The following is a 144,179-nucleotide window of genomic DNA, read 5'->3' as shown; positions in this document are numbered from 1 at the left end:
TGCTTCCTATTTGCCAAAACAAAATGTCTTGGGAAGCAAATTTGATTAGGGGAAAATATATATGCATATAAGTTTTTATGTAGTTTTTCTCACAATAATATTTTGGTATACTTAGCAATAACAAAGGATACCAAAAGGTACTATTTTACCATCAAGTATAGAGTTGAAGAGAAAAAGAATTGCATAGAATATTCTAAATATAGTTCAGTGAGTATCTGTTTGTTATGTCATTACTACCTACTGGTTACTGTTTGACCATGATCAGCAAATTAGTAGATTGTATTCCTGATGATACTTTTATTTTCTGTGTAATGGTGTATTAACTCAGCTGACATTGGCTGCCTTGATAAGAATTAGTTAGAACATCAGAACATTGTTTATCAAGCATGGCAAATATTTGCCTTAACTGCTTCGTTTTCTTCTCTTAAAAAAAAAAAAAGAAAAGAAAGACAGAATGTACTAAGAAGGCCTAGTAAAGAGAGGGCATTCAGTTGAGTTATTACTCAGTTGAGTTATTCAGAAGTATTCAAGCCCCAGTCTCTCGATTTTCAGATCACTGTTGGACTTTAATATATATCAAGCTTCTTAGTAAAGACACTAAGATTCAGATAAGATAATTGTGTTTTTGTATGTATTTTATTAAAATATATTTATTAATAAAATATACATGCATATTTTATGTATTTGTATATAAATATATAGTCTAGATTATAGATGTTGACTGCAAATTAGTACATTTTTTTGACCTAGAAATACAAACATAATCAGAGGGCTAGATTATGCTAACAGGAATATTAACTTTGGCACATACTAGAAATTAGCCCTCAATTCTAAGTTCACAATCAATTAAACACCACATTGAATGCTTAAACGCAGGTGTGGGCAAAGTAAAAAAAGAAAAATTACTTTGATGTGCTGATTTTTTCCTCTCTGTTCTTCTAGGCTCTGCTTTAAAATTCTCAATGGATTGTATCTCCTGGGCTTACCAATTCTCTGGCTTATTATTGGTTCTAGTCAAAGAATAAAAAGAAAAAAGAAAGAAAAGAAAAGGCACCAGCAGGAGATGAGAGGAAGAGAAGAAATCGACATCAGAGCATTTATTCCCTTAATCTCCTCCATTCAGGCCCACTGCTTGGCTCTGGATGCACTTTTGCTATGGTCTAATTTATGTCAGGAAGTTTTGTTTCCATAGCTACATGTCCTACCAGGACTGACAATATCATGGGACTTTTAGCTTGAAGGTAGTGGACTGATCATTCATACCAAAATTTCTGGCTCCTATTCAAAACTGACATTATAGATTATCAGTTTAAAACTGACATTGTAAAAAGTTTATAAAACAGATGTTAATACATAGCTGTATTAAGAGGGTAAAGAGGATAAAAGATCCTCACATTCAAGGCGAAGCAGTGAACAAAGCCTCCCACAAGTGCTAGACGTAAACTAATGGCATCACCAACAAGTATCTGCACTAAAAGGCCATGGTGTCAGCAGGTGGCCATAATCAAAGACACATGGTGAACACATGACTAAGAATAAGCCACCAACTGAGAAATGCCAGAAAGGGAAGCAACAAATGCAAGAAACAAAGAATTTATACTCAATAACATACAGATAATATATAAATACAAAACGAATTTGGAGTAGATATAGTTGCTATCTTCAAAGAGATAAGAGAAATACACTCACGATGCAGAAGCATATAATTATGGAACAAAAATTGACTGTTGTGGACATAGAACTTGGAGATCATAAAACTACCATTTTGTTTGAAATTAAGAATAATGGAAACTCATCATAGTTAAGTCAAATAACAAATTGAACCTAACTGAAGAACAAAATAGTGATCTGCAAGATTAAGGAATTCTACCTGGTGGCGGTACAGAGATGGAGCTGATTCTCATTATTCACAGATTTCATATTTGGAAATTCATCTACTCACTAAAATTTATTTGTAATTCTAAATCAATACTCACAGCACACTTGCTGTCATTCACGGGCATGCAGAGTGTGGTGAAAAATTTGAGTTGGCAGATGCACATGTCCCAAGCTAGGTCAAACTAAGGTGATGCTGTCTTTCTTATTTCAGCTTTCATACAAAGACAAGGACAGAATGGAGGAGCAGGGGGCAGTACACTGCAGTGCAAGAAGCTCTGGCTCTAGGGTAAGTTGGCAGGAGTTTGGGTCCCAACTTTGGCACTTGTTGATGGGGTGACCTTAGACAAGTCATTGAACACTTCTGAATCTCATTTTCTCTTTTGTAAAGTAAAGAAAATAGAATCTTCCAGGATAAATTGTTTTTCAGGGTTTAAGTTTATAATCTAAGTGAGATTGCACCCTAGCAGCAATGGCTCAGTATTCCCTAATTCAGTGTCACCAAAGACTTTCTAGAACACAACGACTGTGCATAATGCGTACCAACTCTAGAAATTATCAAAGAGAAGTTAAGAAGCATGAGGCATAAATCTAGAAGTTTAAACATGTACATGGAATACCAGATGAGGTCATAGAAAATATACTTAGAAATAATAGGAAATGCTACTATAATGGGTACTAATTTCTCAGAACTTTAGAAATATGATTCCACATACTGTAAAAACTCATATAATGCCAAGCAAAGTCAAAACAATTAAACAAGCAACAAATAAAATCTCACACCTGAACGAACACATTGTAGCTTTCACACATTAAGGATACAGTGAAATTTCTGAAGTCATAAGAGAAAAAGGGTAACACAATAAAGTGTAAATGACTCACATATTTTGAACCACATAATGTGATTGCAAATCAAAATTTATCTGGGAAATGAAAAGATGCCTCCAGCTTCTGCATGGAAAATAGATGCGAGTGAGGAGGGACAAAAACTGAAGTGACTTCATGAGTTTTTCTCTTTTTGGCAGTCTAGGAAATGATTTCAGGGTTGCTAAATTCAGTGTGGGAGGAGACCAAGAGAGATTCCTGCCCTTCACAAATTCAAAGGAGGTGCCTGCAGACCTGCAGTCAGTCACACATTTCTGGATCCTTCTCCAACATCTCCAGCCCACACTCACCACTCTCTCGGCCAAATTCCTGAATCTATTCTGTATTTCTTCTTCTCATTTATCCCCCACAGTGTCATCTTGTTGAACTCACATTAACAACTCTGTAAAATAGATGTCTATTAGAAAGAAAGAGGAACAGTGAAAACGGAAGATGGCATCTGTGAAAGAGAAAGAAGGAAAAAGAAAAAAAGAAATCAATTCAGGTCAACATATAAGTCATCCTACTTGCTATACAGTTGTGAAGACCTATCCCTTTTATTTTTTCTCTAAGTAATAACATTCCAATAGTTTATGCAGTAAAGAGAAAATACATGTTCTTGCAAAGGAGTTCAAACAAATATTAAAATTTGTATTCATCAAAGCAAAGGCAATTCTCTTGGCAAGCATGGAAACATTAATTGTGCTTCTTAAGAAACCTTTTTACTTCTTTTTGCTCTCCTTTGGAGTTCACTCAATATATAACCGACAGATTACTCTTTGCAAATATTGCTAATTTGGGGCCACTTCCCTGTACAAGAAATTAAATTTATTGACAAGTATTTCCAGTATGGACTTTATGCTTTTATTCCTGGATTATTGTTTAGTCTTATCATACCTTAACAATAATCTAACCTTACTTCCAAGTAATTTTATTTCTTATAGCTCCCCTAAACAATATCCACTTTAGTCAGAATCTTAACTTCATCCCTTATTTTATTTATGTGTACAGGCATAGGATAATGTTGCATTATCTCTTCAGAATGATTTTTTCCTTCCTGCTGCTAAAGTCTGAACCATTGCAAGAACTCTTCCTTGTTAGTGATTATAGACTCTTGATGTCATGGAGTAAATGAAAAAAAAAAAAAAAGAGAGAATGATAGACCTGGCTTCTAGAATTTCAATAATTTATTGATCTCATGATTATTGAGGTTACCATCAATAGAGCAAACAATAAAATGACCCAACTGCTTTTCAAGTTCACTCTTATAAGGAATATAAGATGAATTTTTTCCCATTGTCATCAAAATTGAGCCCTCTGTAATTGCCTCTATAATCCTTCATCTATAACAGAGTCAGCATTGGTCATCAAAACATTTACCCTTAGAGTTTCTGTATGCCAAGTGATCGTCAAGGCACTGGAGATTCATTCGTTATCAGGACATACACCATCCCTGCCCTTCTGGAGCTAAAATAGTGGAAAGACAGAGAATTAATACATAACCAAGATAATTTTCAGGTGATGAGTTATATCAAATAAACAGGATGCTATGGCAGAAAGTAAATTGGATAAAAGAGAGACAACTACAGGTTGAGTCATCAGGGCAGGTTTTCTGGTTGTACAACACGAGTTAAGGCCTGGCAAAAGAAGACACAGCATTTCTAGAACTTGAGAAAAAAGATTCCAAGTAGTGGTATCAAGAAGAAAACAAACCTTGAGTTCAGAAGTACATTGATGTATCTGGGTAATAAGAGAGGTTCCAGTGTTGTTGCAGCAGAGTGTGGAAGGAAGAAAATGGTTTGAATTGAGGTTAGAAAGGAGACAGGGCTGAATTATGCAAAGCATAGTGGACCATGCTATGGAATTTAGATTTTATCCTAAGTAAAATGAGAGGCCACTGGAAAATTTTACCAGGAGGTTGGCTCTAATTGTCATGTCAAGCTTGCTCTGTTTCCTCCCTGGAGAAGAGAGAAGACAGCATACCTATTCTACTTTCTCCTCCTTCAGAGGTAGGTTCTGGAAAAAACATTATGAGTTTTGGAATAAATAAAGCAGCTTTTCATAACTACTAATGATGAGCAAAGCATTTCTAGATGGATCCATGTTCTCTAGACATCTTAGCATTAAGGATATTGCCTGCAAAGTATTCCACATCTTAACATCAGTAGATCAAATGACTACCAAACATTTTTAAATTCTATATACAAACAGGGCAGAACTGAACGAAAAATCTTCTAAGACAAGAGAAAACTCAAGTTCCTACCAAGTGGGCCAGCTAATTGAATAAGGAAGTAGTAGGAGTGAAATAATGTTTAATTACAAAGGTACTAAGCAGTGCAATGTTGCCTTTAAGTGGAGAACACAGCATAGCTTCCCCAATTTTGATTTACTCCCTTTCATCTAGATGCCCTTTGCTTCTCAAAGTCTAAGTTGAACTCTACTTCTTTTATGAAGGTTTATCTTATGTTGAGCAAACACTATCATAAAGTGTAATCTTGTATTATTTTTATAATGTATCTAATTTTATTTTTAATCTCCCCACTAAAATGAAATTTCATTTAGAATAAGGACAAGAAGAGTGATGGGCAGCCAAGAAGGAATTTGGTAAATATTTGAGAGATCTGTTTGACATGAGTTGGTTGGACATACATTTTTAAATTAATTTGACTCACATTTTTAAAATATGAAAATATTCCAGTTTTAAGTCAATTATTTTTGTTTGTAGTACTACTCCTGAGAACTATGGCCATTACAAAAACCTAAGAATTAAAATGGAGAATTTTGACTATTTATTTTTGGCTTTAGACTGTGTCTGCCTTTGCAATGTACTGCTTCCAAACACAGATTGTATTCAATAAGAGTAAGATTGCATTCAGTCTGTTCAAATATGTTCAGAAAATTACAGAATCCTAGAAAGTAATAAGTAAGAAATACTGAATGACTGTATTTGGCAAGATATTGAGCACAAGGAATGAGAAGGTTCTAACTAGAAAATATATCAGATACGTAAGTCTTCATGTGAATGGGAGCAGAGATGGATTAAGGGCTGAGAAAAGTAGGTTCTACCATGAGTGGTTATTGAGCTCACCTGCATGTGATGAAAGCAGACCCAAATGAACTTTCCTGATGGAGCTCATAGTGGACATTTGACAGTTTTTTGGTTCTCTAGCATCCGCACTCCTACTTCCTATTCACAGCTTCTCTGCCTGTTGTCAAACCCCAGTTTGTGGAACCTTGATAAGGGGTACTGCCCAGCCCCATAAATACCAAAGGGGGTGATATTTCTCACTCCATACCAATAGAGCCAGGAGAAAGCACATACTTTGGGATTAGTCAGTTTGACTTTGGGGCTCCTCAGACCATGAATCTTGATGATCTTAGTAGCAAGTTACGCTTATATTCCCTGAAGTGGCAGTCTAAGCCAGCCTCTTACTGCTGCATGAATCTTGTCATGCTCTTACTAGCTAGCCTTCTACAGCCCACTTGATCTTTGCTTGTTTACCAAACCAAATCATCTAGCCTGTCATAAATTTTGTGAACCTCCAATGTCCTTCTGATGAAATTATTATTATTAATGTTTTGCTTAGGATAGTCAGAGTTTGGTTCTAATACTTGAAACCAAGAAATATGACTAATATCAACATAAGAAATATTTAATCTTTTTTTTTCTCAATGTCCAATCTCCCTCCAACCCAATCCCAATTCCCCCTTCAGTGGAGTTTTCCTATATGTTTCCAATGTTTACTATTTCCTGACTCCTAGACCCAAGCACTCACATGCCTTAATCTTCTTTTTCTTCCAACTTAGAACCTACTCTTAGACTACAAAATGATAAGGCGAAGACTGAAGCCTAAATTAGAGCAGCTATTCTTAAACTAAGTATCCTTGAGGTCTGATACATCTATGTTAAAAGTGTGGTTTCGGAGACATTAAGTAAAGCATGAGGAAAGCCCAATAATTTGCATTTTTTTTTGCAGGCTAATCAAAGGCCTTCTAAATAGAGTCAAGGAACTAGTGTTACATTTGCGGAATGTACTTGTCTCCATTTGACTTTGAAGGAAAAGATCTGACAACCAGCATTTGGATAGCTTTCTGTTTATTTTCTATTTCATTCCTATTGACCTCACAGATGGAGTTATTGATCAATATGTGACTTCTTTGGCCTTCAATGTACAGTTTGCTATTATTTGTGTATGCCTTCTTGTGCATTTTGTGTTACCTTTTAAATCCTATTTATTTCATTAAAGTCTCTATCCTCATATAATCAATTTCAGAGCATTTTGCAAAGGTCAGTCTAGTCACTGCTTTACTGAGACAACATAAATCCCACTGTTCAAAGGAATCCTTTCTCTAAGCTTGGAGAATGGTAAACATCTGTCATCAGCAACCACTTACCAAAGAGTCTTGTTATTAGCTGAAAAATAAATGTTTACTGCTTCAAAATCTCATAACATAAATGTGCATTTCCTTTTACGCTATCAAAAATATTGACTACTGAGGATGAAGCACTTTCAAAGCAAATTGAATTAAATTAAAACTTTCCTCTGAGGCCAGGCACAGTGGCTCACTCCCAGCACTTTGGGAGGCCAAGGCGGGCAGATCATAAGGTCAGGAGATCGAGACCATCCTGGCTAACACGGTGAAACCCCATCTCTAAAAAAATATATAAAAATTAGCTGGGCGTGGTGGTGGGCGCCTGTAGTCCCAGCTACTCGGGACGCTGAGGCAGGAGAATGGTGTGAACCCGGGAGGCGGAGCTTGCAGCAAGCTGAGATTGCACCACTGCACTCCAGCCTGGGTGGCAGAGCAAGACTCTGTGCCAAAAAAAAAAAAAAATTTCTCTGAAATAATCTTGTTTTTGCTATTCTGAGTAGAATTTCTGTGTAGAAGATGAAAAATTCAAAACATTTTTACTAAGATTCATATAGTTGTATTATTAGTTATATAATAAAAATGATCCTGGTTGGAAGGTAGAAATACAAGCCTCAATTCTAAAGCTTTTTTTAAATCTTACAATTTATACTTTTTCCATCTATTGGGTAAATATAATCCTACCTGGACTGTTTGTACAACTACATGAAAGTGTTCATTTAAGCTTAGTAAGCTACTAAAACCCTCCACAAACAGCAAATACCTGTAAACACTATATAAATATTGTCACAGAAAGAACACATAATGGCTTATATCGTTTATGTGTTTATTACTATTCTAAGCATTCGCATTGTGTATATGTGTGTGTAGAGAAAGAGAGAGGCACTAATTTAATACTCAAAAACATCCATGTTGTTGGATAAAATGAAACCCATATTATTGTCCCCCATTTTTTAGATGAGAAAGTTGAAGCACAGAGAAGATAAGTAACCTATCAAAGGTCTCAAAGATTCTTCACAGGCATTTTGCATGAATGCAGCAAGAACAAAAGATTTTCTTAAGTTAACATACTAATGTTCACAAATATTTTGGAATTGACTGTGGCATCTTGGTAGTGCCATGAGATGGTTTTTTTTTTTTTCCTTATAAAGCTCAAGAAAATATATGCATTTTTTTTTAACCCAGAGAAGTTTGCACTATTCTCACTTTCCTTCCACATCCTATAATTCTAAGATGATTGCCTGCCTTTACGCAGATAGCAAAAATAGCCAACTGGAATGCCATGTAATCGCTGGAATTTTAATTGGCTGGGAAAGAGGAGTATAAAATAGTATTATAGTCAGAGCCAGCCTAGATTTTAAAGCAGTGACTATTTAAGTTTGTGATTTATGAGACTCCTCTGCAACGTGTGCTCCTTCTTCAGAATTCTTCACTAGAGAACTACAGCCCTATATCCTTTCTTAGGTAGTCTAAAATTCCCATCAGTAATATCACTTCAATATTATATCATTTTTTAAATTAAATTTATTCTGGTAATAGATATGAAAGTCATCAAGTTTGTTGTGTAATACTATAAATTATTGATGAACATTAACCATGAAATTACACCACCAATAATTTTGTGCCAAATTAGATACTGTTGCTCACTAGATGATCATACACATTTAGGAAAGCTTAAACAATAGTTAATGTTATAAAATTTGATGTACTCGTGTCATATGTTTCTTAAAATTAGAAAAAGGCTGCCACTACTGAATGAGTTCCAAGAATACTAAAGTTCAATGGAGGATCTTTTGAGTTCCAAGCAGTAGGTACAAAGTGTCTAAAATGGGGACAGAAGAGAGCCCTACCACCTTTCCCTTTATTGAAAACTCATCTACAAGGATGTCTCTATATGCATTGTAAGTTTATACTTGCTAAACATGGAGAACCTGGTTTCAAGTTTATGAGACCCAATAGGTCATTCCTAAAGGGTAATAAAACAGGAAGTGGATGGAGTAGGGCAGCTACATGAAGGTCTACAAGCAAGAGATGCCAACCTCCTCTGGGTGCTGAAATGAAGACCTCTGGTCCTTGACTCCCTCAGCACAGGAAGTCAATGTGAGGGAGTAGGACCAAATCCAGGAGAAAGAGCTACACTGAAATGGGATGGGTCCCAAACCCAGGAAATCTGACAATGCTAGGAAAGTCAAATAATTGCCACTTTGGGATAGCTATATATGAGGCATTTAATTTGTGCCAGTTTCTTTGCTAAGAACTTAGTTCTCATGGACTATCTTTCCATGTGGAAGCATTTTAGTTGGAGTAGCCAACCCAGTCTCTCCTTTCACTTATTGGACAAGAATGAATGACCCAACTAGTGAGTTTGTGAGCAGGAAATAACCTTGCTCAGCCCAAGCACATGGTATCTCTCATACTATTTCATACTGCTATTTAGTCTCTTCTCAACCATGTAGTAAATAATCTACTTCTACAGAGGATGCCTGAGGTATTTGACTCTGATCATGACTAGAAGTGTACATTTATTTCCAGAGAAAAAATATTAGAAAGCCTATGATGGCCACACATTGAGATCATGTCAGGCAATTCAGTCTTTATCAGTAAATTTTCCATTTGTCCTTTCTGTCTTCTTTTTCACTTTGTCCTTTATTTGAGAGATGAAAGAGATGTGATTTATTTACTCCCTAAACTCCAACATGTGTCAATTCCTTTAATTCTGGTAATATTAGTAGGACTAGTGGTAGTAGTTTTCTATTGCTGCAATAACAAATTAACACAAACTCAGCACCTTTAAACCATGCAAAGTTATTATCACATAGTTTCTATAGGTCAGAAGCTCTATAGGTCACAGCATGTTGGATTCTTTGCTTAGCCTCTAAGCAGGCTGAAATGGATGGTTCTGCAGGTCTCCCTTGAGGCTGAGGGTCCTCTACCAAGATAACTGATTGTTGCCAGAATTTATTCCTTCTTTTGATTCCCATGCAGCCCTCTTCATCTTCAAGTCAGCAACAGCACACAGAACCTTACTCATGACCCGAATCTCTCGAACTTGCTCTTCTTCCTTCCTCTTCTACTTTGAAGGTCTCATATGAGTAGAATGGGTGAAGCTAGACAATTCAGCATAATCTCCCAATCTTAAACTCAACATATTAGTAACCTTAATTACATCCTGAAAGTTTCTTATGTCATGTAAAGTAACACATTCATGGCTGTAACATAAGGGAGCAATGATCATAAGGACCAGGATTCTGCTTACCACAGTTACAGAATAACATTTTCATTTAAGAAATAAGAAAGTTGAGATTCAGAAAAGAAAACTCACCAGAAATCACACAGATAGTAAATGACAAAGCTAAAATTAAAGGACAAAGGCATTTGAGTCTAGGCTCAGTGTTTCCCATGACCCTGAAATTCTTTCTTCCATGCTCATTGTTCACTTTGGATAATTGATGCAGTTTATTTCTAATCAAACGCAGCTTGTGGATGACATTTTTCTATGTAACAGGGAAGAGAAAAACATGCTTACTGTACTTCATAGGCCCCCTCTCTTTTCTTCATGTTGATTTTTCTGTGTTAGGTCCCATCACACAAACTTTCCCCCTTCCTCACAAAGGAGAAAGGGTTAGGGAAAGAATAAAGGATAAATTTAAAAAACAAGGAAATATGAGGCAGAGGTACAACAGGGGACAGTGAGGGAGAGAGACAGCAGAAAAAGCTAAGAGAAGAAAAGGATCAGGCAGAAATAATACTGAAGTACTCAGAACTAAAGACTCAGCGTATAAACTGGTTTATATCCGGAGGGATTAGTTTAAAATGTGTCCTAGTACTGGTTGTTCTAACATGACTTCATGACTTGGGTTAACCACACCATTTCTTTTGTTGAGTTCTGATCAGGCAGAAAACAACTTCCTACAAATATCCTGTTGGTATTCCAAAGCAGAGCCTGCACATGTTGACTCCAAATAAAACATACAATTTAGAATCAAGCTACTTTAATATGGAAACAACTTGAGGCCGGAATTTCAGCTTGAGGTCAGTTCATCTCACTCTGCCCTACTTAACAGTGAGCTTCAATGCAATTATCTCTGTCCTTCTCTCCTATACCGTGTCCTCATCGCAACTTTTCTCTGTCCTTTCTCTTTCCAGCACTCACAACTTATTTCTTTATTACATCTTTCCATTTTGTCTCCATAAACCTCTATTTCTTTTTTTTTTTTTTTTTTTTTTTTTTTTTGAGACAGAGTGTCGCTCTGTCACCCAGGCTGGAGTGCAGTGGCCGGATCTCAGCTCACTGCAAGCTCCGCCTCCCGGGTTTACACCATTCTCCTGCCTCAGCCTCCCAAGTAGCTGGGAGAGTACAGGCGCCCGCCACCTCGCCCGGCTAATTTTTGTATTTTTAGTAGAGACGGGGTTTCACCGTGTTAGCCAGGATGGTCTTGATCTCCTGACCTCGTGATCCGCCCGTCTCGGCCTCCCAAAGTGCTGGGATTACAGGCTTGAGCCACTGTGCCCGGCCTGTTAACCATTTTTTTAATAAAAACATAATGTTACCTTTGCCAGCAGATCCCTGTCAATTTCTTTCAGTACTAACCATATTTATACAAAATTAGTTCTGTCAGGAATACAAAAATATATTTTAAAAACCATAGTAATTGTCTTTGTAGATTAAATCTTGCCATTAGGTAGGACGGTAAATATGTAATGCCAATGTAATATGGTTAAAGGTGATAATAGATGATGTGTGCATAGGGTTGCTTATAGGAGTCTCTGAGAATCTTTTGTATTTCTGTGATATCAGTTGTAATATTGCCTTTGTCACTTCTAACTGTGCTTGTTTAGATCTCTTTCTTTTTCTTCGTTATTCTAGCTGGCAGCCTATCAATCTTATTTATGTTTTCAAAGAACGAACACTTGATTTCATTGATCTTTTGTATGAAGATTTTGCATCTCAATTTTCTTAATTTCTTCTCTAGTTTTTGTTATTTCTTCTTTTTTCTTTTTCTTTTTTCTTTTCTTTTTTTTTTTTTTTGAGATGGAGTCTCCCTCTATCACCCAAGCTGGAGTACAGTGGCGCAGTCTCCATTCACTGTAAGCTCAGCCTCCTGGGTTCACGCCCTTCTCCCACCTCAGCCTCCCGAGTAGCTGGGACTACAGGTGCCCGCGACCATGCCCGGCTAATTTTTTGTATTTTTAGTAGATACAGGGTTTCACCTTGTTAGACAGGATGCCTGACATCTGACCTCGTGATCTGCCCACGTCAGCCTCCCAAAGTGCTGGGATTACAGGCTGAGCCACTGCGCCCGGCCCCAGTTTTTGTTGTTTATTTTCTTCTGCTAGCTTTGGGGTTGGTTTTTTCTTTTTTTCCCTAGTTCCTTTAGGTGCAAAGTTACATTGTTCATTTGAGATATTTCTAACTTCTTGATGAAGGCAGTTAGGGTTATAAACTTTTAACACTGCTTTGGGGGCATCCCAGATATTTTGTTAAGTTCTATCCATATTTTCATTAATTTCAAAGTCTTTTTTATTTCTGCCTTAATGCTAATATTCACTCAGGAGTTATTCAGGTGTAAGTTGTTTCATTTCCATGTATTCATGTTGACATTGTTTAGTGCATTATTTGTCACATAGGATAATCTAAATATGTTACATGTGCTCTCTTGTATCATTCTCATCACAAATCTGTGAGAAAGAAACTCAGGCTCAAAGGGATTTAGTAAGTTGTCAAAGGGCTTACAGCTAATACACAGTGGAGCCTTTGACCTAAAGGATTCTAATTTCAGAACACATTCTGTTAACCAATATACTATACTATTTAAGCTATGCTTACTAGCATTTCTTCAAAGGTAAGCAACAACTAAAATCTCAGAGCTAAAAATAGATTGTCCAGACAAAGGTCAGAGATAAATAGAAACAGTAGAAATTGAGAAGTGGTGAGAAATAGGCTGTAGGGAATAAGGAGTGGCAAGATAATAAAGAGACTGAAAATTCCACAAGAAGTTTGAATTTCAGAATAATAGTAATGGGTGCCAATTAGAAGGCTGTTGACATAGTCTGATCAAAGATGGGCAAATGAAGTAAAGGAAAGTAAATAGACTTGAGGTAAAATCAGCTGCACTTGGTGAAACAGAATATTGAATTTGAGAACGAGAGTGAGCAAGGAAGTCTCCCAGGTTTCTAGTTAAAGTAATCGTTGGAAGGTGATGACTTTCACCAAGATAGAAAACCTGAAAAGATGAGCCCATCTTTAACAAAAGAAGATAGTTTCCACTGTTGACATGTTGAGCCTAAATGTGGCTTTTCCAAATATCCAGAAAGCAAGATGCCTATTTAAGATACAATCAGTATAAACGTATAATCTATATTCAGGAGTCCTCATTACATGGACTGAAATTGATTCTACACAATTGTGTGATACTGGCTGGGAATGAGGAGAGCTTTGTAAAGAATCCCAAGAAAAACAACATCTAAGAAATACGCAGAGAAAGAGAACTAACAGCAGAGACAAAGCAGTGACTAGACAGAAAAACCAAGAGGTTATTGTGGCAAGGAAATGGTCTCAGGGAAGCCAGAAAAAGAGTGTTTCAAGATGAGACTAATGACCACGAAACCTAATGTTGGGATGAAGACAAGTAAGATAAAAATCTAAAAAGTATTCATTGTCTTTGGCAACAAGACAGGCATAGATTCGGTGGATCAGTGAAGTAGTGGAGGAGACTGGCATGCTCCACCCAGATCTCTACAGGGCCCAAACAACCATCCGCAGCTGCTATGAATATCCATTATTAGTCCTCAGCTGTGTCCCTCAGCGAGAATTGCCTTCAGCCAACAGAGGACTTCTTGCCTAGAGTTATACCCTCCCCCGAGGATGGCCTGTGACCAAATACTTGCTGATGTGAGAATAAAAAGACCCCTCTTCTCTCAATTGGTGATAAGTCTGAAAAGCCATCTCAGTTTCATAGCTCTTATAGCTTTAGCTGAGATTGCAATTGTACTTGCAGTATGAGTCAATTTCTGCCTCTGCCCAATTCTACCTTCATCACTTTCTTACAAGTGAATCTTCCAAGGATAATTTCCAATAAACTTTCTGCTGACAATTTCTCATATCAGAGTCAATTTCAGGAAATTTAATCTAAGCTAGCTGGTACAAGAAGTAGTCCTACAAAGTAGACTCTAAATTGGGTTTTGGAGGTGGATCTCTCACTGGCAAGCTGGCAATGAGGACCCCATTACTGGTAGTAGTTATAGTATGGATAGCTCCTGCCATGCTATGATGGTACAATTGTTAAAACTTTCACTGATGGTGAGCTGGGATAGAATACCAGTAGAAAAGGATATGCTGACTAATGGAATATTTCTGACACTAGACAGGAATGAGTTAAAATACATTCTGAAATTGGGTGGCTACAGCTGATTATCATTGAAGAAAGATAAAGATGGGCTTGAGGTGAGAAATCACCAATTAAAGACAAAATATGAGAGTCAGAGGGACTCCTTGGCAAGTTTTATGAAAATCCTAATCTCCTAAAGCCAGAGGGAGGAGAGGATCAGGCTCATGATTTATTTATAAGAGTAGAGGAACTTCAAAGAGCTTAAATTTTCAGCTCTGAAATTTTTTCTGTATACTGATAGAGCCCTAATAGGAAAAGCAGAGACCCTGGAAGGGATAAATGGTTTTGAATATCTTGAACTCTCAGAGTTCCATGAAACCATTGTGCCTGAAGATGTGGCGCATTCCTTCTTATTAAAAGATAGTGGCTGTCCCCCTTGCTTGAAGATGATGCAGAGGTGTCAAATACATCAGCAGCTCACAAAGCAGTGTTTGCCCTCTTTAAACTCTATTCCTACTTCCCTGGCAGGTGATCATACTAAGGGTTAAATCCAAGCAATGAACAAAGGAGAAGCCAGGTCCAAATGGGGAAAGAACCTAGAAAACTGCAGTTCTATTCAGGATCACTTACAACTTCCCTAGGGGATCATAGCCATTTGCTCAGGTAACTATGTATTGTGGAAAGATTTTCCAGATTTTCTGAAGGGTTGTCGGGGTAAGAATGGATTTTGAAACTGGAGACACAAAGCACCAGGATTCTCTCGCTCTCCCAGTTAGTATGGGTGCCTATAGGAGGAAAGGTAATAAATAAAGTCCTGGACAGGTCTGCCTCATACTTGGTCCACTGGGTCCACAGACCCATCTGATGGTTATTTCTCTGGTCCCTGTATTTGTTTTTGAAATGGACATACTTGATGATGGGCCCAACCCCTTATTTTGTTTGCTTGACATGTGAGATGAAAGTTATCTTGATGGACTAGTGTGAATTGCCTTCAGCCCCTACCTTCAGCCCTGATAATAACTTTATTTAATTAAAAAAAGTTGTCTCAGGAGGAACACCACCCCCAGAAATTTCAACAAGGCAGAGGTGATTATCCATGTAATATACCCATTTAATTTGCAAAAATCAGATCAATCATTGTGGTTGCTAGTGGCTTGCCATAAACTTAATCAAATGGTAGTCTCAATTGCAGCTGTCAGCAAGGTATTTGCTGTGGCAGATTAACATAGCCTCTGGCACATACTATGTAGCCATTAACCTGGAAAATGCCTTCTTTCCCATTCATATGAGAAGTAGGATGAGGAGTGGTTTGAATTCATGTGTAATGGACAACACACAATGGTCTTGTTTCAGGACACTGTTAGCTCTCCACTTGCCTATCAGAGTCTGAAGGAACTTTAACTATCTGGACATTTCACAGAGGTATTATTTTAATCTCATGGGATGAGCGAGCAGTAAACAGTATGTCAGAAACTTAATAGATTCTTGCACGCCATCAGGTGGTAGATACACACTACAATGTTAACAAACTGTCAAATCGGTAAAGTTTTTTAGGGATCCAGTAATCTTGGGTGTGTGAGGACAAATAAAGGGCAACTGATTGCATCTTGCATCCCCCACAACTAAAAACAAAACAAAATCACCATGTTGAGTAGGTATTTTAGAGCTTTACTACTGGAAATACTGATTAACCTATTTACCACAGAGAGTGACATGAAAAATTGCCATATTTGAGTGGAGACAAGAACAGGAAAGAGTTTTCCAGGAAAGAACAAGTTTAGGCTACAGTGCGAACAACCCTGTCACTCAGGCCATACAACCTGGGAGTCTAGTGCTAGAGTTACCTGCAGTGGGATCAAACACTGTATGGATTTTACAGCAAGCCTAATAAATGAGGGCATCTGACACTAGGCCATCAAGTAACCACATGGCTAGTGTTTTCCTCATGAGCATTATTCTGTCTAAATCACCAAGTCATAAAGGGCTCAAAAAAGCCCAGCAGCAATCCATTGCCAGGTGGAATTGGTACATCTGGAGTTGAGCATGACAGATCCAGAAAGCTGAATGCACAAGTAAACTGCATGACATGGGGCCGAGCTCCCCAGTCATCTGCCAGGGTTGAACAGCTTGTTTCCCTCTGCTTATGACTGCTGCCTCACAGGAAACCCCTATGGCAACTACTGAGAGAGGAAAAGGACAAACAGGATTAATAGATGGGTAAATTATTACGGTGGGCTCAAGCTAGAAGTGGATCCTTCTACACTATAATCTATCTCAAGCCTGGCCCTGCAAGTCATTGGTAATATAAACCAAAAATGAAATTCTGAACTCCAAAACCAAGTGAATGGACCCCTCCTCTCAGCAAGGGTATTCCAAAGTTAACCTGAAAAACTAGTTTGGGCCATGATGAGAAGGAGGAGCCAGACATGCCTCATTATACCCCCTTCCCTTTTGTAATTACTGATAGAAGAGACTCTTCAGGTCGGATAAGAAACATTTACAATCTATTGTCTCTGAAACCTGCTGCCTGGAGGCTTCATCTGAGTGATAAAGTCTTGGTCTCCACAACCCCTTATCATAATCCAGATATTCCTTTCTATTGATAATAACTCTCTCAACCAATTCCCAATCAGGAAATCTTTGACTCTACCTATGACCTGGAAGCCTCCACTTCCAGTTGCCCTGCCTTTTGGGACTAAACCAATGTACATCTCACATGTATTGATTGATGCATTACGCCTCCCTAAGATGTATAAAACCAAGTGGTGGCCCGTCCATCTTTGGCACATGTTCTTAGGACCTCCTGAGGAATGTGTCACAGGCCAGTGATCATTCATATTTGACTCAGAATAAATCTCTTCAACTATTTAGAGAGTCTAACTTTTTTCATCGACAGTGAGAGGAAAACTTCTGGATGGGCAGAGTTCCCAGTGATGGACCTGGTCAGCCATTTTGTATGGAACGAGAAACAGCTTGAGATAAGTGGCACAATCCTGAGATTGAGTGGCTCCTTAAATGTTGCATTCTAGGTGCCTCTCTTGCCTCAGTCTACTCCTGGTCCTCTCTGAGATCAAGGCATCCACTGCTCCTATGATATCCTGCCCAACTCAGAAGAAATCAGCTTGGTAGAGATAAACTGGCCTCTTTAAAAAATAAGAGAGAGAGAGAGAGAGAGAAAGGGGTCTTTCTGTGTTGCCCAGGCTGGAGTGCACTGACTGTTCACACATGTGATCTACCACTGATCAGCAGAGGAGTTCTGACCTGCTCCATTTCCAACATGAACTGGTTCACTCCTCCTTAGTTAACCTCGTGGTTTCCTGTTCCTGGGAGGTCCCCATAGTGATATTGAACTTAACCTGGACACCCAATTGGCATATCACACTACAGCCCAGAACTCAGGAACCCAAGCTATGCTCCTGGCCTCAGCCTCCCAAGCAGCTGGGACTCCAGGTGTGGACTACCACACCTGGCAGATTGGCTTCTTAAAAGCATAGCTGAGGGCCATCTTAGAAAGGATATGAGAAGGGGCGTCACCCTCCAGGGTGTCACATACAGCCTAAATCAACAATCATCATATGGAGCTTTGTTTCCCAGAGGTAGAATTCAAGGGCTTGGGAACTGAAAGATTAAAGTTGGAGTGGCGCTGATAACCATTACTCCCAGTGATCCACTTGGAGGGAACTGGTGTTTTGTCCTATACGTTTTAGATTCTACATGTCTGGAAATTCTGGTTCCTATAACAGTACCATTGAATTTTAGACTACTACTGCTACTCAGTCTTCCAGAATCCTTGTGCCATGAAACCAGCAGGAAAGGAAAGGAGGCACCACCCTGGATAAGGTAATTGATATGGTCTTCAGGAGGAGGAAGGGCAGCTGCTACCAAATGAGGGCAGGATGGGATATGTTTGGGTTTCTTTGGTGCTGCCATGCCCAGTTTTAATCGTATGTAGGAAAATACATCTGCCATGGCCAGAGAATAGCAACCCCGGAGCTCAAACTGCTCAAGAATGATGGTGTGTGTGCAACACCTAATGAGGCAAACTTCCTAGATCAGCGGAAGTGTGAGCTGAGGGAGAGGGAACCTCGAATGGATGGTACAGGAAGATGGTATCCGTTACAGTTTTGAAATCAGCTGCAGCAACAGAGGCTGTAGTTCATCCAACTGACACTTCTTTTCATAATTTCCCGGAAACAAGACTAATTAGGATCCCAGAAAGTTTTGCCCTGGTAGGAAGATAGTATTTAGGAATGAGGTGGCTGTGAACCTCTCAAAGTTTAGTTGTAGTGCATACTATGTTGCTCATCCAGACCCTCTCTGTAGAGCCAATTACCTCATTCCTTCTCTGGGAATTGCCATCCACCAGAGGTAGGTGCCCCCATTTGCAGAACTGCCATGCAAGAGGCAGCCCAGGTCAAGGACTGTGTGGTGAGGAGATTTGTCTTAATTGGAAGAATTCCAATCCTCCCTCACAGGATCAACTGAGGCCTCAGGAGGAAACACACTGGAGATCTCCTTCCCCCTGTTTAATCCTGCCTGCCTCATGTCCTTACAAGAGCATCTCCTGAGAGCATATCCAACAAACCCTTTGGCCCAAATTCTCTGTCTCAGAATCTGTCTCTAGGGACTGAGTCTAAGACATGGGGGCAAACAACAAGCTGCTATAAGCAGAAGTGACTGCAGGAGAAGCAGCTAAGACAGTAACAACAGGAAGCTGTTTCAGTCAACAAGAGGAAAGAAACATGGTGGAAGCTCCAAGAGCTAGAGGGGTTGAGAGAGGTTTTATTTCCTTATTGTTGGTTGTTTGTTGAAGATAGAAAAGGCTTAAGCATGCTTACATGTTGACGGAATGGAGAGGGAGGGACAGAAGATACAGAAAAATATATGAGAAAAATAAATAGTATGAGGTTACAGAGGGGACAGGAAGAGTGGGAATCAAAGGCTCAAGTGGAAAGTTAAGGCTTAACCTTATTTAGACGGGATGGCTTAAACATCTGACTTAATGTTTTGCAAATGGTTAGTCACTCATGTCAACACTATTCTTGACTAGTTTCTTCTTTCCCCACTTATATAAATTGCTACTTTGATCACAAACTAAATTATATATGCCTGAGTTTATTTTTAGGCTTGTCTATTTCATAACATCTTTATTCCACAACCAATAATAAATTGATAAAATTACCTTAGGTTTATATGACATTTTGATCAATAGTAGGGTAAGACCTTCCTCCTCATTATCCTCTTCTTTTAAAATTTTACATTTATTTTCTATATATCACATACTTTTCTTTTTAAGTTTATTATCATGATGTTTTACTTTTACTTGCTATTCAAAATATTCCATTACATTTTCAAGGTTTTGATTGTTGAGATGGGGGGATTAAAGGTTTTATTATTAATTGATCTTTTATTGATCCCCTTATGAAATTCAATGAGTTTTTACATTTGTTCATTTTGCGCATTTTTTTTAAAAAAAGTAATTTTTTACTTTTCAATAATTTATATTGAATTCGTTTCTCATTAACCTTATTATAAGAGTCAGAACCTACCATAATATTTTTCGAGATGGAGATTTGAGTACAGGAAGATTTGAGGGAATTGCTCTTGAAATCAACACCTGTGAGAAGGAAGAGAGGAAAACAGGACTGGGCAGCAGAAAAGATGGGTTGTTATGCAACCTCAGTAAAGTCCTTAGCAACTCACAAGGAGCTCTGAAGCTTAGACAGTCAATCCTTCAGAGTTTTGGCGAGTGGACCCAGATGACCAGTCACTGCATACTGCCTTGTCCCTAGAAGGGACTGTGACCTTGGGCCATGTGTCACTTCAAATGAGGCATTGCCTGAAGACAGCTGAAGATGGAGAGTTGTTGACCAGGCAGCACACCCGGCAACTTTCCAGGCAGCTGAGGAAATGTGTGTCACTCCTGAAGACGGATCCGGGTAGCACATCACAGCACTCACTGCACGTCATGCATTATAAATGAGGACACTTTTGCGATTATGCTTCTTCCCGTCTCAATTTTACCACTTTAGGGAGACGCTGCATAATTTTTGTTTTGGTCTTTTATAGAGAAATTATTATTTTTGTTATGTAGATTTATTTCAAGAATTGTAATTTCTATGTTATTTTCTGTAATGACAGTACATATTATTTTAGCATTATTTCCACGTTCTAATGATTACATTCACCACTGGTCTTCAGCACAGTGATTTCTAATTAATGAATTATATATATGTGTGTGTGCATCATGGATGGATGTCTTATTTAGTAGTACATGCTAAATATATTTCTTGAGTCCTTGCTCATTGGAAAATGTCTTTCTGATGCCTTAAGTTATTGTGACATTTCTGTGAAATAATTTTTTTCCTCATCATTCAGCAGATATCCCTCCATTGCTTTTTGTTATAAAATGCTACTGAGAAGATCCTAATTCCAGGGGAGTCATGAAAATGTACAAATAACCAACATTCCACAATCCAATATTTTAATATTGAATACTTAAGTGATCAATCGTTTATATTTATAAAACAAAAGGCTCATTATAAAATATTTGAGTGGAACTAAACTGTATAAAGTAAAAAGTTTAAGCCCCCTTTCTCCCTTTCCTGCCTCACCCCTAGACATACCCAATTCACAGTTTAAGGTCTGTCTCTCCATATTCATTTTTTAATCTTACAAGATGTGAGAAAACCATACATATTATGCTGCAATTTGCTTTGTTCACACAATGTAGCTATCCTAGGCACCCTTCTCTTCTAATACATATCATTTTTTTTGTTTTTGTTTTAGCATTAAAAGGTTTTAAATTTTAATGTGGTCACATCTATGTTTATTATTTTGTGATTTCTTCTACCTAAGCATTTCTAAATGCTTAAATGAAAGCTAAAATGTGTTTAGATATTGCAGCAATGTAGGGTGTTTATTTAATTTACTGAGAACAAAGAATATTGCATTTTTTAATCTCCCTAAACCATAACTAAGATAAGGACTCAAGAGAAAATTGAAAAGAACCTAGTGATTGAAAATCTTGTTCTGTGCTAATGTGATCATCTGGTTACCTTGGGCTATCCAAATCAATGACAGCTTCAATGTCCCTGTTTAGTTTCATTTGTAAAACTGAATCTTTTATCTCAGGATTATTCTCTGTTTTAATACCTGATTTTAAAAATGATGTCTGTATGAATGAAGGCCTGGCAGAAGTCAGTCAAGCTAAACAGAACCTTAATAATTTACTTCTTTCCACTCACTGGACGCTAATTGTGAACACTATGCTTCTTGCCTTAGCTGCTGTTTTCCTCTATAGTTACACCTTTAACATTCATTACTTTCTATGTCCTGAAATATTTTTCCTGCTTTCATTTTTGTCATTGCATATGAATGCATTCATTTACCTGGTGAATGTGAGACCTCTGTATATTCAGGTCAGCTTTCAGTTTTCTTTTCTCTCTTGTATTCTCACTTGAAGTATGCCTTATTCTGTGCATACTTTTTCTCTAACACAGATTTGCGAACCTTCTTGCAATCTGTTTTTGCTTCCAATTCCTGTTCTGTCTACTGATCATTTATACATATAATAATAGTTTTCAGATGTCCAGGTCTTTTGCAGGATTCTACATTTGGGTGCATTGTCAAAAGTGTAATACCTTTCTTCATTGGTCAGATTTCTTTTTGGCCTTGATTGAGTCTATATTACTCGTCATGTTGGTCAGTCCGGTCTCATCCGGATCACCTAATTCTAAAATTCTTTTCTCTCGTTTAAGTGTCTTATATTTTTTTTCCATTTTCCAAACCCTCAGATCCTACTAGCCCTTTGACATTTGGAGTACGGTCAGGAATTAACTGACTTCCTTAGCTTGGGGCCAACTACGAAAACCTACCCGCACATTTGTGCTACGTTGTATATTGGTGACTGAACACCATTTTCCCTCTTCTAGCCTCCAGTCTAGCTCCAGCTGCACCCAAACATTGTAACAGCTAGAAGCCTGGGAACTGCATACACCAGAATCTCTACCAGGAGGTTCCAGTTTGGGTTCCACTAATCAGAAACACCTGCTTGAGATTTGGAAGAAAGAAAAGAAGAAGAGGGCATATTATTGTTCTTAGACAACAGGAGGCAGATTGTGGGTTTTGGCAGAGGTATTGCAGCAACTTGTAGGCACTTTCCTATTAATTATCTGCTTCAGGACAGCAACATCTAGCCCAATTGTTCTCAAAAGTGTCATCCTTGAAACATCAGCAGCATTGCTTGGGAACTTGGGAGAGATGCAAATTCTTGACCCCAGACCTACACATTCAGAAGCTCTGGAGTTGGATTCTAACATTCTAGGTTTCACAGATCCCCTTAGTTAATCCTATAGGCCAAAGTTGAGAACCACTGAAACATATTCCGATATAACAGATCATGACGGGGCTTTCAAATTGGGTGAGTTAACAAAATCACCAGGAGTGATTCTGAAAACTGGAGATTTGTGTATCCCACCATATATCTTCCCATCAATAAGACTCTCCAAGAAAAGGGCCTATGAATGTGTATTTTTACAAGTGATTCTGATTCTTGGTCAAGTGCGGGAAGTGAGTCAAAGGTACTGCTCTAGGGTCTTCCATGCTTCTTGTTTAAACAACATTCCCTTTTCCTTAGAGTTGACAAAGGAAGAGAAAAAGCAACATATTTGAATAAGAAAAAAAAAAACAACAACTGTGAGTTGTTTGGAAAAGTGTGCTTACTCAATGTAAAATCCCTTTTTAGAACTTTAAGATTCTGTAGTTCTGTATTTCCCTAGTACTAGCCAAAGATGACTTGCATCACAATCACTATGAGTGCCTATTGAAATTGCAAATACCTGGGTTCCATTCAGATGTATTGTATGGGATCTCTGGGCATTAACAAACAACACCAGCACACAAAAACGTCAAAGCCAGGAATAAACTTTTTCCAAGTTTATGCTATACTATATGAGAATGTGTCATCAGATGTGCTATCTGTACTTCAAGCGTAGATACAACAAAAGTATACCTACCAGCATTACTGGTACTAGCTCTGCGCTTCGTGGGTAAAATAAGAGTGTGGAAGTAGATTATCTCTAATTTCTCTTCCTGTTCTAAAGTGCTATGATTAAATTACTTATTTATCAATCTATAGCCACTTCCAAAAACCATAAATAATATTATACAGCTTTTCTTGGAACTCCAGCTTCACCATGCATTTGTCGTATTGGCTAGAGACAAATATTTCAAGTTTATCACCATTGTTGGCATAAATACTTAAAATATCAAAAAGTAATATCCAATAACATCCTATTTTGTCTCAATGTCTAATTCTAGTCATAGATTTTCTTTATTCCTTATTGTAAAAATGCAATCTTTACATTCTATTAATGGCTAATTTGGAAATATGTTTAACCATTGAGGCTTTCTATTATTGTTTTGAGTTAAAATATATCTTCTTAAGCTATGAATCAGTAATGATAAATAATGTATGTACTTAGAATGAAATTAAATCTATGTCGAAAAGTATCTAGCACAATGTCTTGTACTGGTACTGGTAGTAAATGTTTCTTTACTTGGCTGGCAATTAAATACTCCACAAATTCTGACACAAATAATAATTTAAATAATCAACAGTAATGTTTTCCAGGAGCTTACAGAGGCTACAGGGTTTTTGTCTACAATTTTAAAGTATTTTAAAATAATTTTCCATTACCCTGATATTTTGAAACTGCTCTGGATAAATTATGAGTTCTTAAGTGCATGTTTTCACAATAGTGAGAATGTGGAAGCAATATTGTTTCTTTCATAAGGAATCTTGGAGGTTACAGGGACCAACTTATTAAAGACGGGAGTATCAAGAAAAATTGGGGTAAAGATGAAATTCGGCAAGCATCATGATGAAAACTTCTCATGTTGTTTGGTGACAATCTGGAATGATAAGTAATAAAAAGTATTGGTTTGTTGGCTTTTCCTGTCAGTTTTTATGATGCTCCCAAAAACTCATATAATAGTTACCTTATTTTTAGAATATTCCAGTTTGGTAAAGTAATATGAGTTAACAACAAGAGAAGGGCAAAGCTATGGCTAATGGTCATGGTCCAATAAAGCCAAGTCTGTTGGCCTTGGGGCTCTCAGTACAGGATCCATCTGCTTAGCCAGATTTTTTTTTCTAATTGAGAAGAAGTCAGTTGGCTCTTTAACGTCAAAATTGCAACATTTCATTTTATTTTGAGAGTTTTGCTTTTATATCCATACTTCCTGTGATATTTCATATTGGTGTATTTTTAGAAGTAAAATCTATAGTGATCATTATGTTTTGGGGCATTGAGTAGATTTCATTTTGTTACTGCTAAAAATGATATTGGTAGAAAAAATGTATGGTATGTAAAAAACATGCCAAACTTATTCTGAAAAAGTGTATTTTTGGTAAATTATTCAGTATGAAAATTTCTTCCTATCCATAAGGCTTCATTCACCAATAGGCACAAGAAATGTTACATGCTAAGCAGAAAGGGTAATGTTAAGACCTTTGACACTGTGGCTCTTATATTCCTTAAGAATTAATTTTATGAAAAAATTTAAATTTCTAATAATTCGTATTATAATTTAATATAGTCGTGTGCCACATAATGACATTTTGGTCAATGAGGGACCACATCCACAACAGTGGTCCCATAAAATTATAATGGAGTTGAAAAATTCTGTCTAGTGACATCTTGATGATCCTGACCCTGTGTGTAGGCCTAGGATAATGTGTGTGTTTGTGTCTTAGTTTTTAACAAAAAAAGTTTAAAAAGAAGAAAAAAAAAAAAGAAATTTAAATTTAAAAATAAGAAAAGGCTTTCAAAAATATAAAGAAAGAGACATTGTTTCTACAGCTGTACAATGTATTTTAAGATAAATGTTATTACAAAAGAGTAAAAAAGTATAAAATTAAAATGTTTATAAAGTTAAAAGTTACTTTATAAGCTAAGGTAAAATTATTGTGGAAATAAAAATATTTTTATAAATTTAGTGTAGTCTAAGTATACAGTTTATAAAATATACAGTAATGTACAATAATATCCTAGGCCTTCACATTTACTCACCACTCACTCATTAACTTTTTTTTTTTTTTTTTGAGACGGAGTGTCACTCTGTCGCCCAGGCTGGAGTGCTGTGGCCGGATCTCAGCTCACTGCAAGCTCCGCCTCCTGGGTTTACGCCATTCTCCTGCCTCAGCCTCCCGAGTAGCTGGGACTACAGGCACCCGCCACCTTGCCCGGGTAATTTTTTGTATTTTTTAGTAGAGACGGGGTTTCACCGTGTTAGCCAGGATGGTCTTGATCTCCTGACCTCGTGATCCGTCCGTCTCGGCCTCCCAAAGTGCTGGGATTTAACTTTTTTTTTTAGATGGAATTTCACTCTTGTCGCCCAGGCTGGAGTGCAATGGTGCAATCTCTGCTCACTGCAGCCTCCACTGCCCAGGTTCAAGCAATTCTCCTGCCTCAGCCTCCCGAGTAGCTGGGATTACAGGTGCCAGCCACTGGTGCCTGGCTAATTTTTGTATTTTTCGTATAAGAGACAGGGTTTCACCATGTTGGCCTGGCTGGTCTTAAACTCCTGACCTCAGGTCATCCTCCTGCCTTGGCCTCCCAAAGTCCTGGGATTACAGGTGTGTGCCAGGCCTCACTCGTTAACTTAGCCAGAGCAATTTCCAGTCCTGTAGGCTCTATTTATGGTGAGTGTCGTGTATAGGTTGTAATGGTTTGGCTTTGTGACCCACCCAAATTTCAATGTTGAATTGTAATTCCCAATGTTAGGGGAGGAATCTGGTGACAGATGATTGGACCATAGGGTGATAGATTTCCCCATTGCTCTTCTCGTGACAGCGAGTGAATTCTTACCAGATCTGGTTGTTTAAAAGCGTGTAGCACTTCCCCCTTCATGCTCTTTCTCCTGCTCCAGCATGGTAAGGCATGCTTTCTTCCCCTTTGCCTTCTTCCATGATTCTAAGTTTCCTGAGGCCTCTCAGCCATCCTTCCTGTACAGCCTGCAGAACTGTGAGTCAATTAAACGTCTTTTTTAAATAAATTACCCAGTCTCAGGTAGTTCTTTATAGCAGTGTGAGAACAGATCAATACACAAGCGTACCATTTTTTTATCTTTTATAACGTATTTATACTATACCTTTTCTATGTTTAGACATAAAAATAGTTGCCATTGTGTTAACATTGCAGTATTCACTACAATATTCACTATAGTGTTCACTACAGTAACATGCTGTACAGGTTTGTAGTCTAGAAACAATAGGCTATACCATCTAACATAGTGTGTAGTAGGCTATCTAGGTTTATGGAAGTATAGTCTATAATGTTTGTACAAAAAAATCCCTTAACAGTATGTCTCTCAGAACTTTTCCCAATTTAGCAACACATGTTTGTATATAATTTCTAAATTATAATTGATGTGATTAATCCATGAACAGTTTTTTTAAGGTAGATTTTACTTCTAATTAAAACTTGAAATGATTGTGTGCATTTGAGAAACATGTCAAACTTGACTATGAAATCAAATTTTTCTTGGTAATATTTTGCTGTTAAGAAACAGTCTTTTATAAACTAACCAAGGTTCCTAAAAAATCAGAGCAACAGTAATGTCACATAAAAATAACTAATTAGCACAGACTACGATGTAGTTGATTCTGTGAGTTGTGAGCCAGCCAGCTCGCCCCAGGTACTGGGTGTTGCCATAAGCTGTAGACTCATTTCAGAGAGAAACATAAGGCAGATATGCCACTCTAGTAACTATGGTGGGCAAGCTTTTGCTAAATCATGAACAGTGGTGAATTATCAGATTATTTTATATTTTCTCCCACTGCATATGCATCATGTTTAAAATGTGGGTTTCCTTCCTTATTTGAATCAGAATAAATTTTTCAAAAGAAATTTCAGCATAGAAAATATTTTGAGGAAATTCTTCTAAGCCCTGTATTTACTTCTCATGTCTATAATAAAATAAAAGCATATCATAGTTTCTCAATTTTGTTTCCATTTTGGTGTGCAGTGCACAGGTGTGAAACTGAAACAATTCCAAATATCTACATAAATAAAAGAATAAAATAAGAAAATATTGTTCCACTAGCAAAAAGGAAATTATGAAGTTCTTATTTCTGACTAGTGGTTCTTAGACTTATGGTTCTGAAATCTTGGTGTCTGGAACAATAGCAGCAGCACCTGAGTACTCGTTATAATGTATATTCTCAGGTCCCACCCAGGCCTACTGAATCATAAACTCTCAGAGTGGGGCCCATAGATCTGAGTTTCACAAGCCTCCCATGTAATTCTAATGCCTGCTAAAGTTTGAGAAAAACTATCTTTGACTATGGAATATAAATTAACAAAGCTAAAATAGATAGGTCTGAATTTATCTGTAGACTCATTGGTTCTTATTGGATCTCACTCATGCCCTCTAATCCTACCTGGGGATGTTTATAAGACCCCAAACCAGATAATCAGAATTGAATTGAATCAGAATCTCTGTCCTAGTATCAGAATTTTCAAAAGCTCTCTGGCTATTGAGCAGGCAGGATAGACAGACACTGGTATAAGCTACACATATTTGTTCCACAGATCAACTACTTACTGTTGGGGTCCCCGTGTTTCCTAAACAAAGGAATGAACACACAAGAGAAGACAAACATGGCGGCCGCCTCGAATGGCGCGCTCTGCTTTATTTTATACAGTCGTTTGTGGAATGTTGCCAAGTCACAAGACACATTGTTGTTTTTCTGACCTTTCCCTGACTTTCTGGATTTTCAAGATGTTTACACATAAGCCCCCAATGCCCTGCTTCGTTTACAAGAGCAGGACTTATCGGGAACGTCTCGTTTGCGAGACTTACCATGTCTTAAGCATATACCAATGTGTGGTGATAACTGTTGCCCCTTTTTGTTGACCCTGCTTTCCTGCTGTTCCTCACTATTTTATTAGCTGAAGCTACGAGAGCCAGAAAGAGGATGAACATTAAGAAGATATTTTCATATATCTACTGTTACTTTTTCATTCCCACAACTAATTACTAGAGTGGCATTCATATGAATTGTTCCATTTTAGAAACGTGCATATTCGATTTAAAAATCAGCCCACTATTCCTTGGATTATTAAACACACCCCTACTACTGATCTGCTTGCTTTGTTTTATCCCTTTTCAACCCATTCTTCACATTGTAGAAAATGTTATCTTTCTAAAATGCAAATTTGATCATGTCCAAACTTTTTTAAATGACTTGCAAAGCACTACATAAGCTCTGTGTGATAGCCCTGCTTCATCTATCTTCTATCTACTATTCCCCTCCCTGAATCCCTTCAATGATGTAGCCATACTAAATGTTAGGTTTCTTGAACCCAGCATGTGTTTTCTCGCTTCTTATCAGCAGAACACATGTTGTTCTCTTTCCTTGGAACGCTGCCTCTGACAGATGGTCACCTCACCATCACTCATTCATCTTTCAAGTCTTTGATACGATTTCTTCCAGGAAAACTTACCTGATTATTTGAGCTTGAGACAGCACTCTCTGGAAAACCCTAGCATTTTTATAGCTTGCAGTAATTACTTACTGAAATCCCCAGTGGGCTGGAAAATTAGGGAGGTATTTTCACATATCTGTTGTTAATTTTTCATTACCACAGCAAGCAGAGAGGTTACATGTTTTCAAAAAATTTTATTGAGTAAATGAGAGGATGAATTTAAAACAACCTAAACACAGGTAATACAACCAAATAACAAATTAAAAATCATGAAGAAGTGAACCAAAGAATAAAATCAATAAGGTAATATGGGTCAGGAGTGAAATTGCACAATAAATGTGCTGTGATAGACATAGGGCCCAGATAAATTGATCTCCCAGGTAAATGTCCTTTTTCTTATATCATCCTAACACTTTAATCCCTTTCTTTCCATCATACATGAAGTAACTCTTTTCTGATAAAACAATTGAGATGCAACTGATGTATTTTAAAAAGTCTACATCTCTTAATATATTAGCACTTCTCATACTGTGCTCCTCAAGCACTAAATGTACAAGAGGTTAATACATGTTTCACATAAATTCATTTCTCTGGTGGAATAAGTCTGTGAGGTGCTGTGTTAAATTAAGTAGCTTTCTCTAACGCAGTCATATTCAGAATCTTTATTAGGGTAATGTGCTTTGTAAATCTCCCAAAGGGAGAAATAGTAAACATTTCTTTGGAAATACTTTGAGACACGTCTTGCGGAATTAATTGTCAGTGAAACCGTTTGAAAAGCATTAGTTTAAATGAATCAATAAATATCTCACTCCAAGAAAGTTGAGGAAAATCATGGGGAGTGTTGCAGGGAGCTTTCCTCTATCTCTCAGGAAATTGATTGGTCAGAATTATTTTCTGAACTATGTGAACTTGGTGAGCTTAAAAAATTTATATATAAAATGAGTGACCGACGTGTATATCTTCAAGACTATTGAAAAGTATGTATTAAACACATACAGTATGCAGTATTGTATGTATAAGGTATGGCTCTTTTGATAACTACACATTCTTGTTGAACATACAATGACTGTGCTGGATGGGTGTTCTGAATTGTAAGGACTATAACAGCCTAACAGTTCAGGAAGACTGTATAGCAATGTCAGCTGAAATAAACAATGGAAAAGTTAAAGATACAGGAGGGATCTAAATGGGCCTCGGGAAAATAATATGGGACCTTATTGGAATTTTGAAACGTGGGGCTCAGATTATGTTAAACAGTGTTAAACAGTGAGGCACCATCTATTTCCAAAGCTAGGACTTGGGTGCTAGTGGGTGGGTTTAGGAGCAACTCTACCCAATGTGTTCATTTATATTTAGGAGCCTCCAGGAGGGAAAGGCACTGACGCCTTGATCTCTGAGATTTAAATGCATAAAAGCCTAACTGACCCAAGTGGAACCTATTAAATGAGGTTCATGTTTCCTCAAGCTTCTCTTCCTCAAAAAGAAATTTACCTCAGAAAGGGAAGCTGGGCCAGTGAAGCATACTTAGTGCCAAGGTCTAGTTATTTGAAGAAAGCGACTTTTCAGGTACATTACACACTTAATTCCAGAACTTTCTAAACAGTCCTTCTAGCATTGAGGGAAAACTTAGAGAATGACAGTTTGACAAGTCCTACTGTAAGAAAGATAGAGCTTAAACCATTAAAAAGCTCTTATACATAGGGCCATGGAAGTCTGTAGTGTAGGACTCCTAACTGGGCTTAGTCAAGAAGACTCCACGGGACATTGTGTGTATATGTGTCTGCATGCACACACATGCATGCACGCATGCTTCATTCATCACCATTTCCTTAGGAAATGTTCCTCTTCCATCTGGTGTGATTCTGAGGAAGTCTGTCAATTACATAGTTCACCAGCTCTAGCCACAGGACTCTGTCCCAGACCTGGCCTAGTTTATCACAATAACTTACCTTTCTGATCAGCAAGGGGGATAATCAAGGGCTAGACATATGATCCCAGAAATACCTATCTGAGTCCCTCATGAGATTAGCTAGACAATGGGAAAGAGAGAGACTCTCTTTCTTTTGGTTAGTAAGTTACAGAGAATAATGGCTTGAGGCTGACAGGAACCATTTTTCATACCATGTGGAAAAAAAGCTTGCATAAGAATGAAACCATCACACAGAGGAAAGCAGAGCCCAGAGTCATAGAAAAACTGAGTATGAATGACAGCTTTGTTAGAAACTCTAGATCACAATGTGCTCAAAGTCTACCTCATGCTCAGACTTGCCAGTTACAGGAGTCAATACTTACTTATTAAACTGTCTTGAATTTATGTTTGGTTTCTTTTACAAAGAGGGTGTTGACTAATGGATAATCACCCCGTTTTCACAAAAAGGAGCCAGGAAATGGATGGAGCCACTGACAGAAGTTTGCTTCAGGATCCTGGAGAGCATGCAGGACAGTAGTAGTACTAGAAATTCAAAAAGAGATGATTGGTGTTCAGGTGAGTCAAAGACTTGCAGAATTATTAGGACTTCCAGCAAAGTTATCAGTGATAGTTTATGTCCAGTTTCACCACTGGGAAGAACGGCAATAAATCATTGGCAATGCCACATGGATCATGGTCAACTGTTGGATGAAAGGGGTTTGGAAATGAAGTTTGACCTCTGGGAGCTTTGAGGTACTGCTTCTTTGGAATCATGAAGTGTAAGACGAATGAGAAACATTTCATAATTCACCACAAGAAGATACTGGGAATATCTAGAAAAGGAAGGTGCTTAGATCTATTAGAATTTCTATAAGCAAGGTTGGTGAAGGCTTGCAGGTATTATGATTTAAGGAACAGTTGTTAAGTATAACCTCAGACTACTTACATCAGAGAAGGAAGTGACAAGGTCATGCCAGAAAAAGGAAAATCTTGACAATAAGCCTTGGCATATTCACAAGGCTTTGAGACCAAACTGATGAGACAGGATGAAATTTTGGAGGGCGTTGTGAGAAATAAAGCTGGCTGGTTATGAGAGTTTTGGGTTAGGGTACAGTTTATCAGAGAAATTTAAATTGGATTTAGTATGAATGAAATAGGAAGCACAATAGACTTGGAAACACTTGTTAAACTTGTTTGCAGCATAAACACAATCACACTTCTTATTTTTCAGATAGTCGCTTAAGCTTTCAAGTTTTCTTCCTTATACCTCGTGAGATTCTCTATTTACCTTTTTGAGATAGCCCCCTATACTGCCACCCACACTGAAATGTCCAAAAACCAAGGGGCTAACTCTCTCTCTCTCTAAATATATATATATATATATATGGAGATTAGTTCTGTTTCCAAATACCAAATAGGAAAAGGGAACGATAAAGTTAGATAAGTCCCCATCCACCATTGATTTGATCATGTACATCTCATACAGTCAGAGGTTTCTCCCCGTCTTGCAGATACCTGCCCAGGTTGGAGTGGTGGCTATCTTTCAACTTCAAAGATACATCTTAAGCAAATCTTTCTGTTCTCAAACATTGTTTCCTAAGACAGGACACCATACAGAGACTGGCTGGGGCTGAACTCATGCTGACTCACAGAGACGGAGTGCAGATGTGTTTTTAGAGAGTATGCTCAAAATTTCACAAGCTGTCTCCTAGCAGCTGATCATGGTGCAAATTTTGCTGCCCTGCTGCAAATTGGATATGACTTTAACAATACCAAGTGTTCTTGAGTGTAACAATAAACAGCAAGTTTTATAAAATGTGGGTAGGAGTATAAATTGCTATGTCCACCTTGAAAAGTAATTTCACATCTAGCCAAGTTCAAGATATAAGTATGTTTTATCAAATAATTCCATTCCCCAAGTATAAGCTCCAGATGAGTGGATTCATGGCAGTATTGACCAAAGCAGGGGAAATGATCAAAATGTCCAATAATAGAGAATTACCAAATAAATTATGATACGTTCATGCAATCAATTAAAATTTACCAGTGAAAGTATATGAAAAGTAAGACATGCCAACATGGATAAATCTCACAAACAATGTTGAACAACAAAAAAAGCAAGTTGTAGAAGGACACCTCCTTATATATATATCTAAAGTTCAAAAATGAATAATAGGGCTGGGCGCAGTGGCCCACACCTGTAATCCCAGCACTTTGGGAGGCCAAGGCCGGTGGATCACCTGAGGTCAGGAGTTCAAGACCAGCCTGGCCAACATGGTGTCTCTACAAAATACAAAAATTAGTCAGGCATGGTGGTGCATGCCTGTAGTCCCAGAGGCACTCGGCTACTCAGGAGGCTGAGGCAAGAGAATAACTTGAACTCAGAAGGCAGAGGTTGCCATGAGCTGAGATCACAACACTGCACGACAGCCTGGGTGACAGAGCAAGACTCCGTCTTAAAAAAAAAAAAAAAAGAGAGAAAGAAAAATATATAAAGAGTATGTAACTATGTGATAAATTTTAAAAACTCACAGAGGAATGATGAACACAAACTTCAGGATCCTGCTTAGCTCTGTAGGGAATAGAGTGAGCTGCGATCAGGGACTGATCAGGGACAGACACATGGTGGGCTCCAGATATTGTAACTTTATATGTCATAGAGAACACAAGTGTTTGCTTTATTCTTCTTTAAGACCTACATACGTATATTACATTTATTCCATATGCACACATGCATGCATATCTTATATTATGTGTTGTGCATACAGATTCACAAATACACATACAATTTCATAAACAATTTTTATAAGGACTCACTTAGGTGGGGTAAGTTATGTAAGTGCAAGTCCATAAATCTCCATGGCTGTCCCTTAACTCTCTGGCTGACAAAACTCTAGGGTGGTGAAGACTCATTTGGATAAGAATCCAAGAGGCTTTCTGAGAGGAAGGACCAAAATACCAACTCTTTCTTAGCTGTTCTCTGCAAACAACCACAGACATTTATTACCATATCCTTAAACACTGGATAGCTTCCTCCTGAAAAAGCCTTCCTGTGGATGACAACCACCCACCTCTTCTTCAGCAGTTTTACTGTCTCTCCTCTCCCTGCAACCCTGGCTCCAGAGCACGGCCTCTTGTTCACCCGTCTGTATTTATTGAACATTTCCACTCTTCCATGTTTTTTTTCTCTTCTTTTCTTCACCTACTTTTCTATTTTTTCCCTCCATTCTCTACTTGCCAAGTTCTTAAAACTCAAAATAATAGACATGGCGTGGGAAGAGGCGAAAAATTCAGGAAGTACTTAAAAACGGTTCTAAGTATACTCATTGTGTCCTTGTTGGTATCTGGGGGGCAGGGGGAGTTGAGGTCTCCTTATCAAATAAATATAGCCAATGAAACATTTTTCTTTTTTTTGCAGCAAGACTTAGAGAACTTTAAGAGGAGGGTATAGTATGTTGTTTATTTACAAATTTTTTGATGAAACAATTTCCCTGTTCTCCAAATACCTATCTTGGATAATACTATGTTCAGTGGAAAAATATGGGAAATGCTGAGTTTGAATTACCACCAAGAACGTTCTTCAAAGTATAAGGAAAAGAAATTATACTTCTTTCTACATTAAGTCTTAGTGACCAAATATTTTTATTGAATTCTCCCACTTTCTACAATGAATTCTAGGCTCACATGGATATAACAAATTCTCTATAGTAAATATTATAGCTATAAGTGAGTGCTTGCTCAACATAACTGTCTTTTAGAACAATTTACATCTTACTTCCTGCTTGAAAATTGAACGACTGTCTACTCTATAACAGTATCTTAGTGTTTGGGACAAAATTGTGAATATTATATACATAATTACTGCCATCATGGAGTTTATAGGTAAGGAAAAAATTGTCAGAAATTGATCACCACTCTATTGAATGTAATTATCATAATAGTAACATAAGAAACATAATTTTGACAAATTAAAAGGAGTTTTTAGTCCCAACTTTTTTTCCCCCAAATTATTACATCTCTACTCAAGTGAAAGGCTAGATTGATTACCTGGGTATTTATTATTTGATTTACCCATTATAAAAAAGATTGCATGGGGAAGAAAAAAGCATCATATAATGAAAAATTCATTTGAAACTTTGAATTTAATCTCTTAAGCAGTCCTCTTCTGTTAATAGGAGTACACAGCCCTAGCAATGACAGCAACATCTTTGCCCATCCAAGTTTTAGTATCCTATTTTCATTGTGTGATTTGATGTTCAATGCAAATATGATTTCAAATAAACTATTAGTGAAATTAGAAATATTGTGAATATATTGTTAATGTAATTGATGGAAGTAATATTGGAGAAATTCTTTAATCAAAACCCATAAAAAATGAAGGCACAGAATGAGAATTGTTAAAAAATAAAGAATATAATAAGAATGACAACAAAATTATTCAGAGGTGAATTGTTAAGAGAGGTCTTTGAAAAACCTGGAAAGCCCTCAAATGTATTTTCAGAAATAACTCTTTATGATCATTCTATGAAAGCCAAATACGAAGGCAGTCATGATCTGTCATTTTTGAAAAAACACCATACTAAAAGAATCAACTTACTTTACTCTTTGTTCAACAAATCAGAGCACAACTGAAATTGTAATTTAAATGTTGTTAAGCACAGAAAGCATATTTTTAGAATGTTACACTTCATTTGTCAAAAAATGAACCAGTCAACCTTGTTTATGATTATTTATTGTGAATTTCTCTTCCTATTTTAAGGGGTCTAACTTTAAAATCCTTTCCATTACCAGCTGCTCTCAGATAATGAGGACTTCTTGCACCGATATTCTCCTAAACATACAGCTAAAAACTCACATTAAAGTTTGGAGCCCTGTTTTCTCAGTTAGTTCCTGATTCTGGTTGGAAACTGCAGTTAGCTGACAGCCCTGTGCCTGAGATTGTTAAAATGTTGAACCTTTCATCTTTAATAGGATGACATTTGACATTAAATATTGTACTGTTGATACCAGAAAAATGAGTCTCGGTGGTAGGCTGAATAACACACCGCCCCCACCAAAAGATGTCCATGTTCTAATTTCTGAAACCTGTAGACATGTTACTTTTAGGGTGAAAGGGATTTTACAGATGTGATTAAATTAAGGCTCTTAAATTGCAGAGATTATTCCGGATTATTCAGATGAGCTCAGTGTAATCAAAAGGGTCCTTATAGGAAAGAGGCAGGAGTCAGAACATATGTAGAGAAAACATAAGGACAGATGCAGAGATCGGAGAGAAGAGGTTAGGCTTTGGGTCTTGAAGACAGCGGAAAAAAGGCTTATGAGCCAGGGAATGTGAACAGCCTCTAGAAAGAGGAAAAGGCAAAGAAACAGATTCTCCCCTAGAGCTTCAGATGATGTGCAGTCCCATGGACCCATTTTTGACTTTTGACCTCCAGAATTTAAGTGAATAAATTTATATTGCTTTATACCAGTAATTTTATGGTAAATTGTTACCATGGCAATAGAACACTAATATAGTCTTGTTTGGAATTCTTTTCTGATCTGCTGAAAACTAAAGGAAAACGTAGCTTTCACCCTTCTAGCTCCCCCTTCACGAAAAGCCAGGCAATGGACAGAGAAATGACTTTCCCTCTCTACCCCTGTTCCTTTTATGGGTCAGTTCAGAAGTCTTTTCCTTCATGAAGCCTTAAGTCCGTCCTGTGACCTCTCATATCAGGTTGCTCTTATTTACAGGACCGTAGATCCATTTTGAGACTGCAATGGGATGAAGTTAATAACCATGCTGTGACAATAGGGGTAAACTGGAACTGTGCTGGAACAGACCGTCACCAAACCCATTTTGTTTTGCCTTGAATTACAATTAGTTACTTAAATGTCTACCTCCCTTTTCTTTTCCTCTCTGTTCTTCATAATATATTCATCATCATCACCAACATCACTATGATGAGAATTACATTTAAAAGTTCCATCACACTTACCATGTGTCTGGCACACATCATGCACCTTACATTAATAATTCATGAGTCCTTGCAACAGCTACGGGAGGACAGCACTAATGTTATCCTCATTTTATAGAGAAATCATTGAGGCATAGAAAGGCCAAGTAACTTATTCAAGGTCACACAATCGGAGGCAGCAGGGCCAGGATTCAGTTTCAGACAGTCTGGCCTCTTCATTACTATTCCTGTTTTGTGTCCCTAAATAGGACTTTTCACAGCAAAGGTGCTAAGTTGTCATTTGAAAAGTAAATGACCCCGGGTGCACACACTTACACTCCTATCCCTAAATACTAGCGGAAAGACAGGGTTTGGAATACAAATAATAACGTCAATATAATAGTTTTTGTTCTGTCCAAATCTCTGTGGCAAACTTTTTAAAAACCTATCCACACCAAATGTTGTCCTTAGTCTTTTCAGACCTAAATTAAAGTATTAAACTGATTTGGTGAAATGAGTTATTAGAAGAAACATATACATTTTTCAAGTTGCTTTTTCATTAGAGCTTTGCCACAATGTCTATAAGTGGAGCTAGCAGCTGTATTTTCCTTAACAGGTCAAATGCTTCCAAACTGTCCTTGACAGTAGCTAAACACAAAGGGCATTTTTGCCAAAGGTTCATGGAAAAGAGAGATAACACTTAATTAGAAAAGATGAAGCATTGATGTGACTTAAGTGAACTTTATTGCTAAATTTGAGATAAGTCATGTTTAAAACAGCCCTGGCCTGAGATTGCCAAATATGTGGTACTCTGTTACTTAGTAAACAGAATAACCATTGATTTTGATTATCCACATACTTATGCCAAGAAAAATCACAGTCCTAAAAAATAAACTTGGATTCTAAGAAATTAGGTAGCAGGACTGATGCTGCTTTTCTTCCATGTAAAGCTCTGCTTTCCATGTGAACCATAATGTATTTAAATAAAGATAAATGCATTTGACCAACTTAATACAAGAGTTATAAAAATAGATAAAATTACCTTAATGATGTGTATAGATATGAACATGATGATTTGATTAAAAAATGATTTTTTAAACATTGGATTATTAAAAATAATATGGATATAAATATACTTTTTAAATGCCTTTATTGGATACATAATTTTTAACCAAATGACAATTAAGTTGATATAAGAATCTAGTTTTTTTCTTCATAATTGTCAGAAGGACTTAAATCATGTTTAATCATTCAGCAACTTCCAAACTTAAAACAAAAATGAATATGTTTTTCTAAAATATGTGTCTGGACAATTTCAACTAATTATAAATGAGTTTATTCTCATATTCAAATATAGTAAACTTTTATTTGATGCACATTGTACCAAGTAGAAAATAATCATTTTCACAGATATGTGTGTGTGTATACATATTTGAAGGATAAGGATAGCTAAAATCTGCATATAAATACAATTTTTCACAGATTGATCCCATTAAACTAATGAACTCAAATCTTGTGGAAAGTTTGAGAATCTAGTAAACTTCAACTATATAGATTAGTAGATATGATTTTATTGACCCTTAAAGAGCAAGTCATTTGCAATCTTCTATCTTTATCAATAAATGAAATGGGCATAGAAGGCCTTGGAATATTTGATACTCTATCCTGATTTAAGTCCTGCAGATAGCAAATTCCTGTCCTCCTCCACACTCCAGGGAGCTACTCTTTCCAAAATAAGTTCAGAAGCTTTTTTAATGCATGACTGTGCTCAGCCCAGTCCTGTGGGAGGTGTGGAGAAAGAAAGGAATTTGGCTGGGGGAATTGAAACATATTTTAAAAACACAACACAACACAATAACAACATTAAAAAAAAAAAACACTAATCTTTTGATTTGGCTGCAGAACACTAAAGAGATGAGTCTGTAAACCAGGATTTAATAATTTTCCAGTATCTTGAAGGGTCGACTCCCACTCCATGTATTGGAACTAAAAATAAAGAGCTGCTAATTTCAAAACCCTGTTTTAGAGTATAGATCTTAAAATGTGTATGTCTCTCTTTTATTATAGCTGACATATTTAAAGTGAAAATGAGATGGGTTTTCCCCCCCCCCAGGAAAGGCTGTATTACACCAAACTCAACCATAGCATTTAAAACTGGAATAGTCCAAGTCTTTACTGAGGCCCACCATTTCCCAAGAAAGTCACTGAAGGTGTGATTTATTCAAGACACCAAGACCCAGATCTTCCACATTCAAATTTTAGCATTTTATCCTTTTTATTTTTTGTATGTGCTTCTCTAAAACTTGGGAACATTTCCACGCAATGCAAATAGAGTTGTTGTGGAAGAAAAAGCATTTCATTTCCCAAATACAAACATAATGCAAAGACACAAGAGTACCTATTTTCCAGTAACCCATTAAAAATGTAAAAAAAAGGTAGAATTTTAAAATTATATAACCCACTATATGAAAAATCAGTTCAACATGTAATTTTTTTATTCTGCATATCTGAACTCTTGTATTTTACACTAATAGGGCCACTCACTTTGGACTAGCTATGTTTCAAGTGCTCTACATTCACACCTGGGTAGTGGCTGCTATGTTCGTGCAATTGCTATGTTTGTGAAATGGAGGGTTAACACATAGAGAGCTCTTTACTTCTTTACTGCACTGGCTTTTCATAGCCATTGACATGCTAATGTGCATCATGCATACTTATTAACATCTGTTCAGGCCATGCTGTTGGGCATGCTGTACTACACCATGTGGCACCCTTGGGAAAAACTTCTTTATGCCATTGGATTTTGAAGATATGGCTAACAAATGACACTGGATTTTGAAGATATGGCTAACAAATGACACTGGATTTTGAAGACATGGCTAACAAATGACACTGAATTTTGAAGATAGGGTTAAGAAATGACACTGGATTTTGAAGATATGGCTAACAAAGGTCTTAACTCTAGATTTTACTCCCAGCTCTGCCACTTCCCAGGTAGCCAACATTGCACAAAATACTAACCTCTCTTGAATGTATTTCCTTATATAGAAAATGGAAATTTTACCAATATTGCAGGACTGCTCTGATGACTAAATGAGAGCATTAGTAATGTATCCAGGAAAGTACCTAGCACACAGTAGGCACTAAATAAATTATGTATGCATTTTCTCTATATATTTATGTATTTCTAACATATTTTAAATAATGTAGGAGTTCGTGGTTTTGAGTAAATCTTACTACATTAGTACATTTTTCAAGGTCTTGATTTGGAACTATTGTATAAATCTGCATCTAGAAGCCTTAAGTGTAGGAGGATCAGAGGTGGGGCTCTCAGAAAGAAGAAAGGGCACTTTTTATGGCCTTCCTTATGCCAGCTTCATACTGAAGCTTTCCATTGCAACTTCAGCCAGAAAAATGCTTTATTAGATTTAGACAAGATTCCTTTTGAAGAAAAAATTCATCGTTAAAATGTGTAACTTACTATGTTAAGGAATTCAAGAATGGTGTAAATCATTTAAATGTATGCTGAAGTCTGCAAAAAAGTTCTATTTATTATGGATAAATTGCCTTGTGAAGTAGATTGCTAGGACAATTGGTCACTTAAAATAGATAATTGCTTATATTTGTAAACAGGAAAACATGTTATACTAAAATGGAATACTGCAAAGTGAGTCCTGTACAAATCATATTAATGAATTTGCTGCTGGGATAGTCCGCATTGAACAAGCTACAAAATTGATACCTCAGTACTATTTAATAGAAATTAAAGATAGAGCTGTTTAGAAGTAGCTTTGACTTACTTCATTCTTGATTTTCAAAAGTGAAGGAAGGAACAAAGTTAAAACTCTGTGAAGTTTCCACAGAACATAATTAAAATTCAAGAGTGAATAACAGAAAATCCAAGGTAATATCCAATCTTCACAGTGGTTTATTTTGAAGACTAGCTTTACATTGAAATTGTACAAACATTTGTCAATTTAGTAAAAAATAACTGCAAAATTGTATGTCCAATTTAGCAAAAACAAAAAATCCTGGTAAAATAGAGAATACACAGATAGTGTGTTTGCACAGGAATAAAATTAATTATAAGAATCCCTCCATAGACACTGCAGCTGGAAAAGGAATTTCTGTGGCCCTTAGGCTCTCAAGAGTCCTACTCTATGTACAGGTGGTCCCCAATGTATGATGGTCCAACTTAACAATTTTTCAACTTTACGTTGGTGCGAAACTGGTATGCATTCAGTTAGAAACCATATTTCAGTACCCATGCAATCAGTCTGTTTTTCACTTTCAGTACGGTATCCAAGAAAATTACATGAGATATCCTTTATTGCAAAACAGGCTTTATGCTATTCTGTCCCAACTGTATGCTAATCTAAGTGTTCTGAGCACCTTTAAGGTAGGCTAGGCTAAGCTACATTTGGTAGGTTAGGTGTATTAAATGCAGTTTCGAAGTAAGATATTATCAATTTACAGAGGGTTTCTCAGGACATAACCTATGGTAAGTCAAGGAGCACCTGTACTTTCTTCTAGGTGACACCTTCCTTTACTAAAAGGGGCACTCTTATCTGCTAAAAATAGTCTCTGCCTAGTATTCTATGCATGTTTCCTCAAATTATCTCATTTTTAATCAATTAAAAATATTTTGGCTGGGCGTGGTGGCTCACGCCTGTAATCCCAGCCCTTTGGGCGACCGGGGAGGGTGGATTACCTGAGGTCAGGAGTTCGAGACCAGCCTGACCAACATCGAGAAACCCCGTCTCTACCAAAAATACAAAATTAGCCGGGTGTGGTGTCGCATGCCTGTAATCCCAGCTACTCAGGAGCCTGAGGCAGAAGAATCACTTGAACCCAGGAGGCGGAGGTTGCGGTGAGCCGAGATCATGCCATTGCACTCCAGCCTGGGCAACAAGAACGAAACTCCATCTCAAAAATAAATAAATAAATAAATTTAAATTTGAAGAACTAGCTCCTTCAATGACAGTGTTTCCATCCACTTTATGGATGGAGACCTAGGAAGATGGGCAGTAAAATCAAAGAAGCTGGAAATATTTGACCTTATACACAGTTCTCAGGAAGATTTATTACATGGTGGGACTATTCCAGTTGAGGCCTAATCAGCTCTGGCTTGGACAATTGCAGCCAATTCCTGTCTGTGAATATTTGGGTGTCTCTGGCCTCTGGATTTGATGAAATGTGAACTTTCATAACTTTTAAAGTAACTACAAAATCCAACTAAATAAGAGAAATCACAACAGACACCAAAGCAAACACACAAAAAAATTGGTTTAAAAAAAAAAAAAGCCTGGGAAACAGGCCAGTGGGATTGTGAAACGTAAACTTCTTTATATAACTACATTTCAACTGTTAAGAAAGGGTTTTGAAAAGAACTAAAAAAGAAAACTGGCTGGGCGCGGTGGCTCACATCTGTAATCCCAGCACTTTGAGAGGCCGAGGCGGGCGGGTCACAAGCTCAGGATGTCGAGACTATTCTGGCCAACGTGGTGAAACTCAGTCTCTACTAAAAATACAAAAATTAGCTGGGCGTAGTGGCACGTGCCTGTAGTCCCAGCTACTTGGGAGGCTGAGGCAGGAGAATGGCTTGAACCAGGGAGTCGGAGGTTGCAGAGAGCGGAGATCACGCCACTGCACTCCAGACTGGCGAAAAGAGCGAGACTCCGTCTCAAAAAAAAAGAAAAAGAAAATTTTCCAACCTAACATTAAAATATCGAATCTCTCATATTATTGGTTACATTAAAATGACAGAAGTGTCAAGTTGATTAGAGATTGCATTGTTTTCTCATTTTCCAGTATCAATATCAATGTGAGACACTTAGTTTTAATTATGAAAATGAATTATGAGTTTTGTTTTTGAGGCATTTCATTCAAAGCTCGTATCAACAACCATTTGTTAAACACTGATTGATTTTAAAGGCCCATTAAAACTATTATTTGTAATCAAATAACAGCAAAATTTATTGAGGGCTTATACATTCCACACTCCCTTCTAGGTACTTAACATGTACTGTGAACTTAATACTGACAACCACCATTAAAATTAATGGTTGGATTATTTAATCCTTATTTTTTTCAGATGATATAAATGGAGGCAGACCAAAACTAAATTATTTGCCCAGATTTTCCCAGTTAATAAGAAATTGAGCCAGGATTTGAAGCCAGACTGGGTGCCAGAGCCTATGATTTCCATCATCACTTTCTACTTCCAACATAACACACTAAGCAATGATGATGCTACCATCTGTAATGATTACAGTATCAAATTCATTTAGGTAAGGTAGTTCTGCAAACAACAAATGATGTAAAAAATGGTAACTGTTTGTGCTCTAAGTAGCTTCAAATCTAAGGAGTAAAAAAATAGCTCTGATGAAAGACATTAATAAGTATCTTTTTTTAAATCTGAAAAAGTATTATGGCTCAGAGGAACTCAGAAGGGCAGAGTGGGATAGGTGAAACACTACTTACACATTTTCTGGAAATAAGGTAGCCTCTTTGGGGTCCTCTGACAGACACGCAGTCAGAAGCCCTAGGTTTAAAACCTTGATCTGGTCTTGCTCAAGTTAATTCACCTCTTTGAGCCTTTTTTGATCTATCTAGTTACTGTATTAAATGAGAGCATATGGATTTTAATCAGTACTTTTTCAGTAACAAACTGAATTTGATTAAACTAGATTAGGCATAAAAGTAGACTTAAGAAGGGTACTGAAATGAAGGAAGGGAATTTTAGAAACCACAAGTGCTTTAGGGACTTTAAGAACGGCAACTGGGACGACGATTGGCTCACTTGTCCAATGCTGGAGGACTCGGATTGGTCAGGTCTAAGCCTACAGACTGAGAAGTGAGAAATGCGATTGGCAGCTCTATCACAATCATGTAGTTCCCCAAAGGGCACCCTGAAGAACAGATGCCAGAGGAGTCTAAAAGATACATCACAACCAAATTTCAAAGTGCCAATGAATTTTACATGCCATTTTACAAGTCCTAATAAAAATAACATTGACAGACACAAATGAACACTTAGGCACTGCTCTAAGCATATCACATATAGTAAGTAATACAGTACTTGGAGGAAAGCCCAGACTATGCACAGGACACTATTTGGATACAGTGTAGAAAGGAATAAGAAGTAGTGAAGAGGCCTCAGGTGATGAAGAGCATTAAATGGGAGGCTAACATACTTAACTTTATTAAATCAGAGTCAATGCAGATCAAGGCACCGAAGGAGATAGGGCCACAGTTCTGTATTAGGACAACCTACCTAGGTTTTTCAAGAAGAGAGAAATGGGAGGTGGGGAATTTAATTAATAAGTCATTTCAAGAGGAAGTTTAGCAAAGACTTGAATAGGTAGTAGTAGGAATAGAAAGGAAAACAAACAAAAAACAGATTTGTTAAGGCTTTGTAGAACTGTCAGTAAACTGAAATGGAGACGAGGAATAACAGTTCCACCTAATGCATGCAGGGCTTAAAACCTAGATGATGGGTTGATAGGTGCAGCAAACCACCACAGCACATGTATACCTATGTAACAAACCTGCATGTTCTGCACATGTATCCCAGACCTTAAATTTAAAAAAAAAAAAAAAAAAAAAAAAAAAAAAAAAAGTTCCAAATGGCTAAAAAGTTCCCCATTGAAGGAATAAATGATGATGGTACTTAGTAGAAAAAAATGGCCAAGTCAGGGATGAGAACTGGTTTAAGGGGAGAACGATGATGAATTTAGTTTTGAATATAATGAGTTAAAGCAGGCAATGGATTCTCAGAAGGGGATATCAAGAAGGCAATTCCACAAGTGGCATCACATCTCATAGCTTGGAGCAGGGAAAATTTGAGCTTCTGAAGTAGCTGAAATTGTAAAGAGCACAGAAAAAGAAGAAATGAAGATACAAGACTGATACTTAAATTCTAATCCAAAATGTACTTAGCCAATAGGTTTGTAAAATTTTAAAAATTTAAATTTATTAGGATTTATTAACACAATTACACAAAGTTCAGGATTTCATTAATGATGGTCACCAATATGTGCTTCTTTGTGGCTTTTTAACCCATAATTCTCATGATTCAAATTTATTCATATTATAGTTGAATTTCATACATAGCTTCACAATGTGGATATTACAGGTCCATCAGTAAAATTAAAGAAAACATATATTTCATGAAAGGCACATAAAGAATCTAAGCTAACACATTTAAGGTACTTCGATAACTTTGAATTTCTTTACATTACAAAGAAGAAAATCCTCCAAATGAAACAGATACGAGTATAGTTTATGGTTACACACACACGCACACACACACAATTCAACAAATATACTTCAACCCAGGGACAACATATAACTTGGAAACTACTTACCAGCAACATGTACTGAAAGACTAACTTTTTCCAAGATGAGTAACAAAAGGGGGCGGGGTAGGGAGTGCTGTTTACTTCGCTGAAACAAGGTCAGAGATGACACATCATGAATAATCAAAAGAAAATTATTCTATCAAAGCTCAGTATCTAGTGATATGTAACACTTATTTGAGCATAATCACTGACTTATTAAATACTAGTACTCATTTTCTAAGTGTAATTGTCCATTTCATTCTCAGAAATAATAGTATAATTGAAAAAGAAATAATATAAACTCAAGCAAGTGGAGAAATCTGAACATCTAAGGGAAAAAAGTAATTTTAACATAATGTGATAATCACATTTGAAACTAGTTATATGTATAAATTTAAATCTTGTATTATATCAGCAATAGAGTATTCAAAGATCCTTCTTGTTACCTTCCCAACGAGGAGCTATCATGTATGCTAGGTACAAGAGACGCCTCAAGGGAAATACACAAAAGCCTCACCAATGTCTCAAAATTCATTATGCCCACAGGTTTTTTTTACCCACAAAAACGCTCTTAGGATCCCTCAAAACTTAGTTATAAACAAAAATGTAGTTATTTAAAGTGTATAAAAATGAAGATGACATCACCTTTGAGGCAATGCATTAATATCAGCCAAATATTAAAATTCAGAGTGAAAACAAGTGAATAAAAACTAAGTGTTTACAATAAGTCTAAGACAGTATATCCTCAAAAATCTGAAATTTTAGTTTTTCAAACCAAATCTAATGTGGAATCTAATGTAAAATTAAATTATTTTATTTTCTTAAAGTAGGAAAAATCAAAATGCACACAATGTTTAAATAATTGATCCAAAGGCAGGTGTATTCATCTTAAGAACATTTCAATAAAACACATAAAATTTAAAGAACAAATCATGTTATTAAAATAGTCTGTGCAATGTTTGTACAAATAACATTTTTATTAATACAAGTATACATATAATCAAGATAAGGGTTATGTTTCCTAATATTAATTACTGTACTTAAAAATTTACAGGACATGAACATAAATAAAGCTGTTTAAAACTGGCAAACATAGTAATAGTCTGTCATTCAGTACAAGGTATTATTTATGTTATTTCCAAAGCCATCACCCTAGAATCCTAAGTTGCCACTCTAAAAACCTAAAAATAATGTCGAAAACTAAAGTCATAAATACATGTATACATACATTTGCATATTTACACTTATGCAGAAATCATCAATATACTAGAGCCCAGCTTTAACACTGTCCTTCAGTTTCACACTGCAGGACCATCTGTCACATTTAAGAAAGGTCCTTCTGTTACTTTCAGTTAAAAAAACAAAACAGAACAACTTTGGTCAGGTCCCAGATGCATTTGCCTTATATTACATTCTGTGTTGCTGCAAGACTCTAGTCTACAGAGATCCATATATAAGTACTCATTTGGTTTGAAAATGCATTTTACCATTAACTGCAAAACTTAGAAGAGACCACAATCTTTTAGATTATTTTTTATGATGACATCTGTTACAGCATCAAAAACAAACTGCACATTCTTAGTATCTGTGGCACATGTGAAGTGGGTGTATATTTCCTTTGTGTCCTTTCTTTTATTGAGGTCTTCAAACTGACATTGAATATATGCAGCTGCCTCTTCATATGTGTTTGATCCTGAGATGGAAAAAGGAAAGAAATATAATGTAGAAAGTTAAAATAACTGCTTAAAATACTGAAGTCAGTTTCATACAGCTTCATTCATGGACTCCTTAACTGTGCTTTCCCTTCTAGAATGGGAGACACTATTTCTTCTAAATGAAAAACACTCCATGTTAATTACCTTTAATGACTGTAAGTTATCCCTAAAATTAAACAAAAAATTTCCTCTACATGGCATTCCGTGTTCATCATGATCTTTGTTCCTGCCTCAATCTCCAAATGCTAGATCTTTTATCCTCTTATCTTCTGTCCTCTACACCCCAACTCAGATGCTTGATGACGGCATGCTATTTCAGTTCTGGCTCAACGGTGGATCAAAAAATGTTGGCTGAATGCTGATCAGTATTTTTTCCTCCCTTTTCTATATATACATTAATTAGCATTCTTCACTCATTTTTCTTTATTCAAAAATTGTACCAAGGTCTACAATGATGTTTAGGAGTATGAGGTTACAAAAAAAGTGAATGACACACTCCAGCTTTCAGGTTACTGACTAAAAAAAGACTCCCTCTGAGTACAAACACTCCAGAAATTGTTTGGCAATATCTAAAGATAATCACACACACACTCTGACCCCGCAATTCAGTTTCTAGATATACACTTGACAGAACTGCGTATCACTGAAGACACAGAAGAAGTGAGAATGAAAGTACTACTGCTATACTCAATAACTGAGTTCACTCATAAGTGAACTATTGAGCAAAAGCAGCTAGATGCAAAAAGATCATATACTGTATGATACAACACTGTTTGAAAAATGAATTGGTGAGGACAAAAGTCTCACCAATTAATAGAGTCTGTGGCACATGTGAAGTGGGTATATATTTCCTTTGTGTCCGTTCTTTTATTAAGGTCTTCAGTGATTATCAGTGAGTAATCAGTGATTACTCTGTGTATGGGATGTGAGTGTGTATGTGTGTGTTGCGGGGAGGTTTTGATTGGTTAAGACTGGGAGGAAGCATGATGGGACTTTCTGGGGTCTTGAAGCTGTTTGGTTTCTTGACCTGAGTGGTGGATACTGGTATGTTCACCTTTAAAAATGCACTTATGCTGAGGGTGTGTGTGTACATATGTACGTACATAATATACATAATGTATACAATGTAATGCTATATGTAATGCTTCAATAAAAAAATTAATCATCCAAAATTATCTGCCAGGCTTTCAAGGTCTTCTACTATCCAGCCTGCTCTGCAGTGCCATCATTCTGAGATCCTCTCCTCCACACTGGTGCTCAACCCAGGTCCATGTCATGAGGACCCAACATGAAAACTGCCACCTGTGGTACTGCAGTACTTCCTCTTCATTCTACTTTACCGGCTGAGATCTCTGCCTGCCTTCACATTTGCTCAAAATTGGCACTCCATCTAACTTTTCCTAATTAATCAAATCTAGCTGGGTTCTCTATCACTTAAAAACTTTTGTCTCCTCCTAGAAATAACTATTTCAGTTTTTGTTATACTGCTTTAAAGTCTTAAATTCTTTTTCAGTGTTGTCTCCTAAACTAGAATGTGAACTCCTCAAGAGTAAACATCACACCCCACCAGCCCCATACTCCTTTTATATCTTACAGAATCCAGTATAATACAATGTGACAAATGCCCATAGGAATGTTGTGTAATGTGCTATGATACAGATTATGAGATTTTTATTAGGGATAAAAAGGTAATAAAGTTATTGTCTTTAAGTTTACATTTTAACTATTTTATATCACTAGAAATCACATACTTTAAAAAATCAAATTTTATTAAATCCTAAGTTTCGTTCTCCAAAATTTTAAAGCAATTAACAGCATCTTGTTGGCCCACAGAAGCTAATGCAACTGCTAAATTAAAATATATTTCAGCCAAACAGCTTACATTGACTGCCTACCTCAATTTGCTCTACATATCCTAGGCAGCTAGCTAGATTACCCTCAAAGTACAACACATATGAATGAACATTCTTCATTCTGATTTTAAGTCTTAAGAAAAGAATGGCAATGCAGGGACACGAGAGCAAATATGGTATTTTTTTTTTATGTGAGATAGAATTATCCTGAACAAAGGTAAGCACAGGTGATAACCAGGTTCAAAAATGAAGAACTGGGAGGCTGATGACACAATCAAAAAGGAAAGAGAAGAGATCTGCGTTTAAACAAGAAGAGGAGTTCTGTTTGAGCTTCGGGTGCTAAAAAACCAACCAACCAAACAAACAAACAACAAAAAAACATGTATGTTCAAGCAGTTGGTAATGCAAATCTAAGGCTCCAGAGATAAATTAGGGCTGACCATAAAATTTAACCTATTGAGAATAGCTATGACTACGAAAGGATAGAGAGCTAAGATGACATGACTGCAGATGAAACTGGTAAAGTGGCAACATACAGTAAAAAGAAGAGGAGGAGAAGGATGACACATGAGCAGACAGACAGGAGATAAATCAAGCAAGTTGCTTAGGGGCTACACAGGGTTCTTCCACAGCCATAGGAAATTGAGAGTTGCGGCTGAAGCAAGAAGCAACTGAATCAATACTTAGGGCATGCCATGGAGATCTTAAATAATAATCTTAACTCTGGAGATGTGAAAGAATTATGTAATATTCTTTTTGTGCAAAGATTCTGAAGTCAGGGATTATTAAGCAAAACACAAGCAAAAATTCCTAAACACACTGTCTACTTGGCAAGGAAAGAGCTAACAAGTATATTCTTAGTTGTTCTGAAATCCCTGTAGCTATACAACATTTATGGATTCATTTGGGGCTCTGGTACTATGAATTAATACAAAATGGCTACATCATAGAATATGATAAAAATAAACTAAAAAATATATTCAAATAAGGGAAAAAATAAGCCATCTTGACTCTGGATAACTTATTTCTAATAAGCACAAAAAAATGTTCCTGAACACAGTGATTCAGGACTATGACTTCCAAAAAGAAAGCAAAGTTTTAAAGTAAGTAACTGTGTGAAATTAGTTTGAACTGAAGTATAATTTCACAGTACGCAAAAAGAGCTATAACAATTAACATGATTATATTTACCAAAGAACCCTCCCCTTTTGGTTTCACTGACTGTTTAATTAAATGTAGCCTAGCCGTGAATGGTCGAGGAGCAGGAGGACAATGGCTTTGGGTCTGGAACTGCACTCTGGCTTCACTAAGCCTCGCCATTCTCATCTGTATGGGTAGGGATACCCGAGCACTGACATCACAGGGTTGTCTTAACATTTCCTGTAAAATGGCAGTGAATACTCATCGTACAATTGACTCAATACAAGACTCAGGAAAGCGTTGTTTATTAAAAAACAAATCCTTGAGACTTTTTAAAAAAAAACAGGAAGAGTGGAGTGACGGTAAATAACTAAACTCTTCAAAGTAGATTTGGAGATTACATACACCAGTGGTAGTCAAACTCCTGTTTTTTAAGGCATATTGAATGCTCTTCACTAAAATAAAACCTTACTTGATATGGAAACCAGATGAAAGCTGAGTTCCTCTGCTTTAATGAAAAAGTTATAAGGTGGCGGGTGCGGGGGGCAGTAATTAGTTCTGTTCCCTCTCCCATCTCCACCTTCAACAGCAACCCAGGAGGTGCTCCAAGGAACTAAACGAAACTAAAACTAATGTTTTAGCCCAACTCCTGACTTCACAGATGGAATACTGAGACCTAGGTGAACTAACTGCCTTGCTCAAGATCAAAGAGCTAATTATGGAAAAGTCAGGACTGTACTTCAGGTCTACTTTTCTCACTCCATGGAATTTTCCACTGTAGTAAAATTAAAGCACTATTAACAGTCTCATTACCAAAGCTTAGGCTTCTTGCGAAAACTTCCCTGCCCTTCTGGAAGAGTTAGCCGCTTCAATGATCCCATCTTCATTTTCCCCCTTACAATAACGTTCATGTTCCTTTTTAGCAGTAGGATGCACTGCTATTGCTTGTTGTTTAAGTATGTCTGTCTTTGAGATTAGATGGTGGGCAGAGACATGTCTTATTTATTGTACATCACACAGTACTGATATGAAATCTGTTAACTTGGTTTAAAAACAGCATTTTAACTTGGAGTCATCACTAAACATTATCTAACAGTTTTTCCATAAAATGAATACATTATTTTCAGTAATTTCCTCCACATCTTAAGGAAATTTCTGTGCTCAACTGCAGTTTGATAAATAATATCCCTTAAAGGTCTAAGAATCACTAAGCCAAGAGATTTAAATTAACAACTGAATTCTTGCCTTAGGGGAAGTTTCAATTAGAAATATGTAACTTGACAAGTGATTCCCAGAAAAGTAAAATACCTGCATATTCTGGATAGCATATAGTGAGAGGGCTCTTCTTGATTTTTTCTTCAAAGAGATCCTTCTTGTTTAGAAAAAGTATAATGGATGTATCTGTAAACCACTTGTTGTTACATATGCTGTCAAACAACTTCATGCTTTCATGCATTCGATTCTATAACAGAAAAAAAGAAAACCAATGGTCACTAACAGCAAGGACTTTTAAGGAGTATTTTAAAAAATAATAGGTGTTGTAATAAAACAGAGTTTAGTCATTGAAAAATACATAACATATCACAAAAATACATTTCTGTCATTTCAGAACACACTTTCACTTTAGGTGAGAGAAGTGTCTAACCATCTTTCATCACTTTCTGCATCCAACTTTTACTTGCTAAGTGCCCACTATATGTCATGCTCTATGCCAGAGAACATCCTGCTACAGGACAGTATAATCTAGGATGTGAAATGTGAACTTGTGAAAAGAAATGACATCGTCATAGAGCTTATTTCATCTAAGTTTCCATTAAAAGATAAACAGAGGTTTTTAAAGATTAATAAAATTAAATTGAACAAGCTAAGACCCAATTAGCCCATTACTCTAAATATTACAATAAATATAAATACTGGAAGAACACTTCCAATTCCTGTTTCTGGAACTTCTAGGATCTGTGCTCATCAAAGAGGGCACTGATACATTTTGTAGTGCTGAAATAAGAGAAATGAACATGTGGTGTTGCATTGCACTATAATTTCATAGACTTGATTTTAAAGATATAATCATCTCTCGGTATATTCAGAGGGATTAGTACAAAGACCCCCAAAGGTACCAAAATCTGCATATACTCAAGTCCAGCAGGCGGTTCTGTGGAACCCACGTACAGGAAAAGTTGACTTTCTGCATACTCAGGTTTTGCATCCCATGAATGTGCTTGGTTGAAAAAAATTCTCATATATGTGGACCCATGCAGCTTAAACCCCTGTTGTTCAAGGGTCAACTGTACAAAACTGACATTTCTACTCCTTTTTCCCCACTTCGTAATAAAGTTAACTTAAAGTTTTACATTTCTATTTAAAAATACTTCCCCCATATTAATGGTACATTGAAACCTAACTGAAAATTACAGGGCAGCAACAAAGTATAACATATATTAAAGATTTACTGCCTGGGTGTGGTTGCTCAGGCCTGTAATCCCAGCACTTTGGGAGGCTAAGGTGGGTGGATCACCTGAGGTCAGGAGTTTGCGACCAGCCTGGCCAATGTGGCGAAACCCCATCTCTACTAAAAATACAAAAACCAGCTGGGTGTGGTGGCACATGCCTGTAATTCCAACTACTTAGGAGGCTGGGGCAGGAGAACTGGCTTCAAACCGGGAGGTGGAGGTTGCAGTGAGCCAAGATCGTGCCACTGCACTCCATCCTGGCAACACAGCAAGACTCCATCTCAAAAAAAAAAAAAAAAAAAAAAAAAAAGGATTTACTAAACTAATAGAAGTAACAAATTAAGAAAAGGGATCTTGAACTACTATGTAAATATATTTCCATGTGCTATGTTGATATCAGATACAGAAATGCATAGTTAAGCTTACAGGCTTGAGGTGAGATTGACTCTCCATGCTTTCCTTTTCCTCAAGATCCACCTGTGCTTCTCTAGTATATTTCTCTTGTATTAGGCAAATAGAAAAGTTAGAGGAAAGACCCTGTACTTTCAAATTGTTATAGACATTAGAAAGAATTTAAGAATTTTTCTCAGAAAAATTCTTGGCAACACCTTCAGCTCTTCATGTTTCAAGCTCAACTCTTAAAGTAGTTCTACTTGCCATTTCTTCATCTTCAGCTAGAACCAGATCGTAGTCACTCAGTGCTACACAGAAGATGATCGCCGTCACTCCTTCGAAGCAATGAATCCACTTCTTCCGCTCAGATCTCTGACCTCCCACATCAAACATTCTGTTAAGAGGAGAAATGAGTTAACATCATATTAAACGTTCAAGAAGTTCTGAGAAGTTCTTTAACAAAAAAAGCTCTGAATAGTTGTGGAAATGTGTGATGAAAAGGAAGGAGAGAAGGACTTTATGGGAGGAAAACAATGTCACAAACGACTTCTCAAAAGGGGAAAAAATCTGCTAGTTTTTAAAAGTTTTGATTGAAGGGAGAGTATCTCTAAAACAAAAGCAAAAACAAAAGTACCCTCAAAAGACAAGACGTTAACACACGGAAGAACACTTAGAACATTAAAGCAAACAAATGAATGGACTGCACTGTGTGTAAACACTGAGAAGTCACATGAAGCAACTGGGGAATGCAGAGATCAAAGAGTAAATATTCCATTTGCCACAGTCACGGACATCGAAGGCAGAGAACAGAGACCCCTCCTCCTACTAAAACATGTTGTTTTAGCTCAGAAGTAATAAGCAAGGCTTTGATGTAAAGAAGAAGCCATTTCAGGTAAGAAAATGTAGGGCAAGCAAATAAAACTCAGATAGGGTAAAATACGTTTGCATAAAAAGTAAAATCAGGATACATTACAAAATGAGAGAACTGAACTATGACATAAATGAGTGATCCTACTGAATGGCCTCAAAATTTAGAATGGAAAAAAACTCAATTTTTATACAATATACAATAGTGAACCACTGTAGGTTACTGAACAAAGTAGTAGCAAAATCAAACAATATAAAGACAATAGTCTATTCCTTTTCTAAGATCTTCTAAAGTTAAGCAAAAGTTAAAATTTGCATAGACTACATTATACAACCTAGAAATAACCACTTATATAATGAAAACACTATGCAAACTGGTACATTTTTAAAGGCTCCATTTATCTAGATGGTGCACTAATTAAAATAGTCCCTATTTAATTCCCAGGCAAAAAGAATTTTCCCTACAGAGCAGTACTGGCCTATAAACCAAATCTGAGTACATCAACTAGTATTGTTACTTTTATGATCATTTAAGCAGCTTCATTCTTTTGGCTTAGCTGATACCATTGTTCATTAAATTCAGGTAAGTTATATAATAAAATGTTTCTACCACAAAATAAATCAAAGAGTTAAGATGTAAAACGCATAGCTGGGTAATAAAGATCAAACAAGAACAAAATAAATGATAGTAAATTAAAATGATTTAAATTGGGTTACCATTTGCAAAAATGCCCAGGAACACAATTTGAAAATAACTTTACTGAAAAGATAGCATATCTCAGTGATGACCACACTCAAGAGTTCCCAGTAGAATTATTCTAAATGCATTTCTGCTCTCATTCATCTGAGGCTCATTTAACCTATAAAAAGCAAAGTTGAAACCATATGCTAGCAATGATAGTAATTCAACAGAATTCAAAATCCAAAATAAGACAAAGTTTATCTGAGGTTCCCGACAAACCTGTGTTTATCTTTAAGTCACCGAATAAAAACAGCAACTAAATACATCAATCTCAACCAAGAAGCTTAAATGGAGTACGATAAATGAACCTCGTGGAAGGATAATGGTGAGAGTCAACTTTACTCAATCCCAGTATTTGCTGGATGCTGAAATGACAGGTTTGAAAAACCTAGGAGGGAAGTGAAAACTATGGTCCTGAAATAAATGTTTAAGAGTGCACCTAAACAAGATGAAAAGTGAATTTTATACAGTCAGACCGCCTTAAGTACCAAATAACTGATTTAGTATTTGCCTCTGCCACTTATTACTATTTATAGAGTTCTCACCTTTACAACATTTTTCATAGGTAATAACTCATTTTATTTTTAAGCCTCTAACAGAGCAAAACTGTAATAGAATGTTAAGGAACTTAACCAAGTTTACCCAACTACTTATTAGGGGAACCGAGGTCTAGAATCTTTACTTGCTAACTCCAACTCCACACATTTTCTCCTCAGACAATATTGGTTAGAAATACAGTAGTTCCCCCTTATTCCTGGTTTCACTCTCTGCAGTTTCAGTTACCTGTGGTCAACCAAGGTCCAAAAATACAACAGTATTTTGAGAAAGTGAGACCACATTCACATACCTTTTAATTATAGTATGTTGCCATGATTGTTCTATGTTATTATTAGTTGTTAGTCTCTTACTGTGCTGAATTTATAAACTTTATCATAGGTATGTATGCCTACGAAGAAACACGGTGTATACAAGGTTCAGTACTATTAGCAGTTTCAAGCATACATGGGGGGTCTTGGAACATATCCCCTCAAATAAGGGGGGACTACTGTAAGCCATTAGCTGAACATAATTTAAGTTTGCTTTAGAACACAATCTTTAAAACAAAGTGAACAAAAACCAAAATCAGAATCTAAGGTATACTAGGTTAAAAAAAAATTCTAAGTCCCAATCTATTAGTGAACTTCCTTGTCATTAAAATCACTTCTTAGTTTTAAGATAAAATGATGATATTCTCCGGATCAGACATACCTGATTATTTGAAATCAGAGTACTCAGTTTGTTTATTTAATATTATGGAAATAGTAATAAGCAGACTAAAAGAAGTTAAACAATTTCAGTAAGAGATAATGACAGCAGTATAAAATGTCCACTGAGGGCTTTTTTTTAGAAAAGAATGAAAATGAAAAAAAAAAAAAAAAACCCTATGCAAAACCATAGCATGTATTAAAGCACAAAGCTAATGCTGCCAGATAAATTAATTATGACCTATATCTTTGTTTAAGAAAGCAGGTCAATGTTTGTTTCTTGGGGAGAAGTAGCCATGAAAATTGAAATAAAGCTTTAGTTTTCTGGAAAATTCAATTACATGAACCACCTGTAAATCAGTGACAAGTGATAGCAACAAATGTATTAAATATAAAATATTTATGGAAGCAATCAGAAGTATTGTTGCATATAATTTAACAGTGCTCACTACTTCTAACAGTGAGATTTCTGTATGAGATGAACCGATAACTATTTTTTCTCTCACTAGGAACCTTTATTCCAAGATGATTTTAGAAATTCTGCTTTATTATCATGACCATTTCAGAGCAATAAAGTTAGATGAAGCAAAGCCTAATCCGTAATTCACAGTAAAGATTTATTTAGAATGATTATGTTGAATCATATAATTTTTAGTGAAAATAAAAAAGACAAAATAATTTCAATAACGATATGGGACACTCCGTTTGCAAACCAAATGCAGACAAATTACTTTTTGGCAAACAGAATAATATAAGTTTATTGTTCTTTTGCTTGTGTAATCTTTTAAAAAATTCTTTTTGGTATTGTGGGGATAGAGTTGGGTAAAAGTTAAGGAGATATATACACAGTCTTGTAAAGTTTGAATTTCTACAAAGACACCAAAAACCTCCACTAAACATAATCTTAAAAAAAAATCACAAACTGATAACAAATGATTTATCTAACCCTTCACTGTATTTAAAAGTTGAAATTTAGAAAAACATGAAATATTAAAATTTTCCTTAAAAAAAAAGACCATAAACACCTTTTCTAATCCAATCTCCTGCAGTGACAACTGGAGTGTGCTCAATTTGGGTCAACATATCTATAAAGCTCTGCAGCTGTGCGATGATAGCTACTTGATGCCCATGACTACAGTGGCAATCTTAAAATCAATCTTAACCTTGCTGGGTTAAAAACAAACAAAAATATCCCTATCTGTTAAATTTAAAAGAACAACAACAATAAAATCCCTATAAGTCTACAACTCACTTAATTCTAGCATTTTTATTATTTTCATTTCCAGGAATATTTACTAGTGAATATGTGGTGTAGGACACGCATAGGTTTTAATACTGTGTGAATAATGTGACTCTATTATAGTCATATAAATTAGTCATTGACTTCAGAAGGGCCTCCCAAAGCTATTGAACAGCTTTGTGTTTGGTGTTCCTTCAGCTGAACACTCAACTGGCACTTGGGACATGTGACATTTTAAATGAATGTGAATTATAAGAAACTAGCAGATTTTAAAAAAAGAACTTCTGCCTCTTTATTTAGCTTCAATGTACTGAAATAAAAAATACTAAGAAGGAAAAAAGGAACATCTGTATTTTTTAATGAGTATTTTTTAACATCAAGTAACACTACAGTGGTCTTAGATGTCTATGACAATACAGAAGTTTTGTTTCAGTAGAATATCCTGTGATGTTATCTTATTAATGTATATATCTTTACACAGGCTACATACTTTCTCTTTTCATGATTTTACTATTACTTTAATAGAAATGATGAATAACAGTACAGACTTAAAGGCAATTTTGTTTGAGTGAACAATGAAATGAGTAAGTGGAGCATTTTAGAAGAAGTCATAGTAACAACTAGCAGATGACCTGGAAGGGAAACAGATGAAAGTAACTGACCAGGAAGGCTGTATAATAAAACAAGACTCTGCAAATGAAAACATCATATTCAGTTGTGTTTAAGTCCAACAGTTTTCCTCATACCTTGGAAACTGTTATTTACTGGAAAAAGAGAAAAGTAGTTTTGTAAATTTGAATATGATGTTTTACTAAACTTTCCTGAGCCTCGTTCATTATAAAATGAGGGAACTGGGAAAACATTCACTCCAAGACCCCTTGCATTTCTAAAGACTACAATTCAGTGCTCTTCTGCTCAGACCTCAGTAAGCGGATATTCAGTACACTTTAAATGTGTATTTCTTATCATGAAATAGTGCACAAGGACTACCTTCACAGGGACGGCAAGTTCCCTAGGAAGAAAACTGTTCATGAAAAAATTTTTAAAGCTGCTCTTAGTATTTCCATAAATAAGCATTTATACTATCAGTAAAACTTGCTCTCTTTTTACCTAAAAATAGATGGCAACACTTTCCGAAAACACAGTAGATTAGAGCAGAATTTTCTGTTTAGAAATAAAAGCCAAAAACTATTTTGTTTGAATCCCTGTAAAAACTACAGGCAAAACAGAATTTGCCTGGATAGATTTTCTTAAATAAAAATATTCCACTTAGGAATGCTTTTTTTGACTTCACCCAAAAATTATTTTGTATAATCATCTGAAGAAAGTTTTTTTCCAATTGTAATTTCCGACTGTAAAAATGTTGTCAACTTTTATTATACCTTTTATTTCTAAAACAATGTGTTTTATATCTAAAATTAGAAAGCTACTCACTTAAAATGAAGATCTTTGAAAGTAAAATGGGTTTCAACAATTCCTGTAGTTTTCACTCTAGTTCTGAGAACATCTTGTTGAGTCGGGATGTAATTTGGCTGAGCTATTCTGTCCAAGTCATTCAAATAGCTGAAAATATTAAACAAAACAACGTATTAAATATAGCCAATAAAGATCATCCAAAACAAAAATTAAAACACACTGCAATATAAGCGATAATCTGAAATCACTAAAAGTTTTTAAAATTCTGTGTAAAGATACAAACGAGTTTAAGTTTGTATCTTCTTATATAACTCCCATGGAAATAAAAATGTTTACACCTCTGCAACCACAAAGCTCTTTTAGTATGTTTTAAATATGTTCTTTATTTCTAAGGGACAGTTAGTAATTCAAAGGAAAAAGAACAACTTAAAAAAAAAACAGAAAGCTAGTACACAGCATGAGTTTGTTTCTTAGAATTCTTTATCACACTTTTTGGATATAGCACTGTGTTTATGATCCAGACATCACTCTTTTTTATTGAAGATTTTTAAAGTCTTAATTTTGGAGCAAGTAGTGATGAAAGCTCTGCCCAAAGGCTGAATGAGATGTTTCTTTTCAACCACTCTTACGTTACATACAGGAAAACAGCACATACTCCTCTACGCTGCACTTTACTGCTCTCTAAATCAATACATGTTTTAGTCACTCAGGTAATACTCTCTGCCACTGGTGCTACATATGTTGTGATATAAAAATGTAGTGGTATCATACCATGCAATGTAAAAGAGTAAGTTATTTTGTGTCAAATTATACGGTATAGTCAATAATTCACAGAAAGTATAGGTATGGAGAGATTAATGTGGATCTAGGTGATTAAAGAAGGATTCATGGATAGTGAGGGGTGTAAACAGAATAACGGGGATGGAAGAAAAGGAATGACACTGCCCCAGGAGAAGCTGTAAATTAGTATGGAGATGAGAACAGTTGCCTGTTCTTTCTTGGAGAGTAAAGCCACTAGTAAGCTATACAAAGCCTTAAATGAGGAGTTTGGAATGAGTCCTAAGGTCAGCTGAATGTAGAGAGCATCACCGCAGTGCTTTTATTACGAGAGCTATAAGGTGACTGATAACTTAGAAATAAAAAATGTTTTAGACAGTCAAGTGTATGTATGTGGTAATTATACTAGAACACATAGAGAGATGACAGCCTGAGTTACCTGTATTGTATTTACTGAAGTTAAGAGAATCTTATCACATTGGTGATAATACTCCAGTACTTTCTCTGTGCTTTTAATTCCAAATGTTCTACTTTACTGTAAGAAAATCCGACTTAACAAATCAAACAAGCCATGGCAAGATTTTACTGCCTCTTTAAAATAATGAGCTACTCTTATTTAAAATGTTCTTTGATTACTCACAGATTTCTTTGCTTAAAACTGTTATAGTTTGCTGGGCACGGTGGCTTGCGCCTGTAAACCCAGCACTTTGGGAGGCCGAGGTGGGCAGATCACGAGGTCAGGAGATCGAGACCATCCTGGTCAACATGGTGAAACCCCGTTTCTACTAAAAATGCAAAAATTAGCTGGGCGTGGTGGTGTGTGCCTGTAATCCCAGCTACTTGAGATGCTGAGGCAGGACAATCGCCTGAACCTGGGAGGCCAAGGTTGCAGTGAGCCAAGATCATGCCACTGTACTCCAGCCTGGCGACAGAGCCAGACTCCATCTCAAAAAACCAAAAAACAAAAACAAAAACAAAACAGAAACAAAACAAAAAACTGCTACAGTTCAAAAAAATCTCTAAAAATAATATTTCAATAAGACAAAGAAGAAAAGCAGGCACTGCGAAAAATTCTGATTGTTCTAAATGATTACAAATTTAAAGTGTGAATTGGTGGGGAGTCAGCCCTAATGGGCAACTTGACTGCATCTTAGCATCCCCAGTCAAGAACTCATAGATCAAGATTCCCTCTAATAACTATGGAGAAAAATGTTTCTATGACTTTCTTCATTCCTAAAAAGCAGCCACATTAGTGCCATCTTAAGGTCACGACTATTAGAATAATGTAAAACTAAAGCAACATATTTTTCATTTTATAACTTTATTTTTTTTCCTTTTAGATATGGTCTTGCTCTGTCACCCAGGCTGGAATGCAGCTGCGCAGTCATAGCTCACTACAGCCTCAACCTTCTGGGCTTGGGTGATTCTCCTGACTCAGTCTCTCAAGAAGCAAGGACTATAAGGGATGGGCCACCATGCCTGGCTAATTTTTTTGTTTTTACTTTTTGTAGAGACAAGGTCTCAGTATGTTGCTCAGGCTGGTCTGGAATTCCTAGGCTCAAGTGATCTTCTCACCTCAGCCTCCCCAAATGCTGGGATTACAAAGCATAAGCCACCAATGCCCAGACTATGTTTTTGTTAACTCATTTTCAAGTAGTGTGCACAGGAGAGAGTAGTGGACAAGAGACTGAGGGGGTCTGGAAGTTCCCACATATAGTGAGAAAGAGAACTTCAATCTGTCATTCCCAAGTAGCACCCCTTAATTACTGAAATAGCTCCTTTTGCTGGGCTCCACTCAAAGCAATCTTCTCATAATAGTGACTCCCACTTAAATCTCTGCAGATGCTGGTGGTGTCAAAGCAAATATGGTTTAAGAGTTATGTTCTTCCTATAAGTATTTTTTCTAATTTGTCTTCAAGCCTTTGTGATGCCTGGTTTATGAATTCATTCATTATTAAACAAGATCATATTGAGTGCTGACTGTGTCAGGCTGTGGGAATACATTAGGTAAAAACACATTACTGAATTTACAATGTAACGGCAGAGACAGAAAATAATCAAATATTCACAACATAAACAGAAATAAAATAACCTCAAAATAAAAGGAAAGCTGAAGAAAAAGTAAATTAGGAGTACCTAAAACTGGAGAGCAAGGACCAACTCAGTGAGTCAAGGAATATTTCTTTGTATAGGATATGATACCAGTTGGAGAGATGGGCTACATATTCAATGTGTTTATGTTATATATACATGTATAAACCATGTAATAATACATAAGGTTAATACAAGTGTAAAATGTTAAAAATATAGATTAAGAAATACAGGGTTATAAAGATTGATGTGGGTGATACAATATTATTTCTTAAACACACTAAATCACACAACATATAGTACCTATGCTGATGCTGAACAAATAATATAATTCGCTCTTCAGGAGCCACACTTCATTTACTTATTCATTGTGGCAAAGTCTATGCATTCACCTAGACCTTTCAAAATCTGTCATCTATCTAATCCTTACTTGTGTCCCTAACAGCCAACAGCTGTTTCAAGAAAATGGAACAATCCTGGAAAGTAAAACAAATGCACAACATAGATTTTAAGAGCAATTAATGCCTAATACATATCATATAGGACTTTTTGAGTATGTGTGGTAAATTATAAATTTGTTTTTTTTTGTTGTTTTTGGTGGTGTTCTATGGAGATCACCAAACAGAAAGCTCCCTGATTAGGTTTTTATTTTTTATTTTTTTGAGACAGGGCCTCGCTCCATTCACAGGCTGGAGTGCAGTGGTATGTTCATGGCTCACTGCAAACTCAAACTCTTGAATTCAAGCAATCATCCTGTCTCAGCCCCACTGAGTAACTGGGACCACAGGTGTGCACCATCATGACTAGATAATTTTTGTATTTTTGTAGAGATGTGGGGGTGGGTCTCGCTAAGTTACCCAGACTGGTCTCAAACACCTGGGCTCAAGAGAGTTGCCCACCTTGGCCTCTCAAAGTGCTGGGATTACAAGCAATGAGCCACCTCACCCAGCTTCCCTGATTAGGTTTTATCACAACTTGTTTTGCAAACTTTCTGGCGCCACCACCTGAAAATTTAGGGCAGATTTTTCTTCTAAAAAACTGAACTTAAGTATCTGGAAACTGTATCAAATACAACAGGGCACACACACAACTGACAATTTTCAAATACAGAGCTATTTTACTTACTGAAAAAACATCTTGGAGTCATTCTGCACTCTTTCAAAAAAATCCCTAAAGTACCTGTCATTGAACAAGTAACTCTTCTCAGGCATTGCTAGCATAATGAAAAGAACTCAAATCAGTTACACTCTCAAGATAGCTCCAAGTAAACTTATACACCCCAATTCAGAGTGGATTCTGGAAACTTCCAATTACTTTCTTGAAAATATATTGGAAAAGGTACCATTTTGCATGTTTCAATTAGAGTTACATAGCATGAGTCTCTTGAGACACTATTGAACACACAGGAAATAACACTGCTATCTACACACACACAACACACATAAGACAGATAAAATTTTAAAATATTGTCATCTTGAATATCCTAAGTTGTACAAGAATGTGTCAGCCAATTCTGCAATAAAATTGACTTGGAAGTATATTTGACTTGCAAGTAATTATTCATGATAGTTTAGTTCTGAAGTTATGATTACTTACTATGCTGCAGAATCATTAAGCTGGTACTCTCGGGATCTGTTGAAACAGGCTTGTACACCACTATCTTTCCACAATCTCTTTATAACTCCAGCAAGTTCTGCAGTCATAAAGCCTTCTTCAGCAGCTCCAGCTAGCACAAAGAGTTGGCGTGCATCATCCTGAACATTCAAAGGACATTTTTTTTAAGTAAATAGGGATATGTTTGAGATAAAAAGTACAAAGGAGACAATTATAGAGTTAAAAAAAATGGCAATAGTGAATTTCCTCTGTTTTTATTAATGTGTCATTACTTTTCTTTCTCTAAGGCACCACTTAAAAACTGGGTTGACCAAAAGACAATAATCATACATCATACGTCTATGTTTTGTGGTGTCAGTAGTATCTGTCAAGGCACTAGGAAGCTGGAAGAATAACTAAGGTTCCAGCTCATAAAGGGGACATTAACCAATTATGCACTCACAGTTTTTTTGTGTATTGAAGATGGTCATTTTTGAGAAAACAGAAGAAGAACCTATGTCTTCTTCCTCTCTCCTCAAAATGTTTTCTAAACTAAGAAACACAACTTTTAAAAATTAGAGATAGAATTGAACTAAGTGTTAGCTTTCTGATATACCTTATAGTTGCAAAACAAGTTCAGAGCAGGGAGAAATCAATGTGGAGTGGGCAAGACCAGAAGACTAGTTTCATACAATGGTCTGAGATTTTCAGGAGATTTTAAGTATGGCCACATTAAAATCAATGGGGCAGAAGTTGGGAGCAGGTGTTTTGCTAATCCAGGCATAGAAAACAAAATAAGCACAGCTTTGGAGTAGAAATACTCATGATATATATAGAAGACAGTATGTAAAAATTTCTAAATGAAAAGATACTTTATATAAAGTTAATTAAACTTTGCTTAAAATTTGAGGCTACTCATATTTGGTTATTCTGATCCACAAGTAATCAACCACTCTAAATCAGTGTGGGGTCCAAGAGAAATATAACGTGCACCACTAATACAATCTAAATTTTCTAATAGCTACATTTGTAAAAGCTTTTTTTAAAGCTATGTGAAATGATTTTTAACAGTATTACTTAACCTATGTATAAAAATATCAATTCATTTATATGTAATAAATATACAATTATATTTATTATGAAATTTATTATGTATATTTTTTCACACATATTACAAAATCTGGTGTGTATTTTATGCAAACAGCCCATTTCAATTCAGAGTAGATACATTTTAAGGATTCAGTAGCCACATGCGGATAGTAGATACCACACTGGATAACATAACTCCAGTTTTCAAGTAATAACACAATTTTTAAAAAACACAACAATAAACAAACAAAAAACCCAGATGTGAAGTTTCTTTCTTAACCAAGATTCTCCTTAACTTTAAATATGTAGCTTTAAGTTAACTGGGTGGACAATTCCTAATTTCTCTCAAGGGGCATTCTTCCAAAGTATCGTAGCAGATGCTTACAAAGTGATGGCACACATTATTATAAGGGGTATAGAAGAGAAGCAGCATTTGGTGACACAGGCTAGCAGAGTGTACTAGCTGACAATATAAATTCATGCTGTTGCCAATTTGTGAAACATTTTCTTTTCAGCTGGAACCCATCATGAAAAATAATTAAGTCTCTCAGCATGAGAACATATTATTCAAGCATATGCTTCCCTTTTTAGCAAATCACAAGAGAAATGCATGCAAGCAAGCGACACGTGCATAATATCCTTAATAAACCTCACATAACATGGTTTCAAGTCATTCTTAGCACCATTAGCCTAATTCCAGTAAACAATTATTCAATTATCCGATTACCTATACATGAGAAATTTCTGAATCTGACCATTTTTATTTATTAAATTACATCAAACATAACCTATTTTAGTAAAGTACTTTCCGTGTAAGTAGGTTTTTAAATGAGCTTTCATTATGACGTCTTCATTCAATTTCAATAGTGTTTTTTGACAAAAAAGGACTAATGCCCTCCAGTATGGGTTACAAGATCACATTCTTCTCAAACTTTCCAGGGACAGGCCTGAAGAAAAGCCTTAAGAAACTTTGGAAGCTGTATTTATAAACTGCATTCTCTCTGTAGCATTAAAAAAAATGTTTCTTTTTCATAATTCCACATATAAGTAAGATGATGTAATATTTTTCGGTGTCTGGCTTATTTCACTAAGCATAATGTCCTTCAGGTCTCAAAAAAAATCCACAGAAACAAAAATAGGTCAAGGTCAAATATACAAAGGTAGAGGACAAACCAGTAGTTATGGCTGTGGGGTGGGGGAGGAGAGGAGGGAGGAGAAAGAGAAAATAGACATATTCAAAGAATACAAAGTAGCAGATACGCAGGATGACCAAGTCTAGAGAAGTGGACACTGAAGTACAATATGAGGACTGTAGCTAATGAAAATGTACCGTATTCGAGATTTTTGTTAAATAGGTTTTAACTGCTCTTGTAGCCAAAAAATTTAACTATGTGAGATAATGGATATGTTAACTTGCTCCACTAGAGTAACCATTTTACAATCTATATGTATCTCATAACATCAAGTTGTAAAGCTCAGATAATTTTTTCAAGCCTCTTTTCTTTAAAAAAACCTTTTCTTTAAAAAAACCTTTTCTTTAAAAAAAACTTACTGGGATTATTCACTTCCACATCATTACCAGGACATTCAGGTGTGTCTGTAGATGAGCTTTCAGGTAATAAATCTGAGCAGAAGAACACTGCTGAAATTATTCTACCTAATCTTCTGTATAAAACGAACCCAAGGCACAAAGAGCTTAAGCAACTTACTTAAAGTTCCATGGCTAGTCACCCAATCATACAAAGTAGGGAGTCAACAGTTCATAAGTGGCTGTATCTAAAACAGGATAAATTTTAAAAACACAGAATGATGACAATGATTTTATCTTGCCATGGAATGAGGTCTTTGCAAAATTTATGAGAAGGAAAATTACTTAACATTTATAAATATAAATGTGAGGGTACCAAAACAGTGTGATGCGGAGTAAAAAAGAATAGAGATTACTTAAGAGAAGACTGGAGTTTGGTAAGGAGGGTTACAGGTTAATAAAGCAGTTTACAGGAAGTCTTTGTGGTGGTGAAGAGAAAGAAACATTATTTGACAGGCAATTATTTGACAGAAAAATTCCTCTGATGTAGCAAAGCTAAAATATTTTCAAATTACTAAAAGCTAAATAAAAATAAGATGATTTAGAGAAGGTAAATTCCAGTTCATAAAACCGTGTGCTCTGAGAACTCAGAAAGGAGCTATGAAGCACTATTTTGTCAAGAGACAAATAATAAGTCCTCATTCCAAGCAGTGATCAGGGAATATCTAGCATGCTGTACTTATTCAGTGATTACATGTTTTATTTAAAGCTATCACCCACTTTATGAAAATTCGTAAGAGTCTGCCTAGGATAGGAGGAGAAGACTTTGAGGGAGCATGATGGCTGTAGTCTGACATAATTACAAGGTAACAAAGAACAGAGTTCATGTTTAGGCACAGAGCAGAAAAAGGAGCATTCTTAGAGCAAAAGATATCAGAGTTCATCTCAATTACAGGATTTTTTTTTTTTAATAAAGCCACCTGAAAAACAAAAAAGGGAAGGGGAATGAGAGACTGAGGTTTTAAAGCAAAGTGGTATGACTATTCATTGTAATACAGCAGGTAGAATTTATGCATAAGATTAAGAGTTTACATTTAAAAAGATCAGCAAACCCTTCTAAAACAGAAGCTAAATAATATGGTAATGGAGTGTTATTGAGAGTTTCTAGCACGAAGGGGTGTTGAATTTTACTGAAGGCCTTTCCTTCATCTATTGAGATAATCATGTGGTTTTTGTCTTTGGTTCTGTTAATGTGATGGATTACACTGATGTGCGTATGTTGAACCAGCCTTGCATCCCAGGGATGAAACTGACTTGATCAGATGTTAAAGAGTTGCTTTAAGGAATACATACATGTAAAATACATTTTTTTCTAAAAGCACAAATATAATCAAAGTAAAACTGACTTGAGGAAATGAAATGGGAAGTCATTTTTCTTTTTTCCCCATAAATTTATCTCTGACATATAGTTAAAATTAACTTAAAAGGAGGAAAAAGCCTAAAATAAAGTTAATTTTAACTATATGTCAGAGATAAATTTTTAACTAAATTGCAGTGAATTTAGCATGAATTAGGAGTTTCATTAAGTCAACAAGGGAAATTATCAATAAATATATAAATATACATATTTACAAATCTTATACATGTGTATTTTTTCAAATTGGTAAAATGGAGAAATACTGACATTTAAGTGTTCTTTGTACTGACAAGAGAACTTGTCAAGAGATACAGAAATGTGAGATAAGTGAAATGAGAAGAGAAATATACTATATTAGAAGTACACATTCATTTCAAATGGTAGCTAGTAACATTTTGCCACATATATATCAACATTTTTCAGAATCAAAACAAAAACCGTAAGTTTCTTCATCTTAGTTCTCAAACATAAACCAGAATACTACTAAAAATGATACAAACATTCATGAGGAAAAAACAAGTAAAAGTAATAAGGAGCATTTTGAAAAAGACTAGGAGCACAGGGATGTTTTTATCAGATATTGAAAGCCTACAATATGTAGAAACAGTCTACTATGAAGGCAGATCCATAGGGGGAAAAAATCCCAAATCTGAACTTATTATACGATAAATGTGGCAAGATAAATCAGTCAGAAAAGATATGATTAATCCAGTCACACTGGTGATAATTAGATAGCCACCTGAAGAGAAATAAAATAATGTACATCCTTCATGCATACTCCATGCTTCAGACAGATTAAAAAATAAACACAGAAACAAATGGTAAAATTCACTCCCTTGAAACTCCTCTTGCTTTTAAAAGAGCATCAATATTTGCTAAATCTTTTGTTGGGAGAGGATGTTCTACATTTAAACACAATGGAAGAAATAACAGGTGAAGATTTAAACACTTTTTAAAATATAGTATTACCATAACATTAATGGCAGTTAAGTAAAATGTGACTTACTAAACATTTGTATTAGTGGACAAAGAGTTAATACATATGTACATATAAACAAGCAAATAGATCATCAAAACACGAAGATTCCAAGTGGTAAATGAATAAAGTGTCACAAACCACATAGAAAAATAAAAATATAATCAATTGACACGGAAAACTGGTCAGCTACATTAAAAACGGAAAATTCAAAGTAAGCTGATACATGATTTACTAACAACAAATTAGCAAAGATTTTTTAAATACAAGACTCCTAAATTTTGGTTGTCCAGAGTGCTAAGAAAACGCATTCCAAAAACTGCTGCAAGGAAAGCAAACTGATAGAACCTTTCTAAAAAACAATCTAGCAAATCTGGCAGACAGACATAGACTAACTAATGAAAGTAAATAACAAAGTTATTGGAACAGAAAAATGGCCATTATGCAGAAACATACATGAGGCTTGGGGGGAAAAACTTATGTAAGTCAATTCAAGGTGAGGATTCCTACTCCTCATAGCCTGAAGTATTCTAAATAAGTGCTTCTCAAGCTGTCTGTGATGAAGAACCAGTGTTGTGTTTTATTTCATTTGCATTTGTTTCCAATCTATTCCAGAATAATAATAGAAAAAATTAAATGACATACAAAATATAAATTAATGTTTTAAAAACTCTCAGAGTGAACATATAAATTACTCTGTCAATTGCTATAAACCCAATGCTTACGTTTAATTTCTATATCCACTTTGTGCACACTCTTGCGGACAGGCACTGGCCCATGAATCACATTGTGAACAGCACTCCTGCAAGTGCCCAGTGCCTGAACAGGCGAATAGGCCCCTCTGTAAAGCTTCTAAAATTTTACTTCATTAGAAACATAATCACCTAAATTATCAATATATTATCACTCACAGATGGACCATCCTCATTCTGCGAAAGTTCTGAAATGATATTAGGCATAAAATGTGATTGCTCCATGCCAGCCTTGAAAACAATTTTGTTTCTTCTCATTTTCTTCTCATTTTAAATAATCAGTGTATAATCTGTTTTGGAAATCTGGTAACTGCCAAATACGAAGCAAACCACAGAAAATTACTCACCACTTATTAAGATTTTACATCTTCTTACTCAATTCTTACCAAATCAACCTATATACTAGGATGTAATCCCAACGAAGTCAACAAGCTGTTTTGGTTTGTTGTGTTTCAACAGGGTTGTGGGGGAATTAAGTTGGCTCTCAAGTTCATCTGGGAGAGAAATTATGATGGCATTGTTATCTGGCAAAAGAACAATGGAATGAAATGGGGTGCACTTACTCTATCTACCAGGTGTCATGAAACGACAGAAATTAAAATGGCGTGACTCTCACAAGAGTAACAGTAATGTAATAATAATTACTTAAAAAAAAAGAAAAAAGGCTGGGCATGGTGGCTCACGCCTGTAATCCCAGCACTTTGGGAGGCTGAGGCAGGTGGATCACCTGAGGTCAGGAGATCAAGACCAGCCTGGCTAACATGATGAAACCCCATCTCTACTAAAAATACAAAAAAATCAGCTGGGTGTGGTGGTGGATGCCTGTAATCCCAGCTACTCGAGAGGCTGAGGCAAGAGAATCGCTGAACCAGGAAGGCGCAGGTTGCAGTGAGCCGAGATCGTGCCACTGCACTCAAGCCTGGCAAGAAGAGGGAAATTCTGTTTCAAAAAACAAACAGAAAAAAAGCAAAAGACAACAATAGCAGTAACAGACATTTATTGAGCATGTATTATGACGAAGGCATGTGGGGAGTGCTTAATATTCATAATGTCATTATTCCTCACAACCCTACAACACAGATGTTATCATTATTTCCCTTGTATTATAAGGAAACAAGCTTAGGGAGGTTGAATAGCTTAATACGTGACAGATGTGGGGAAAAGGAATACATCAATAGAAAGAAAAACTGGAGTCCAGAAACACACTCAATTTAATGCTAAGGGTAGCAATTTCAAGTCGCTGAGGAATAGACAGAATAGACTTGATTATTTAATATTTAATAAATGACTGTTAGGCAAAAGATACGATAAAATACACTTAGATCCTAACTAGCAACAAACACAACATTTAAAGCTGTGTGAAGCGATAACGAGATAAATATAAAAAATAAAACTACATTCTAAAAAATAAGAGAATTTAAAAAATTATAAGGTGAAGAATGCCATTCTAATAAGAAACAAAACACAGAAGTGAGAATCGACTGTAAAAATCTTAACAGTTTTGTAATGTACTATTTCAAAAACTAAAAGAAATATGCTAGGCAAAAGTGTTTGCAATATGCAAGGAAGGGTTAATATCCTTAATACTTAAACAGAATCATTGTGAAACGATAAGTAATTGAACAGAAATGAGTAAAAACTAAGGATTTTACAGAAGAAATACAAACGAAAAAATGTTTTAAAATAATCCTCAAATTCATTAAAAATCAGAAAAAAACTAGAAAAAGACAATAATTCACATTTATCAGATGTTAAAAATTGAAACGCTGATAACATCTAAGTTGGTGAGACTACGGTAAAACAGACACTGATGAATGGTTACTAAAACAGATTATTTATGTTGCTTTTCTTCGGAAAGCAAACCTGTGGTACCTATCAAAATTCAGTATCTGGTTATCCTTCAACTCAGGGTTAATACTTCCAGAAACAGAAATACATTCAGACTTCTTTTGAATATATTGTTTGTGGCTGGGTGTGGTGACTCACGCCTGTAATCCCAGTACTTGGGGAGGCCGAGGTGGGCGGACAACTTGAGGCCAGGAGCTCAAGACCAGCCTGGCCAACACAGTGAAACCCTACCTTTATGAAAATACAAAAATTAGCCAGGTGTGGTGGCACACATCCATGGTCCCAGCTACTTGGGAGGCCAAGGCATGAGAACTGCTTGAACTCGGGAAGTGGAGGTTGCAGTGAGCTGAGATTGTACCACCGTACTCCAGCCTGGGCTACACAGCGAGACTCTGTCTCAAAAAAAAAAAAAAAAAAATAATAATAATAATAATAATAATAAATATAATAATAACAATGTACTGTTTCTTATTCCTAGAATGTTTTTTCTATTTTTGTCTAGAAAACTCTTATTCATGTTTTAACACTCAGCTTCAATGCCCCTTCCTCGTGTCCAGGCCACGTTTAATTCATCTTTGTATTCCTCAGCACAACTGCAAAAGTCCAGTAGTTTTGAAAGCTTATGTAAAGACAGGCAGCACAAAACATGGAGTAGATCAATGAGAAGCAATGGGAGGACATGAGGCATTTGTGTGAATGAGTTAATGATGATGGAGAAAGCAAACAGAAGTAACAGTCCGAAGGCAGGAAGAAGACAGTTACTGAAGTATGGCTAGAGAGTCTAAAAAGAGTGGGTCAAACCAACAACAGTGAAACAAAGATGAGCAAAGCAGACCCACATAAGATTCCAAAGCATGAGAAAACTGGTTAAAAAAAAAATAGCGCTTGAGAGTAGTTATTTCCAGTCTTGAAACTAAGCCCAAGTTATGTTTAAAAAAAGAAACAGAAAACGACAACATTCCTTGAGAGAAAAACTTGAAAATAAAAAGAACTCATGAAAAGCTGTTTGTATTGACCCTTCATGATCTCCTAAAATGGAGGCTACAATGCTTTTTTCTTTCATAAGCACATACAAGATCCAAATGCAGAATATCATATATGTGAATTTGGTAACAGGTTTAAATTAAAAGTTTATAATTGGAATTGGTGTAAGGTATTAATTCTTTTTTCTTAATCGAAGCATGGTTCTCTACTGTAGAGTCTTTTAAACAAAGATTAAAACGGCTTAGTTTAATTAGTATTTCCAAGTAGATTTCAACATTATTTTCAATAATAATGTTCTTTTAAAATGTCTTTTCTGAAATAAGATTTGATCTTCTCCAGAATATTTATTGCTTGGAATCACTCTAATTTATGAATTTATCATTTATTCATTCAACAAATGCTTTTGAGTCAAAAAGTTTGCTGAATAAATGATAAATGTATAAATTATTTAAAATGATATTGAAATCTTGAAATTTTTAATTTATGATACTAACCTTTTAAAAAAAGTTTGAAAAACAGTAAATTAATACGGCTCAGTAACTTGTAAGAGAATTTTTAAAGTAACATTTTAAAAACTAGATTTTACAGAGTTTTCCAGTGTGCATTCCCTAATGTTGCTTTCATTTTTCTTCCCTATTAAGCATGAATTGAGCCTACATGTTTAAAAAATAAAATCTAGCCGATACTAAGACAGAAAGAAAAACGTACAGTCTCTACACACAAAATCTTCATAGTATTAGTAGGGAGACAGCATGTATACTGAACACACAGAAATATAAAGGAACCATAAAAATAAATATTAGTAAAAACAATACAATAATATACAGAAGATGAGAGAAGAAAAGAAAAAAAAAAAAGGTGCTTTATGGATTGGATCTGGGCTGCTTCCAATCCAACTGAAACAAGTTACTGGGGCAAATGAGGAGGCATAGGCATAGTGCCTTGGTTACCACAAGCTGTATGGCAATCTCTGTACCATGTAATTTCCTGGGTGCTAGTTTCTTTCTTGGCAAAATAAAGAATTGGAACTAGCTCGTCTCCAAAAATCTCTTTTAGCTCTCAAATTTTGATACATGGTTTTTAATAGCCGATATTTTCCTATTCCAAAGATAAGCAAACTTTTATACTGTTTTCACTATTTGAGATTAGATTGCTTTTCAGTCTAGGCAAGAATACAAATAACTATATCACTTCATTATTCCAAATTACAGAAACAGATTCTGAAGAGGGCCAGGGTAAGCAGTTTACTCAGTACTAAACATCATTATGGTATTACAGGGGTACCCAATACAGCATGCTATACAGAAAGCACCGTGATGATTATTCAGTTGTCCAAATCATCTAATGGAAAAGGAAAGCATAAAGGAGAGATTACACAATCCTATATATTTTTATTTCACTCACTTCTAACGCTCCTGACTCTTTTCACTCACTTCTAATCTTTTGATTCCTTTTATAAAATGGTCCTGATAGTTGACAAGCCTGTGTAATAACACGGTATGGTATTAGCACACAAGTTATTCTTTTTACTCATCAGGTCGGCTCCAACAAATTTATAACTTACCGCCCGGGCTGAGTCACCAAAGTCTATCTTCAACCTCCCCATGGCCCTAATGATAGCAATAATCGACTGGATGGTGTTACTGTAGACGACTGCTTTGTACTGTTTACACTCCTCTTCTGAATAACCAGCTTCATGGATAATTCTTATGAGACAAAAGGGGGAAAAAAACCAAAACATTTACTTCCTTTGGTAGAAGGGTACACTTAAACATAAACAGCAAATTTAATGTTTAAATCTACTTACTTCATCTGCTTCACAATTGTACTTTTACCAGATTCACCAGCACCTAAAAAAAACCATAAATAAAAGGTTTCTAACTTCATCATAATCACTTTATAATCACTTTATGTTGGGAGTTGAGTAAGTATATTCAACTCCCAACACACACACACCCAGTCTTCTCTCTGTGTGTCTACCTCTTAGAGCTGAATTTTGTTTTATACTAAAATGAGATACAAGGCAGCAAATATGTAGGATTAATAAGTATAAAGATCTAACATACAACATGAGAACTGTAGTTGTAGAGTAATAATACTGTATGGTCTCAAGATTTTGCTAAATGAGTAGATGACAGCTGTTCTAGCCACAGGTGACAAACAGGTAACTATGAAATGATGTGTATGTTCATCTGTCTCAACATAGTAACCATTTTGATACATATATTTTGTAACATCAGGTTGTATGCATTTAATACACAAAATAAAATTTATTTTAAAACAAATAAATAAAATGAGCTTCATCGGTTTCCAAACACACAGAAAAGTTCTGGGAAATAAGTCTGCTCTACCTGTTATTTCATAAAGTCAATAAACTCAAATGAAAAAAACATGCTTCTACTGTTGTTTGTGTGTATTCTGTAAAGCATTAAAAAATTCAGTCTTTTCTAAGTTAAATAAAACCTGTATAAATTAGTTTTATTTAAGACTCTGTTCCCCACTGGAAGATGTTTTAACTGCTTGACCAATTATCTTAATTTTAACCCGTGGCTTTTGTGAAATAGGCAGCAGTGGCACCAAGAAGCCACATGAAAAACTATTCTAAAGTATCAGATGTTCAAACAGCTATGTCTCATGCAGTATGTGTTCAATCACCATTATTAAAAACGTAATACAGAACCAAGATGATCTGCTAGCCCTGAGGATTCAATGTTGTGCTGGACAAAAATAAAATAAAAAGCGTCTTTTCATCTTCAGTGTCATGCAAGTCGTAAGGCCAGAAGCCATTCTCAAAACTCTCCTTCACTCTCTATATATGCAGGGCCTCCTCAAGATTTGAGTTCCTAGGGCTATGCTATCCTAACATGAAAATACTACTAAGGAAATGACAGTTTACAAAATCAGGCCCTTCTTAAATACCCTTTCCACTTTACAACAGCTGCTATCTTTATACCAAATTAGATCAATTATTTGTCAGGCTCCCCTCCCTTGATTGCTGGGTATTGAGAACATCCGAGCCAAGGACACAAGACATGGAAGATATGACAAGTCTATCATTTGGTTTCACACACTCTTTGGCCAATACTACAATATCCTGGAGGAATTTATGACTGTTTGAGAGACAGGGCCCAGGATTTTCACTACATTTTCATTCCATTTTAGGCTCCATATTCCCATTTTCCCTGGGCCATTCCTACAGTTTTATGTTCAGCATTACTGAACAACTTACAGTTCCAGGAACACCCACTGCTGCTCATGCCACACATCTTCAAACACTGTTTCCCCTGCCAAAATGCAATTTGCTCTGGTCTTGCCACTCTGGTGATTCTTTATTAACCATCGAACTTATCTCCTTTGTCAACCTCTCCTTACCCATTCTGCATGTGATTCCTGCGGCCTCTCACTTTGCACATGTTTGTATTTGAATTTTCAGAAGCTAGCTTGTGCTATACACAAAATCAACCAACCAGAAATGTACTTGAATTTATTTAAGCTATTTATGACTGATACAACTGATGGTCAACTTCTGGGCCTCATCTCTCCCTTTACCTCTTTTCTTCTCCAGATACACACACACACACACACACACACACACCCAACTCATCAGAGACATCTGAAAAGAGGTTATAAACAGCCTATTTGAATATCTGAGGATAAAACTCCCTAAATTTTACTTGCTGTTTGATATTTAAGAAATTTTCCCAAAATACCCTCACACTGAATAGAAAAGCAGGCACTGAATAAACAATAAAAGCATTCTTCATTTACAGACAGGCTTTGAATCTTTCAGGGCATCTGCCAATAAAAACAAGTCCAAGATAAACAACCCATTATTTATTAATCAACAACAGTGTGCTTGGCTCTATGAAAAGCACAATGGCAGGCATTCTGGCTCACACATTTCTCTAATCCTGGGGGTCCACACAAGTAATACAACCTAGGCAGTTTCCAGTGGGGCTGTCTTTAAGAAACCAGTCTGGGTTTCTAGAGTACTGTGAGTGAGTCAGCGGCTGCCATGCTGTGATGATGGGACACTCTAGATTCCAGGATTCATACACAGGGGTGGCGATTCCAAAGATATAGCCAACTTTGATGAATAGCCACCTATGGTCTATTTTGTTAGTGAAACAACTCAAAAGCCCAGAGAAAGGTTCAAGTGACATAAGCTCGTTGAGTTTCGAGATCCACGAAAGGAAGAAAATCAGAAATCGTAAAGAATAAGTTTGTTTCCAGTTGAACTGGTCTTGCCACCCTGGTGATTCATTTGAGTTTATGTATGTACAAATGAGAATGTTTAAACCTTAAGAAAAAAACAAATTTTCCTGCTATTAGACATTATCTCTACATTCTAATTCACTTTTTATCTCTTCAAATAAATGGGAACATGGAACCCTTAGCTTACTTTGCATTGCACATCCAGTCAATGGCTTGTGGTTCAAAAAATCCTGAAATCTGTTTGACATTAAAGAGTGGGGGGGGGGGGGGCGGGCGTGGTGGCTCATGCCTGTAATCCCAGCACTTTGGGAGGCTGAGGTGTGCAGATGACAAGGACAGGAGTTCGAGACCAGCCTGGCCAATATGGTAAAACCCCGTCTCTACTAAAAATACAAAAATTAACTGGGCATGGTAGCAGGTGCCTATAGTCCCAGCTACTCCAGAGGCTGAGGCAGAAGAGTTGCATGAACCCAGGAAGGGGAGCTTGCAGTGAGTTGAGATCATGCCACTGTACTCCAGACTGGGCAACAGTGCGAGACTCCATCTCAAAAAAAAAAAATAATGGGGATGGGAGTCTTATTAACTGGATTTGTACTTTCTTTACTAGTCACAAAATACTTTTTGTGGAATAGATATCTACAGGCAGAAATTTTGCAAAAATGTTTCAAAGCTTAGTAATTTACATAATTAGTTTTCAACTCTCACTTCCATACAGAGTCTCCTAACAGGAAAAGTACAAATGTCACGTGGTTAGGGTTTCAACATTCTGAACACTGGTATTTTCTCCATATAGTATAGACAAAAGAGTAAACAGTTGTTCTCTACAAATCTCAGGCAGCACAGTCACTTCTGGGAGGCTGGGGGTGTAACGCTGCACATCGTTGCCTGATGTGCATGCCAAGTCAATGTGCTGAGACCCTGGGCTGCAGTAGAGAAAGAGGTTTAATCGTAGTAGGGCCACCGAACAGACAGAGGAAACCACAAATCCATCTGCCTGAGGAGTTTGGGGCTAGAGTTTTTAAGGGTTTGGGAGTCAGCTGAAGTGTACAGATTGAGTGGTCAATGAAAGCAGGGTAAAGTCATAGGACAGGGAGATGAAGAAACTATTCTTAGGCTGATTCAGTTCTTCTGTGAGGGTCTTTAAACTGGGTGGCCTTTAAATTGGGTGGCCTCAGCTGTTAAATTGGAATTCAGGATCCACTTAAATAATTCTTAAACAAAAGCCTCATGATTCTAATACCAGAGATCCAATTTAAGGCCAGAAATACAATCTATAGGAATAATGGAGATGCAAATGGTCAGTATCCTGTTAAGTGACTTTCAGTTACAAGGAAGTGGGTCCAAGCACAGACTGATTAATGCTTAATTATAACTATATTTCTGTCCAGAATTAGTGTTAGCCCTATGAACATGGCTTCAGCAGGAAGTAATATTGTAAGGAAAAAAATGGGGTTGGGGGGTAAATTTTTTCCAGTAGTACTCAGCCAAGATGCTGTTACTTTTCACTGAAATCCAGGGTGGGATGAAAAGTGCTCCCATCTACCAAGAGCAGCTTCAGAAGAAAAGAGAAATATGTAACATGTGTCAGTCAAGAAAGATCAAAGTGTATAACCATTTGCAGTCACAAAACCTGGCTGGTCAAGGTGACTAAGTGGCCCACACAGGAACTATCAATAAGGTAATCACTGTGGAGTGAATGAGAGTTTAGAGGGGAGAATGTGACTCCCAGAGGGCTGAGAATGTGCGTGCTATGGTTATCGTAGGCCAGTGGCTATAAAGTCAAAGTTGTGACATTACAGCAGGTAGCTAGTCAGGCATGGGCAGGACAGGAGAGGGCTCCACCCGTCCAGGAATGTCAGGCGACCATCAGATGATGGACAGGATGTTGTCAAATGTTTTTCTAAAACAGTAATTGGTCACAGCCAGTAAAAGGGAAAGGCAGTCTCCATATAGACAGAAAGAAACCTGCAAGTGGCCATCAGCAGCTTCCCAATAAGATCCGGAGAAATGGGTGAGTGAGCTCAAGCATGCACATTAAGAGGCAAAATGGTGGAGTTTAACTGGTATGTGACCTTCCTCTAGGAATGCTAGACTGGTAAGGGAAGAAAGCCTCAAGTAAGCATGGGCACAATTCCCGTAAACACACTGCCAGGCTCCTCTCCCAAGCGCTAGTAGGCCACTGCGCATGTGAACAGCCCACCCCAAGGGAAGAATCAGGGGAGACGGGACCCAAGACCCCGGAAGTATGCCAATGGATAAAATCCCAAGTCAAAAGGTCAAACTGCACACTAACCATTCGAGCCACCAGCCTGGCCCTCTTCCAGGTACACATTCCTTCCTTTTGTTCCTGCCCTAAAGCTTTTTAATAAATTTTCACTCCTCTAAAACTTGTCTCGGCCTCTCCTACCTTGTGCCCCTCGGATGAATTCTTTCTTCTGAGGAGGCAAGAATTGAGGTTGCTGCAGATGCACTGGATTCGCTACTGGTAACAGGCACACAGAGAAGTCCTCCCCCTCCGCCCACTGGTCTCCTTTAAGGAGGAAGCGGCTAACGAAAAACTGCATCTCTGAGAGCAAATATGGAGTCCAGCAAATAAGACTGAACTGAGGGCAAAGGAGCACCACCATAGTAACAGCGGGGAGAGAACTCACGGGCACTTTGGGGTCTCAAACATACTGCAGCCTACCGGTAGGATCCAGGAAAGGGAAATGCATCAAGTCAAGATGGTGGAGGAAGGGAGAAAAAATAAAAACAAATCAAGATATAAGGTAACTCTTTGCTAGATTCTAATTCCTTTAAGAGAGTTATATAATTTATCGCTATCAATATGATAGCCAAACAGTGTCTGCCTCTGATTTGGTTGGGGGTAGCATAGGAAATTTTAGTTTTATCTGCTGATAAAGTTTAAAACAAAACAAAAAAACACTTCTGACCTCAGAAAACAAGTATTTTTATTTTTCTTTCAAAGAAAAAATCCTTTGGTCTACTTTCTGCTTAGGGTCACATTTATATCATTTATTTCCTGGCTTCAAGGATGGAGGGTGTTCAACATCACAGGCTGTTCAGCTACAACATAGGGATTTAGCGAAGTTATCTTACACTGAAGTCCTCATACCACTACACTCCTTTTAAGAAATCCTAATTTTTATGTTGAATTTACTGATTTAAAATGTTAACATCGAATAAAACTAAACTATAATTTAGTTGAAAATGAAATAAAACTAAATTACAAATGCATTTAAAATCCCTTCTCTTTATTATAATGCTACTGTAAGATTAACAAGATCAAGGTCCTTATGTTTAAGATAGAAGCAGATAAAGTAGGGGTGCAAGGGCAAATACAAATCAAAAATAAAACGTTCAATCCTCCCTGTTGAAAGGAAAAACATTTCCCTCCCTTTTTCTTAGAGCATTTACTTCAGAAAAATTATAATTGGAAATACTTTTCTCTCTCTTTGAAATGTATATAATATATTCTTTTGAAAACTAAATAGGCCTTTTGCCAGCTTTATGATTCAGGAATGTGTTTCTCAAGGACCTGGGAGCCATCTCTTTGAAATGCAAATATCAAGGGAGATAGCATCCCTACCTCCCAGTTTCTGTGGCAGGGTAGGAACTTGACTTCATGGGCACCTTGCTCCAAGATGCAAAATTACCTTCTGTCCTAAAGATAGAAGTTTCTTTTTCTCCTATGAATAAGGCCAATTAGCTAACATGATGGTCATCCCAATGACCATAGTAAAGGTACGGTAAGTTATGTGTGACAAAGGTGCTTTGAAGTCCTCTTACTTGAGGACTTACTGTTTATCATGTGAACATGCATGTAATGGGTTGAATAGGCTGCAATGTATAAAAGGGTGAGGGTCTTTTGTCTTTCCAATCTCTTAGCAGATGTACATCACAATATGGTTTATAACACATTTAATAATGAAAATATTTTCTATCTCTGCTATTTTTGTAAAGAGGATTTCTGGGTTGGGAGAAGGTTTTGTTTTTAATTATCATTCTCCAACAGAGGTAATTATCTAAAATATTTTCCTTTTAGTTCTAAGAAGCTCTGAACTTATATTTAAATAAATATTTACACATATATGGGAGACATCTGACATTCTGGGATATAAGAAAAATTTAATAATGACTGTAAACATGAAAATCCAAAATCTAGAGCTTCAAAATGACCCACTTTCCCCAATCTTTACTCCATATAAAACTATCCCCTGAGCCATTCACTTCTGAGATAGGTATCATACTATAATGAGCAACAATGTATGCACACAAAGGAAATGAAATCAGTATACTGATATGTTCACCGCAGTATTATTCACAATAGCCAACTTATGCAATCAATCTAAATTATCTGTCAATGGATGAATGGATAAAGAAAATGTTGTGTATATATACACAATGAAATATTATTCAGTCTTAAAAAGGAAATCCTGTCATTTGTGATAGTATGGACAAACCTGGACAAATACCACATAATCTAACTTATACAGTACATGTAGAATCTAAAAATGTCAGACTCATAGAAACAGCACAGAACTGTGATTACCAGGAGGATTAGCTGGGGGAACTGAAGGGGAGGAAGGGAGATGTGGGTTAAAGGGTACAAAGTTTTAGTTAGGATGAATAAGTTGTAGAGATCCACTGCACATCACGGTGACAACAGTTAATAACATATTGTATACCTGAAAACTACTAACAGAGTAGATCTTAAATATTTTCACCACAAAAAATGGTATGTATGCAAGATGATGGATATGTTAATTAGTCTGACTTAATTATTTATGTACCCATATAGTAAAATATTACCTTGTATACTGTAAATATATATAATTTTTACATATCAAAGGAGTGAATCCCGCTGACACTTTGATTTTGAATATTTAGCTGCAGAACCATGAAGGAATACATTTATGTGGTTTTAAAAAAATGAATGAATGCACACACAAAGCTATCCTAGAAAGGAAGGACAAAAGAAAGAATTGTGTGCAGCACTGAAAGCTCTTTTCTGAGATTCCCGTCAAATAGACCACTCGGCTAACTGAACTGACAGACAAAATGTTTCTAAAATTTGAATCTACACACCCACTCAATGAGGAAGGGTGGAGGACCGGAGGCCATAGGCATATTTTTAGGTGTCTATAAGTTTTCTGTGAAAATTTTTAATACAGTGTTCTTATTTGTATAGTGATAAAATAAACTCTAAGTCACTCTAATCACACCATATGTCTGAAGGGGGTCATACAGTTTCAAGGTCTATATTTGAGTTTGTGTTTATAAGTCCCTAAGATACTTAAGCGAATGTCAAATGTTGTGCTGGAGGGACCTTTCCATCCACCACTCTATCTGGTTTGACTGTCAATCACCCAATTGGTCAAAGAAGAAGTGTCATGTGTTTCCAACTGGCCAATGAGAGTGGTGTCATTGGGAATAAAATTCCTCACGCTTCTAGGTCTTATACCAACCAGCAAACAAAATATTTTACAAATTAATATAAGATATATACATGTAATATATATATACATAAAACTTACAATCACTTAAGATGCAGTGATTTTTTTCCCCCCTATAAAGGAAAGAGCCAGTCTCTTTCCTTTTATATGAAAGTTATCAAGAAAGATCACAGCACTGAAAAGATGATGCGAAATCTGGCCCACAAAAGCCATTTTCAATGATCACATAATGGAGGATGCCATTAAAGGATGGGGCCAAAACCTAGAGTAGCAGCACTGAATGAAGACCAGGAAATGAGAAGCCTGACAGTACTGTTTGAACCTTTACATGAAGCCACAGTCAGGAGAACATATAATTTATCTTCCAAGTAGGGACTTTCGAGAGTTAAAGCGGACACAAGGTCAACCAGACTGACCTGGGCCAAGTAGGAAATATATCACTCTAGTTGTAACTGCAGACAAATCCACCTTGATTTCCCAGCTATGAGAGCCAGGTATGAGGTTGCTTTCTGTCACATCGACCCAAAGAGTCTTGATTACCCCTGTGCCAAGTAGTAATACTTTAATTATCTTGAGCTAATGAGGGAGAAACAAAGGAGGTTAACAATGCATCTGTACCAAGTGAAGGCCAAATAAATACTGCATGCTGCACAAAAGAAAGTTACAGAATTTTAGGTAGAAAAAGATGTGGGAAAATTTGATATTATACAGCCCATTGCAGAAGAGGCATGCCAAATCAAAACAATCAAATTGCACGTGCAATTTATTGTAGCTAACATACCATTACTTCTCATACTAATTTCACATTTACACTTTATACATACATACACACACACACACACACACATATACACACACTTTATACGAATGTTTTGTTTTACAGTTCATGTAAGACCTAAAAGGGTAAGAAACTTTACTTCCTATCACAATTATACATACACATTTGTGAAAATAATTTAGAACCACACAAGAGGAAGATATTTTTCTTCATCAGGAAATCATACACTGTTTTGTCTAAAGCTCAAGTCTAATTGCTCTCATGTTTTTCCTAAGCTGTTTTCTATTAAGGACTGGCAAATAATTAACATATACAAACTTTTTCAACATTTCCTCTGCTAAGCTACAATTCTCCATGGGCCTCTCTCACATTTGTGAACATTTGTGAGCAGAGTCATGGACTACCTATTCCTATCTTTTCAAGGGTATTTGTAGAGACAAGACACTGATAATGTCTCCCTCTGTGGCAGAAAATAGGTTTACTGTCCAGTATAATAAAGGCAATATATCCTCTGGGACAAAGGTCAGATTGACTTATTTTTAAAAAATTGTGATCCCTAAAGTCAGGGTTCATCTACTATAATATAACCCACTGCTTGTGCACCTATCACCTGGCACTGTTCATGCTGTCCTTACGGACTGGGTAAATCACCACCAATGCTGATTCTCTGGCATAACTGCTGTATTAAAGTCATTTTTCATCTCTAAATGAGGAACTCCTTGTTTTTTCACAGCATTCATGAAATGGTGGTATGGTAAATTATTAGCTTGTATGTAGGGGAAAGTCTCAGACACTGAATAATTGCTGACAAACTATTCTGCTTAATTTTTTTTAATTCCCAAATTTCTGGCAACTAAGGATACTACACTTCCAGTATCTTTATACCCAAACTACATACATGTCTTTTAAAAATTCTAATATTTTTCCTTCCCAAATGGCAGGTAAAACAAGGTTGCCTAATAAACCAAAGAAATAAGTAGAACAGTGGTTCTGAAACGATGATACCAGTATCTGCATCACCCGGGGATTTTGTTAGAAATGGACATCTCAGGCCCCATCCAGTGTTTACTGAGTCAGAAACAAACTCTGGAGGTGAGGGGTCCAGTAATCTGTGTTTTAACAATCCCTCCAAGTGATTCTGATGCATGCTAAAGATTGAGAGCCACTAAGGAAGAAAAAGAAAAAGGTCACCTCCTTTTTTCTTGATTAGTTATCATAACACAGTCATTAAGTTGCTAGTTATTAAAAAAGAATACACAATTCTAATGAAATTATTAAATTTTGCCTTCCCTCCCCAAAATAGTAAGACAAGTAGCACTGTTTTGCATTTCTGCAAATAGCACAATAAAAGGCAGCTAGATTCTAGTATCTACTTCTGCATTTAATATACTGTAATACATTACACTTTGGTTGAAATATATGAAGAAAATCCATTTTCACATAATTCAGTTAGAAAAGGGAGGAGCATTCAACAGCATTTTAAGTATAATTATGGATAGTCTTATTCTATGTCGTAATTTGAGAAGTGGTAACTTCTTAAAGTTTGATTATTACAGTGTAGAATCTGAAACGATTTCTACGAAGTTTTCTTATTTTTGTACAGGCATACCTCAGAGATATTGTGGGTTCTATTCAAAACCACTGCAGTGAAGAGAATATTGCAATAAAGCAATTCATAGGAATTTTCTGGTTTCCCAGTGCATATAAAAATTATGTTCACTCTCTACCATAGTCTATATTAACTGTGCAATAGCATGATGTCTAAACAATGTACATACCTTAATAAAAATACTTTATTGCTAAAAAACGTTAACAATCATCTGAGCCTTCAGCAAGTCATCATCTTCCGCTGGAGAAGGGTCCTGCCTCCGTGGCAATGGCTGCCAGCTGATCGGGGGAGTGTTGGGGAAAGCTGAAGTGTCTGTGGCAATTACTTAAAATAATACAATAACGAAGTCTGCTGCATTGACTGACTTTACCTTTCAAGAAAGATTTTTCTGTAGCATGTGATGCTCTTTGAACAACATTTTACCCACAGCAGCAGAACTTCTTTCAAAAGTGGATCCAATCCTCTAAAACCCTGCCACTGCTTTATCAACTAAGTTTATGTAAGATACTAAATCCTTTGTTGTCATTTCAACAATGTTCACAGCATCTTCACCAGGAAAAGACTCCATCTCAAGAAACCATTTTCTTTGTTCATCTACGAGAAGCAATTCCTCCTTCCTTAAAGTTTTATCATGAGACTGCAGCAAATCATTCACATCTTCAGGCTCCACTTCTAATTCTAGTTCTCTTGTTATTTCCACCACATCTGCAGCTCCTTCCTCTACTGAAGTCCCAAACCCCTCAATGAACCCAGGCATTCTTTCAAATGCCTGTTAATGTTAATATTCTGGTCTCTTCCCATGAATCACAAATGTTTTTCATGGCACCTAGAATGACTAATCCTTTTCAGAAGATTTTCAATTTACTCAGATCTATTAAAGGAATCACCATCTAATGGCAGCTATAGCCTCACAAAATGTGCTTCTTACACAATAATACATGAAAGTTGAAATTACTTCCTGATCATAAGCTGCAGAACAAATGCTGTATTAGAAGGCATAAAAACAACACTAGGCTGGGCACAGTGGCTCACACCTATAACTCCCTTGGGAGGCCAAGGCAGGAGAATAGCTTGAGGCCATGAGTTTAAGACCAACCTGGGCAACATAACAAGACCCCCATCTCTACAAAAAAATAAGAATAAAAAACACTGGCCAGGCATTTGTAGTTCTAGCTACTTGGGAGGCTAAGGAGGGAGAATCACCTGAGCTCAGGAGTTAAAGGCTGCAGTAAACTATGACCATGCCACAGCACTCCATCCTGGTAACAGAGCAAGACCTTGTCTCTAAAAACAGCAGCAACAACAATAATTTCCTTGTACATCTCCATCAGTGCTCTTGGATAATGTGGTGCATTGTCAATGAGCAGAAATATATTGATATATTGAAAAGAATCAAATGAGCAGTAAGGTCTCAACACTGGGCTTAAGATATTAGGAAAACCATGCTGTAAAAAGATATGCTGTCATCCATGGTTTTGTTCTTCCATTTACAGAGCACAGGCACAGCAGACTAATTTTTTTTTTTTTCTTGAGATAGAGTCCCCTCTTGTCACCCAAGCTGGAGTGCGGTGGCGTGATCTCAGCTCACTGCAGCCTCAGTCTCTTGGGTTCGAGAGATTCTCCTGCCTCAGCCTCCCAAGCAGCTGGGATTACAGGTGCCCACCACTACCCCTGGCTAATTTTTGTATTTTTAGTAGAGATGGGGTTTCACCATGTTGGCCAGGCTGGTCTGGAACTCCTGACCTCAGGTGATCTGCCTACCTTGGCCTCCCAAAAGTGCTGGTATTATAGGCATGAGCCACCACACCCAGCCAAGATTTAGTATAATTCTTAAGGGCTCTAGGATATTTAGAATGCTAAATGGGCACTGACTTCAACAGTCACCAGCTGCATTAGCCCAGAACAAGAGAGTTAGACTGTCCTTTGTAGCTTTGAAGCCAAGCACTGACTTTTCCTCTCTAGCTATGAATGTCCTAGATGGGACTTTCTTCAAATCGAAGGCTGTTTTGCCTACATTGAAAATCTGTTGTTTATTGTAGTCATCTTCATCAACGACCTTAGCTGGATCTTCTGGATAACCTGCTGCAGCTTCTACATCAGCACTTGCTGCTTTACCTTGCATTTTTATTTAATGGAGATGACTTCTTTCCTTCAAGCTCGTGAACCAACTTTTCTTCTGCAGCTTCCTCATTTCTCTCAACCTTCACGGAACTGGAGAGGCAGGGCCTTGATCTGGCTTAGGCTTTGGCTTAAGGGAATGTTGTGGCTAGTTTGCTCTTCTATCCAGACCACTAAAACTTTCTCCGTATCAGCTGGTTTCACTTTCTTATCATTCGTGTGTTCACTGCAGTAGCACTTTTAATTTCCTTCAAGAACTTTTCCTTTACATTCACAACTTGGTTAAATGTTTGGTGCAAGAGGACTAGCATTCAGCCTATCTCAACTTTGGACATGCCTTCCTCACTAAGCTTAATCGTTTCTAACTTTTGACTTAAACTGAGAGACTTGTGACTCTTCCTTTCCTTTGAACACTTAGAAGCCACTCTGTAGGGTTATTAAGCCCAATTTCAATACTGCTGTGTCTCAGGAAATAGGGAGGTTTAAGAAGAGGTGGAGATATGAGGGAACAGCCAGTCCAGTGGAGGAGAGAGAATACGCACATTTGTCAACTAAGTTAATTGTCTTATATGGGCACAGTTTATGGCACTCCAAAACAATCAGAATAGTAATATCAAAGATCACTGATCCCAGATTACATTTGAAATACTGTGCGAACTACCAAAATGTGACACAGAGCTACAAAGTGAGCACACACATTAGAAAAATGGTGTTGACAGACTTGCTGGATGCAGGGTTGCCACAAACCTTCAATTTGCTTTTCGTTTTTGTTTTTTAAAAAGGCAGTTATCTGCAAAGTACAATCAAGTGAAGAACAATAAAACAAGGTATGCCTACACATTAAATCCACTGGTCTATCTCATACTTGGAATTAATCTTTTAACCCACGTTTGATTTGCAAATTGGTTGAGTTTTGCAGGACCAAATGTTGACATATTTCATTATTTTTACACACACACACACACACACACACACACACACACGTATATTTTCTAATTTCCTTTTCAAAATTACTCATAATCTCCTCAGAAAAGGATTTCAGTCTTGAAGATGCCAATATCCCAGTAGCAGGAACAAGTTTTTAAGTATTTTTATTTTAAAAATTTTATTTGGCTTGAAAGTTCAAATTTTATAGCTGTCAACAAATAAGAGTTAGCTATTTTCCTTGAAGTGAATGGCTAACTCTGCCAATCCCAAGTTGGACTAACCGTAGTTTGTCTATCAATTAAAAATGGTTTTCCAAGAAAAGAGCTAGTTCAGTTCACAACTCAAACACTCAAACAACTGTTTTCCCTCACGATAACCAACCGTCATGCTTTGGTATACAGTAAGAGTACTGTAAGTGTATTTCCCATTTGGTCACATGGAATATTAAAGAGATACATATTTATCGCTCAGGTTTAATGAAAATAATAATACTTTTTGCTTATTTAGCTTTTTCTTTTATTATAGGTGCACAGTAGTGAATAATCAATGACTGACTACTAGTACTTGGATCCCTGAATGACCACATGGGGTAGAGCACCTCAGGACTATTTAAACTTATATTTGTGACATGGGAGAAATAAACATCTGCCTTCATTAAGCCATGGTCAGGTTCGCTTTATTTGATCCAAGAGCCTGGTTTTTACACTGACAATTTTTTTAAAAGCAGACTAGATTTAAATATATAAACAAATATGTAAACATAATACACAAAATAAAATAAAGAGTCCCAAAACGTACTTTAAGAAAAAAATGTAAACCCATAAATAAAATGGAAAGGGAAATTACAGAACAGGACAAAAATATTCATAATTAATGACCAGCAAACTAGCTTTCTTTAATACATAATGAACACTAATTGACAAGAAAAATATCAATATTCTAAAAAAAACCAGCAAAAGATACAAAAACAATTCATAAAGGGAAAATAAGCACATATAGTATATTTTAGAGCTATATATATATATGTTTATTCACACAAGACAAGTACACGTGAAAAATTACATCAAAGAAATATTTTTTAAAAATAAATTTTTAAAAATTAAAAATCAGAACAATGATCTCTGAGGGAAAAAAGTGTTTATACTGGAGTAATGTAATTTTACTTCTTGAATGTTTCTGTAATTTCCAAATTTTTACACTAAATCAAAATTATGCAATTTATTTAGAAAAAATTGGTATCTCCATGATTAAAGTTGAATAAAATCATCTTCTTTAATTTCCTTTGCATCTACCCATCTTCCCATCTCATTACTCATATACATAAATCTCACTCCTAGTCAAAGCAAATTACTTTTAACTCTCAAAAGTTTCCTGATAACCCCTACCTCCATTCCTTCCCCACATTTTCTCTCAAGTTGGGCCCCTTACCAACATGGGCCCTAAAAATGACCACACCACATTTGGGCAGGAGAGCCTCTGTGGTTGATATTTCCCAACCAAGGCACCTCTAATTTTCAGAGTGTGTCGTAACTGAGTTGACAGACACTGGGATGCTACACGGACCAATATAACGGTAGGAGAGATGACCAAGACTTAGTAAAAGACTAAGGACTGCACTTAGGGGGAACTCAAGCAGGTAAGCTCCAAGTAAGCTATGAGTTACAGCACCAGAGATTTCAATTGTGATGCCAGGAATACCTAGGTGGAAACCATCACCTCTGAGACTAGGGAGGCAGAGAACACTACATCTATGGGATCAGACAATTCCTGCTACAATGAGTTTAAGTCACTCTTCCCACCCACCTGCTGTCCCCCACACCAATTGGGGAGAACAGCAGGAGGGGAGCATGGCAAGTGATGAAACATTTTTATCTGAACACTACATAAACGGACTTTTTAAATTATCGGGCAGGACTAAGGCTTAAGCATTTTGCAGTTTTGGGACGTTCTGTAGTTTTTCCCTACTTATCAGAACGTAGGGGCTCAGCAGGAGGTAGGCTGAGTACAGGATAAATTATTTTTTTTTTACTTGACATCTAATGTATAGTCCAAATTAATTACTGTAATCCTATTAAAACATAAGCAACAGATTTCTAAGCATATTTTAAAAGTACAGACAAGATATAAAAGACATATATTTTTGTGCTGCCATCTTCATTACATGGCTTCCACCTCAGATGTAAGATATCTGTCCAGGATCCCACCTGTACATGAACCCTGCCATCAGCAGGAGGGAGAAAATGAGTACGGGAAGTGGAGGAGATGCCCTTTCACCTTAAGGGCACAATCCAGAAGTGGTACCAGTACCCATCACTTCCATTCACATCCCCACAGGCAGAAGCTTGTCTTCTGGCCTCATTCTGCTTCAAGAAAAGCTAGGAAATACAGTCAGTAAATGTGTGGCCATATGCCCAGAAAACAGATGCTGAAGGACACTGGGTATTGGGGGATAACTGGCAGTCTCTGTCATACTCCATAAACCTACTCTTTCCTTTACCCTCTGTTCCATCTTTACATTTTAGAAAACTTTTAATATTATGCAAGTAAACATGCAAGATGAAAGTTTTTTTAAAAAATTTTGTTTTGGTTTTCCTCGTGAAAACTAAGGTGAATGTCATGGCAAGAAAATAAATAAGGCAAGCTGCTAAAAAGTGTTGCTGAACACGTAAAGGTGAGGTAACTGTTAAGTAGAGAGAAAAAAGGATTTTACAATCTGGAAGGATTCTTCATTCAAGTTGCTTTGCAAGTATCTTTAAATTCTCACTTGAAAGAAACAGAAACTGGAAATAAGAAGTCCATTTTGGTTATGTGAAAAAGACAACTCTGAACAATACTTCAAGGAAAAAAAAGGTCATGACTCTACATCAAAAGATTGCTGAATAAAAGTATATGTTTTTGACTAAAATAAATACTCAAGGTATGCTGGCAATTTTTATTTTGTTTTTAGAAGTTCCCTTAAGACAGGTTGGTTTGACAGACAAAATCTGATCCCATGAGACAGAGGAAACTTCCCTCTGCATATTAACATATTCAAAACTTAACTACCTTCATCTCCCAAATTAAATACTCCTTACAGAACTATTTTTCTAAAATGTTTAAATCTGTAACAACTTTTTAATACAAACTTCTTAGCATGCCATTCCAGCTATTTCTAGAACTAGACCCAAAGGTCTTTCAGTCTCACCTCTTTTTACGAACCTCCAACTATTCACTAGCCATAGAAATCTACCCACATAGCCAGGACAATGTTAAGAAATCTAGTCAAAGTTAAAGAACACATAGGTCCTAATTCCAAAAAGCTCAGATTACAAGAAAATGACAGCAAAAAATTACAGAAAGGCTGATATAAATAAAATGTGTACAAGTTCATATAATTCTAAAAGTACAAGTATAGTATACTTTTCATTGGACCACTAGCTTTCCAAATATCATTTTTGAAGACATTTTTCCAGGAAGGGCACACAAATAGGATTATATACAGAGATGTGGTGTACAAAACAAACTATTTCATTTGAAGAAAAGCTGAGGGAGGAAGAAATGTTTAGAAGGAAAAAAGACTAGTGGAAATAAGATGTCTGATAAATAACTGAAGAGCACTCATATGAAAGAGAAGTCATACTGTGTAACCAAGAGACTGAAATTTAAAATCAAAAACAGAAGTTATACAAAAGCAAATTTGGTTCTGGAAAATATATAATCTAACAATCTGATGCCAGAATCTATAAAACTACATCATCTGTCAATAGGATTGTTGCCCCCTGCACCCTAGTTTTCTATAATACTATAGGAAGCACATAGTTTTGCTAGATGCCATTTTACATCAAGATGTAAATTAAAATAAACATCAATAATAAAAGATGACATTGAGTTCATACATTCTGGCCGTAGTCAGTTTCTGCAAGGGTCAAAGTCCAGTGGAGATCAATAAAAGACAAGCCTTCAATATTTTTCTTTGTCAGCTGTCCTTGCCAGACAAGAGTGAGTCTAACAATGATAAATGATGGTGTGGCTTTCACTAAATCCCTGCACTACTTCACACACATTGACACACAGAGACCTAAAGTTTATAAAGAAGAACACAGAAAAACTTATTGAGGAAATACCCAATAAATTAATAATTTTTTTACAAGGAAATAGGGAATTATTTTTAATGAGGATAAATAATACATCAAATTTATTATTGCCTATAAATTGGTAAGTAAATACTAATCAGAAAAGGCTTACGTAGGTAAAGAGGCATCACACCATAATTTTAATCTGATGAGCTGCAAGAGAAAAAACTATTTTGGTCCTAATTTAACAATATACTTTAGTTTCTAGTTGAATCAGTTGCTCTAGGACTAAGAGAACCAGAAGTAATAAACCTCAACTGTCAACTGAAATTTCTTTTTCCTGTCTTTACTAAAGCCATAATATATTTACTGTAAAATGCATTGATTTCAGGGATGTCAAATATGAAAAATGTGTATCTTAGAATTAAATGAAATACGCTATGTCCCTTTGATCCATCATCACTAATGAAGCTAACTGCCAGGTTAGAGCTTCTATGTGGTTTGGGTCTGAAAGTTTCCTGAGGCCTCCCAGTCATGCTTCTTGTACTGTCTGCAGAACTGTAAGCCAACTAAAACTCTTTTCTTTATAAACTACCCAGTCTCACGTATTTCTTGACAGCAGTGAAAGAATGGACTAATAGGAATTTTGTACACTTAAGTTTTCAGAGTTAATAGAGGTTAATAAACACGAAAAGATGTTCAATAACATCAGTCATCAGGGAAATGTAAACCAAAACCACAATAAAGGTACTACTTCACACCCACTAGGACAGCCATAAAAAAAAAGTAGACAATACAAATATTGGTGAAATGTAGAAGAATTACGGAATCTTCATACACTGCTTGATAGGAATGTAAATGGTACAACCACTTTGGAAAACACTCTGGCATCTATTCAAAAAGTTAAACATTCAATCCTACATACATACGTAATAAAAATGAAATATACTCACATGCAAAAAGTTGTACATGAATGTTTATAGCAGCACTACTCATAATAGCAAAATGGTGGAAACAAGACAACTGTCCATCAACGGATGAAGAGGTAAACTATGTAGCCCATCTGTACGATGGAATTATTCAGCTATGAAAAAGAACAAAGTACGGATACATAGGACAATGTAGAGGAACCTTACAATGCTCAGTGAAAGAAGCCAAAGATCATATTATATGATTCCATTTACATGAAATGTCCAAAAATGTCAAATCTATAGAGACAGAATGTAGACCAGTGGTTGAGTAACGGTGTGGGTTTTGGGGGAAATGAGAAGTGACTGGTAAAGGTCACGAAATTTTTGGTGGTAATGTAAGTATTCCAAAACTGATTATGGTAATGGCTGTACAACATTATGCCTACACTTAAAAATTATGGAAATACATACTTTAAATAAATGATTTTTTGGTGAATTGTATCTCAATAAAACTGTCTTTAAAAGTTAATAAAATTTGGTAATCAATAATCAACAAGATAATTTGGGAATGATTTTAAAAACTTGATTATAGACATTTCAATGACTTCCCTTCCATGAAGTCATCCTGAAACACTGACTAACACCTGGTTACTTGCTAAGGGCAAACTGTTCCTAAATGGAACCTTCATTCTACCTCCTCTTCTATTGTATAGCATTTCTGAATACACAATTTGCTGAAAGATTAGTGATTTCATATGAAATAGAAGTCCAAAGATTTTACCTAACAGGTAGGGGTGGTGTTTGATTCGAGAAAATTATACATGTCTATTACTTTAAAATGATACTAGATATACAAAAGGATTCCCTCAGGAGGAAATTTTAGCCTGTAAGTCTCCAAGTTACAAACGTTAAAAGGTTTTAGGCCTTTTAACAGTCACAACAGAACTTTATTAAAGAGAGCAGGGGCAAATGGATGGAAAACCACCACAAAAGCCACGTGCAGAATATGGAATCTAACTCCAATTGTCATCTGTCAAGGGATGGTTCTTACTTCCTATTTTAAGTCTAAGAACATTTTAAAGGGCGAAATCATAGATTATGACAAAATCAAAAGAATCAGGGACAGAAGTACAGAAAGAAGAGCAATGAGAACATTATTATTTACATTTAAGGGACAGAACAAGCAACATTAAAGAAACAAAATGAAGCATAAGTTTCTGGCAACAGAGGAAATATCTAGGGTCCTGTAACATAAAAAGACAGTCAATCTCACATTATCAAAAAGGAAAAACCTGTAATAAAATATTTTTAGTCAAACTAGTAGGGTAAATTTTTAGAAAGGTAGAATAGTGGTTATCAGGAACTGGGAATGAAGAAGCAATGGGGATTTATTATTTAATTGGTAAAGAATTTTAATTTGGGATGATGTAGAAGTTCCAGAGATGGACACTGGTGATGGTGAACAACGTGACTGTACTTAATGTCACTGAACTGTACACTTAAAAATAATTAAAATGGTGAATATTAGGTATATTTTGTCAGAATTTTTAAGTGAATCTGATGTTCTAGTTATGGCCTTTGTATGCATGAGGGGCTTGTTTCTAATAAATTTCACAGCAATCTTTTAAAAACCTAGTAAATTAGTAAAAAGAGGGTTAAGTACCTGACTAGAGATTTCCAGAGCACCTGTCAAAGGCAGTTTCTTGTATACTCTCTAGTCTGAGGCAGCACCTAGGGCTTCAAGTTGCAAGCTGAAGTTCTCATGGAGTCAGCTAAGGGCAATGATTCTGAAAAAGGATAGCGCTAACCCAGGAACAGTTTAATGGGAATTTGTGGGAGCATTTTTGGTCACTGGTGTGGCTGGGTATACTACTACGATATACAGAAGAATCCCCTCAATAGAGTACTTTCCATGTCCTGCACAATTTTCTAATTACCTATATTCTGTTGGTGAAAAAAACAAAACTTTATATTATCTGAATCCACAACCTAACTCAATTTTCCACATAAACACAAAGATTTTTTTGCATGATTTTAGTATGTGTTGACTTTTTCCAGCAATGCAACTACTACATAAGAGAGAGAAGACGGTAATCCTTGTCATGTGGAAATTTCAGTAAAGTTGAACACCATTTCTGCATGTTATATTCTCAATGGCACGTCTATTGCAGTTTGCATGTATAGTAAAGTATAAATGATTCTATATAAGGAAACAAGTATTCAACTTTTATAAAGACACAGTTGTGGCTGAGCATTTACATGCTGAAAAACATGGGATAAATTTCTTCTATTTCTCTAATATATTGCAATTGGGCATGTTTAGTGGTTTTTAGTAAATACATATAAATAGGTTACTATTATCTACAAATTTTGTTTCAGAATATTATAGGGGGCATTAAAATTAGGTGGGCATCTGGTCTGGCAGGATGGGAGCTACTACTCCAGGCAAGTAAAACACGAAAATCTTTTCCTTTGCCAGACTCCATCTTTACTTCTGTGACACTGACCACCATCTTAAGCACAAAAAAGTGAACCTAACTGCATACGCCTCCTGCTACACACTACAGATGCTACAAATGTCTACCTTCCACAGAATGCTGAGCATTGCAAGGAAAAACTTTCTTGTCTTTCTTCCATGCATCCATGTGCAGTGTTCGAGTCTGGATGTCCACTAGTCAGAGATGCAGAAAAAGGTCATTCTTATCTTAGCTGTGAGGCTGAAGGGGTGACTCCAAGTTTCTTTCCAACTCTAAGAAGTCTATGAAACCACCAATGGTTCTCAGGTGACCTTAGCTTCTAAAACACTACCAGGAAACAGCAATCCATTAACCCACTCACTCTCACTGGCTATTATTTATAATGATGACAGTCACCTCATCAGCTCTCACAGGCTGTTTGACGTCTCAGGTAATATACACTAATCGTGACAATCGTTTTTAAGAACCATAGGTGTACACATGTATTATATGTAGAAGATTTATTTGTAACATTTCATCCCCAATCTATGACAGTAGTATTAGTGAGAGGTGGGGGATATGAAACTGAAAATAACTTTATAAATACAGATATTGCCAAAGCACCCATGTTATTTTAAGGGACTAAAAGTAAATTACCACATGTAGAGTTAAATAAACAACATTAGAAGATAAATTAAATGTGAGTAATCCTAAAATCAACTTAGAATATTAATATCAGTATGTAAATGGAACTAAGAGGCTCTCCACTTCCTCCAACTGTCTTCTAAACACATTTATATTCAAGTAAAGGAAAACTGTTTATTTCTACTTTATGATTATTTGTAAGAATAATGTATCAATCTATTTTGCTAAAATTAGAACAATCTAAAGAAATAGTAACCTCCCCTGTGTTTTTAAACAACTTTGAAATTCTGTTTTCTCCAACGATCAAATTATTATCCAACTCTACTTTCTGGAAAATTGCATGTCTATGAGCACTCATATCACAATTACATGTTTCCAACTATGTTTCCAATACAAGGAAGAAAGATTCCCCAGCACAAAGAATGGAATATTTTTGTCCTTACATGCTCATTGCTTAGCATAATGCCTAGTGAACGGTAGTAAGAAATCTGTAATCTGTTGTTCTTAATGAATAAAACAATAATCTTTATAGCTCTTACTATGTGACAAGCACTATGCTAAGGATTCTGTATTTATTTTTCCAGCAATCTAAATAAGCATTGTGCCATTACCATGCTAGATTATAAATGGTAAAACTGACGTTTAATAAACAAAGATTAAGCAAATTGCCCAAAGTCCCTATTTGTAAGCTGAGATCTAGGAGTCCAAGGTTTTATATTGATTTACCCTCCCTGTATTTAGTTATCAATGAAGTAAAAGTAACAATGGTCAAACGGGATAATACTGTCCAAATGGTACAGTAACTGCTATGAAAGTATTTTACATATTTGCCTTGATTTTTTATCTATGATTTATTTCCAAATCAGAAATTTTGAGAGATGATATTCTCAAATAGCATTTGTTGTTCTGGTAATCTAGTTTTTAAAAACTATTATACTAAAAACTACTTTTAGTTACAGAACATGTTAACTAAAAGAACTAGAAATAAAGTGCTTGAATGAAAAAATAAAAATAAATGCATAGCATGTTCAATTTCACAACAGAAAGAGAAAAGAAGGTAAACTGAAAATAAAGACTGTCTTTAAAAATAATTTATCAAATAGCTCATGTTTTTTAAATAACTGAAATACCTCATAAAGTATTTATATTTTACATAAACATATAAAGTGGAGTTTTATTTTTACACTGAGAATAGTATATTAAATGGCAGGGTCACCTTTCCATTAGCAGATCCATGATGGAATGTTAACAGCCCTTTAAATGACAAAGAAAGAACAAAAGTGAATCTAATGCAACAGATCTCTAGCTGTGGGGTGAGATCTGTGAAAAGACAGAGTCACTGAGCAAGAAAGGACTTGAAAGGTCACTTAATATCTCTCTTAGCCTTTGGGAGCACTGTACAACATTACTGAGAGATGAAAATTGATGTTATTTTTAGAGATTTAAGAGAGGAGAGAAATCACAACTTCTACCAAAAAGTCCCTCCAGAGATGAGCAATATTCAGAATCATAAAATTCCTATTAATACTCAATATACATCCCTTAATAATGCAGCCTAAATCAATTCCCTTCGGTTCGGTCTTGGTGGAATGAGAAAAGAGCTGGCTACTACTACAATACATCCTCATGTATGAAGTCTGAGCTTTCTCTTTTTTGGAGAAAAACCATGCCATCTTTAGCTTTTTCCTCATAGGCTTATTTTCTAATTTTTCATATATCCTTTTTCCCAATGACTCTCTATTACTATTAAAAAGGTCAAGTGAAGAAGTGGTATACTAATGCTCTGAAATGCCAATCAGCTATTACTATATCATCATTTTTGCTTCTCCAATTACTGGTATCTTTGTAAACTAATCAAAGGAAATTTGAGAAATCATGAGGATGTTACAGAAGAGCAGAGATGGACAAATGCTCCAGATTAAAAGAGGCAGTGATAAAATTAATTAAAGTCTAGAGTCAACTTCTGCCAATTTTGAAGGACAAATGCTCCCGATTAAAAGAGGCAGTGATAAAATTAGGTAAAGTCTAGAGTCAACTTCTGCCAATTTTGAAGACAACTCATTAAAAGGTAAAATGTGAGTACTCAAAAACAAAGTGGGGAGGCCGAGGCGGGCAGATTACAAGGTCAGGAGATCAAGACCATCCTGGCTAACACGATGAAACCCTGTCTCTGCTAAAAATATTAAAAAAGTAGCCAGGCATGGTGGTGGGCGCCTGTAGTCCCAGCTACTCAGGAGGCTGGGGCAAAAGAATGGCATAACCTGGGAGGCAGAGCTTGCAGTGAGCTGAGATTGTGTCACTGCACTCCAGCCTGGGCGACAGAGTGAGACTGTCTCAAAGAAAGAGAGAAATAAAGAAAGAAAAAAAGAAAGCAGCTGGGCACAGTAATCCCAGCACTTTGGGAGGCTGAGGTGGGTGGATCATGAGGTCAAGAGATGAGACCATCCTGGCCAACATGGTGAAACTCCATCTCTACTAAAAATACAAAAATTAGCTGGATGTGGTGGTGCACACCTGTAGTCCCAGCTACTCGGGAGGCTGAGGCAGAAGAATCACTTGAACCCAGGAGGCGGAGGGTGCAGTGAGCCGAGATCGCACCACTGTACTCCAGCCTAGCGACAGAGACTCCATCCCCCTTCAAAAAAAATAAATAAATAAAATAAAATAAAAAATAAAAAATAAAAAATAAAGCATCAGTTTGATAAAGTAGCATAGGTTCATAGGTTCACTAAAAAAGGTCAGTTCTGTTTTGATAAGACTATTAGACACAAGAAAAAAGGCATGGACCATATCTGAGGCCTAGAGTAGTATAATTTCAGTGATGCTTTTACAATATGCCACATGATATTCTTATATTCAATACAAGAATACGAGGCCGGCCTCTAGTTTAGGTAGGTTTGCATCTGGTGGGACAACTCTAAAGAACATTGATTAATGAATTAGTATCAACATGTGGATTACATGCTACAGAATTCATACTCTGACTATGAGGTAGGCAAAAAGACAAAAGGAAAACCAGTGTCTCTAAATATCTCAAAATTCAACAATAATGGGCTAAAACTCTCTTCACATATGTTTAAATTAATGTAAAATACAGAACTTGGACTCAGAATGTTCAGTTTCTCAAATATGTGTTACTGGTTTGAGCTAAGTAGTTATGTAAGTGAATTTCAGTTGAATATAATTAACGTGTCAACAGTGAAGAGTTCGCTAAACACACAATGGAGTGATGGAGAATCTACTACAAACATCTTATTAAGAGGACATGTAGATATCAAGCAAGGTTTAAGAACTCACTACTGTTCAGAACACATCTGCATTTGGTAAACAGGTATGAGCCTACCCACAGAAGGGCTAGTACTATGCATGCTGAGGTGTAGGATAAAGATGATTACAAAATTAAAATTATGTAACTTAAATAAAATACTGAGGGATTCTGGTGTATAGGGACCATTCTGTATTTCAAACACATAAAACCTTCAGATGCTATATAAAAAAGAACTGACACATATACTGCCAGAGGAAATCAACGCTAGTCCCAGATAGATGAAACCCAGAGGTGTCAGCCTCCCTTGGGTGTCTCAGCAAGTCCTCTAAGTCTTCCTTGAAGCTATCATCAGTACTTGGCCACATTCCCTAAAACAAATCCAGTTTTACAAATTATTTTTTAAAGCAAACACTTTAAAGATTTTGTGGGAAGATAAGAATAAGATTAACATCAAACAATGCAGAGCAGAAACCTATCAATATTACCCACACACTTCCATTCTTCCTTGCTGTTTCTCTTCACTGAAGGCCAACTCAACTCTCTTAAATCTCTTCCCACAGGATGTCTCAAAACCCACCCATCATGCTCACCCACACCAAATCCTAGTGTGTGGCTGAATAAGGACCGTTTTATTACTTACCCCAGGTATGTATCTTAACCATCTATCCCCAACCTCAAGGAGCTATTCAAAGTATGCCTTCAATCCATGGAGGGTTTCTTCGTAGGTGGAGAGATTTTCCATTGGGACTGAAGTGGTAAGTTCCAAAAACAACTTTCTCTTTGAAAACATAAGGCTGAAAAGAATTCAGCTGATTTTGTTTGTGCAGCAACAAAGCCAAATTCTAAAGATGCAGGACAATTCTTTTCCTGTTGCTTGTATTAACCTTGACATACAGCTGTGTACCTTCAATTTGAGAAGCAGAAGATTTCTAGAAGAGTATCTGTTTCCTCATCTATAAAATTAGTAAAATAATACAAACTTCTTCAGTGAGGTGCTGTAGAATTTCATAAAATGCCTTAAAGACCAGGGTAACTACCTGGCACAGGAGCAGACTATCTTACTCTGGGTTACTATAACAGAGTATCACAGACTGGGTGGCCTAAACAACAAGCACTTATATCTCATAGTACCGGAAGCTAGAAGTCTGAGGTCAAATTGCCAACATGGTCAGGTTCTTGGTGAGTGCTCTCTTCCTGGTTTACTGCCAGTCACTTATTTGCTGAATCCTCACATGGTAAAGAGAACTCAAGGTCCCTTCATGCCCATCATGAGGACTCCATTTCATGACCTCATTCCAACCTAATTATCTCCCAAATGCCACCTCCAAATGCCATCACACTGTGGGTTAGGGCTTCAACACAGAACTTTGGAGGGACACATTCAGTCCACAGCACAGACACTCAATAACTATTAATTAAATAACCTGATATTTATAGATCCTTTAGGACATAGGGCGGGAAATGGTAAGCACTGTACAAGCATCTACCAGTAAATAAAAAATTGAGCACCCTTCCATTGACTTTCAAGCATACTGTATAGTTCCATGATCCAGTAGTTTCAGGGGTAATTTCAGCTTTTTGAAGAGGAGGATAAACCAAGGGATGCTAAAAAAAAAAAATCTGCATGGACTCAATTTCCTATCAGTCTATGATTCAGAGTATTCTGAGTTGTGGAGCTCCCACTTTAGAAACAAGCACAGCATTAACGATAACATTATAGGCTAACACACATTTAAATTTAATAAAAACTAAGAGAGTTTATATTGCACAGCCATAATGCATAATGCACTGCTAAAAATATATGACATTTAAAGAAATTCTTTGTTGTTGACACAAACATAACTGAGTGGAAAATTTCACTAGCATGCCCAGTGGTAAAATAGTTGACATTTTTAAACTCTCATTCTTTGTGTCAACATTTTCTAACAGATTTCTCTGTAATCACCAGAGCTGTACTCAATTAACTCCTCAAACGCTTATCAAAACAACATACCGTTGCTGATTTAAGATTCTAATTTCCTTCTTAACACAAATTAATCTCCAAGTAAATAAGTATGTGCCTTCAATATGTAGCAACAATTTCTCAGATGCTCACGTACCTGACCAGTAAAACAACACCTAAATGGGTTGTGAGAAACAAATAAGGTAATAATGCAAGAGTACTTTATAAACTATAAAGTACTATATAATGAGCTTCTCACAAACTGTATCCTTGGAACACTAATATTATGAAGAATCTCAACAAGTGTTCTTTGGATACCAGGCTACGTAGTTTAGTAGGTGTATGCTCTACTTTCTTTTTGAGGATTCACAATTCGCATTAGTATATCAAAGATCCAAAAGAGTACTACATTTCAAAAGTCTGTTAACTGACTTTCATTCAGCACTTATGAGATATGATTAACTAGGGAGCCACTTGGTTTGTGGAAATTTGGTGTTCTGGAGAAGACTGCAAGATATCATACTTCACGATGCCAACTATTACTTTAGTTACATTTTATTTTTCTAAAAATTAGAACTAGTACCAAATAATGGAATTAAATGGAAGAATATAAAAAATATACTTTTTGCCTTCCTTAGGAAATATTCAAATTGTTTTACCAAAATATTCTCCTTAATAAAAGAGATTTTCATAATGGTCTGAAGAACATAACAGGCTACATAACAATTCAAAGTAATATTCTTCTAAAAGGTTACAACTGACAAAATCACAACAGATAATACATTGGCAAATAGCTTAAAATGAAGAATTTGATTTGCAAATGGATATCCCAAGTATTCCTTTGTAAAATGTAACGAAAACCTTTGCAGACCAAAATCAAAAGGGGCTGAAAGCTGCTTGGTTAATTTCCAAACTTTGACTTATACTGAATTTCTCCTGGATGCCTACTTAATTCCACACCAGAATACAGAAATACCAGAAACCATCCTAGATATATGGAAGCCACCTGCCTAAAATACAAAATTGAGCCTAACAGATCTTCTCTTATAGAATAATGAATTTTTAAAGCACAAACGAGTTATTAAAAGACCACCCGGCTCATTACTTTCACTGTTTTTAGTAACCAAAATGAGGTCCAGAAAATTTACAGAGAAGTTGGGCTCCATGGGATGCTTTGTTTTGTTTTGTTTTGTTTTTTAAATCTACACTCTTCTGACGGCTGCATTTTTAAGAAAAAAACTGTCTAAAATAACCTAACTTAGAAGAGAGGCTACCTAGAGTATGCAAAAGTCACTTGTAGAGTGTTGATGTGATATTTACAGAAGAAGCAGGCATCTTCCCAGGGAGACTTTAAGGAAATTGATCTGCAACAGAGTTGCCTCTGAGCACAGATCTATGAAGTCAAGTAACAGGAGAGATTCCTTTATTTACTGATAGATAGTAAGTGATACAACCAACTCAGAGGTCAACATTACTGCCACATAACTCCGAGTATCTAGCATGTGCCCAGTAAACTTAACATGTATCTCTAATCCTCACACAATCCCTATGAAACGAGTTTTCTGTCAATTTCACAGATAAGGAGATTGAGTTCCCCAGAAATCTAGAAATGTGCCACAATCACATCACCAGCGAGGAAGCTGAGATTCAAACTAAATTCAGCCTGCTTGAACACTAGATTCTTAATATAATACAAAAAAGTGAAATCAAGAATATCTACCTGGAGAGAACCACAACTAAAGATTCTCCACCATCCAAACAGGAAATAAAGAATATTTTTAAATGTTAGTATTGTGCTGAACATTCTCAGCACAAGGAAATAATAAATATTTAAAGTCATGGATATGCTAATTACCCTGATTTGATCGTGTACACAATGTATACATGTATTGAAACATGTTGTACCCCATAATTACATTCAATTATTAGGTGTCAATCATAATTTTTTTAAAAAAAAAGATGACAGTAAATTGAAATATCTAAAGTGTCTGCTCTTGGGCAACAAGAGTATTGCCTGAACTTCAGATGGGCTCACCTAGAAATTAGGCTTTTCTAGACACCTCTCAAGGTGGGGGTAGAAGTTATCAATGTACACAGCTTGGATTAAAAACAAAGTACAAGCCTCAGAACTATGTTTCTGAATATGGTGTCACTTAACCCAGCCCATCTGTACTTGGACTGAAATAGGGCACAAGGGCACTGCAAATAAACAAGTAAGTCCCCCAAAAAACTGTTTCACAAAAGTCTCTGTGGGACTGTGAGAGCACAAGCCACCAGAACTTGAGCCAGCAGCACAAAATATATTTATTTATTATGTGGCTCAGGATGGTACCCTCAGCTTGATATGGAGAACATCACAAGGAACTCTTCAAGGCCACAAGACAGACACAGCAAACTCAAGCCTGGGCATCAGCAGTATCAGCATGTCTGTGGTGGGTGGTGGGTGGTGGGTGGTGGGCAGTGGCAGAAGCTACGCCACCTTCTAAACTCAACAGCTTTAGAAGACATCGCCACTGTGAGCCTTAGTGAGAAAAGAGGAAAATGGTAAGCGTTTCTATGGAATCCAGAGCCACAGGTCACAAACTGTAGCTGAAAGGTCCTCCCTATATATCCCAGGATGAATTGCGAGGAATTTGAAAGGGATAGATTGCCTGAGGTTGGCATGATTAGTATGGTGCAAACTGAGAAAACAGTATTTTGCCATTTATACTGTGACTATTTATTTAAAGATCACTGGATTAGCTTCTTCTCATGCTGTTAAAGACATACCTGAGACTGGGTAATTTATAAAGGAAAGAGGTTTAATTGATTCACAGTTCGGCATGGCTGGGGAGGCCTCAGGAAACTCACCATCATGGCAGAAGGAGAGGCAAACACATCCTTCGCATAGCAGCAGGAAGAGAAGTGAGTGAGTAAAAGGGGGAAAGGCCCCTTATAAAACCACCAGAGCTCATGAGAAATCACGATCCTGAGAACAGCATGAGGGTAACAACCCCTATGATTAAATTACCTCCCACCAGTTCCCTCCCACATGAAGATTATGGGAACTACAATTCGAGATGAGATTTGGGTAGGGACTCAGCCAAACCATATCAGTCACCCTTCAGAAAACAAGAATTTCGTAAATATGTGGAAACACTACTAAATATTAGAATACTGATTAAGCAAACAAACACCTCATTAAGAGTTATGGAATTAGCCACCCAATTATTTTGTAGATGTCAACAAAATGATTCTAAACTTTATACGAGAAAAGATCTAGAGTAGCCAACACAATACTGAAGGAGAAGAACAAAGTTGGAGTACTGACACTACTTGTTCTCAAGGTCTACTTTAAGCCTATCATAATCAACACAGTGTAGCAGCAGTGAAAGAACAGACAGGCTAATCCATGGATCAGAACAAACAACCCAGAAACAGATCCACATAGATAAAAGTCAACTGATCTTTGATAAAGGAGCAAAGGCAATACAATAGAGAAAAGGCAGTCTTTTCAACAAATGGTGATGGAACTGGATATTCACATGCAAAAAAAAATTAACCAAGGCACAGACCTTATACCCTCCACAAAAATTAAATCAAATGGATCACAGATCTAAACGTAAACTGCAAAACTATGAAACTCCAAGATGATAAAAAGAGAAACTCTCAATCACCTTGGGTTTGGTGATGACTTAGATACAAAAAAGGCACACTATCCATGAAAGAATGAATAAGCTAGACTTCATTAAAATAAAAAACGTATACTCTGTGAAAAACACTATCAATAGAATGAACAGACAAGACTGGAATAAAACATGCAAAAGACATAGTAATAAAGGACTATTATCCAAAATATACAAAGGTTATATTTCTCAATTCAAAAAATAATGTATATTTTTAAAAATATAAAATACACAAAGAACTCTTAAAACTCAACAATAAGAAAACAACTTAGTTTAAAAATGGGCTAAAAACTTTGACACCTCACCAAAGAAGATATGCAGATGGAAAATAAGTGTATAAAAAGATGCTTCAGGGCCGGGTGCAGTGACTCATGCCTGTAATCCCAGCACTTTGGGAGGCCAAGGTGGGCAAATCACTTGAGGTCAGCAGGTCGAGATTAGCCTGGCCAATACAGTGAAACCCTATCTCTACCAAAAATACAAAAAAAATTAGCCGAGTGTTTTGGTGAGTGTCTGTAACCCTAGCTACCCAGGAGCCTGAGGCAGGAGAATTGCTTGAATCTGGGAGACAGAGGTTGCAGTGAGCTGAGATCATGCCACTGCATTACAGCTTGGGTGACAAGAGTGAGACTCTGTCTCAAAAAAAAAAAAAAAAAATGCTTCACATCATATGTCATCAACAAAATGCAAACTGAAGTACCAATGAGACACCACGATACATTTATTAGAATGGCCAAAATCCAGAACACTAACACCACCAAATGCTGGTGAGAACATGGAGCAACAGGAACTCTCACTCACTGGCAAGTGCAAAATGGTACAGCCTCTTTGGAACACAGTTTGGTAGTTTCTTACAAAATTAAACTTACTCCTACCATGTTATCCAAAAACTGTATCCCTTAATATTTACACAAACGAAATTAAAACATGTCCAGACAAAAATCTACACATGGATGTTTACAGTAGCTTTATTCATAATTACTATAATTCAGGCAAACTAAGATGTCATTCAGTAGATGAACAGATAAACTGTGGTGCATTCAAACAATGGAATATTATTCAGCTATAAAAATAAATAATCAAACTATGACATGGAGGAAACTTAAGTGCGTATTATTAAGTGAAAAGGCCAATTGGAAAAGGCTACATACTACATGATTCCAACTATATGACATTCTGGAAAAGAAAAAACTATGGAGACAGTAAAAAAGATCAGTGGTTGCTTAACATTAGGTAAGAGGGAGGATAAATACGAGGAACACAGAGGATTTTCAGGGCAGTAAAACTACTCCGTGTGATTCTATAATGCTGGATAAATGTAATTACGCATTTTTCCAAACCCATAGAATGCACACTACCAAGGGTAAACCCTAATGTAAAACTATGGTCTTTGAATGATGATGTGTCACTGTAGGTTCATCCACTGTTAACAAATGTACTATTGTGGTGGGAGATTTTGATAATGGAGGAGTCTATGCATGTGTGGGGGCTGGGATATATGGGAAAGCTCTGAACCCTCTCTGCTCAATAGTACTGTGAACCTAAAACTGTTCTAAAAAATAAAGTCTGTTAAAAAATTATAGAATTACAAAGCAATGATTCATTTCAGTACTCAAAAGCCCTCCTTTAGCTGGGCACAGCAGCTCACTCCTGTAATTCCATCACTTTGGACTGCTGCTAAAAGTGGGTCATTTGAGGCCAGGAGCTTAAGACCACCCTGGGCAACATAGCAAGACACCATCTCTACAAAATAAAAAATTAAATATTTGGCTGGGAGTGGTGGCACATACCTGCAATCCCAGCTACCTGCGAGGCTGAGACAAGAAAGATCACTTGAGTCAGGAGTTTGAGGTTAGAGTGAGCTATGGTTGCACCACTGCAATCCAGCCTATGCAACACAGCAAGATACTATTTCAGAAAAAAAAGGCTTTCCTTTATGATAAGGGTAGACATGACACATGACATGACATGACATAACATGACATAACATTACACACACTCGGGGTGTTTGATTCACCTTGCAAAAGGAAATCTTAAATCTCTTATCCACTGCTACATCCAGAGAATAAGAATCTTTTCTTTCCATATTTTCTTTCATGTCTTTTAACAGGACACATGGTACATGATAAGCACACAATAAATGCCTAATGAGTATGATATATTTTTTAGGACTGGAAAAGTGAGACTATGCAAATGAATACTGCATCCTCAGAAAACTAATGCCTGCTCCAACAGCTCTTAGTTTTGAATTTCACAAGGAAGAGAGGCAGACTTGCTTGTTGATATGTACATTAGCTTGCTTGCTTTTTTTTTTTTTTTGAGACGGAGTCTTGCTCTGTCGCCCAGGCTGGAGCGCAGTGGTGCGATCTCGGCTCACTGCAACCTCCGCCTCCCGGGTTCAAGCGATTCTCCTGCCTCAGCCTCCTGTGTAGCTGGGACTACAGGCACACGCCACCACACCTGGCTAATATTTTTGTAATTTTAGTAGAGACAGGTTTCACCATATTGGCCAGGCTGGTCTTGAACTCCTGACCTCACGATCCGCCCGCCAGAGCCTCCCAAAGTGCTGGGATTACAGGTGTGAGCCACTGCACCCAGCAGCTTTCTAACTGTCTGCTCGGTAACACACTGTTTTTTTCTTAAACATCTAACTGCCTAACTCTGCTATCATTCCTCCTGGAATGCTATCGCTACTTAAAATTTCAAAACTTCAATTATAATCACTGATCTTCAATAATAAAAGAACTAGCCTACTCATTGACTTTGACACCTTAATGACTAAGAGTACAAAGTCTTGAAAACTAGACTACATAAAATATATTTAAGGTAAGCACACAGAAGTTTGTTTAATCCTGATGAAATCATTTCAGAATAAATAAAAACATGACCTCTAACTACCTAACTGAAATCACTGAAACCTTTATTTAATATTATTGACCTTACAGAGGCCCAAAGAAATCACTTTTATGCAACATGTATGTACTATTGGATAGAAATACAGAATTTGATATTACTGAAGTTGATAATGTATCAATGAATGTTTACTTTTTATGTAAGAAAAAACAATTCAATACTGATTAAAATATCCAAAAACCAAAATAATTTCTGTGTTTGGTTAATATCAACTCAGAATATTCTGTCTTCCTTCATGTAAGGAGACTATAAAAAGTATTAAACTTTTTATTTTATCAAGAAGAGCTCAATACTTCAAAAATTGCATAATCCCACATATTGAGTCAGTCATCTTGAAAAATCACTTCAGTTAAAAATACATTTATAACAAACAATATATTTAAACTTGAATTCAAAAGCAGGCTATAATGGAAAAAATAAACAATGTATCATTTTATTTTTTTCTGAATATGTAATAGGTAACTTTCCTCTGGTAATACAGCTCACGAAAGATGAAAACTATATTTTATACAAAAATAATCTACTTTAAAAAATATTTTATCTATAACCTAGTAAGTTGTAAATCCAAGTCTTTCACAACTATAGCTCTCACATAATTCTGGAACACAGCCCAGAAAGCTACTGCCGAGCCCAAAGCTCCAGTGACAATAATCAAAACCAACTCCTTGCAAATGTAAATGCCATTTTCAAGAAAATATCATTTTCAGGAAAACATTATAGTTTTCTCTTAAATATAGAATGTACACATCATTTCCTTTAATATAAAGAAAACCAACTATAAAAGAGGATGTAAAAGTTAAACTGTTATTTGTCAACAATGAACCTAAAGTTACCCTAGCAAATAACAGAAAGTATGCTAGAGGCTTGTTTATGCAAGAAGCATCCAAATAAAAACTGGAAGCCCCAGATAACTTCAGCCTGGAGATTAATGTACAGAGTGTTCAAAAAATCATGTTGTCACCTCATTCCTTCCACTCTTTCCAGAGCAAACTCCCCAAGAACTTGGGGAAGATTAGGGCTTTATATCTAAAATCCCTGTGCACCAAATTTAATCCTAGTTTTACATAACTACACCAAGTACAAAATTCACCAAATTCACGCAGAAGCTAAAAATACACCATTAACAAAATGTTTACAAGAACTCTATTAAACACAAGATATTATAACCATAAAATAACAATTAAAATAAAAGTGCACCTTCTATTTCTTTTCTAAATAAAAGTTAAATGGCCATGCACGGTGGCTCACACCTGTAATCCCAGCACTTGGGAAGGCCAAGGCAGGCAGACTACTTGAGTACAGGAGTTTGAGGCCAGCCTGGGCAACACGGTGACACCCCGTCTCTAAAAAAAATACAGAATTTAACTGGGTTTGGTGGTGAGTGCCTGTAGTCCCAGTTACTCGGGGGGCTAAGGCGGGAGGATCACTTGAGCCTGAGAGGTGGAGGCTGCAGTGAGCTGAGATCATGCATCTGCACTCCAGCCTGGGTGACAGAATGAGGCTGTCTCAAAAATAAATAAATAATTAATTAATTTAAAACATAACCAGTTCAGTGACTATATAAGCTTGATTTCCATAGAAATGTATGTAAATTGCCTGCCTGAAATATTTCTAGGAGTTACACTCAGAGACAAAAGTAGACGTTACAGAAGATATAAAGATTAAGAAAACTAGGCAATCGCCAAAGTGCAAGAAAAAGAAAGTATCACTTTGTGTTACCTTAATTTATTTTCTCCTTCTTGACTATGGCACAATGGATGTTAACCTTCTTGATGACCTCAGGAAAAAAGTATTTTAGGGCCATGTTTCAGATTGTTAAGGCCGTTAATACAAGTCCTCAAAGCAAACTCACCAGAAACACTCTCTTGTATATTTACACTATTTAAGCATTTCAGATGGAATATGCATTCTACCTCAGCCACCCGTGTCTTGTTTATTAACCACCTCACTGCTTTTCTCCTACTGTATTAGAGAAAAAATATCCCTGACATTATTCCAAGTTAACTTGTAGAATTGGAAATAGTTTTACTTCCAATTTGGTAATTAGATAAATCAGTGTTCAAACATACTTTAAAAGTTATTAGAGAAATACAAGCATTAACTACAGCTTATTAATTTTTAAGATGCACATTGTATAATCAAAACCAAGGATGTAAAACTACATTAAGGCTATATTAATGGGGAAAAAAAGAATACAAAGTTAAAATGAACCCTTTGATCCTTCTTGAAGACTATCTCTGACATGACAAGCTTTAGTGATTTAACTGCCCTCTTGGAATCTCTACCACTATCATGCAGGGGCTGGTCTGTCAATGACAGGAATATTTTTACACTGTGACACATTATGATAAATTTAATATTTTAGTTACTTTGGTTAGTGGGAAAGTAATGATGTTAAAAAATCTTTCTGAAATATAAAAGTCTACATTCTTCGGTAAATACAGTGTATTAGATATAATTACTGCTCTCTTCAAAGATTCAGGGTATTTAATTGCCTCGGGTTTTTTTTTAAATAAATTTCACTTTTCATTCAAAATCTTTCAGCCATAAATAGTGTAGGCGTAAGAAATGAGACTGAATCCAACCCCAGATTATATCCTTAAGTTGATTTCTTTAACCTCTTTTTGTAAAAACAAAACACCAACCTATTTCGATGGGTATGTATGACTTAGTCTCCCCTTTTAAATTATCTAGTTAAAACACCTGTTGGGTACATCAGTTAATAATGGTGTTGTAGTTATTAATTCTTTCAACATAAGATATAATTGTTCACTAAGTTATTCAACAGATATTTACTTTGACCAGGCCCTGTCTCCCTAATAGAAGTAAAAATACCATTTAATTGCATAATTGCAAATGCGCACATGAAATAACATAAGGAAAGAAGCGTAAGAGAGGACATAAGGAAAGAAGCGTAAGAGAGGACTGAGAGGCAGTATACAAGGAGACAACACCCAGCCACTTACTAGCAGTATGTCTTAGGCAGATTCCTTATCTATCAAAACCTCAATTTCCTGCTTTGTAACATGAGATTAATACAACCTACCACCTTAGTTCTAGCAAACTGAAAGAAATAGGGTATATTTTAAAAAATGAAAAGATGCCATGAAAGGAGAATAAAGTGAAAAAATTAAAAATAAACATGTGAACTTCACATTCTTGCTTGTGCCCTTTAATAGCTGAAGGGCTATGCATTAACAGCTCTGAACTTGAAATTCAGATGTCTCCCAATACAAGCTCAAATCACACCCCCTAGCATTTATCCCTCCCGTAAATGTTTCCTTGGTTTCTTTTGCCACTAAACTCCCCAAGGGCAGGATCTATGTATGATATATGTTTGGATCCACACAACCTTTGACACAGCCCATAGCAGACAACAGCTAATATTAAATAAATCTGCACTTAGGCATTAGAAAGTTAGAGGCAGATGTATTTTTTTAATGTAGTAATGCAGCCACTTGGTGGGGAACACTACTGAGCCTTTTCATTCATGAAGATGCTTCACTGAGGCATTTATTCCACTGGAGGTGGGAGCACCCCAGGAATGAGGACTTTGCAATTAGAGAAAGAGGACGCAAGAATTAAGACATCTTGTGGCATTTCATAGTAGGCATGCCACATGTGAAAGCAGTTGATAGCTGACTGACATCACAACCAGGAGAGAACAAGTCATGTTAATGACAACTCTACTGGTTTGTGGTTTTCTGTGTAATTTTTTTTTTTTTTTGGCTTTGTGGCTATCTAGAAGTGAGAAACATTTTTATACCTAATTATATGTTTTCATAGTTTTATATATTGAAATGATTTTGCAATACATTTAAATCAATATTAGGAACCCATAAGAATTGTTTTATTAGGGATCCAGATACTATTCAACTTTGAGAAAAGTTCTCCCAAACTCTGCTCATGAACATGCCTGGGCAGGACTGGAAACAGGTAAGGGTAGAAGGGCACTCCCTGAGACAAGAACAACATAAGCAAGGTTATCAAGATGGAAAAGCAGGGGAAGTTCTCACACTGTGGCAATGGAGAATCATGGGAAATATGGAAATGCAGGGTGGAAGCCAAACCACCCAGGCTCCCAAATTCCATGCTAATAAAGAGAACAATATTCTGTAAATAACCAGAGCTACTGACGACTTCTGGCCAGTTACTGATACAATCAAAGCTGTCATTCTGGAGGACTGATATAGACTGAAGGGTGGGAAGTACGCAGGGAGGAAAACCAGGTAAGAGGACATTACAAAAGACTAACTTGTGTAAAAATGGAAAAACGGAGGATGATGGATGGACAATGCAATGCAATAAGGAGTAAACAAGGCTTGGGAAATAACCAGATGTGAAATCACAGGAAACTATGCCAAAATTGAGATGAATTAGCCTACGATAACAAAAGTTCTGTTTATTTACGAAATATTTCAGTCATATAAAAATATCCAGAAAACAAGATAATAAACATCTCTGTGTCCAGCATCCAGCTTGAGAATTAAAACACTGCAGTACCCTGGATGCATCCTCCTGATCCAATTCCCTCTCCGCCTCCTCAGAGGTAACCAGCACTCTGAATTTGATGTTTATCCTCTCCTTGCATTTATTTACACTCTTCCTTTATGTGTTTGTACCTATAAACATATGGCATAGTTCTGAGGATTTTTTTTAACTTTATACGAATGTGTCATAAAGCATATCACTTTACAAAATGCATATTTAACTTAGCACTGTTACTGAGATTTATCATACATTCACTTTCTCTGTATAGTACTTCATTTGTGTAGTTCTAACACAGTATTTCACTTTCAGTATATACCCTCATTTATTTATTCATTCCTGCTCACATATTTATTCACTCCTATTCACTCCTGATGATTAATAATTTAGTTCTTTTGAAATTTTGCTGTTACTAACAATGTTATAGTAATTATTTTTCCTGGTACATGTACAACACTTTCTCTGGAATCCATACCTAGGAATGGGATTATCAACTCAAAGGTATGTATACCTTTACTAAGTATTGATAAAGCTTTACCTAAAATTGTTTTACCAATTGATGCTTCCAAACAAGAGTACATTTAAGCTGTCAAGTCAACATCTGGTATTGTCCGGTTCTGAGGGCATCTCACTGTAACCTGCACTTCCATGAAAATAGGTGGTATACGGATGGTATGCTGTTTGGTCCCACTTGGTTTAGGGTATGTAGGTCTTCAATGCTAACATGAATTAATCAGTCTTGTCTATCGTAGTTTCCATTTTTTCTACTCGTGTAACAAATTCTTCTCTACTTTAGTTTGTACATCCTGAAGGCATATAAAATTAAGTGAATTTTAAAATGCCTTGTTAAAACCACTCAAGGAATAGTTATATGGGCCAACAATTTAAGGCTTTCTAAATCCTCTCATTAACATGAAGCAAAACAATCTATCTAGGTGAAAAAGTAACAAGATCAAAAAGTACACGAGGAAGAGGGAATATACAAACATGCAAGGTATTACAAGACAGGTTCTGATGAATCTCAAAATGGAGCACATTAACTTCTTTAGAGTATATAGTCCTTCTACTGCCCCTGGGCAAATTTAACTTCTTCAGAGTATATAGTCCTTCTACTGCCCCTCAGCAAATATAACTTCTTTAGAGTATATAGTCCTTCTACTGCCCCTCAGCAAATCCAAAATTGCAGATTACAGCAACAATGGGAAGCCATTTTTACCCATCAAGTTAGTGCAGATAATTACAAGAACACTCAGTGCTGACAAGGGTAAGGTGAAACACAGCAGCTTCACATGCCTCCTGTAGGGACAGAAACTGGACCATTTAGGGGGAGAAAATCTATATCTATACACATCATAAGCCTTAACATGATTCAAAACTATTAACCCAGTAATTTAAGGAAATAATTAGGAATACAGGCAATGATACATGCATAAAATTTGACAATTCCAGCACAGTACATGACTGTAAAAGTAGGAGACATCAATTATCAACATTAGTGTGATTAAATAAATTATGGAATATCTGTAAAATAGTATGTAGCTACTAAAGTTGGGATTTACAGAAAATTTTTAATAAGTAAATACTGAAGCCAGAAAAAGTGTAAACTTACATTTGTAAGTTTACATTGTAAACTTACATCAACCATTCAAAATATACTGAGAAAAGAAATGTACTCAAATGTTTGCTTCCCTAAATGTCCACAGTATAGCTGTAATATTTTATATACAGAGAAGCAGCATTTGAAAATAGTTAAATACCAGAACAAAAGAAAGCAATTCCTGTATTTTTCCTACACCGATACTGCATATAATTAAGACTATTGAGACTGCATTGGTATTAGTAATACCACATATCAATCTCAAGACTCAACACCTCAAAATATGTGGGAAATATATTACAAGGAAGTTATAACTGTATTTTTACCTCAAAAGATCTATCAAATAAACTGGAGATATTAGTTGTAAACATCCCCATAATATTTAGTTATTAAAACTATCATAAATCTAAATAGCTAATCCTAACTATCAGAAATAAAGACAAACCTTTATACTAAATCATTTCTAGAATACAACTATTCAATTCTAAAACATTAAAGTTTGGTTATCAACTTATTTCTCCATGGATATGAACCCATTCTAGAAATTCTTCAAACTGGTTTTTAGCTTATACTTTTAAAAGTTAAGTTGCTTATATGACAAAATCATTCAGATGCTCTAATTTTCTAAGTTTTTTGTTTTGTTTTAATTTTAAAATAACATTTTTTTTTCACTGATGGACATAAACATCAACATATACCCAAATACAATGCAAAATCTATACAATTCTATGAATTACAAAGCCTAAGTCCTACCGATTCTCCAAAGGGGACCACTATTAAGATCTTTTTGAGAGTTTTATATTTTTCAGAATTGCTCTTTCTATACTACTTTTTAAATTACAGTTCAAGTTATTTCAGATAGGACTGCTAAGTCTACAATGGACATTTGTCAGCTGACAACCTTCCAGAGAATTAATTCTAAAATTCCAAGCATCACCATGTGCACAGTATGAATTACTGTGGAGTCCATTTACTTAGTGCTTAGCTCTGAAAGTCTAAAATAGTTTTTGGCAAAAAGCAGTAAAACTCAACTTGACCTATAAACTGCATTCATCTAAAACATCGTTAAGATGATTTACTACAAAGGCATATTAAGACAAATGAGAGAGTAAACCTACAGCCCAATTTTTACATTTAAACATAACAACAACAACAACAAAACATATTGTTTCACCTAATGGTGAAATGTTCCAATAATGTGTTATGTACTTTAATATATCAGCTTCCCAAAGACTTCCATTCCCACATATTTAGAAAATGCAGGCCACAGAACTGGCATTCTATAAATATTTGTTGAATGAATTTACACATGTTTCATAAGAACCAGATGTCATAACTGCAACTAAACCCAACCAGCAAATGATACTATGATGAAAGCAGAAGCTATAGAACACATGCTGTAATCACAAAATAGTTCTTATTTTGCAATTACTTATCACTAAACATGAAGGATAGTTTTCTAAGATCAAAACTCCCTTTTAAAAGTAATGGAAATCATGTTGTATGCACCACCTACAGATCAGAAGAGCTGAAGTGAAGGAAAGCAGCATGATTATTTCAAGTCCAATGACTGTAAACTTAATCAGAGTTGGCAACTGTCTCAGTCAGTGAAGCCTGCTATAACAGAAAACTATACTGGGTGGCTTAAACAACTAACATGTATTTCTCATAGGTCAAGAAGCTGGAGATCACATCAGGGGGCCAGACTGGTGTGTCTCTTGGAGGGCCCTCACTGAGTACGTCTCATACGGTCACTTCTTGGTACAAGCAAGAGAGCTCCTGTGTCTTTTTTTTTTAAAATAAAGACACTAATCTCATCATGAAGGACCAGCCCTCATGACCTAATCTAAGCTTAATTACTTCCCAAAAGCCCCATCTCCAAATACTATCATATTGGGGGTTAGGGTTTCGACCTGTGAATTTCAGGGGCATACAAACATTCAGTCTGCACCAGCAACTATATTTATTTATGACAAAGGAGTTTTGTCACAAACATTACCAGAGGAAAACAGTCAGAGAAACATTATTATTGGGGCTCTTTCAGCCTGACCTGAATAATCATATCATCAAAAGAACTCCACTTAAAAAACTCTTGCCAAATCATAAAAGATTCATTATAACTAATTATAGTTTTTGGTCATTCCTAAGGAAGTGGATGTTTCCATGTAAGATGATACCGAATGGTTTCTCTTAAAATGCACTACTAAAACAAGTTTCTAGACTAACATTAGAAGTTTAACTATAAAACAGCAATAATAAGAAGTGTGATATATGTGTATGCATGTACATGTGAATATCTGAAACATGAATGTTTACGCTGTGCAAGGCACTGTTTTAAATACTTTACTGATAAAGTGATAGTTTTCATGAATGTGGCAAAGGCCAGATAAGACGTGAGAAATGCTTATGAAATGGATAAACGGAAAAGAACCAGAGAAGATCACCTCCTCTAGGACGGTGAGATGGACTGGACCGTGGCTCAGCAATACAAGCACCCCGGGAGCCTGTGAGAAATGCAGAATCTCAGGCCCCACCCCAGACCTACTCAATGAGAATCTGCATTTTGAAAGTTTCAAAATTACTTCTATGCATAGTAAAGTTTAACTTTAAAAAGAACGAGCTCTAAAAAAATAAGGTCAGCACATGGATTGCAGCAAGGACATACAGTAGGAATAACTGTGGGAAAAAAAAACACAAAAACCTAACTTCAGAGCCAGACCCAATAGAGAATGTAATATGAGAAATTCTTGAAAATTATTAAAGTGCTTTTTTTCTCTTTTGCATTTACATGAATAATGGGAGAAGAGGCAGACACTGGTGACATCCAGACAAAAATGGAAGAGTACAAGTGGCTTACTTTCCTAGGCATCCTGTGGCAGAGCCTGCAAGCTTGAGAGCTATAGGGCATTCAGTTAGGAGCAACTGCAGAAGGCAGATGGGGAAAAGAGAGGCAGAGTGAGACCGGTATCTTAATCTCCTCTCTGGGCCAAAGTTGAATTGTATGTCAGAGACGATGAAGAAACTGCTAAAGGCAGGGTGATCTGTTTGGGTTAAGAAAGTCTCCTAGGCAGCAACACGTATCCAAGCAGTATGATGAATTCTGGCTAAGCAGAGGGAATGCCTGAGCTGACCTTTCCCCAACACCATGGGACCTCTGTGGAATGTATGCAACATATAATTTTCCTGATGCTCGAGATAACCAGGGAAGGCAAAGCATTCAAAACAGCTGAGAACCTGGCTACCTCATACTGACTCTACAGGAAAGGGCTGCCTGGGAAAAACCAAATAAGGCGGCCACAGCATCCACGAGACGGAAAGGAAAACTGCAGCCAATGCAGGGTGTACAGGATTCACACAGACAATGTACTGCTTAATACATGTTCACAAATAAAAAATTACAAGAGGACACAATTTACCACGAGGCAGAGTCAAGACACCAGAAATAACTGAAGCTCAAGAACTTCAAAAACAGTTTTTCAGACTATGAAATAGGTAGAGTATAATGAAAATGGCTTTGAAAAAGCCAGAAAATAAAGTAGAATAACGGATACTTTTTCATGCTAAAGATGAGAAATGCTTTTTAGACATAGAAATTTCACCACTAAAATGTAAAGCTCAATATATCAATAGGCAGATTAGTTACTACCAACTGGATAAAAATGAACCTAGAAAATGTGTAAGTAGCACAAAAAGATAAAAACCACAAAGAAGTTACAAATAAGTTCGAATGAGAAGCCCGACCTTCATACAAAAGGAACTCCAGAAGGAGAGAAGTACACAGGAACAGACACCACATTACCTCTTTAAAAAGTATACAGATTATGATATAGATTGATAAGGTTACATGACTGCCTATTTCTCAATACTTCTGTATCAATCAGAAAGTCAATAATTTAAAGCAGAAAGTAATTCAAAGAGTGATTAGAAAGTGAAAAAGGAAAAATATGAATGCTGCCTATTTTTCTGAAGATTCTGAAAAGTTTAAATTAAAAAACAATAGATTAAAAAGTACTTAAGGGGTGTATTACTTGGATTTTATCACTTTTAAAGCTAGGCATGACTTGAGACCAGGACACAGGAGTCTTTAAAGCAGTGTGAAGACGCTAGAGAATCAGGTGGATGGAAAAAGGTGCTGGAGGCAAGAGAGGATGAATGGATGGAGGCAAGTGCACAGTGTTGGTCTTGAATTAGAGGAGCACCATCTTATAGTCCCAGCAACTTTACTGACCAGCATTACTTTTTACAGTAACAAAATAACCCTTGCATACATTTCTTGATCTGATTGCTGATTAATGTGCTCAGTTTGTGAAAATGTAAGTGAGCTAGTACACACGGACCAATTTTAAGCTATACTGAAATAAATGTAATTCTTGGAATTAGATTAACTTCGGAACCATATAAGAAGGCAGTTTTCTTTTAACTCCTACTACATTATATTGATTTTAACTGTAGGTTTACTTACAAGTTCCATCCCTCTTTTGTTCTTCTTCCATCAAGAACAAAATTAGTAAGCCTTCGGCAGCAGCTGTCAAATAAGATTTATGTGCCCAAACAAGAAAAATACATAATATAGATTAGTTACTAGAAAAAATTCTGGACTGTACTTTAGTGAGGCAAGGGTAACAGGAGGAGTTTCATACAATTCAAGACGTAAGTCTTAAGGAACTCCTTTTACAATTTGTTAAAAGGCACAAATACTATCACAGATTCAATGATTCACTGTTTCTCTACCAAGGTTACCACCACTTTTCAAGAGATGCTTCTCCTCAAAGTAAATCCATTATAATCCTGGAGTTCTATCTGGAATCTCTTTGAGTCAACAGTACAGAAAGTTGTTATAAATTCCTCTGAGAAATAGCACCATCTTTTGAATGAACTCAATGTTTCATAATTTACACGAACAGCTTTATTTCCCCCCAAAAAAAGAAGTTTGCAAGAAATCACTTCACTAATTCTAAAAATGGATCATAAAATGAAGAGAAAATTACTTTTATAACATTTGTAAAGTCTTCTGATTACTTAAAGTGCATTCTCTATAGAATTCTTAACACAGCACAAATATTTACCTGGTCTAATCCCAGTAAGGAGGCTGTTAAGATAAATCCAAGTCCCTCAAGGAAGTTACGGTGGGATTAGAAACTAATGTTTAAACCTGAATTTATACTTCTCGAAGTCTTCACTATATATACATATACATGTACACACACACACACACACACACATATACACATCCTTGCTAAGAAAAGCCAATAAAAAGAATTTAATGTCTATAACCATAAATGGATGAAACTGCAAGGGAGGGCTGATTCCAGAGAGTTTCTAAAGTATTTATAATAACAGCCTATAATTATTAAGAACGTATGTACCAGGTAGTATTCTACGTACTTCAGATGCATTAGCTGACTTTGTCCCTAGCCCTATGAAGCAGATATATTTATTATCCAGCATTTATAGAAGAAAAAACCAAAGCTTAAAAAATTTGGTAACTTGCCCCAGACCTCATGGGAAACCTTTTACCACCAGAGTTCGAAGTCAACTCCCCTTTCCTATCTGGAAAGTCTTTCTACAGAGCTAAATAAACCTTGGAGGGGAAAAAAATTCCTTAGACACGGAAAATGTTTGAAAACTAAAGACATACATAGCAAAGTCTCTTCTAAATTATAAGTTTCCAGACAACACAAAGCTTATAACCAATCGGGGTTAAATAGTAGGTTCAGAAATACACGAAGGAAATTGACAGATTTATAACCAAAGTAGTATCTGAGAGGCAGGCTACCTCCACCTCCACCCCGAAAGATCAACAATGAAGTCCCAATACTGACACTCACCTCCCCTACCTAGTATCTATTTTATTCTTTTTCTTCCCCATTTGACATTATGAGGACTTATTTTTATGTATATATTGTACTTCCCCAAGTAGACTGTAAATTCTCTTAAGGATCTGGGAAGGCTAAAGCGTAATTGGACATGAAAAGCATAGAACACACTTTACAAATGTCACCAGTGACCATTCTCACCACATGAGAACAAGCAAGACATAAAGAAGAGACTGGTGGTGAGCTTCTGAGCAGCCTGCTGGCTCCTGAAAGCTGAGGTTTACTAGATTCACATCATCCAGCGTGAAATATAGAGTTGTGAGTATATATTAAATGCCTCATTGCAATAGTGTATGCATTTTAAGAAAAAATCTAAATAACACGTGAAGCAGCAAGGCAACAATACTGTTAAAAATAAAGTTCCCAAAATATACAAATATGAAAATCACATTTCACTCTACCACTTATTTACCAAGAATCATATTTTTTTGATCACGTAACAAGATGGTACCCAAAATTAATTTGCTTTTTAGAACTGTTAGGAATAATGTAGTAGGTTTTCATTACTCTAATACAGCAAGATATATATATATATATATATATATATATATATATATATATAAAACTCAAAATACCCAAAGCACAAAGAATATGTACCAATTTTTTCCTTTAAAAGAAAACTAGTCAAAATTAATATTCAACAATTTATCAATTCATTTAACCGACAATTATGAAACGGCTACTATGCACCATCCCATCAGGTGATAAGTCTGACAAGATTCATGTTCTGATGGGGCCAATGCCATAGAGAAAGGCAACAGACAATAAAAAATAAAAGTACAAGATGATTTCAATATTATTAGGAAGGGAGAGGAAGGAAGACTAATTTAGACTGGATGATCAGGAAAAACATCAATGAAGAAAAGGCAAAGAAGAGCTTTATTCTTTCACGTTACGACCTGAGTAACACCATGGGTTCCATATGACATGTAAGAAACTGGTGCTTTTAGTGTTACCATGATAGTCACATAAATTATGAGGGACGGGAGAATGTAAAATTACAATCATTTTGTACTCTCAAAAGTTATATATATCCATGAAGATAATGGGAAGTGTGGTGCTGCTATAACACCTAAAAATGCAGAAATGGGCAACCGGCAGAGGCTGAAAGAATTTTGAGGAGCGTAACAGAAAAAGTCTAGGTGGCCTTGACATACTGTTAGTAGAAATACGATGTTAATGTCTCTCCCAGTGTGGGCTCAGAAGGAAGTGAGGAGCCTGGTATATGAAACATTATCATCTTAGAAAACATGTGAATTATCATGAACACACTATTGCTAGATGCATGGACCTTAAATCTGCTGCTGATGAGGACTTGGATGGGAAGAAAGGTGAAACATGTTACTAGAAACTAGAGGAAGGGGGATCCTTGTTATATACTGGCAGAAAGCTTAGCTGAATTAAGTCCAGCAGTTATATTGAAAGCAGACCTTATAAGCTATGAACCTGGACACTAAGATGAAGAGATTTCCAAGCAAAGTATTGAAGATGTGGCCGGTTTCTTGTTTTCGTTTTTTCTTGCTGGTTACAGTAAAACGGGAGAGGAAAAAAGTGAAGTAAAAGAATATGAAATGAAATAATGTTGTCAGACCATCATAATTCCACAGGCAAGAAACAGGCTGATAAAAGTAATAAGCAGCATACAAGTGCTACCACCCTTGATTAGAAAAGAAGGATGACTCCCAAGAGTGGAGAAGTTCAGTACCCAGAGGGTGGAGCAAAGAGTCACATAGAACTATCCCCAGCCCTTGAAACCTAAAGGAGTTTTGAAAGCGCTCAAAACTTGTGACTCCTTTTTTCTTTCCATTTAATGATAACCTATGCCTGACTCACCATATTCTGGGAGCAGATAACTTGTTTGCTAGTTTCACAGGTCCACAAACAGATAGGAATTTTGTCCCAGTATGGATTAAATCCAGAATCTCACCCATTCCTGAGTTAGATCAAGAGCCTAGTTGAGATTCTGCAGTCAGATGTGGCTGTATTGGGTTGAGACTTTCAGAGATGTTGGGAGAGGGTGAATGCATTTTGCATGCAGGATGGACACCAACCTTTGGGAGCCAGAGGACTGACTGTGCTCAGCAAAATAATGGTCCCCAAAGATAAATATGTCCCAATCCACGAAACCTGTGAATATGTCACCTCACAGGGCAAAATGAATTTTGCAGATGTGATCTTGAGATAGGGCTATTAACTTGGATTATGTGGGTGGGCCCAATGTAATTACAAAGCTCCTTCCAAGTGAAAAGGGGAGGCAGGAGAGTGATGCCACATGAGAAAGACTCCACCAGCTATTGCTGGCTTTGAGATGGAGAAGGCACCATGAGCCAATGAAAGCAGGCAGCCTCTGAAGAGGTTGAAAAAGGCAAGTGAATGGATTCTCCTCTAGAATCTCCAGAAGAAAAGAAGCCCTATGGACAACCTGACTTTAGCCCAGTGGAAACCTTTCTTGGACTTCTAACCTCCACAACTGTATGACAATAAATTTTGCGTTAAGTCATTACATTTATGGTAATGAACATTCATTTTAAAATTACTTCTGCCCTATTTCCATTAAGATTTTTAATTGGCACTCACAAGTTAGGACAGAAAGCAGTCCAAGCACTAAAAGATGAGGTAGAGCTGACCTTAGTTCATGAGACTCAAATGGAGTTTGGGATCTGAACTTCACCGTGTCATACTCTGGGGAGTCATACATTGGTTAACGGCATGCCAGAACATGTGACCAAGAAATCTGCAAATACACTCAAATACACTCAAGTCTTCCCATGTGAATTTGCTGTACATAGAATTTTCCAAGGCAGCTAGAAATTTATTACAAAATAAAAATTAAGGTTGTGGTTGAATACACAATTTTTGTTTAAAAAATTACAGCAGTCTTTTTCAGGTTTAAATAACATCTATTAAATTCTGTAAGACAGGCATATTTCCTATCACAGAGACATTCAACAAGAGTCATACTTTTTATGCATCAAAAATTGGGGCCAAAAATAAAAATCAGAAAATGAGATCCACCTTTACAAAAAAAAAAAAAAATTTGCAGGGCAAAATCCCATAATTGCAATATAGCAGACCCTCCTCCAATGAATATCCATTATCATTTTCACAACTTTAATTTATCAAATATAATGACTGTGAAAAGCTCTTATAAATATGAAAAAAATATCTTAAACCAAACAATTTGATTTTAGATGCCATGTGTTCACTGTGGTCATCACATAATTTACTATTCCTTTTTTGTTTACATAATTTGGCTGGGCAGTTATTTGCTCTCATTGATAATGAAAACAGCAGAGCAAAAAGTTTATATTCCAGCAAGAAAATTTTATATAATTAAGAAGTCATTTTACACATGATAAAATAGAAGGGTTGTTAGGAATTCAAAGAAAACCTACAAAAGTTCTGCCTTTAAAGTGCTCACAGCAGTAGGAAAATAGGCTGGGCAGAAGGCTAACCACCACCAGAAATCAAGTGCAAATATGCTTTAATATATGCCAACAGTTTCTGTTTGGAGGAGAAGGGTGCCCTAAGGAAAAAGTATAAGGGTAGAGGGAAGCCAAGTCTAAAAGATTTTATTCTGCAGGAAACGGAAAAGTCAACAAAGGTTTTTGAGCAAGGAAGCAGCATGATACCTACAGTAGAAAGAACAGGCTAGAGGGAAAGACAAGAAGCAGGAAAGCCTACTGGAATTAGGCTGCCAGAGGCAGTGAAGGAATTGAACTATGAATATGAAAATGAAAAACGGAAGGTACAGAAAAAATCACCAATTCCAAAATACACTCTTAAACCACCTGTGGCTTCTTATTAAAGTAACTGCTAATATAAGGTACACCACGAGAGAGAAGCACACAACCCATACTGAAATACCGGGTCCATTTATTCAAGGAAATGGGCTTTCTGATATCTAAGATCCTAAACCAATTCTAAGAAAGTCAAAGCAATGAAAAATCAAAAGCCCTGCAATGCCAAAATTTCTCAACTAGGGGAAGTCACAGGGCAAGTTCAAAAGGAGTGAAGATTAAAGATGCAGCATCCCAAAGAGCTGGCCGGTGGTCGCAATAGAAAAATATCCACCAAACAGAAGAAATCCAATCCCTCAGCTCATTTTCTCCTAAACCTGGAATATTCAAACCAAGCTAAAGAAGGAGACAAGGGTGTCGAATTTTGTATATGAGGGTGAGTGGAGCGGAAGGAAGGATAGTGAGGTGGAATAAAGGAGAATACTGCTCAAAGCTTTGGAAGAGAAAATTAGCCGGGCGCGGTGGCTCACGCCTGTAATCCCAGCACTTTGGGAGGCCGAGGCGGGCGGATCACAAGGTCAGGAGATCGAGACCACGGTGAAACCCCGTTTCTACTAAAAATACAAAAAATTAGCCGGGCGCGGTGGCGGGCGCCTGTAGTCCCAGCTACTCAGGAGGCTGAGGCAGGAGAATGGCGTGAACCCGGGAGGCGGAGCTTGCAGTGAGCCGAGATTGCGCCACTGCACTCCAGCCTGGGCGACAGAGCGAGACTCTGTCTCAAAAAAAAAAAAAAAAAAAAAGAAAATTAATTGATGATCATTTATTTGTATATCATCTCTTATGTTCTCAAAACACATAAAACATTTAGTAAGTACCAGTAGTACACTACAGTTACCTACCGAAATAAAGCATAAGCTTAAGCTTACTGCCCTTAGAAGGATGATAAATTAAAACATTCTCAAAGATATAATAAAAAATAATTTCCTCAACAAGTAGGCATTATTAAAAAAAATTCATTATTACTTACTTCTTTAAAATAAGTTTCTGTATTAAGTACTGTCATCCTAATAAGCATAAAAACTAAACCAAAAAGACAAACAACCCACACTCTGGCCTAATTTCCTTAGTGCCAATGATTAGATTAGGTCCTCTTTTTTTAAGGCCTAGTTCACTGCTCAGTATATTGAAATACCTCTGATTTAAATCATATAGACACTCAGTGCCAAAATCTTTACTAACAGTGTGCAAGTCTCATATCTAAATTACTCAGCCCCACTGTCTAAAATGACAATACATTCCTTAAGAAAAAAATACAATATATTTACAGACTGTCTTTAACTTTAGAGTTTTTATGCCTTAAATTTAAAAAACATCATTTGATGAGAAAAACAGAATAAGTGAAAAGGAACAAGATCTGATGTAAATGGCTGTGATACTGGTTATACGTTACCTAGAAACGTTTTTACATTTCTAGTTGATTCTGTTGCCGTGTTTTACATGGAATTATTTCAATGAGCTGCTTATACATATGCTTTAAGGATTCAAAAAAGAACCAAAGGTCACAATTCACTACTAAAGTCAAATTAGGAAAACAATGTCTTCAAACATTCCAAGAATTGAATTTCTGGAATAAGTAAGCCAGCATTCTGTTTACAGGACTAGGGTGCTGGAACTCTGGGCAAAAGGGTAGAGTAGACCGGGGATAAGACAGAGCAGAGTGCTGGGCCAGCAGGACAGCCAGGATTTCCCAAGAGGTAGGGAAAAGCAAAAGACCAAAGCTAGAAAAGACAGCCGAAAGAATTCAGTCACCTAGAGATTGCTAAAAATCATTCTGAAGTATTTCTAATGGTGCTAGTACTGGTTTAACGAAATAAGAATTCTGGTCAGGCGAGGTGGCTCACGCCTGTAATCCCAGGACTTTGGGAGGCCGAGGCGGGCGGATCACCTGAGGTCAGGAGTTCGAGACAAGCCTGGCCAACATGGGGAAACCCGGTCTCTACTAAAAACACAAAATTAGCCAGGCATGGTGGCACGCACCCGTAGTTCCAGCTACTCCGGAGGCTGAGGCAGGAGAATGGCTCGAACCAGGAGGCGAAGGTTGCTGTGAGCCGAGATCGGGCCACTGCACTCCAGCCTGGGCAACAGAGCAAGACTCCGTCTCAAAAAAACAAACAAAAACAAAACAGAAATAAGAATTCCATAATTTCTTCTGAAAATAAGGCCTCTGCTACATCTCTCTCCAAACTCACTATGATGACTGTAAAGATTCACCTTCTGATTCTATATTATACATTCAATTATATTTAAGTGTTAATCTAGAACAGTGGTCCTTAACTAAGGCTGTATATTGCCCCCAGAGGACTTCTAGCAATATGTGGAAACGCTTTTGGAGCTCATAGGTTGGGGGACTGCTACTACCATCTAATGAGTGGAGGCCAAAGATGCTGCTGAACATCCTACAATGCACAAAAACAACCTGCACAACAAAGAATTTCCCGGCCCCAAATGCCAACCGTGCTAAGGTTAAGACACACTGATCTCCTCTGAACACAAGCAAAAGCCTCCTCCTGGGACCTTTATTCTAGTCCATCCCTAACAGTCACCTAATTAAAGGACAAAACACCACGACCAGATGATTCATTTCTCAATTGCTTTAAACATGGTGGATGGCTGGCTCAAACTAAGAGTCACACAGAAATACACTGAAACAACATATCACACCAGGAGAGCAAAAACTGCAAGAAAAAAACTTTTTAATCCTTTTATTTCATATCTATCTCACATTCAATTCACAAGAGAAGCAGATACACTAACCTCCTCAAAACACAGTATTTCTTAATAATGTAAAAACTTAGGCAACAGCATTAACTGAGAAAGACTTATGTTGGGGGCGAGAGGGTGAAAAAAGCCACGCAGGTCTTTAAAATGCAAAGTTATTTCACAGTTTACTTGCAAAATGACTCAGATCATTATTACTTTTAGTCATGCCAACTTTGCTGCTCCCAAGCCTACTAGTAATGGAGAAAAAAAAACCACCATTTTTTTCTGCAGTCATTAAACCAATGAAACAGAAGCTTACTGAAAACAGGTTTGTGCAACATTTCTTTTTTATTATAACTGGTATAAAAATAAAAGCAGTCCTTGGAAATGCAAATGAAGATTCTGAGAAATTTTTCATCTAAATACCTAGAGTGTGAGAAAAAAACATGCAAACAAAAGAAAACCCTAACTCACAAATCTTAACCTGTGACTATTTTCCTACTGCTTCCCTCAATGAAAACCCTGGTTTACTCTTTATTTTCTTCCCTGTCAAACATTTGGAAAAGACCTCCACGTAGCGTTTCACGAACAGAACAGTGCGAAGAACAAATAAAAGCCTTGCGTGTACCTGGCAAATCTCATTCATCAGAAACGGTGGCAGCGGAGGGAGAACCGTGTTGTCTGGCGTGACCCTCTCGCTCCTTTCACAGCAGTTTTCACCACTCGAGTCTTGCCTACTACTAAAGCAAAGCTTCCCAACCCCACTTGGGTGGCTTCCATGCCCCTACAGCAAGAAAAATCAAGCATCCAGCGCAGCCTTTCCCCAGCGCAGGCGGAATGTAATCGATGCTCCTTGACCACTTAAGGAGTCGCCATAGGAAGTTAACAGGAAAGACATTTCAGCCCCATCTCAGAGACCCCACAAAAGGTGCACTGATTTCACCAAACGTGGCACTCTGGGCATGAGAAAACCACAGTCGAAACACAACCCACACCTCACACGAAGAAGGGTTTTCCGGGAGGGGGCTGGGGACGGCGTGGGGGGGTGGTTATTTTCTAGCCACGAATGCCCCTTCGTCTTTGTAAGGCTGAGCTAAACTTCAAAGCAAAGGGTTTCCACAGGACCCGCCGCCTCGGACTCGCGCCTGGGCTCTTTGCTAGGTCGCCGAAGGCATCCGAGAGAAGTGACGCGCCCGCCCCACCACGGGGAGTCCTCGCCCGCCGGGGCGGAGGGAGGCCGGGCACCCGGAGAGGAGGACCCGCCTCGGCTGCGCACCGCCTGACCTAGCTCCCGCTCGGAAGCCTCCTCGGGCGCTTCCTCCCCTTCCCTCCGGGTTTCCAAACGCCGAGGGCCGCGCAGCGGTCACCGCGGAGCGCCGCGCCCGGTCCCCCGCCGACCCGGGGTCGCCGACCCGGGGTCCCCGACCCGGCCGCCCTTACCAAGCAGCAGCAGCTTGACCTCGCGCGCCGCCTTCTCGCCGTCCTCGCGGAGGTTGCGGTCGATCATCTTACTCCGCTCCACCGCCGCCTTGTCCTCGGCGCTCAGCGTGCAGCCCATGTTGCCGAGAGCGAGAGCCTGCCGCCGCTCCCTCCGCGCCCGAGTGCGGGCTCCAAGCACAGGGGAATCCTTTCTCTCTCTGAGCGGGCGTTCGAACGCCTCCCGACGGGGGCCACGCCACCCCCACCACTTCCTAAGCGGAGTCGAGAGAGACGCCGTCCGCAGAGGGGCAGACAGCAACGCGCGGCTGTTCCTCACGGCCAGGCTCTGCTTCCCGGTGCGGCTCAGCGCCCCCAAGTCTCCGGTTTGGGGTTTTGAAGCTCTGGGTACAGTGGCTGCTGCCCTCCCGCCGGTGGCCGCGCCGCAGCCTCGCCAAGCCCAGCCGAGCTCGGCCTCCGCGCGCCGCCGCGGCCCCGCCCCTCCCGCCACCCCGCGACCACTCCCAGAGCGCGCGCCCGCGCACGTGCCCTTGGACAGCGCCCACTCGGAGGGGCGCGCGCGCCCCCCGGCTCCCTACCGCGGCGCCGCGACACCCCCGAGGGCCCGGCGCCCCCTGGCAGCGTCCCCGGAGCACAACACTGACCCGCGGGCCTGTGGCCTTCTGCCCTGGGCGGGAGTGGGGTAATTTCTTTCCGTTTACTCACACCGACGGAGCTGTGCGTACCTGCCCCTTCGGGTAGGGGTGGGAGAGCTGCCAAAGTTGCCGAAAAAAGCCAGTTCTGGGCGTTTGAGCATGCCCAGCGCCGGCAGCCACACAAGGCTTTTCAAAATGCAAATCCCTGTCGGCTGGCTTTCAGGGCCGTGGGAAACAGGGAGCTGGGGAAGGAATGGAGCCTGGTGAAACCAGAGATGGGCACAGTGGAGAACAGGAAAGTCGGGGGAGGACACTAGGAAAGGGCAACAAGGTCAACTTTCTTCCTACCTTTTGCTTCTCTTTCCTTCTTCCTATCCCTCCCTCCTTCCTTCCATTCTCAGGTTTTTCACAAGAACTCATTTTGAAGGATTTCCTTGTAACCTAAAAAAATGGGAGACAAATAATCAAAAAGTACTTTTAAATGATAAGAGCAATAAAACACACCCACAACAAGCCAATCTCCACATCATAGCAGATCTCCTCTAGAGCAGCACATGAGCTTCCATGCCAAATTTTGAGCCAATATTTATTACCGTGTTTGTAACTCCTGTACCACTGGGCATGTCGTTTTTACAGGCCTTAGCTTCTTTCCCCATAAAATGAGGAGTGCATTTATGGGGCTATGGCCCCATCCTTCCAGCTGTAACTGATCCGCCCGAGATAAGTTCCTGTGGCCTGCAGGAGGCATTACTACTCAGCACCCAATGAATGAGCAGAGGCTTAAGAGCTCATCTCTCCCTGTCAATTGTACTACACCTTTCCCCTACAGATATCACAGGAAGCGTTAACTGATTAGAAAATGGGACTGGTAGCAAGGAAAAACATCTTCCTTGATGTATTAAAAATTGAGAAATGCTCCCTGGTTTTCATCTGGAAATCTTATTATCTAAAAATCATTTGAGAAAACTGGGCTTGAGTTTTCCAAGGTGAGGCTGAACTGATGATACAAGCAGAATAGCTTTCGAGTAGGTCACTGAGACCACGCTTGTGAGCTAGCAGAGACTCTGAGTTACCTCCTTATGGGACATGTCCTTTCCTGTTCTCCTATGGGAGTCACACCACCTGCTGGGCTGATGAGATGCAATTTCAAGATCTGCCTCAACTATAATCTTTTGTAATATAACAACAAAAAGGAGCAATCTTTAAATGTACTTACTCACCTTCTACACTGTAATTCTTGGCACTCTAAATGCTAATGTGTATCAGAACTCTGGAATTAAACTTAAGGAAATTAAATTTCAACATACTGTGTGTTAGCCATTCTTGATTATCTTTTATGGTGAGTCTTTCCTATTAAGTTTGGACCAGAGTGTGGAGCCAACAGTTTCAGCAAAAAAAGAAGCAGTGGTGGCTGAATATTGGTAAAAATTACTACAAAACTTATGTTTTGGAGAAATGAAGGTGTAACAGAAGTTTGTCAAATAGGTGACGTTACTTCTGTCCTTTGAAGTTAGTCAAATAGGTGAGTTAAAATGTAACACATAAATGAATAAGAACAGCAAATTAGATTTATATGTAGCAAAATTCCTAAGAGGATGCAGAGTAATGAACTGATCAGTATGGGGGGAAATTCTAAAATAAGAAAGTTTTGAAAAAAATGTTTGAAGGAGGTGATAACAGAATATTGGTGGGGAGTTTAAAGAAGTATGTATTAGTTCAGGCTGCCCTAAAAATACCATAACCTGAGTGGCTGAAACAATAGGAATATATTTCTCACTGTTCTGGAGGCTGGTAAATCTAAGATTAAGGTGCCAGTTGATTCAGTTCCTCAGTGAGGATTCTGCTGCGGCCTTGCAGATGGCCTCTTTCTTGCTGTGTCCTCACATGGCAGAGCAAGAGCGAGAGAGAGCTTGAAAGCATTCTGGTCTCTCCTCTTATAAAGCCCCATCTTAAAGGCCCCACTCTAAAGACCTCATCCAAATCTAATTACCTCCCAAACGTTCCAACTCCAAATACCATCGTATTGTGGGTTAGGGCTTTGGAGACATTCAGGTCATAGTAGAGTATGTTTTGTTTAAGGGAACTAACCAGCTAAACAGTTAATATGCAAGATACATGAAAGAGAAAACAATGGTTTTATAATTGTAAGTAGTTTGGCTGTGAAGAATGATAGGATGTGTGGGTCAAAGTTGGTGTAAAGAATGATGGGATGTGTGGGACAAAGTTGGAAGACAGCTTTAAATGCTAAGGTGAAGAGTTGGACTTGATAAAGTGTGTACTAAGTGCTAGTACATTGGGTCCTTAGTACTAGTACTAAGTGGATACTAATATAAATTCTTTCCTGAGTTGGGTAATACATGTTAAAAAACAAAAAAATAAAAAAACCCTCTTACCACTACATGCAAAACAAATGGGTTACCAGCAAGTAAAATGTGTTAGTAATCCAAATGTGAGGTGGTGAGAGTCACTCAAGCTAATAACTTACATAATTATGATGTTGCAAAATATGATTCAACAACCTTGTCAAGGAGGAGGTAGAGCAGATATTATTTATTTATCTATTTTATACAGTGTGAAATTGAAATTATAGAGGTTAAAGCACTCTACTTCAGAGTTTCACTCTTGTTGCCCAGGCTGGAGTACAGTGGCACAATCTCAGCTCACTGCAACCTTGTCTCCCGGGTTCAAGCTTTTTTGAGATATAAGTCATATGCCATAGAATTCACCTAAAGTATACACTTCAGTGGCTTTCAGTATATTCACAGAGTTGTGCAAGCATGATTACAATCAATTGTAGAATATATTCATCACCACAAAAAGAAGCTCTGCAATCCTTAGCCATTATCCCCAATCCTTTATCTTTCCCCAGTCCTAGAAAACCACTAATCTAATTTCTGTCTCTTTCGATTTGCCTATTCTGACATTTTATAAAAAAGGAATCATATAGTATATAGTATTTTGTCACTGGCTGCCTTCAGTTAGCATAAAGTTTTCAGGGTTCATCCATGTAGCATCCACCAGTACTTCATTTCTTCTTATTTCTGAATAATACTGAACATTATGTGTTAAGAGAGTTAGAGACATATGTTAAGAGACAAATTAGAACACATCCAGCTGAGAGCCTCAGGATTCAAAGTAGCTACAAACTATGTCATAAGGAATAATTGAAGAAATTGGGGATATGTAATGTAGGAATGAGAGATACAAATGACTGAAGAGATGTCATAAATAAAAAGGAGTAGACTTTTTTAGCTGGCTTCAAGGTAGTGTTGAAAGCTGTAGCAAACAAAATTTTGCCTTGCTATGTTGTGAATGGGAGCCTTACCATATGGAATTAAGAAATAAACATGGAGAATGCAGAAGCTGAATAAGGAGACTTTTTCAAGAACCTTAACCATGGAGAGGGGTTGACACACGGGATGGTAGTTGAAGAGGTAGGTATGGAATTTGTTTCATTTCACTTGTAACTCTTCTCAAATATTATTCAACTGAGAAAAAAAGGATTGCTATTGATATGGTTTCACTGTGCCCACATATAAATCTCAGGTTGAATTGTAATCCCCATATGTCAAGGGTGGGACCAGGTGGAGATAATTGAATCATGAGGTCAAATCCCCCCTTACTGTTATCCTGAGTGAATAAGTCTCATGAGAGCTAATGGCTTTATAGGTAGGAGTTTTCCTGCACAAGCTTTCTTGCCTGGTGCCATGTAAGACATGACTTTGCTCCTCCTTTGCCTTCTGCCATGATTGTGAGGCCTCCCTAGCCATGCTGAACTGTAAGACAATTAAACCTCTTTCCTTTATAAATTACCCAGTCTTTGGTATGTCTTTATTAGCAGCATAAGAACAGACTAAAAGAGTTATGGAACAAAGGAAAAAACATGGCCACCCTACTTTCTGACCACCACTTCAGACGTTTTCATCTCACCCTCTGTTACATTATTACCATCAATTCTTCAGTCTCACAGAGACCTTCCATCTACCAACCATATGCCTTTTCTCTTTCTGTCATGCCCCACATGTGCTAATGTCTCTCCTTGTGCAACTTATATTCCATCTTCCATCAGGATAATTATTCATTTGCAATATCCTCAAAACACTCCCACCATTGTATTCAACAGGAAAAACCTCGAATCTGGTTAAATCTACTCTGCCTATGTATGACTACACCTGTTCAGCTGATCTTGACTGGAGGAAAACACAGTAACCAACAACTCCACCTTTCTGTTTGCTCAGGCCAAATACTTGGAGTTATCCTAGATTCTTTCCTTTTCCACAAACCTTGGTTATTCAATTTGTTAGGAAATCTTACTAACTTTGTCTTCAAGTATAACCAGAATTTGGCCAAATATTGCCATCTTTACTGATAGACACTAGAGATATTTATGAAATATTAACCAGCTTTCTGCTTCCTCTAATTCTACTTTGATCTCTTACTGTTTCCCACCTAGCAGCCAGATGCATCCTTTTAAAGTGTCAGGGAGAACTATCCATTCACTTTCCATCTCACTTAGAGGAAAATCTCATCTAAAATCCTTATGATGGCACACAAGGACTTGCCATTTTTTTACCATGTGCCTCCCGCATAGTGTTTTCTGCCATTCTCCTTGTTGTCTGGTTCAGGCTCACTGACCTCCAGACTGTTCTTTGAACCTGCCAAACACACGCCATCATTGGCCTTGGCATTTATGCTCCCCCTGCCTGGAACACTCTTGAGCCAGGTATCTGCTTGACTCACTCCTTTATTTCATTCAAATCTCTGATCAAATGTCATCTCATCAGAGAGATATCTTTCCTGACTACTCAACAACCATTCTTTATTCCCTTATTATGCACTATAATTTATTTATATTTCTTATCACATAGCATACATATGTTTGTGATTATCTGTTTGTTACCTGTCTTCTCTCCTTGAATATACATGAAAAAGGGCAGAGACTTTCTCTTTCTTGCTTACTGTTTTATGTCCAAACCTAGAACAGTAAAACTCACAGTAACTGAATAAAGAGGAACTGCTGGATCTAAAGCATAAATCTAGCCTTCTAAATCCATTAATTCATTTATTCAACAATATTAACTGAAGATCTATTATAAGCCAGGTACTGTTCTTAGCACTGGGAATAAGGTGATGAATAAGACAGATTACATTGACGAGGAGATGGTGGCAGTGGTAGGAGGGAGACATTAAATAAATACGTAAGTGGATCAATTTAATTGGATAAAATAAAAATAGTCATAAATGCTATAAAAGTAATCAACCAGTGTTTTACAAGAGAGTTCAGGTCTTCTGAGAAGCAGACATCAAGACAGAATTAGATAAACAATAGATTGGGAGAAGATACTGTGAAGGATAAGAGAGAGTGGGAGCAGGAGTAGCTAGGGAGCACTTCAAATGGGATGCAGCTCTGACACCTGGACAAGGAGAGAAGGAAAGAGGGAGTTTGGGACAGGTTATGGTGCAGCTCGAAGAAAGTCTTGACCGACCTGATGAGATCTCTGCCCCAGAACCCAGTCCTGAGTAGATATTGTTCATTAGAGGAGTCCTGCACTGGGCAGAAGTGGTGAAGTGGGCTGGGTCTAGTACCCCTACCTTAGTCATAGGCTCAGGGCAGCCTCAGAAGAGAGAGCCTCGGGTCTAAGTGTGAACACTGCAATGGATCTAAATATGGGGCAGTTGGAGGCTATCAGCCAACTATGCTCCTGTATAGGGTCATCTGAATGGTCACAACAAGGAGTTACTCTGAGGGAAAGATTAGGTACTTTCAACTGAACGTTCATGAAGATTACGCTAAGAGATGACACGTTTGAGCAGAGAACCAGATGACTAGAAGGAACCATGGTTGGAGGAAGAGGATTCCAGTGCCTTTCAATGGTGAGTACAAGGGCAACAGCCCTAGGGTAGAATGTAAGTTGACTTAATCAAGGAACTCAAAGGTTAGTTTGACTGAAGTGGAGAAGAGAGGGGTAGGAGATCAGGGAGGTGAGGGATGCAAGGTAGGCAGGAACCAGATCCTATAGAACTGTGTAGGCCATTCAGGTGCAGGGAATTTATTCTACATTGGAATTTGTAAGCCTCAGTTTCTTCTTCAACACTGGAGATATTAGAAGTATTGTGTTAAGTAAGATAACTCATAACACAGTTCCAGGCACATCATGTGCTCATAATTATAGTGCATTTTTGTTTCTGTTTTGTCAGATCCAAGAGTAAGAACAAAATAGCAAAGAGAAATAGATTAAGGTGACAGAGACAGTTGAGGACTTTGAGGGCCAGAAGGAGGGATGTAGTTAAGATCCAAAGAGGAGAAATTGCCATCAAATTCATGATGCATCCGTTTGTATCTTGATGGGAAACAATAACATTTTGTTCATATTTTGTGATTCCTATCTGCCTTGTGTTTTCATGGTTCTCAAGCTTCCTGTTTTCCTTTTTAAGAATAAAATCCTAAGAATGAGGACATGTCTCCCCCTGCCCCAGTGTTTTTTTGCCTTACCAAAATTTCAAATATGCTGTCCTAATAGAGGATCAAGCAAACCTTGGGCCAAGCCTGAGGCATAAGCTAGCTTCTCAAGAAAAGAGCTACCTGGCTTTATTAAAGTCTATGAGTTTATTTACTACATTGGCTTTAAAAATAGCTATCTTGACACCTCCCCCTCTGTTTATGCTTCCTGCTGGCTCAGCTGTTTTTCTTTCACTGTAGCTCTTTGTTTAAGCTGTGAGGCTGACATGTGTGTCTCTTGTTCAGCTCAGCAGGAACTGCAACAGAAGGGTTGACAGAGGACTGGGAGTAGGAGGCAGGCCAAAGGGATTCAGGGAAGCACTGAGTGCTTTTCTGTTCTAATTACTATCAGTGGCAATATTATTCCAAATAATTGTATTAAAGGGTTTAGCAAACGTGTTGCATATCAGTAGTTTATTAGACCACATATGGAGTAGGGGCTAAAAGGGATAAAATACGTTTTAAGTTTTTAAGAAATTATCTCTTTGTAAGAGTTCAGGGGCCAGGGGCATTGGCTCATACCTGTAGTCCTAGCACTTTGTGAGGCCAAGGCAGGAGGACCCATTTAGCCCAGGAGTTCAAGACCAGCCTGGGCAACATTGTGAGACCCTGACTCTACAAAAAAGTTAAAAATAAGCCAGAGATGGTGGCATGCACCTGTGGTCCCAGCCACTTGGGAGGCTGAGGTGGGAAGATTGCTTGAGCGTGGGAGGTCGAGGCTGCAGGGAGCTGTAATTGCACCACTGCACTCCAGCCTTGCACCAGTGCACTCCACTTTAGTCTACAGAGTGAGACCCTGTCTCAGACAAAAACAAAACAAAATGAAACAAAAAGAATTCAGGGCCATTGAATGGGGGAAAATATTACACAGGAGGAACTTTAAGACATGCAATTATCCAGATCTTCCATATACCCATCTATAACATTATACAAAGTGGAGAGTCAGGCAGCAAAGTGCTCAATATCAGATCCTAAATCTCTGAGAAAAGTGACTGGGGAAAAATGTATGTAATGAAAGAAAATCTTTGGTCACCTCTCCTGTGCCTGGCTTATCTTTACCCCCTTTGTTCCCAGCTCACTGTTACTCTAACACTGAAGAAGATACATTAAAAATTCCGTAGGCAGAAGTTTCAGACATAGAATGAGCCTCAGAACATTAACTTTATCTTAAAAGCAATGTTCTGCTCTCCGTGCTTTGCTTGCCTGTCTATTTCCAATCTCTGGGTTATAGGTAGAACCTCGCAGGAGCTTCTTTTTTCAATTCAATGCACTTGGATGGGTTAATGGGTTCAGGACCTGCCTGAGTTAAACGTTGTTTTTCACAAGCAAGCCTGAGCACACTGGCTCACCAACTTTTAATTCATGTTAACTGGAAAGTGCTGCTTAGCTCTCAAGCTTCAGCTGTAAATTCAACCTCATTCTTTTACGAAGGCACTTCTTTGGATATCTGGGGCTGCACAGCTATTGATAAAGTGGTGCTTTAATTCACAAAGTGCTCCTGTCCCCTTTCTAAACAGTTCTGTGTTAGTCCACTCTGGCTGCTATAACAAATACCTTAGACTGAGAGACTTACATACAACAGAAATTTCTTGCTCATAGTTCTGAAGGCTTGAAAGTATAAGATCAAGATGCCAGAAGATTCACCATCTGGCAAGGGCTCATTCCTCATAATTGATGGCTTCTATGTGTCCTTTCATGGTGGAAGGGGCAACCAGGCTTCCCCAGGCCTCTTTTATGAGGAACTACTCCATGCATGAGGCTCTACGTTCATCACTTAATCACCTCCCAAAGGCCCTCCCTCCTAATGCTATTGAATTGGGGATTAGGTTTCAACATACAAATTTTGCAGGGACACAGACATTCAGAATACAGCCTTCTCATTGGGAACTTTTGGATGAGGGAGAATGTTTAGGCTGGCGGAGCACTTTCCAGGCATTTCTTGATCTTAGAAAGGAAAATTTAAAATGATTTTCCTGGATTGTATGGTAATTCTGTATTTAACTTTTTGAGGAATTACCAAGCTGTTTTCTAAAGTGCTATACCATTCAGTTCCCACCATCAGTGTATGAATATTAATATGGTTAGTTGCGGATTCATAATTAGTTACTTCTGGTGCTGAATCTAGGTCAGACTTTGTGTCACTGCAATTTCAAAAAGTACCAAAAAACAAACAAACAAAAAACCAAAAAAAAAAACAAAAAAAACAAAAAAAAACCAGGATGCTGTGGATTTCATGGTCCTCCTATTCCTTTTTTTTTTCTTCTCATAATTTTAAGATTCCCGTTGGTCAAGGCCGGGTGCGGTGGCTCATGCCTCTAATCCCAGCACTTTGTAGGCCAAGGCGGGTGGATCACTTGAGGTTGGGAGTTCGAGACCAGTCTGACCAACATGGAGAAACCCCGTCTCTACCAAAAATACAAAAAAAGTTAACTGGGCGTGGTGATGATGCCTGATTACAGGCATGCCTGTAATCCCAGCTACTCAGGAGGCTGAGGCAGGAGGATCACCTGAACCTGGGAGGCAGAGGTTGCGGTGAGCCGAGATCTCACCATTGCACTCCAGTCTGGGCAACAAGAGTGAAACTCCATCTCAAAAAATAAAATAAATAAATAAATAAAAATTTTTAAAAATTCACTTTGGTCAAATGATTCTTACTTATAAGCAAAAGGGTATTACCTATCATAATGCTAATTACAGAACATGAATTCAACACATATATATTAAATGAATGGAAGAATGGCTAAAAGGTAATCTTAGTGGTTTCACTAAAAGTATTAAGAGCATTTCATTTAAAGAAATATCTTCTTGATTCTTTCCACTAAGGTATGCTACCATTGTCCTGTCCCTATCGTAACGTTTGACGGAAGTTCAGTGTAATAACCTGAGTCCAGCGATAAAACATACAGATTTTAGTTCGGCTCCAAGACTAATTTGCTGTAAGACATTCAGCAAATGATTGTCTTCAGTTTCCTTATCTGTCAAACAGTAACGATATCTGTCTTAATTACTTGGCAAGTTATTGGAGGGAGCATAAGAGATAATGTGTTTATAACTCAGAGTCAGTTGCTGCCTCCGTGCCCTTGACATCTTTGGTGGTATATGCTGTGCCTCCACCTCTGCTTTAACACACTTTCCCTCTGTTCCACACCACTGCAGGCCAGACGTACTTAATTTAGACACATACGCACACACACACACATACACACACTCTTACTTAATTCTGATAATGTCTCAGAATGAACAAATAATTCAAATTGCACAAAAACAACTAAAAATCACATCTTGAATATTTTTCTTCTAGAAGAGTTTGTGTAGGGTAGAGGTGGTAAAGGTGAAGGGGTGGGGGCCACCGTACCACTCGGGAGATTTTTACAAGTTCCTTGCCTCATGCCGCTTTGACACACCACATTTCTTGGGCTCTTTGCCTCCCAGTCTCCTCCTCCTTTTCTTTTTTCTCCCCAATCCTCTTAAGAGCAAAATCCAATGACTTTCATTTTCTAAAGCAGAGCACCCCAAGCTGCTCTTCTGTTCTTGGGACTCAGCTGGCACCTATGCCCTCTAGATCTCTCTTCTCTTTCAAATGGCTTACTGAAGTATCTTTTTTTCCCTTTCAACAAAAATAGTTCCATCCCTCAGAGAAATTCTGTTTCTATCTGTTAAGATAATACAATGTCTCATTTCATTCACATGTGAAAGTGCTTTGGAAAGTTAAAGAGAATAGTGGATACCTAAGGGATTTTATATTCAACAACCTTTTTTTCTGGAGGAAAAAGAAACAAAAGGTCTGTAATATATTGGAGAATAGCAGTATTCACCCAACAGCCATTTTAAAAATTTTATTCTTGATCATTCATCACAATTTATATAACTGAAGGTGGGCACATAATCGAAGCATAACCAGATTCCCAGTGAATTTGTAGTTGGAAATTACATAGAGATTGGTGTCTCGAAGTGGTTGGATCTGGAAAATACATGCTCTGCATATGCAAGCAGCCAAATTTTTACTCAAGGATAGGCAGAGGAAATATACCTTTAGAAATTAGAAATAATATTTCAGATAAACCGAGAAAAAATACAAGAGAAGAGAGGAAAGGTAACTGGTTCCAGTTCTTTCCTGAGATCTTGATGTGCTCCTAGTTTCAGATACCAGAATGCTATTGAATCCTTATAATGCAGTCCTCTCTCCAGTTTTTGCCCCCTCTTAAGCTAGTTTGAGTTGATTTCTATTGATTGCAATCATAAAATTCCTAATACAAGACATAGTTACAAAATGAGGATTTGTTATTGTTATTGCTGTTAAAGTTGTTCTGGGTTTCCAGAAATGGTATCTCTATCTCTCTCTCTTTTTTTTTTTTCCAAAATGTATTTATATGTTTTACCCCATTTGATTCTCATTGCAATCGTGTGAGGTTGGTAGCACAGGATTTATTTTCCCCAAATTATAAATGAGGAAATTGACTTCCAGGAAAATTAATTGGCAGATCCTTGGTTATATAATCAATATGTGGCAGGGCTGAAAGAAGGCAGACCTTCTGGATGTTTCTGTGACACTACAAAGATTATGTAGAGAGGAATGCCTTCTAACTGAATTTCCAACCTAGTTATATAAAAGTGTAACTGTGAGAATGTGAACAATGTTTACATTCCACTTATTATCTATATAAATTGAATGAAATTATAGTAAATTCCAATGTAGGACATAGAAGGCAAGGCCTTACTGATGAAACAAGCAAATGAAAAAGACTAAACTGTAATGCTCTTACCCAGGAAAGTCATATGATTTTATGTGTAAGGTAAGTAGCATAACTGGTTCGAACTCTAAAAGGCTTTCTAGAATTATTAAATATGGTAGTTTTTTCATATATTATAAAATAATTTTTCTGTATCTCTAATTTTCTCTATATTAAACATGAATCTTTGACTGTCTAGGAACCTAATAGTGGCCTGGGGACACTGGGAATATGTAATTCGTATAATACTGAAATATTGAGCAAATGGTCAATACTCAGGTCAAGTACTCAAAACGCTTGGAAAATCAAGACAGTCCTACTTTATTTCCTCTAATGTGGAGTGTATTATGATTCTCTGGAGACAATATTGTTATAGATTCTGGCCACTTGGAGTGGGTCTAACAGGTTGGCTCTCAGAAGGTAAAGACCTCTTTGAACTGGACTGAGAACAATTCCATTTCTGTTTGCAAACCCCTCACTAGAGCCTAGCACAGAGAGGACACACACTTTCCCAGGAGGGCTGCTGGGGTACCTGTCTTTTGGCTTTTTGTCTCCTGAGGTTGTACTCAAGGCATCTCTGCAGAGACAGGCAAAAATGGCAGAAACAGACCAGAGATTTCGCTCCCTTATATCCAAGGGCTTGTATTCTATTTTTAAAAATAGCAGTATTTCATCAAAAATTGTATGATGTTTTCAGGGAGGTGAAATAGTCATAGAATGTGTTTTTTAAGAAAATTATAAATGTTGTAGCAGTTAAATATTTTAATTGTTCCTCATGGAAATCTTTATAATATACATTATGTTAATGTATATTGATTATAGTTTATACTCTGTATAATGATTATACTTTATCAAAGTACAGTTGGCCCTCCGTATCAGTGGGTTCCACAACTGTGGATTTAAACAACCTGTATCAAAAATATTCGGAAAAAGCACTTCCGCAATGTTCCAAGGGAAAACTTGAATTTGCTAGATGCTGAGTACTATGTTGAATCCATGTGAAGGAAGTGATGTTGTAGACCTTGTATTAGGTGTTGTACATATAGAGATGATTTAAAGTGTACAGGAAGATGTGTGTAGGTTATACGCAAATACTAAGCCATTTGACATTAGGGACTTGAGCATCTGTGAATTTTGGTATCCTGGGGGTTCTTGGGACAAATCCCCTGTGGATACCAAGATACAACTGTATGTAAAATATATACTTTTATAAAGTATAGAAGTTTATGTACTTTTATATGCTTTATAAAAATGATTTTCTAAAAATTTGCCATGCCCTTCTCCAGTTCTTTTAAAATTCAGCATAAAAGATACTTGGTCCTTATAACCATCCATCAACAATAAAAGTTTTGCTTAATGCATTTATCCTAGCATTGTATACACAGATGAAAATTTAGAAACCATCTAAATTCTCACTAAGAATGGCTCTAATATTCCACACAGTGAAATACTAAACAATTACTCAAAAAGGCTAAATATTCAGTGCTATTCAGTAGAAATATAAGCCACATCTGTAGTTTAAATTTTCTGATAGGCACATAGAAAAAAAAATTAATAGATTAAATTTATTTTAAATATATTTTTAATCCATTATATCCCAAATGTTATTTTAACACGTTATCCATCAAAAATTTATTAGTAATATATTTTTCTTTTTTTTTTAAATTAAGTCTTTTAATAATCCAGCATATGGACCGGGCATGGTGGCTCACGCCTGTAATCCCAGCACTTTGGGAGGCCAAGGCAGGTGGATCATCTGAGGTTAGGAGTTCAAGGCCAGCCTAACCAACATGACAAAACCCTGTCTCTATTAAAAATACAAAAATTAGGTCAGGTGCAGTGGCTCACACCTGTAATCCCAGTACTTTGGGAGGTCAAGGAGGGTGGATTACTTGAGGTCAGGAGTTCAAGACCAGCCTGGCCAACATGGTGAAACCCCATCTCTACTAAAAGTACAAAAATTAGCCAGTCGTGCTGGTAAGTGCCTGTAATCCCAGCTACTGGGGAGGCTGAGGCAGGAGAATCACTTGAACCAGGGAGGAGGAAGTTGCAGGGAGCCGAGATTGCGCCACTGCACTCCAGCCTGGGCAACAAAGCGATACTCTATCTCAAAAAAAAAAAAAAAAAAAAAAAAAAGCCAGCATACAAATCCAGAATTTATATGTCTAAATTCACACATTTTATTTTCAGTAATTGAAGTAAAATGTAGTCATACTAAACAATAAAGTGGTGTTTATTGGAAAAAACATTTTATATTGCTTCAATTTTACTTTTAGGTTAATAAAATAAAAAGTCAGCTCTTCATTTGCACTAACTACATTTCGAGAGTTCAGTAACTGTATAGATCTTCATGGGAAAAATCTGAAAATTATATAATAAAATGTTAACTCAGGTCGTAACCAAATGAAGGATTTTACGTATTCTTGATTATTTTTTCTTATAAACATATTCTAAGATTCCTATAGTTATATATGCATTTCTATGTAACTTCTCGGAAAAGGAAAATGATGGTCCCTTCCAACTTAATATATTTGTTTTACTTTTATTCTCTTCAGATGTGCTGTTGTTCTGTGTCTCCATGGATTATTAATATTTTCTGGATTTTCTAGACAGTTGAGGGTGTTGGACCACTTACCTTGAGTTAGATTGTGATGTCATCCAATTTCAAAATCCCTGACCCTTTGTATATAACAAATATGCTATACAAATAATCTATTTCTTTAATTGTATATTTATTTAACATTTACTTCTCAAGTGCTATACAGGGTGAGCGGTGGTCTAGGTCTAAGGAAAATCCAAAGTGACAATGTTCTTGTTGTTCAGGAGCATCCATCCAAATGGTCGTTTAAATAGATCGATGGTAAACAAGAAAACAAATAGGGTGTTTTCAGATGGTGATAAGTGTAGAGCAAAATAACCAGGGTGAGAAGATAAAGGATAGTAGGCAGAGCCCACTTTAAATCTTATAGGAGAGGGGATGTTTGAGATGAAATCTAAAGGATATTTTCATGAGAATGAGCCTGGTGATGGGTAGGGATGGAAAGAATAGCATTTCAAGTAGAAAAAGGTAAGGTGGATGCTAGAGGAGCAGAGTGGAGGCCAGCGGGCTGAAGCATGGAGTGTAAGCAAAAGAGGATATAGAGAATCTGGGTTTGCAGAAGAATTAGGGGCTTGATTGTGAAAAGACACAATGGCAACCATTAGATGGGGATAAACAGAGAAGGGATGTAATCTGATTTATTTTAAAAGATCGCTGTTGTCACAGTTTGGACAACAGAAAAATTGAAAATGAAAGCAGGGATTGTAATTAAGAAGTTATCGCAGTATTTTAGAAAAGATAGGACGATAACTTACAATAGGGCAGTGGCAGTTCAGTTAGAACCAACAGGACCTAATGGTCAATTGGGCATCAATCAGGGATGGTGGCGTGGAACAAAGAGGAATCAAGCATGATTTTTGTGTGTGTGTGTATATGTGTGTGTGTGTATATATACATACTGTATATATATATACATGTATACATATGTGTGTATATATATACACACATACATGTATGTATGTATGTGTGTATATATATACACATACATGTGTGTGTGTGTGTGTGTGTATATATATATATATATACACACACCATTTTTAACAGGAAGAGGAATGGATCAGTGGAGAGAATCACCAGCTATGGTTTGAACCTTTCAACCCAGTTAGGTATCTAAAAGAAGATGTCAGACAGGCAGTTGAACACCTGAGTCTAGAATTCAGACCAAGGGGATAGGTCTGACCTCAGAATGAGATTTGGAACATGGGAGCACAAGAGTGTGATCTAAAGCCATAGGAAAGAAAGGGACAACCTAGGAAGAAGATGTGGACAGTAAAGAGGAGGAGGGAAAGCTAAATCTTGAATCAGAAGTAGCAGGAGGATGCAAATCAGAGACTGAGTTCAAGAGATAGTGAGGTAGGAGGAAAAGCGTAAAACTATTAGATCCAGGAATCCAGGAGGGAAGCTTTCTCGAAGAACAGCATTGCCAAGTAGGTTAAATTCCTATTGAAATTGGCAACTCTGAGGTAGTTGGTGACCTTGAAAAGAATAAAGTCAGTGGAAAGGAGAATAAAGTCAAATATGTGTAGTTTGATGGATGAATTGGACAAATGGAGTTGGAGAGAGTAAGTCAGGCAACTAGATAAAGGATTTTTGCTGAGGAAAGGAATAAAATATAGGACAATAACTGGAGGAAATAGGGATTAGGGAAGGGATTTTTAACATAGAAATAGTAGAGAATATCTGCATGCTGATGAGGGTAGATTTGATAGCACAGTTACTTCTTTTATACTAGTAGGAATGGTGGAGAAAATGAATAGATTTGCTGCAGGAAATGTGAGGAAGTTTCCCTGTATCCTTTTTTCTCAGTGAACAATGAGGTCTAGTGTGTACCAGCTAAAAATTAAAGGGAAAGGAGAGGTAAATATGAAGTAAGAGAAAAACCTGGGTAACGGTTAACTGGGGGTGGGGTGGGAAAAGGAATATCCTCACCAGGAGCAAGAAGCGGATGTTTCTGTTGTATTCTAATGTTATAATGAATGTGTTATTTTTCAAGACATGAAAGATTGAGTTCGTCAAGTCGTATGACTGACATATTTTCAAAGGTTCAGGAAATTAAAGCTTCATATTAATTTTAGAATTAGCTCTCTAGTAATTGTTAGAATCTAGTTGATTCTGTTTCCACTTAGCTCTTGTTTTTCTGTTCTGTTCTTAGTTATCTGTGAAGCACTTGATTATCTACACTTACTGACATCTAATCAGACTAAATATCTAAATGTCTCCAATAAAAAGAGGCGTTAGAGTTTTCTTCAGATATATTGAGAGGTCTTAGAACTACCAATTCCTGTCCTATAAATTTAGATGTTATATTACTGCAGGATTCTATAACATTTTCCACAAAGATTTTTCAAAATATACACATATGCACACACACACAAATTTCATTTCAAGATTCAAATAGCTGAATAAGATCTTGAAAGATCTTGAAAAATCTTGAAAGAGAAAACACAAAAACATGGATTTAGTCATTATAAGATTATGCAAATGAATAACCTAGTTTGTACTAAAGCAATAGGTAATGCCTTACTAAACATATCAGATGACTACAAAGTGAACCATGTGAAAAATTTGAAATAGTCTTTTTTAAACATTAAAAATGCCAGGTCGCCTTAGTTTATCTGCTGTATCTGTACATTTTCAATTGGTGTATTATATGAGCTGGAATTTTAATGTATGTAGTATTTGTATTTTTGTAAATGACAACACAGTGTTTTCTCATGAGTAATAAAATACATCAATATAGAATGCAAATATATTAATTTTTAGTTTCATCCGTGTACTAAATTCCAGTGGATTCATTGTGTATTGAATTATACATTATGTTTGCTGGGTAAATGGGATTATGAAATTACCTTCCTCTCTATTATCTTACTGGGGGCTTCGTTGATTTGCCTTGATATCACAGAAAGCTAATATGTAGTGAGTATTTTTTTTTTTCTTGTTCACTAACTTGTTACTGGTCTATCATAATAAGACAAATACAGAATATGTTATCTTTTACCTAATATTTTTTCAAAACACCTAAAATAATTACATCCAGAGATCTCAAATGAATTGAACTCTGTACATTTGATAAGAGAATTGCCTTTAATATGGTATATTAGTCAGGGTTCTCTAAAGGGAGAGAATTCTAGGAGGATAGATGAATATATGAAGGGGAATTTATTATGACTCACAGCATCACCAAGTGAAATCCTGCAATAGACTGTCTGCAAGCTGAGGAGCCAGAAAGCCAGTCTGAGTCCCAAAACCTCAAAAGTAGGGAAGCTGACAGTGCAGCCTTCGGTCTGTGACCGAAGGCCCAAGAGCTCCTGGCAAGTCATTGGTATAAGTCCAAGAGTTCAAGCTGAAGAACTTGGAGTCTGATGTTTGAGGGCAAGAAGCATCCAGTACAGGAGAAAAACAGAGGCCAGAAGACTCAGCAAGTTTGCTCTTTTCATGCCTGCTTTCATGCTGGCAGCTGATTAGGTGGCGCCCACCCAACATGAGGGTAGGTCTGCCTGCCCCAGCCCACTGACTCAAATGTTAATCTCCTTTGGCAACACCCTCACAGACACACCCAGGGACAATACTTCGGATCCTTAATCCAATTAAGTTGACACTCAATATTAACCCTCACACTATTTAGAGG

The 144,179-nt window shown here is 37.0% G+C and overlaps 1 protein-coding gene across 2 annotated transcripts; it reads right to left on the bottom strand.

The window, feature by feature from the left end:
- Positions 1-44,731: 44,731 nt before the first annotated feature.
- On the bottom strand, positions 44,732-126,621 carry GNAI1 (G protein subunit alpha i1). 2 transcript variants are annotated; one of them, XM_050782789.1, is made up of 8 exons: positions 126,092-126,621; positions 73,043-73,085; positions 72,800-72,941; positions 62,645-62,802; positions 58,199-58,327; positions 52,936-53,065; positions 51,137-51,290; positions 44,732-46,813 (listed from the first exon to the last, which is right to left on the bottom strand). In XM_050782789.1, the coding sequence occupies exons 1-8, from the start codon at positions 126,207-126,209 to the stop codon at positions 46,623-46,625; spliced, it is 1,065 nt and encodes a 354-aa protein (XP_050638746.1). In that variant the 5' UTR covers positions 126,210-126,621; the 3' UTR covers positions 44,732-46,622. The 2 variants fall into 2 exon arrangements, with proteins under 2 accessions (XP_050638746.1, XP_050638747.1); XM_050782790.1 differs by lacking the exon at positions 126,092-126,621 and adding an exon at positions 125,280-125,759.
- Positions 126,622-144,179: the final 17,558 nt, after the last annotated feature.

The sequence above is a fragment of the Macaca thibetana genome, chromosome 3 (genome assembly GCF_024542745.1).
Source record: "Macaca thibetana thibetana isolate TM-01 chromosome 3, ASM2454274v1, whole genome shotgun sequence".
NCBI lineage: Eukaryota > Metazoa > Chordata > Mammalia > Primates > Cercopithecidae > Macaca > Macaca thibetana.
Note: the sequence above shows the minus strand (reverse complement) of the source record. Positions and strands in the feature narration are given on the sequence as shown.

Bases quoted from the DNA above. Each gene is read 5' to 3' on its own strand.
- GNAI1 (XM_050782789.1), bottom strand. From the start codon at position 126,209: ATGGGCTGCACGCTGAGCGCCGAGGACAAGGCGGCGGTGGAGCGGAGT. The intron at 73,086-126,091 runs GTAAGGGCGGCC...GGTTTTTTTTAG, and splicing joins GGTCAAGCTGCTGCTGCTTG to GTGCTGGTGAATCTGGTAAA. The intron at 51,291-52,935 runs GCAAGTAGAACT...TTTCTGTTATAG, and splicing joins TAGCTGAAGATGAAGAAATG to AATCGAATGCATGAAAGCAT.